The sequence below is a fragment of the Centruroides vittatus genome, unplaced genomic scaffold (assembly GCF_030686945.1).
Source record: "Centruroides vittatus isolate TY-2023 unplaced genomic scaffold, ASM3068694v2 contig_1450, whole genome shotgun sequence".
Lineage (NCBI taxonomy): Eukaryota > Metazoa > Arthropoda > Arachnida > Scorpiones > Buthidae > Centruroides > Centruroides vittatus.
The window spans coordinates 302,725-407,351 of record NW_027120902.1 but is presented as its reverse complement, the minus strand read 5'-3'; the positions used below and the strand labels follow the sequence as shown (position 1 = coordinate 407,351).

At 27.4% G+C, this 104,627-nt stretch overlaps 1 protein-coding gene across 3 annotated transcripts; it reads right to left on the bottom strand.

Moving 5' to 3' along the window:
• Positions 1 to 5,001: 5,001 nt before the first annotated feature.
• On the bottom strand, positions 5,002 to 86,931 carry ebi (transducin beta like ebi). Of its 3 annotated transcripts, none has more exons than XM_067262366.1 (15): positions 86,911 to 86,931; positions 56,063 to 56,151; positions 45,672 to 45,817; positions 42,973 to 43,129; positions 38,235 to 38,367; positions 37,914 to 38,052; positions 32,674 to 32,737; positions 31,677 to 31,774; positions 23,136 to 23,196; positions 22,927 to 23,048; positions 22,744 to 22,818; positions 15,973 to 16,100; positions 15,562 to 15,727; positions 6,252 to 6,353; positions 5,002 to 6,184 (listed from the first exon to the last, which is right to left on the bottom strand). In XM_067262366.1, the coding sequence occupies exons 2-15, from the start codon at positions 56,118 to 56,120 to the stop codon at positions 6,155 to 6,157; spliced, it is 1,479 nt and encodes a 492-aa protein (XP_067118467.1). In that variant the 5' UTR covers positions 56,121 to 56,151; positions 86,911 to 86,931; the 3' UTR covers positions 5,002 to 6,154. The 3 variants fall into 3 exon arrangements, with proteins under 3 accessions (XP_067118467.1, XP_067118466.1, XP_067118465.1); XM_067262365.1 differs by lacking the exon at positions 86,911 to 86,931 and adding an exon at positions 86,386 to 86,470; XM_067262364.1 differs by lacking the exon at positions 86,911 to 86,931 and adding an exon at positions 72,961 to 73,214.
• Between the last annotated feature and the right edge of the window lie 17,696 nt (positions 86,932 to 104,627).

Below are 104,627 nucleotides of genomic sequence, written 5' to 3'. Positions count from 1 at the left end.
TGTTGTTCGTATTTTCTTAAACCACAAATCATCACTTTATATGTCAATACTTTAAACAAGAAAAAAGGGAAAAAATCTCCAATATCGACTTTTATTTTTGGAAAATTTTATTTTCACTATTTTCCAAAAAGAAGAATATTCTCTCTGTTGGATGTAAACCTATTAAAATATAAAATATTTACGGAATCCTTTTTGAGTTTTACATAAACAACGGATAAAATGGAAAGAGCAGCGAGTGCCGAATGATTCCCAATTTGCAAATTGCTCTTTTACATCCCGTGCTAATGTAAACGGAGGCTATTTTTAAATATTTCATTACCGACATAATTCCAAAATATCATTCATTAGAGTACATTTGCAACGATGGAGACATCTCAACCCTATCAAAAGTCGAGGCCCTTTTTTTCCATTAACATGAATGTTGTGTCCATAGAAGCTATATAGAATTACAAATTTCTTCTTCCAGACAATTACTAGGACAGCTTTTCCGATGCTTCATCTGTCAGTGTCACGTGCCACACACGTGACAAGACTCCCAACTTTGTTTTTAGAGATCATAAAACTGTTCTACCTTTTGCAAAGAATCTTCTCCACCTATTAAACGCCCAAAGTAATATTCGTTCTTAATAGAGTTTATACTGGAAATTCTCCCGAGTTTATACTTTAAAGAAGAAAAAAGAAAGAAAAAACAAATTATCATTTTATAATACAGCGAGTTTAGATGATAATAGGACCTTTATTAGAATAAAAAGTACAAAATTTCTTATTCTTCAGCGTGTGTTTATGTTTATGGATAGGGAAAAGATTGCTCTTAACGTTGAAAGTTCGTTAAAAGAAATGTTGAAAAGTGACTCACGTGACCTTTGCCATAAATTGAACCTTAATAAAATAAACATGGCATGTCTGCTTTGCTTTTACTCCAAAACAATTATTAAACTCTGCCTACTGTTTGCTAATGTTCGCGTCGAACGTGTACAGTTTACGCGATGACTTCTGTACAACAATAAGTCATACAAGGCTGGTCACATATGAAAAGGAAGAGCCAGTCTAAAACTATTACGTCACAAAAAAAACTATACGTAATTTAACTACACTTTACGTTTTTAACATTAGGAAAAAATCGTAAGAGTACGAATGAATGAAAACACGTCATAATCGGAGCGCACGCCAGGGTAAAAATGTACAAAAATTGTCACGTGAAAAACTCGATTGAATGAAAACACATCGCACGAGTTTCGATGAGTACGAGATCGGAAAGGGGGGAGAAAATATAAAAGAAAAGAAAAAAATAAGGAGGCTTGTCACGTGGAACGATGGGCGCGCTCTTCAGGTGAATGAAAAAATTGTCACATGGGGAAAAGTGGATTGAATGAAAAGACGTGGCGGGGTTCGATGGGCGCGCTCCCAACGCGAAATGAAAAAGGCGATCACGTGACGGTGAAGAGTACTCCACCCACGGGAGAGGCAGGAGGAGGACAATTACCAGGATGTATCTTAACAATATTAGCGCTATCTTTGGGAGGAAGTCGGAATTGGAGGAATGGCCACCTGCCAGTTATGGAAATGAAGTTCGTTACGTTACGACAATCAGCTATTGATTGACGCCAATTCGTTCCGAGTTAATTAGCAGACAATTGGGGATTCTAATGTCTGCCTTATATGAACTATCCCTTCTTGTTTTATTTTAATTGCTTTAAGATACTTTTATAGATTAAATTACTTTTCCTTAATTACTTCTAATTTCCAAAGGCACAAATGTCATTTAAAACGTAACAAAATTCTCTTTTATCAATTTTTAAAACACCAAATCCTATTCCTTAACAATCCAAAAGTTCAATAATAATAATAATAAATTCGATTCGAAATTAATTTAGTTAATAAACTTGATAAAACGTTATTATTATTTTTTCTTTTGTTTTTTTTTAGAAAAAAGAAAGGAAATATTTCGAAATTCTTTTTAAAAATATTGATAAAAATTTCAACATACCATTAAGATTGAAGATAATTTGTTATATAAAAGAATGAACAGCATTAAATTCCCTTTCAGCATTTTTAAAATATTTTCTTATATGCCAACAAATATATCCCTTTGATGTATTTGCATAATGGATATAAACATTGTCTCTAAAAAAACATTCATAATATTCTCTAAATTAGCAATTTCTAAGAAGAAAAGAAGTTTAAAAAATGATAAGTATCATTCTCATCAATTATACAGAAAAGAAAAATTGTATATATATTAAGGGGGGAAAAAACATTTTAAGAATTTTTCTAAGTTTATTGCTTAAAGGAAGTATTAAAAAGGAAAAAAAATCGACTTTTTCTTCTTCTTAAGACGTCACAGATCACGTGTGGATGTCGTTCGGTGACGTAATATTCGTCATCTTCTGTTAGACAATGTACAGTAGAAAGGTCGGGATACATTGTTGTTTTTCTTAATATTACAAGATACTATGGCCATCTTTCATGCTGGCAATATATCATTTCCTCTGATGAATTGTCTGTCATGTCGAAGGGTGGCTTAGAAATGGGGAAAAGAAGAGAAAAAATGGCAATAAAGCCTCCTCCACTGGCTAAAAGTCACGACACAAATTAAACGAAAATAACTTTTTATCCGTGATGATATTCTCGTAAAAAAAAAGAGCAGCTTTTTGACATTCGCCAAGTCATTAATAATTATTTAGAGTTTATAAATTAATTTTATATATACATTTTTTTAAGTATGTGTTGCGGTTTTTATCGTCTTTTTATAGTCTTTGCTGTGTATTTTTTTCCCCACTTCTTAAATTTTGTGGCATAATTTGAAGTCGCAATTTATTTTATGCCTTTATCTGTTTAGTATTTTTTTTGTGCATTTTTTTTTAATTGTAAGAACTGCGTTTTATGGCGAGGGAAGGGTCACGTTAATGGGTTTCAATACGCTAGCGAGTTGTCGACTAAATTTTTTCCCCCCTTTGAACTGTAATTAGATGAAATTTATGCAAGAAAATTTGTTTGGTTGGTAGACTGCTTTAAAAGTGTTTAATGTGACGAACGTGATATTTTTGCAGTTTTTCTCGCTCTCCTTAATTCTTTTATTATTATTATTTTTTTTACCTTTTTTTGGGGAAATATTTCGTGAAAGAACGGCGTAAGAGATAGAAATTTTACGGTTTGAATGTAGTAATGGGCGGATTTTCGCAACGAGGGTTGGTGTCGCTATGCCGAATTTCACGCTCGAAACGTCACAATAGGGAGTTGTCGTTGGCTCTGACGTAATATGAAAATTTTGCGGAGATGGGTTTACGCGATATTCAATTTTGTAACGTGCATATCATCGGAAACTAATGTCGAATTTACGGATGAAATGCCATTGGAAGAAAAAAAACGCGAAAATAGAATTTTATACAACAAACAATTTAATAATAATAATAATAAATACGGGGGTGCCGGGCTACAATTTTTAATTTTAATTTAAAATATATGCTCTCCACCTCAAATTAATGACTTGCTCCTGTATATCATACTTTCCTGCTAGCAATGGAGTCGTGCTAGTTATTGACTCCTTTCAGGGAAAAAGTTTTGAATTAATATAACGTGACTTCAACGAAAGTTCGTATATAATTAATTGGGGCCTCCTGCCCCAAAGCTTTCATTTAACTCTGTTCTCGGACGGACGACAGTGGAAATTTACAGGTCTACAATTTTCTCAAATTGCAGCCCAATAAAGTACATAAACCCGTTAATGAATTTATAAAATAATTTAAAATTTGATCAAACAACAATCATTGCTGAAAACAAATATAAAATTTAGGTTCTGATCATCTTAAATTTCCTTTCCGGTAAAATAATAAAAGGAAGGGGGAAAAAACAATAAAAATCAATGTCTAAATTTAATTCCATCGATCGATTTTTCCACTTAACGAAGATGAAATTTTTTTCGTATCCTCCACATGATCATCTACTTACTGTTCAATGTCAATGTGGCGCCATATGACGACGTAAAATTAAACTACTGGAAAATGATCACAGCATTAAAATTTATCAATCAATTTTAAGATAAATTTACTGTGATGACACACAATAAAAAAATCTTATAAGTTTAATGCAAATAATTTTTTTTTCATAACTTAATTATTTCAAGATTTCTTATATTAGAAAAAAAACTGGATTTAATCTCTTCTTAAGACAAACAACTTTCTGAAGTGTGTATTTATTATTCAGTTTAACAGCTTTGTTAGGATAGCAGCATTTAATTTTTTGTTTAAAAATAGAAGGTTTAAAATGGCCTTTAACAGACTAATAAATCAGTATATGTGCGCCGTTCTTAATTAATATTCTAAAACTTTCTGATGCTATTCATTGTGGAAACTATTCACAAAACAAGAGATGTTTATGAATTTTTTGAAAACTTTAATTTGTTTTTAAAAGGTAGATCATTTTGTATAATAAACATCAGAATTTTGAAAATATTAGAATGAATTACAGAGCCTTAATGAATTAACATTCCTCATATGACAAAAGGTACATCTCGTGTTTACTCTGTAATACAACACTGTAGCCATTTCAATAGAATTTTATTAAATCTGAAGATTGAACATGTTCAAATCTATTATATGCTGATTAATGTCATTTGTTATAATTACTAATTATAATCCAAAGTTTGCTTTCAACTGCAAACTTAGTTTCCACATCAATTAATCCACTTTGTTATTGAAAATTTAATATAGGCTATCCTTAAGAATTTTATGCTTTTAATAACTTTGAGGTGAGAAAAAAATTTTTAAAAAATATATTCTATCTGACACTGATGGAAGTTTCATTTTATTAAGGGACAGAATTTTTTATGGTGTAAACATATTTACTGCATAAATTATAAAATAATTAAATTTAATGTGAATTTAATTTATTCCTAACGGCTTCATTTTTCCTGAAAAATGACTTACCACTTTATAGTGTGCGGCTCTACCTTACTCCTACTTTTTAGCGAATTTGATGTGTGACTATCAAATACTCGTAACAGACTGTGATGAGTTTTTTCTTTAATTCTTATAAAATCACAATGTACATAATAATCTATCCCCTTCACCATTTTGCACTTCTACTCAAAAATACACCTTTTAATGGCATCTTATTTGTGGGAGCAATTTGTTTCAAAACTTTTTTTTTTTTGCTGATGCCAATGCATTGTCATTCAATGAACCTTAATTAGATTAAGTTATTGATAAAACAATTTTTTGTTTGTTGGATAAAAAAAAATAATCTACAAAGACCCTCCATCGCTGTAGTAAACATGCACAGAATTGCATCAAATCAAAGAAATTGAAGAAGACAATCACATTGTACAAAATGTTAAAAATTATATAATGTATGTATGTCTCTAGGACTACAATGATGCGAAAAACTGTTACAGTACGGAGAATAAGTGGTACTTTCGCTTTTTCGTTCATAGCAACCGAATCCGTCGTGTGTCATCCTGCAAATAGTTCCTGCTGTTGACAGTTGAAGAGTAAATTGATGATGCAATCTCCTGCAACATTTCACGAAAAAAGTTTTTTCAAGCTTGCTAATTAATATTGAAGAAAATTTTAGAATTAATTTCATTTTTGAATTTAAAAGCAGGTATTTTTTAATTTAATCATTTTCCTGGCATAACTGTTACATTTTTCTTTTCTTCTTTTCAAATTTCACTCCAATTATTATTTGGAAGTAATAAAAAATATCACTAAATGGAAGATTTTGGTTGAATGCTTCAGTATTTTACAAAAGTTTCCACAAAAACATATGCAACATTACAAGGACAGAATATGTTTAGATAAAAAATGACAACTGTTCTTTTTTTGAAGTTCAATCTATAATACAAATGTTTAATGACAATAGCAATGGCATCTCTTCATCTTTGCTTTTTTACAAATTCTACATTTCTGTCCATTTTATTCATTAATTATGGCTAATAAGGCACTGTCCACTGTTACATAAAACAAACAACCACATTACATGCCGATGAAACACTTATGGGTCCGACTTCATCCTTTTTTTAATGAAATGATTGGCTGTTATCGATGCGAGGGATGAGATTTGGATGAGACCAATCTGATTACGACAGAAAAAACTACATTGTAGTATTCCATCTATGCAATCAGTGATGTTCAGTCTTTTTTTTTTTTAATCCTTGCTATAATTTACGTAAATCCAGAACAAACACCTGTAAAAATAATAAAGAGAATAAGAATATTGTCTGGAAAAAGTTTCATTGTAAATTCAACACTTACACTTCCATCTGATGCACTAGCTCCCACTTTATCACCTCTGGAGTTCCAACAAACTTCAAATATTCCACCTGTACCTTTGTAACTATGAATGAGGGCTCCATTCTGTAAAAGAAAAATCTTGAAATTTTTCAGGTAAAATTTTCATAAAATTTACTTATCTCATCTGATATAATAAAATTAAAAACATGAAGCAAAATCTAAAGATGCATTTATTAAGTTTAACAACATATATTATTAAGTATGAATAATTTAGATTTAGTTGATGGCTCATGTATTAATAAAATTTATAGCTATATTTCAAATTATTATTACTGTATTTACTCTGATATAAGACGAGGTTTTTATTCATTTATCACAGCTTCAAATTACTAGGTCGTCCTATACGTGCGAGCAAAAGATTCTGTGTTTTTTTGCAAATAATTTTTGTGAACCGTGTATTCGCATTTTTTACTGGATGCTTACCTTCTTGTATTTAAAAACATAAGTATTTTATCTGGGTCGTTTCAATCGTTCTTGTATATTGTCGGGAGTAAAGATGAATAGCAATAGGGAAAGCAAGCAAAGAATTTCAATCTGGAATTCAATTCCAGATTGAAATTCCAAAATCACACAGGAGCCCCATATAAGTTTTAATCCACATGAAAACAGATGATTATTCAGAAATCAGAATTCAGAGAAACTCATAAGTGTAATCAATGGAGAGTGGATTCGACTGTTTAAAAATTGGCGCAAAAAAAAAAAAAATAAGGTTCCCGATTGTCCAGCTTTACATTAACAAATTATGTTGTCAATTTTACAAAATTTTTCCTTAAAGTTTAAAATGCCAGTAATTTTTGCAGACAATGTGTCTGTCTGATATTTTACTTGTGATTAAATGAAATAAAATTAGAATTGTATTAATAAATCTAATTTTCTTTATTTTGATCTTTAAAGTCACACCTCGTCCTATATATGAGGTCATCTTATATGTGAGTAAATATGGTATTTGTAAATTTTATTTGCTTTTATAATAGTAAAAGAGAATTTATTTAAATTGTATATAGGCAATCATAGCTACAATAAATTGAAATGTTAGGAAATGTCAATTTAAAAGATACATTTATTTAATATTTTGTTTTCATAAATATTAGATTACTCTTGAAATATTTATGTCGTGCAATACCTAGGACAAGGATGGCAATTTTTTTCAGTCAACAGAATTATCTTTGAAATTATTTAGACTTTATTTGTTTCTTTAAAAGTAATTGTTTATACTTTAATTAAAATAAATTTTAAAAAGTGATTGAGAAAAGGTTAATGATATAATATGTTCAGTTTAGTATAATAATAATAATAATAATAAATCCACCAAAATTAAAACAACAGAATTTATAGCAAAAATAAATGAAAAAAGAAATTGTTTGGCATACATTGTATTATAATACAATGTATGCCAAACAATTTCTTTCAGAGTGCCACAAGTTTGTCATCCCTAACTAGTATACATAAGACAATATGGCAGACATTATAAATTGTCATAAATCAAAAGCATTTCTAATTACAAACTTTAATTTATTGTTTTTGAATAAATTATGTAAAGATATACGGTATAGGTAATAAATTGCAATGTTGTGAGATATCTTATCATTGTTCTATACGAACAATACTATACTTTGTTGTTCGAACAGTACAATAATAATAAATCCAATAAACTGGTAGCACTCATCATTAGCCTTATTACTGTTTTTTTCAAGTTTACTAAAATACTATATATTTGAGTGTCTGAAGGTGTTTTATATATTTTTTTATATACATAAAATAACAGAAAAGGAAAACTGAAAAGTTTTGAAAAGAAAAATAAACAAAGTCTTGCAGCTGTTCGTCTCCGTCAGCTTTCCGTCTTCACGAGTACCTTGTGGAGATTTAGTTCAGCATAATACATTTCACATAATTCATGATATAATACTAAACATTTTAATAAAACAATAAAAGAAAGACAAAGATAACAGATTGGAAACTAAAATTTATAATAACAAAATAACACAAGACCAGTAAATTAATGCTAATCATAACATATTGTAATTTGCTATTGGCAACATATTGTGTCCTATTTGATAATAACTACAACTTTAAAGGGCAAATCACTGAGCAGTAACTACTAATTATATAACATTGTGCTATGATGAATAGTAGTAGTGGACAATCAATATAATAGTATGAGGATAATTCTAACTTACATCTCTAAAGATGTTAAAAAGAAATGTCATAAACATAAAGAATAAAATATATTAAACATATCTTCCAAAAATTCAAAACCATTTGTTCATATAATGATCACTTTAATTTCTTTCTACACCTTAATTTTTCATATCTGTTTCACTCAATACCATTTCAGTCCTATATTTTCCAAAATCACCATCTTAAAATTGTTAATATATAATATATGTATTATCTTCAACTTAAATATAATGCTAATTCTTTAAGAATATATATAAATAAGTAGGTAGGTTTGGTCTTCAGTTTTACAAAATTCCTACAATACATGTGAAATTATTTTAAAACCTCTCTCTTGCTTCATCAATTATTATTATTGTAATAAACTATACATATTGTTGATGTTTAGTTTATTTAAAAGGACTAACATTGATGTCCAAAGAGAATTTTATTAATTGCAAAATGCAATATCCCAATAATTTTATCATGTAAAATTTATGTTCAATATTTGATTTGTATTACTCAAATTTTTCTATTATATAATGCAACTTGCAAAATATCATTTCATTAAAAATTTTAATGACGACAAAATATTAAAGCTGAAGTTTAAATATGAATGTAATAGTTTATATTGTCTAGGTCAGGGATGGTGAACCTATGGCATGAAAGACCAAAGTGGCATGTTGGGAGAAATTATCTGGCATGACATACAATTTTGTTTATTTTTTACTGTTAAATTCCAATTTATCTTAATTTCAGTCTTTTTATATCATAGTTTTATATTCAGTTTAGTATATTATCATCCTTTTCTCAATCAATTTCTTTATGTTTACTCTAATTAAAAGCATATTCATTTCATTTCTGTAAATATCATTATTCAAAGTCTAAAATTTGGTGCACAAACAGTTTAAAAGATAATTATGCTTGCTATATGGAACATGGACTCAAAACTGTTTGCCATCCCTGGTCTAGGATGTAGAAAAATTAGCTGTGCTTTTAATAACGCTAGTAAGTTTTGAAGAAACAACATAACAGACATTTTTTTAAATCAGGAAATGCAGAAAATCACATTTAGCTATTCATTACTACTACTACTATATAATTGGTAACAAACTTTATTCACTTTTAAATTAAAATGTTTTTATAAATATTGCTTAACTGAAAAAATTGGCATTTTCATTTTAGAAGCAACTGTAAATTAAATTATTAAAATGCGTACATGACTTACAATACAACAAAGCAAAGAAAAATAACTGAAGCATTAAATAAAATAATTTTTAACTACCAGAGTATAGAATACGCAAATATTTTGTATTAATTTATTATATTAACTGTTATAAATTGTTTATTTCACCAATAAATCTCTTACATAATTTACAAACCAATATTTTAAATGTTTTTGCTTTTAAAGTTTAGAGAAAATTATAGATTTCACAATAATCTAACTTATGCCCATTAATAACCTAAATTTTTTTATTTTTCTTTCAAGCAATATTAGACATGAATTTCGGTATTTAATGACTCGCAACTTTAGAAAAATACAATTTGATATTTTTCTTGTAACATTGTATTAAATTTCAGATTTTCTAACAAATTCAAATTGTTAGTAATAACAACAATACAAAAATAATTATTTTTTATTACAGAAGTATCACAAAAATGTCTTCTTAATCTAATGTCCTTAGTAATGTATTAATTTTTTAAAATTATTTTTCATGTTTGAATTATTATTATTAAACCTAAATTTTGCTATTAACAGATCAACCCTACAAATAAATTGCTTTAGATATGATTTTTTTCTATATTTTTTAAAATTTAAATATGTAAACAACAGAACTGTTACAATCAGACAAATGATTTATGATGGAATGTACAACTGATACTTCTCAAGTAGTTTGAGTATATCTGAATCAGATAGATAAAAACATAAACACACCAACACACCTTTTATCAAATGTTAATACTAAAACTTATAATACATTTAAAATTTATAAATTTCATCCAAAATAGTTACACTAATAAATTGGTAATTAAAAAAGGTCACACTCCATAATAATACAGCATGAAGTTTATCAGAATCAATGTTTTCAGTCTAATTTATACATCAGATCTGATCAAAACAGAAATTTCAACTCACTTTACACTGAATGCATTAGTTCTGATAAAAAAAAAAAAAAAAAAAAAAAGGCTGTGCTGGATTATTGGAAAGATATAGCTTTTTTTAATTATAGGTATTAAAATCCAGTAAAAGTAGAACATATTTCTTCATATTTTTAAATAATAAATTTTTTTAAATATTCATAATATTTTACATGTATTTAATACATAAAATAAATATTTTAAACCTATAAAGATATTTCTTTTAATATAGTATAATCTACTATTCTAATAAAGTTTTTGTGAACAAACTTTATAACTGAAATTTCAGTTCATTTTATTTTCATGATAATGAAATTGTTACAATTCAGGATAAAATAAAGAGAAATGAAGATTCATAGAATTAATTTCACTAGGTTATAAGGATACCATTATGCTAGACAATCACAATTAGTGATTGCCTTAATATATAAACACTGTAAAAATATCATTGTATTTATTAGACAAATTGCTGATAAAAGAACAAGAAAATCATATGTCTAACAAATATAATAAAATTTTCTTGTGATATTTATTACAAAAGTTTAAATCCAAACAAAATAAGCTTAAATAATAGCATATACTTTGAGATTTTAACAAAATAAATTCTTCTAATACTAAAATTTATTACAAAATTCTATATTATATACATATGGCCATTTATTAAGATGTTTATATTCTTTAAAAATTTATATCTAAAACTTTGATAAGAACAAAAGAAAAAACTTTAATTTTTATTATATTAATTATCAACCTTTACATGGTTGAACAATAAATAACAGTTTTCATTATAATAATACTAAATCTTAATAGATAAAACAGTGAACTTCTTACTCAAATATATTTTTGGAAAAACTTATTAACAAAATTAATATGTCCAACAATTTAACAAACATAAAATGTATCCGTTAAATAATTTTATTTGCATACTTCTATAACAGAACAATATATTAAACAAAACAAATTGTGGTTTCATTAAAGAGACATGAAATAACCCATTTTTTGTAATAGAATATACTTTTTCAAGTTAACTTATCATAATTAGTTTTTTGGTAAATTTCATTATTCAAACAATTATGAAATACGAGAAATTCAAAGTTTAAAGACATAGTGAAAACATATCTAACATTTAGCAAAAGAAAACATTGAACAACTAACTTAAACTTTAATTCATTTTTATTCATTTGATGTAAAGAATACTAATGTGTTTCTGTATCATTAAATACATTTTTTTATTCTAAATCTGATATTAATAAATGATCATAAAAAACTAAAAATTACTTAATATAAACCTAAACTAATCACCAAATAGAGTAAGTAAATGAAATTTACTTTGTACAGGAAAAAAACCAAAAGAATGTTTGTTGAATCATGATAAAAAAATTATTTAATATCACTTATACAATGTAAATGAATCTAACTTAACATATAGATAATTTTATTCCCAATATAATAATGTTAACAGATTTACAATCAAAGTCATATTGAAACAAAACAACATACAGATATTAAATGAAACATAAATTTATTTTAATTTTGAAAACATAAGTCATAATTAAAGCTGGGTGTAAAAATTAAAAATCAAAATAACATAATTTTTTTGCTTTTTAGCAAAGTTTGAAAAAAATAACAAAATGTTAATTACATATTGTCACAAGCTGTAATAAAATACATGACTAAGTAATAATTAAATAAAAAACTAGAACCATAAAAATTGCAAACAACTTATTTACAAATAAGGTCAAACTAATTTTGTATGTGCATTCTGACTCAATTGTAATAAGTCTGATTATAAAAAAGTTTACTTGTTGATAACCAATTGTAAGACAAGAAAATACACTAAGTATAATTGTTATGTACTGGTAATATTTTAATTTAGTTCTATGATTTTCATAAATTCTGATTTCCTTTCAAATGGAAATTTTTATGTAGTCTATGTAGTGTGTTGTAAATGCCACTACAATATCAGAAATGATCAGACTCCCAAAAACAATACATAAAAATAAAAATAGTAATGAAAGATAATAAATTAAAATATTAAAAAGTTTTTATATTGAAGATTATTCTATTTCAATCATGATGAATAAAATATTTTTTTTAACATTTTAATTAGTTATATTGTAGTTTGATATAATATATGCTAAGCACTTATAAGATTTTTTTGTTTTAAACAAAGTATGTTTCTAGAAGATATCTGTTAGGTGTGATTAGTTTAATCTCTACTTGCAAATATTCAATCTACAAAAATTCAATATAACAAGCTGTTTTTCTTTTAAATCTCTTTCTTTTATGAGATAAAATGTTCTACATACATTCTCTTTGTTTCATTTGTAGAATAAATGTCATAACTCATCTCTTATGAAGAAGTGTAAAAATTCACTTTTCTAAACAACTTTCTTTTTCCTATAGTTATTGTAATTTCATTAATTAAAAAACAATTTTATTCTACTCTGTTTTACTTGTTTTCTGTTTATTATCTAACTATTCTTTTCTTATCATTAAACAAAGAAATGTCTGAAAACTTACATATTTGCTTCTTTTTGTACTACTTCCTTATCTCATTTTTTATATATCCTCTTAATATTTTTTAAAATTAGTAAATAACTTTCAAATGTTTTCCAAATAAATACAAAATACATATTTATCTATCAACCAATGTTTATGAATGAAATAATCATGTATTTTGTATTTATTTGGAAAACAAATAGTAGGATTGGAGGCTAATGTAACCCTTGGTGCCAAGATGGTGGCTCGTCTCTGATTCCAGCAAGGAAACAGTAGGACACACGTTCTAACCTAACCTATTCTAATAAATTACCATAATTATTAGCAACCAAATTATTAGAATAGGTTAGAACGTGCGTCCCACTGTTTCCTTGCTGGAATCAAAGACAAGCCGCCATCTTGGCACCAAGGGTTACATTATCCGGATTGGATTATGCAAAATGAGTAAAATTTCAACTATAAAAAATAATGGAAATCCTATTTACAAAAAATTTTCAAGAATGAAGTATATTCATAAATTGGGGTCACACTGCATATGAAATGTCTATCTTTTAGTAATATGTTATTTACTGATTGTCATGTAATTTTTTAATGTAAACAAATTCAAAATCATATAATGATACAGAAAAATTTTGTAATTGATTTTGTTAATTTGATCACAAACTGATTACACTAAAATTACTAACCTTTTCATTTTTTTATTTCTGAAAAACAATTTACATAGTAATTTTTGTGGCTTTGTAAAATTTCATCAACATAAATCACAAACTGAATTTTTAAGACACAAAGAATTATAATTAAAAACTGAATCAGTGAATGCAAAGCATTTATTGATCATTTGCACAATGATACTAAACTTTAATTTGCAAAGTTTTTATCAAGTTGAAATTTTTCATAAAGTTTTAAATCAGAAACAATGATGATAATTTGTATAATTCTAAAAAACTGAAAATCCATTTTCTGTTTATGATCAAAATTTTGATAATTTATATTGTTTGATTATGTATTGAAATATATAGGATTAAATTTTCTTAGATCTTATATTACAGCTTTATATGTTATCATCATCATCATCAGAAACTGAGAATTTGTAATAGGTAAAATTTCAAAATCTGTACAACAAACTAACAACTTTGAATATAATAAGCTTATTAGTTGCCTTTACTTGGCATGGCAAGTGATTGCTTTGCTTGATATAACTTATGAGGTTTATATATTATTAATAAATTATATTAATTCAAAATAAAATTATACACTTTATTAGAACAAATATTTAATGTATTAAATTATAACAAATTTATTGCTTATATTAATTTTTATTGTAAATATCTTTTCATATGTATATTTTTCTGATAATGTCTATATGAAAAGACTAGATCTATGAAAAGTAAGATTGTAGTAGATAATGATAACAAAACAGACATAATTGAATTATTGCAACAAATATTAAATTAAGACAAATAAAATAACATGGTTGTTTAGACAGAACGTAAATAAATAATTATAATGGAAGTGAAAAAATATAGCAAATTATTAATAATAAATCTTCTCTTTTTATTCATACATTAATAATAAAAAGTTTTGATTATAATAACTAAATATAATAAATGTATAAGCTTTCATCAAAAAAAATTAATGCCTGGCAGAGCAGCTAAACAGCTGTTGCTATCAACAGGTAGAATTCATTGCTGGAAATTTCATCACTAGGGTATGTCCCCACTACTAGGAACACGCTTTCTTTGTTGGAATGCACAACTTCCATGATCATAAGCTTACAAATGCATCTCACATCATATGCTTTTCAATCTATTACTTCTATTCTTAATACTTGTGCATTCAAACTTGTAAATTTAGTTTTAAAATAAACTACTGATTTAACATCAAATAAGCTAATTGTACCTTTTATGATCATTTCTTATATTGTTTAGTAAAAGAAAAAAAAAGCCAAATTTTAATCAACTTCAAAATTTCTTTTTTGTTATCATGAAATGTAAGTAATTACTGATTTTTCAAAGTTCTCTACTGGTATGTATATCATAATTTTACATTTATTTCATTGCTCTAATAGTACTAAATCATTGTCACATCATTAATAGTATAAATAAATATATGACTCTAACTGAAAATAAAATGATTATTAAATTACATACCTTAAATAACTTAAAAACTAGTTTGTACAAATGAAGTCTAATTTAAAATTAAATATTATACTTTACATACATACATTCACAGGCTATATCTGAAAATATTATTTGACACACAATAAAGTATGATTATTTAAATTACAATACAGCACATTAAATTAAGCAAAATCTAAAATACTGTATTTAGTTTCTTTCGTTGATTTGTATGATTTAACTTTTTATAAATGTGAAATGTCAATAAAAATATTAGTTTTGAATTTAAATGTTTTATAATTAAAAAATTAATAAAAAACAGAAATTCCAATAAAAAGCAATCATTAAAAGTTACAAACCTGAGTTGACCAAATGTGAACACATTTGTCAAAAGACCCACTAGCTAAATACTTTCCATCTGGACTAAATGCTACACTATAAACAGGTTCTGTATGTTTCGTTAAAGTATAAAGACATGCTCCTCTTTCTACTTCCCAAAGACGAACAGTTGAATCAAATGAAGCACTAAAAATAAATTCAAAATTTAACTTTTCTTCTTTAATTTTAAAAGTATTCTGAAGATAATTTCATATTATTTAGAAAAATTCAAATTTAAAGATGTAATGTTCAAGTTAAATCTCAAAACAGAGAACTGAACAATTTATAAAATTAAAAGTAAATCAATTTATTTAAAGCAATATTTAAAATCTTTCAATTAATATACTTAATAATTTTTTTATTGTGGGTAAGTTAAAAGAGTAAATGTTTACCTCGCTAATATTAAATTCATATTTGGATTATTTGTTCCTGGACCTGTTGGACTCCATTTAATTGTATAAATTTCTTTACTATGAGCTTGTAAGTCATGTACACATGAATCCTGTTTCATACTCCAAATCTATATGTAAAAAAGATTTAAAAATGCATTTTTATCATCAAAATAAAATTATGATAAATTTACATAAATTTAGAACCTTAAGTTTCAATATAGAAATGAAAAGTTGAAATATTGAAATTCAATAAAACATTTACAAACCATTTAGCAAAATCATATACAATATATATATATATATATATACAGTCAAACCTGTTTTTATGCGGGGGATAGGGACCGCATTAAAAAAAACGCATAAAAAGAAATCGCACGAAACTTCACGAATGGCTGTAAAAAATAGTTTTCGCAACACAATTAAAAATATATTTTTTTTATGCGGTGAATAGGGAACGCATAAAAAAAGTCTCATGTAGAAAATAACTCAAAACCGTACGAAATAGAATTTATTGACAACAGATGTCAGCACTTGACTGCATCGTCTGGTCTATCGTCTGTTTTACATATTTTTGTCCAGGTGGTGTTTTGTTGACTTAAAAAGTAAATTATTTCATTTTTCGCATATTCATGCAATAATATTACTATAATAAGTGCATTTATGCTATAATAAGTTTATTTAGCTATAATAAGTCAACGTGAGACATGACGAATCGCACGAGACTAGTCGCCAACTATACCGCACAAATAAAAAATCGCACAAAAAAAACCGCATAAATTAAAAATTCGCATTAAAAAAATCGCACAAATAAAAATCGCACATAAAAAGAGCGCATAAAAACAGGTTTGACTGTATATATATCATATAAAATTATATATACTATGTTTTAATAAATAAATAAAGATTTTAGAATATTTTTAAAAAATGTAAAAATAAATAATACATTAAAAGTAATTTAACTGAAAATCTAATTAATATAAACATATTTACAATTCAATTAAATAAAAACAAAATTATAAATTTTTTTTCATTTTATACTAAAAAGTATTATTAACAACTGTTGAAAACATTGTTAATAATACTTTTTATATATGCTAAATGCATAAAATATAGTGAATATCAGAAGTAAGAATCCACACTTTATTTCTCTGTCTACCTGATACCAATATACCATGATTAATATCAATTAGTACCTTACCTATTCACTTGTTGCTTTCACAATATGAATGTTTGTCATCAAAAAATACTGTTGTCAAACAATGTGTGTGATCACACAATGCTTAAGACATTTTAAATTTCTGAAATAGTTGGCACTGGGAAACTTTTTCCCAACTTGCATTCTTGGTTTTGACAATCAGGATGCACTTGTTTGAGAAGTTGAAGACATCCAAGAAGAAGTTAAAAGTTACTATTTCTGCAAGATACATCTTTGTACAATGATGTGTAAGGAGTCAATTCCAACCTGTTCTATTTTGTTTGGGGATTATTTTTAGTTTGTTATTCTATTTATTTTGGGGCATTTTATTTCATTAAGAATAGACTACTACACCTCACACAGACAAAATTCTAAAAACTAAAACTCACTTTACTACAATGACTGCTAGCAGCGACCAATTATGTCATTGAACCCAGAAATGACACCTCGGGAAGGGAGATTTCCACCGGAAATTAAAAGAATGATCTTCCACCCCAAATTGTTACCAAAAGTTACAAAGAAATGAAAAAAAAAATTATTGTAAGGAAGATGACACAAAATAATAAAAAGATTACTAGAATTAAATGAATGTTAGCAACTTAAATATGTACATGGGGACAAGTGGGCATATTCATGTAACATCATCACTAACTGAACTATAAGGAGGTGGTGAAGCTAAGGATCGAATGAGGTTTAAGGAAAGGCTTTCAAGTTTCTGTGACAACATAGAAGTTAGAGTTAGATAACCTAATAAATAGGATTTAACAATTTGGAGGGCTTATCACACCAAGGCCGACAGAAATAAGGACCAGATCTTTTACAAAAAAGTTAGTCTTTAATAATCACATTTCAGATTTAGGTAAGAATGCATTTTGGGTACAAGGACCCCTCATCAGCTTACAAACACATGGCACCAACATAATAATTATAACACTTTCCTATTATAACACATTTCCTTTGTATTGGTAAACTATTAGTGTTATAATTATTATGTTGGTGCCATGTGTTTGTAAGCTGATGAGGGGTCCTTGTACCCAAAATGCATTCTTACCTAAATCTGAAATGTGATTATTAAAGACTAACTTTTTTGTAAAAGATCTGGTCCTTATTTCTGTCGACCTTGGTGTGATAAGCCCTCCAAATTGTTAAATCCTATTTATTAGGTTATCTAACTCTATCTAATTTATAGTCGTGGGCTAAAAGCGTTGTTTATTTTTATTTTTTTAACATAGAAGTTCTTGGTGATGGTTAGGTAAATTTAAGCTGTAAGAATTCTTTGTGAATTTCCTATATAGTTCAATTTCAAATTTTCTTGTTGGTTTTGTGGAGATAATTATAAGATAGTTATAAGTTAATAATTTTTAAGTACCCGAGTGTTGGAAAAGTTTAAATTTAATTTGTATACTAGTACTTTTTATATATTAACAGGACTTATTATACTGGAAAATATGGATGCAGATATTTAGTCTTACAGATCAAAAATAATGTTTTTTATTTAGTTACAGGTGAACTAAAAAAAAAACATTATTTTTGATCTGTAAGACTAAATATCTGCATCCATATTTTCCAGTATAATAAGTCCTGTTAATATGTAAAAAGTACTAGTATACAAATTAAATTTAAATTAAGATAGAAAGGACACAAAGGAGTAATAATTAAATTGTTGGGAAAGTTCTTTGTTTATATTTCTTTCTGATTAGATAAAATATCTTTTATTATATTTTTGAATTTTCTCTAACTTTATTTCATTATTGTACATATTCAGGCTTAGAATAATAAATAGATTTTTTTTCATTTGTACATATAGTACTTATTTTTCAGATTTTTTGATTCATTAACAATTTTTGTTATTTATTGCCTGCACAAAGTCCAGGCCTGGCACTAACTGAACCCTTGTTTATGTAATGACTGTTAGGAGATTTATCCAGGCTTTCAAAGGAGGAAAAAAATTAAAACATTACAAAAGTTCAGATTAATGATGTATCACCATTATAAGTGCTAAAAAGGATGAAACTGTTATAACACAAAAAATAAACTGAATCCATATTGTAACTTTAACATTCAAAATAAAATAAGGAATCTTAATTTCTAACTTTCCTATGTAATTTTAATAACAGAAAACATTTGAAAATCAATGTAAAAATGGAATAAAATTGTTCAAGGTTTAAAAGTATAACCTAAGCCTACTTTGGACTTTCAAAGATTATACTATTGATTAATTGTTTTCTCTACAAAAAAAAATCACTTTACACTAGTAGCATCTTGGAATCTTTTAAACAGCATAATTCTAACAGAAATGAATGAAAAAATGTAGAGTTGCCTAAATTCAATTGGATACTAATCTTGATGGATTTTTCTATAAATAAAATCGGCAGATTAGAATATTAAAAAGAGATAGCAAATAAGGAAGGTTCTCTGGAGATTAGCCAAATATTGGAAATGTCAAAGATTTGACTAGTGAGCCTGAAGAAAGCAATATATCTTCTTAAATCTTCTGTTTGTATTCTGACTGTTTACAATCTATAGAGTGCAAACAGTCAGAATACACTAAGAAAACAGATTATATAGAGGATATACAAACTTCAAACTCAACTGGCTATATTTAGTACAGTAAATACTTTATTTTATGAAGTATTTATACAAATAGCATTGTATGATACCTGAAGCCACAATAAACCTAGGTTTAAAGGCCATCAAGAGTTGGAAAAAACTATCATCATAGACTATATTTAAATAAATAAAAAAAAACAAAGTCAATTAAGTTAAATTATTTAAGTTGATTATTATTTAAATTACATATGTAAAATTATATTACTAGAATTTTCAGTTTTTATTGTACCGGAACCAGGGTTATTGATCCATTATTGACAAAATTTTGATGAAGATATCATACTGAAAATTTTGGATTTCAAACAAAGTAATTTTATTGTTTTAAACAGCTTTTGTTAGCATTTAGTCCAACAATCAAATTTATTGTAAATTCAATAAATAACTCAAATTGATATAAAATTATGAAATTTAAAAATCATCCAATCTACATAGTAAAAAATTTCTATTATTTTACAATGGAAAATAATTTAATTTGGCAGTTTTTTTACACAGGTTTATTTCAGAACAATTATACTTATTAAGAGAGAAATTTCTTAAATAAAAAGTAACATATGAAAATCAAAGAACTTCAGAAGTCTGCACTTTGCAAGAAATAAACCAATTCCTAATCTGTTTATAAGGGTTTATTTTTCAAGATAGATTATGAATTTTTTCTAAGTCAACATATGTACTATTTCCATCATTATAAAAAATTTAATGTGTTACAGAATTTTTTATGATGGCAGCTTGGTATTATATTTAATACATACAAGTAATGTATATGAAAAGAAAAACAGTATATTATATTATATTAAGCTGAAAACTATGCAACAATAACACTTCAACACAATCATTATCAAGTAGCTAAAATTACTTATCAAAAATGATTTCATTTTCAATTATTCATTATGAAATTAATATCAGAACTATTAATATTATGTAGTTCTATCATTAATATCAGCAACCTTTATTAAAACAAACAATACCAAACTTACTCATAAACACTTACATAACTATAAAATTCATCAGCTTCATATAATGCAACATAAAAATAGGCATTAAAGTCAAATGTCATGTAATTCACACATTAATAAAGAATTGTAAACAAACTTTAAATCTAATCTTATAAAAAACCTACTTGATATTTGTTCTGTATAATTCATTTTAATATTGTTAGTTAATTCTTTTTTTTATTTTAACACATGTATAAATTAAACATTAAAAAATCTTTAGTTAGTGCAACACACATAAAAAGCACTTACTCAGGAATATGCTAAACTAACAAACTTTCTTTCATTATTATTATTAGTTACTTATAAAGATAATAAAGTAGGCAGGAATGAATAATTGTGTATAAGAGAGAATTTGCATTTTTAACAGGGACTTAAAAATAGTTTAGTTTATAAATTTTTTTTATATAAGGGAGGGTGGAAATGCTTCATATTATATACAAGTGTAATTATTTTTAATACATACTTTTGTAATTAAATTAAACACCAAAACAGCAGATAAGCACCACAATAGAGAGTTTCAAATAATAATAGAAAAAAATGATAAATTTCCTTGTTTGTTTTAAGCACATAAATATTTTTAATAAAAACTTGTAATTTATTATTATTATTATTATTAAATATGTAGTTAATTAAAACCATATTTTGTTAAACCTAAATAACAACTAATAAAATATTACGTATTACCATACCAATTTACAGATAGTCACAAACTGTTTACCAACATAAAGACACCATAAAAGAAATTAACATATAACAAGAATGTATGACTCATTAACTAGATTGTGACAACCTACTCATGGATTGTAATTATCTAATATGAAGCGATAACAGTAAGAAATGTCGTCATATCTTCTGTAGCATTTTCACAAAGTTTCTCAGTCATCACTGTATGACAATGTTAAGATATTTTAATATTACCAATTTAAGAGAATGACAAAATGAAATAACAAGAGTTCCTAAGCAGCTATTTTCAAGTACATTATTTACATGATCTACATGATCATCAGAAAAAAAAAAAAAAAAAATTTCATAGTTTTGAATTCACATTTTCATGATGAAATAATTCACTAAAAATGTATTATTATTCCATTACAAAAATTATAATAAAATGTCTAATCATACTTTAAATGTAGAGTTCTTAAATAATAAATAATGCCTCCAAAAAGTTCATAACTTCAAAATTGTAAGAAAAAAACATCTGCATATTATTTTTCTAATATCAACTTAGTAAGATAGAAGATAAAAAGAAAACAATTTAAAAAAGTTTTTCTTTTCTTATTTAAAACAAAAGGGATGACATTAGAAAATTTATTTCACAATAAATCTTTTATTACATGACATGAAATTTTTAACTTTGAAGAAAATATGAGAGATCTAAAACATTTTATACCTGCCAATCTCTTTAACCTCTTTGTAAAGCATATTATATTCTACTACCCAAACTCAACATACAAATATATGCAAATAAAATTAAATAATTGTTACTTGTCTTTTAAATAAATAATTGAAATAATTTATTCAATGTTTAATATTCTGCACTTAGGTCAGAAATGTAAAAATCTGACTAATAATACAAATTAAATATTTTTAAATATAAAAGATGAATATCAAATACATTTTACAAAAAAAATATAAGATTTAAGATAAATCATTTATGAATTTGTTAAAAAAATTTTTTTTTAATTCTGAAAAAACTGAATTTAATTACATTATTTTCAAATAATTATTAAATAAAATATTTTATATATTCATTTGATAAAATAATGAATTGTGAATTAATTTACCAGTCTAACTAAAAAGCACGTTAAATAGAAAATATATTAGGTTTTCAATTTTTAATATAAAATTATATAAGTTCTAATGTCTACTAAGTAATAATGTTGTTATGATAAATAATAAAAATAAATTAAAAAGAATAAAAATTGTGTGTCTCTAAATTAATAAATGAAAAAAATAAACTATATTGAATCTTACCTTTAATGTCATGTCGTCCGAACATGAAGCAAGTAATGTACCTTGAGGATCCCATTTAATAGCATTTACTTCATTCTTAAAACATAAAGTAAAATTAAAGATAATTTATAATTGTAAACTATACTTTTTTAAATAAATGAATTTTAATGTTTTTCAATGAAGTAAGTATTAATTATTACTTACTGTGTGACCTGTAAATGTCTTCACTTGCTTATCTAACCCTAATTTACATACATGTATACATTGATCAGTAGAACAAGATGCAAAACTAGTATTTGATTGCCAGTCAACATCTAATGCAGGGGCTAATTAATAAAAATAAACAATTACATACAAAATATTTAATTATTCAAAATGTGATAGTGATAATTTGCTAAACAAATTTTACCTACCTGAATGAAAAGCAAATTGTTGTGTGCACTGTCCTGTACTAGCATCCCAAATAATAGTAGTCTGAAAAATATTTAAATTATTTACCATTTACTATATATATATATATCTAAACAAATTTAATATGCATGTTCAGCACACAATCATATACAATGTAACCTGTGTAAATCAGAATTGCACAATACCAAATATTTTTCTGGTTTGGCAGGTTTCTGTTTTGAACAGGGTTTTTTAACACAGAAAATGGCACCATTCCAAGAATTTTTTCATTTTAGGCAGAGTTTCTGTTTTGGACAGGTTTTACTGTGTATATTTTGACAAAAGACTTTTAAGGCTTTGCCAAAGTCTTGTCTTAAAAGTCCCACAGTCTTAAAAAAAAAACATGAACAACTGAAACTGAATAATAATAATTATTCTCATTCACAGCTCAGTTTCATATTCAGTTCTCTTCTTACATTTTGTTTCTTTAGTCAGAATAACTTACTAATGATAATGAAATGTAACTTTTTCTCAAAAAGCTTCATATCAAATGAGTCTTCTGTTAATAAAGGAATGATTTAATGAAATTTAATAATTCCAAAGCACTTTAAACACTTCTCCCCAAGCATTTACCTCCTTGCCGAAGTACAGGATGCGACCATAATACATAATATGTAATATACAATAAATAATTACGTAACAGACTGAAGAGGAGCAAAAGCCCAAAACGCCTCTCTGTAAAGATTATGGATTAAATAGATGAATTTGCCAAGTGTCTATGAATTCACCAAGTCGTGACACCAAACAAAACAAGAAAAAGAAAACACAGTTTCGACAAAACAAATAAGCAAATAAAAGTCTTTTTTTCTTTCAATAGGGATAAATAAATACTTTTTCCTCATCCATTTCATAAATAAAACTGTTTTATGTTAAGTCCAAACACACTAGCTAACATGTTCTATTCAACAAACTTGTGAATTCTCAATGAATAAACAATAGAACCCTGATTATCTGAGGTAAGCCTGTAAGTGAATATACTACATTTTTATATTGTAATTCATAAAAGAAAGTTTAAAATAATTATACATACAATAACATGATTTTCTTCTGTTATGTTGTTATTGTTATTATTAGCTTCAATGTGAAACAAACCATTTATAATAAAATGTAACTACAATAATACACATTTTTGTTCTTATTGTACATATTAACTGTATAATAAATGATATGAAAAAAATGTTCTTATATATAATGAGTAATTATTTATTGTGACATTGTCACAATGCTGGGCTGAAATTTTTACTCATATTCTTAATTTATTCAATTTAAGAAATATGTTCTCATCTCAAATTTGTAGTGTCTTGCCCCTGTATATCATACTTTTCCTGATAACAAGTGTCATGCTGGTCATTTATGTAACTCTATTAAGGGGAAAATTTTTTAATTGAATTCATGTGACTTCTAGTCTAGACCAGAGGTTCATATATAATTCATTGGGTCTCCTGCTCCTAAGCTTTCCATATCTGGTCTTGACTTTTATCTATCTAACATTGTTCTCACAAACACTGTTTGATGATTAAGGAAAGACAGACAACAGACAGTGGGAATTTATAGGTCTACAATTTTTTCAAATTGCAGCCCAATTAAATTCACTAAGGTATAAAAAGAAGCTTAGAAATGATATACTATATAATCTTTCATATTTGTAATTTTTAATACAAAATGGTTGTGGTCTTCCATTTTATCTGAGTTTTTGATTATCTGAGGTTTGGTCTGTTCACATTACTTGGATAATTGGGGTTTTACTGTATATATTAGAAAACTACATTATTTTAATTAAGAATAAAATTTTTAAGTATGTCTGCAGTTTTAAAAATTATTATTATTATTATTATTTATACATAGTAATTTATCAATACAGTAGAGAGTCGTTAATCCAAATCAATTGGGGACTGGGGTTGTTCGGATAACCGATTATGTACGAAAAAATATATTAACCTGTCCGATGTTCAAATTTTTCTCCGTTGTGTGTCGCTTCGTGTTGAATTTTTCTCTGTTGCGTGTCGCTTCGTGTTGAATTTTCGTCGATTTTAAGCCTAACGAAAATTTTTATAATAATAACCGAGGCTATTGTATCGTTAAAAATTATTTCTTTATTTTTTACAAACAAAATAAATATATTGAAGAATATAAAAACATGAAAATTATACTTTAAAAGTAAATCTAGTACCAAAAACGTTTGATTCAGCACGACACAGTCCGACTTAAAATCATTCGGATAACCGGCGATTCGGATTAACGACTCTCTACTGTATATAAAATGTTTTTAATATAAAAATTTAATTAAAACTAATTTTATATATATTATGTAAATTAAAATTCTTTTATCATATATTTATGTATTATATGTTATTGGCATATGATATATGCCAATAACATCAATAACAGAATATAATTGCATTTTTGATGCTGCAGATTATCCACTCTAACTGAAATGGAACCAAAAATATTACTTTTTATATATTCTAATAAACAACCAAATAAGATCCTGATTCTGGGATAATTTATGGATTCACTAATTTTCTTTACTGACTGTTTTCATTTTGTCTATCTACATCAAATACTGAATGTGTGTTTCCTGTTTTATATATTGTACTCATTACATGAATTTAAAAATTTGATGATCAAACTGAATATTCACAATTAGTAAGTCAATTTATAAACAAAAAACTATTATTATTCATTATTTTGTACAAAAAATGCTGCAATCTTTTAAAACTGGATGTAAATAAAATAAACAGTTTTAAAAAAACCCAGAAGATCCAGCAATCAATAAAACTTAAACTTAAATGTTTTTGACCATGTTCAATAGTCAACAGGTTAACATATTCAAAAATAGAATATAAATTAAAAATTATAAATTTTAAAACTGATGGAACACAATCTCATTGGCAGAGATTGCAAGCATCAAAAATCACTTAGCTGTACAGTAAAGATTTTTAGTGAATTTCAAAAATGGATTTTTGCATGTATGAGACAATTCAATTCAAAATTTATGACAATCATAGGTCATTGGACCCACCTTAAATATCTAGAGAGGCTAGAAATCTAACAAGAGGACAACTGCCATAAATTATAAGGACATTGAAATTATATCAAATGTGTAGAAGTTCATTTTTGAAATTTATTAAAAACCTTTACTGTATGGCTATGTCATTCTTGAACCATATGATCCCAGTCAATAAAATTATGTTCCATGTTTTAAATTTTGTACGTTCTAATTTATATTCTATTCTCAAATATGTTAACCTGATGATGACTGTTGAATATGGTTGAAAACATTTGTTAGTCATGAAAGTTTTCTTGTTTTCAGGATTTTTGGTTTTTTAAAAATGTTTATTTTATTATTTTGTATCAGATTTGTCATTAAAGGACACTATCATATGTCTATATAATTAATATTTCATACTTTTTTTTTATTATGAAAATTAACAATGACTATTGAATTATCAGAGTAATTTTCTATAAAATTATATAAATATAGACTGCAACATAATATGGTATAACTAGTCCATAATCATTCAATAAAATGAGAAAATATTTTCCAATTGCAAAATTATCTTCAATACTGTTCTTAGGAAAAAATTAAGTCAGTCATAAACATTTCTGTGAACATTATTACTACAAATATTGAATAGATTCTGGTTCCAAATCATACAGTAAAACACAATAATCCAGAGTTCTGCTAAATAACAGTATTACAAAATGGCTCTTTCAATCTATTGTTGTTTAAAAAATCTCCAAATATGGTTTTCCAATGTTGGTTATTGTAATATTTTTGTAATTTTCAAAATGATACTCTTGAAAAAGTTAGCGAAAGTTCTTATAGATCTAACAAACTCAGAATTATTTCTACAAATATGCATTTGTTTACTCTGATTATTGACAATGTTGTACTAAGAGCATCTCTAAACACAATTCATTTTCTTTCCTTTAGTGATTAAACTAGAAATTCTTGAACTAAATTTTTCAAAATGCCAATCATTGTTCTAGCTATTCATATCCTTTCTATTTATTGGATAAACTCGAAATCTAAAAGCAATATTCTTTATTAAATTATCTTTGTAGCTTTTAACAAAGAATATCTCAAATCAACTATTAAATTCATTCATATGTCAAAAAGTTATAATTATTTTCTGTCTATACATTTTTACCATTTCTGCAATTTTTGAATATAAAGATTTAGCTCAAAATTATTGAAAAGATAATTTCTTATCCTAATATAAACAATTTATTTCAAACTTAGTATACAGGGTGGACCAAAAAGAATATACGTATTTCAAACTGATATATTTAATAAACTGTAAGACATACAACTATGGAACTTGGGACACATATTTATGAAACTCTCTAGTTTAGATTACAGGTGTTCAATATGTCCTCCACCAGCGACACGAACAATATCACACCGATACTCAAATTCCTGCCATACTCGACTAAGCATGTCCGGTGTCACTGATGTAATGGCAGTACGGATCCGGTTCTTCAACTCATCGAGGTTCTGTGGTAGTGGAGGAACATAGACGGTGTCCTTGATGAAACCCCACAGGAAGAAATCACACGGCATCAAATCCGGTGACCGTGGAGGCCAGCTGAAAAGTGCTAAATCGTCAGCTCCTTGACGTCCAATCCAACGGTTCAGAAGAGTTTCATTCAGAAACTGATGAACTTGACGATTCCAGTGAGGGGGTGCCCCGTCTTGTTGAAAAATGAGGTTGTCCTTGTTCAGTCTCGGAAACAACCAGTTTTGCAACATATGAAGATACTGCGGACCGTTAACCGTGTTTCCATCAAAGAAAAAAGGGCCGTAAACAGATGAGCAGGATATAGCACAAAACACATTCACTTTAGGTGAATCTCGACAATGTTCGATTTGCGCATGTGGGTTCTGTAGGCCCCAAATTCTAACATTCTGTTTGTTCACCTTCCCACTAAGGTGAAAACATGCTTCATCACTGAACACGATCCGTTCTGAGAAATTGTTATCGTTGTCAATAACATCCTGAATCTGGCCAGTAAATTCCACACGTTTATGTTTGTCATCATTATTCAGAGCCTGTAACAGCTGTAACTTGTACAGCTTCATAACTAACCTGCGTCTCAAAACACGCCAAACTGTTGTTTTAGGCAGCTGCAATTCCCGACTGGCACGACGTGTTGATTTTGAAAGGCTACGTTGGTAAGCAGCTTGAATCCGTGCGACATTTTCTTCAGATACACGAGGGCGGCCAGGACTCTTTCCTTTACATACACAACCTGTGTCAACAAACTGACGGTACCATCTGCGAATGTTCCATCCATTCGGAAGATCAATTTGGTACCTCAACCGGAAACGTCTTCGCACTGTAATCACGGAATTACACTTCGCAAGCTCAAGAATACAAAAGCTTTTGTGCTGTGGCGTAGCCATTTTACAACAACTGTGAATACGTCATTGTAACCAAGCACAACTGACATCTGGTGGACATGGACACAAACTAGACAATGCACTCGTTCCTCCGATACCCGCAGCACACCGCTACTATCGATAGTTTACTAAATATATCAGTTTGAAATACATATATTCTTTTTGGTCCACCCTGTATTACAAAGTAGTGCACTTTTCAAAAATTTTAAACATTTGATACTATTCCTAATTTTGTTACTTTTATTTTTCAAACAGCTAATTTACACCTTCTAAATACTACAACTGATAATTTTTTCCATGATAAAATTGTACAAATGACAATGGTTACCCTATTAAAGATTTATGAATTCTAATTTTTAATTTTTTGAATTACATGAAAAATAAAGAACACTTTAGATAATTTTCAGGAATAAGTATATATATAAAACCAACATTATTATTTCAAATTCAAAAATCTTGCTCCTTCCCAAAAAAGGAAAAGAATCACTGACAATTTATGCAACAAATGAAAACTCCGATAAAATAAATATATGATAATGATTTTTCATGTAGATTTAGTTGAAGACAAATTATTAAAGTATAATGATAATTTTGATGTACAGTTCACCACTTTTTTGAGCCACAGAAAATCACTGGTTAATGAAACACAACACTGATTTTCTGGCATGCAGCCTTACCAAATTAGTGATTTTGTTGGACCAACCAAGATCACTTAACAGTACATTCTATACTTCATTCAGCAAAAAAGCTGCCTTATATGGTAAAAGCCTAATGGATGCTAGTGGCAGGGCAACCAATACAATGCTACAATTCTGTCATTCACCCCATAGCTACTCATAAAACATTACATGGAAATTTTAATTTCTTATTGTCTTCTAGCTTATTTAATAAGTTATTCTAAATAGAACATAATAACAACAATAAAATTTATCATAATTAATATGAAATTGATTTCAATTCATTAGAGATAAAACTAGAAGAGAGTAAATTAAAATGGTAATGATGTCATTTTCAATTTCAATGTTTTGTTTCTTGGGGAAAATGGAAGAAAGGAAAAGCTGTGTCTTTTAAAAAAAAGATGAAACATTGCAGACAAGCTAGAGCTATTGTTTTAAATGTCCATAATTACTTCAGCTTCAAAATACATCACCCATGATGTTATTAACAAATCATCAAAATGTGCTGGTGTATCTGTAGCGACAGTCAAAAGGATTATCACTGAAAGTATGAGCAGTATGACTGACAACATTGACAAACTAGTTTCATTGAAGAGACTTTCAACTCCTGGAAAGAAAAACCCATAAAAAGCTTCACTTACAGATTTGGATGATTTTGATTTGTTAGTTGTTCATTCAACTATTTCAGAAATTTTTAGAAAAGGTAATTATCCATTACTTTCTTATATTAAAAGAAAATTTAATAAAAAAGATTTCATTTACAAGTGGTAGGTCATTGCAAAATTATATTTTGACAAAAAAAAAAAAAAAAAAAAAGGTTCAATTAAAATTTGGAAAAATAGATCATAGAAAATTTTATATTGAGAAACAGGAGATTGTTGCACAGATGGTTATTTATGCCAAATAAGACAATATAGACAAGAATTACCAGATATCTCATTTATTTATTTAGATGAAACATGGATAAACAAACATCATGGTGAAACTAAACAGCGGAATAATGGCAGTTTTATTTGCAGTTGCCAAATTCCTACTGAGAAAGGTCACAATTTAATTTTGATCCATGCAGAAAGTGTAATGAGATTTGTATCAAATGCCCTACTTTTATTGTTGTCATTATACTTATCATTGTGATTTGAAACCTATAGAGTTAATATGGGTTCGAATAAAAGAATCAATTTGATCAAAAAATGTTTCATTTAAACTTCATGATGTGGAGAAATTGACGTCATCTGCCATCAAAACCATTGCAATTTGTAACTAGAAAAATGCAGTGAAACATATACTGAACATTGAACAGACATATGACCATTTAATAGAAGAGTGCATCGAACCATTAATTATTATTGTTTCTGAGTATGCAGAAATCAGTACTAGTGAAGATGAATTCTGAGTCCTTCAAATGTTCTAAGCTTAACTGTGCTTGCTTTAAAAATCTTTTTGATTAAGAATTATTTTAAAAGTCCTTTTCATAATTAAAATGTTTAAAAAAGAATAGCAGAATCAATAAAAGTGTTTTGAAAATAAAGTTTGAAATGTAAATCATAAAAAGATATTACAAAAACTACCACAAAAATAAAAATAATAAAATATTTAATATTAAATGTTTAGAGATTAGATTCATGATAAGCATTAATCAATTAGTCAAAATTATATATAATACTGTTAAAAAAAAATTTTTTTTTTGAAATAACAGCTGAAGACTGTTTATGATTCACTTTAGCTTGACAATTATTGCATCACATTATTTCAGTCTATAAGTACTATTCATCAAAAACAACCTTGAAAAGCTCATTGTTCATTGGACAGACTATAGATCATTAATTATAAGTCCCAATGTTTCTGAAGAACTATAGACTGATAAAATCTTAAATTAAGCATATATTAATTATGAATTTTTGGTGTTTACATCTGATACCAATGATAGCTGTGTCTTTTGAAAATGTTGTCTAAGATTAAATTAAGTAAAATAAAAATTGCACAAAGAAGTAGGATCACCACTGCAATATAGATAATCTAAGTAAACACACATTACACACAATGTGACCATTCAGTGAACAAGTCTGGTAGTCATGAAAATTTTAAGTACCCTATTAAACTTCCATCCAAATTAAAAAAATTACTCAACCATTAGGTGCTGGAAGATCAATGATAAGTCTGTAATTACTGTTATTTTTAAATTCAATTTTTTAATATAGGTATCAAAAACTATTTTTGTGATGACAATGTAGAATGATTTAAAGATAATTAATTTTTAATTTGTTATGATGTTTAAGTATCTCACTAAACTAATTATTTCAAGACTTCAAGATAAAATTCTATAAAATAATTCTACTTACTATTATGAAAATTGTATGTCTAATATAGTAATAAATATTAATGCACAATATAAACTAAAACAAATTTAACACTGAACTTACTTTATCGACACCAGCACTTAAGATATAATTTCCTTTCTTATTCCACTTCAAAGCAAATATAGGACCTTTATGTTGACCTAATGTGCTTGCTAATCGACCTAAAAATTTAATTTAAATATTGAAATTTCTATTTCAAATTAATTCTATTGACACACTTTAATTTATTATTATAATTTTAATTTGAACTTTTTGTTCATTTTACTTTTAAAATTACATTAAAAACAATGTTTTATTCTTATAAATTTACATTCCTTGTAAACATCATTAAAATAACAAAATACAATATATCTATCATACACAAAGAATTTTTAATATTGCAAAATGATAGTTAAAAATGATAATTTTTAATTTAGTTATACTTAATTTATACTTTATAGTTATACTTTAGTTTAATTTAGTTATATTTAGTTTACATAAAATATTTGAAAAATAATTGGCATTTTTAAATATCTATAGTTTTATCAATTACCATTCAATTTTTATCTTATTTCTTTCTATGCAAATAACTTTTATTATAACATTTGTTTGACCAGTTCGCATTTAACAAACTGTATAAATCTACCAATTAAATATGTAAGTAGTTCAAAAGGAATAGTTGTATGTTTTAATGTTTTGCTTATGGATTCTTCTAAATAACTGAAAGAGTGGTAATTAATTTTTCTTTACAATAACTAGTTAATGCTAAAGTCACAAACCCATAAAGTTAAAACACTATAATTTTATAGTCCAAATTATATTTATAATAATTACAAAAATGTTCAGCAACTTTAAATTTTTAACAAACAAGAGTATTTTAAAAACTGAAACAATGAAAACTTTTATAAATTTTAGTTAATATTTCAACTTTTATATTGCTATTTTTTATATTTTCAAATTGAATTCCTGATTATGATAAATGCTGGTTTTCTTCTTTTTTTTCCAAACCAGGACTTTATGATCATAATTTTTACTATTAGAAATTAGCATAAAATGTTTTAGCAGTAAATAATTTACTTACCATCAGTAGTCCATATCCGAGCATATCCATCGTAAGAGCCCGTAGCTAATAATGTACCATCACTCTGTCAAAATAAATAATACATTTTAAAAAATAATTTATAAAGCTATGAAAATTGTATATTATCTTACAAAAACTGTTTTATTTAGATAATTTATAAAGATAAATCAAATCAAGAATATCATTGCACATGCTGGATTTTCATTTAAGTATCTCACAAAATCAATGTTCATAATAGTCATCCAATTTTCAATACTAAAGAACTTCATGTGAAAATAAGACAGCCTAAATTTATTCATCAACTCATCCTATTACTATTATTATTATTATGTTGAGTTTAGTGAGTTATACTTGGTTGACACAAGTTGCTGTGTACTATGCTGGACCAGAGTCAAGGCATAGCAACCAAAACAAAACAAAAATTAAATAAGTGTATCAGTGTGTGTCTGTATTCAGGAATTTCCTAACAATATGACATGTATTCAATATACTGGCCTTCTGTAGGGTGATGTATGAGTTTCTATTCAACTGTAATGTTCCCAGGCTTTTGTGTGGTATGATACCTGTAGAAGAGAGGACAACAGGTACAATAAGAATCCTATTCATCCTCCATAGATGCCTTATTTCCTGGACAAGATCTGTGTACCTGCTGATTTTTTTTTTCTCAGAAAGCAATTGCTATAAATATTGCAAACTATCCAAATGTCATCTTTAAATAGCATTTAGTTTAACTGAAACAAGATAAACTAATAATAAAATGATTGTTTCATCTTATGTTATCAGTTTCTAAAGCCCAGGTCTAACATAAAAGTCTGGTTGATCTAGATATAAATTATGGTAAATGCCTAAAATTACAACTAACCTATATATTCATCCTTTCTGTCTATTTAAACAAATATAGTAATCCAATATTAACTGGGGTATAAGCATTGTAATTTCTTTAAGTAAAAAATTTGAAAAAGAAGCATCTTCATAAATGCTGCTGTAAGTAATACAAATAAAGGAATGTAGATAGTCTTTCAATGTTAAAAACAATTTAAAACTATGCAAGTACATTTGTCAGTCTTTTACATCTGTCATCTTCAGGCAATAACATTCAAAACTCAAATGGCACATCACAAATACAAATTGGTCGGAATGGCATACAATTCCAATTCTTAGATTCAAATATAAATTAATTACTAACAAAAAATAAATAAATATACATAGATAAAGACAGCAAAATTAACAAGTAAAGATAAGTTAATGCAACACACACAATAATAAATTGGGCAGAAATGACTTAAAAAAAATTAAAAGTGTTCAATTAAACTGCTAACAAGAATGTACTATTACTAGTAAAAAAAAAGGAGCTAGAATAGGTGCACACAACTACAGTATGCATCACCCACAACACCAAAAATAGAAAATGTATACCACAAGGAACCTACAAGAGCAATATCCAGTGCTCTGGAAAGTCCAAAGTTGGAAGATTGCAAGATTTTTTTTGTAGTAAACATGTAGAGCTCTCCTGGCTAGATTACTGATGGAAGAGCTGTCTCTCATTCCAAATCAATTCAAATAAAAAAGATAAAATCACTCTAGATAACTTGATAATGTGTTTGCCTCTGATGCTCTTTAATAGATGATAACATGTTTGATGTGACCCAGATATAATGTAGGTTAACATTTAATGTCCTGTCTTGACTGGAATCAAATAAATTCCTAATTTTTCCAGCAAACCATAAGGGTCCATTCACACACAACAGTGATGTGACAGTGCTGTCAGTGAGTAGTCATTGACTTTTCTGAGGATAAAATGGCTATGATAGCTATATGTTTCAATGAAGAAAAAAAAGAAATGCAATCAAGAAAGTGCTGCAATTGGGTACATCAAGCATAAACAAAGAAGATCAACAGAATGGGAGTTTCATACTCTACAAAAAATTAATAGATGACGAATCTATAATTTTTGAATATTTTCGAATGTCCCAACATGTATTTTATATTTTATTAAACAAAACAGTGAAATATTCATTTTGTACCCAATGTCCATGTATTTTGAATGAGATAAATGAAATAGAACAGGGTGTTGAGGCCTGATTTCGATTAATGTTCGTCATTCACGGGAAATAAAATTTACCATCAGTGAAAATATCATTTGGGTCAAATGTACTTTCATGGTATGGTCACGCCACTGCCACTGCATAGCACTGTGACGAACAAGTCTGGACAGAGTGGTTTAAAACTAGCTCAATGATTTCCCACCAGCAAAAAAATCACTGTACAGTCACGTCATTGTTGTGTGTAAATGGACCCTAAGGATTCCTGTCATAACACAGTAACCGATGCAAACTTGACTGAGGTCCAATAAGAACAGTGCAATCATATGATCTAAGCACACATGTTACAGACATGTGTGCTTAGTTCATATGATTGCACTGTCAGGAAACAAATCCCAAATAGAGAAGAATATAACTACCCAAAAAATTCTCTTTCCTTCTTAACAATCATGGAAATATGGTACAGTAAATATAGGACCCTATGTATGAGTTATCTAAACTTGGCGTAAGTTTAGCCAGTAACCGAGACTGCTGAGATATGTTACAATTCCATTTTCTGTTGTTGTAAGGAAGTGTAGAGAGGGGCTCTATAGATCAAAAAAGAAACTAGCTTTTTGAAAAAACTGTATTTTTGTATGCTCTGAATTGAAAGGAGAAAATAAAGATATGGTTGATGTTAAATTTGTGATACCTCTTAAAAGACAATTCTGGATCTATTCTATATATACCAAATCCAAAAAGGACATTATCTTCTCATCATCCTTGTGCTCTACAGAGTATTTGACAGACAGAAAATCTACAAAACATACTAACTCTTCATGTATACCATCCCAAACTAATAGCATGTCATCTACATACATTAGATATAGTAAGGAGTACTAGATAATTGCCAAAAATATCATATTTCTACCTTCTTTTTTTATCAACTGATAGGAAAAAACCCATATAAAAATCCTATCTTTGTTGGTAAAACTTATTATCAAAATGGAAATAGCTGTATCCAGTTGCTCCTGTACAATAGGAGTCTCTCCTAGACATATCACTTGCTGGGCATAAATCCTCATCAATAAGGAGAGCATTGGCTGACATAACTGCTTCAAAAAAAGCAATGATAAATATAAAATATGGGTATCATATCTATTTAGTTTAAGTAACACATATAACAATACTGAACTAATCAAAAGTTAAGGGACTAAGATCTTTTTCAGTTTTTTAAGTGTAGAAAACAAAATAATTAATATTAAAGAATAAAGTGCTTACAAATATTATTACATACAAAATTAAAATATCAATCTGTTCAAAATGCAAGTAAGAAAAAGAATATAAAATTGGATATGTCTCTGTAAAATACATTTTAAACATTTCTTTTTCATATTTGATTGTAAAAGTTTAAAAGTGTCTCTAATTATTTGTTCTTCAATGCAACAAAGAAAAATGTCAAGAATACTTCCATCAATGTCAATTTCAAATTGTAGGTATTTCAAGGATCAGATGTATCTTGTAGATCAGTTAAAAATAATTATTTTGTGTCTTAAAAATTTTCCTAAAGAAGGATTTTTTAAAATTGTATAAAATATTTTTTGGCATCCTTATACTTATTATTTAAGGAAATTAAACTCTAACAAAGCAGTTAATGTAAAATAAGTATATATATTTATTTTTAAATTCAATGTAGAATAACTTAATGTTACAGAGATGATGGCAACACTAACATTTTAATTCTAATATTTTATGATAGTTGATACTATTTTTATACAGAAACTTAAATACATCACATATTTTTTATATTAGATAAAATAAATAGAGAGAAATATTGTAGTGTGTTATAAAAAATTTAAACAATGGTTAACTAAAACATTCCATAATTTGATTATTATTTTGAACATTAACAGTTTATCTGCTACTATAGACTAGAATTTCACACACATTTAGATTTATAATACAGTGGGTGATCAGTTAACGAACATAATCCATTCCAAGACTTTGTTCGCTATACAAATTGTTCATTAACTGATTATCGATTTACCATAGGTTTTATGAGAATTTGATTAATTCATTCTGGAGACCTCAAGAAATCAAAAAATATATACTTTCTTACTATGTTTATTTATATGTAATATTTAAAAATACATATATACACAGTCTTGCATTTTTATTAATCATGTTTTTTCCATTTGTAGGGGTTAAAGAATCTGCTTTTCTTTCTTCTTCAGGATTTTTCAGAAATAATTAATAGCAATGTAATTGTAGAGATCCCTCAGCGTATTAATCTCAACCTAGTTTGGATGCCATTCTAAGACCATCATTCTGACATCCTCCCACTTTTTCAAAAGATGTTTAAAAGCAGATATCAGCATTAATCCTCTTTTTCAGAAGAAAACATATCTCACTGAGTTTTTTGGTGTTCTTCATTCAAGAGTTCTTGGCATTCTTCTGTCGTCAGATCTGTTTCAGGTCCATTATGAGCTCTTCAATGTTCTTTATTTCTTAGATGTGATTTTTGTTACTTGTTTAGCTGATTGAGTCGTCTTGATTATACTGTATCTTTCTTAAATAAGATTGAACTTCAGCCAACTGTAGACCTGTTCGAGCCATACTGCCCAGAACATCAAACATCTTCTGCCCACTCTCTACCTTTGCTATTATACTCTCACCTTTCAAAAATAAATACCGATGCAAAACTTAACGAGTGCCCATCCCATAGTCTCGTGAATACTATGAAAGAATTGTTTCTGTCAGAAAAATAAAAGGCTGGAATTACACGGGAGAGTTTCAAAGTTCAGAGGAATATTATCCGATCAGTATATACTGGGTTGAGCGACGATGTCGACATCTCCCACGCTCTGAAAAGTTTCAAATTTTTGCCCGAAGACGAGGGAAGATCAATCGGTATTCATTATTTTACGTCGCTTCTTCTTATGTTTGTTCTGTGAAGTGTTTGTTGTCCGATCATAAAAATCTTCCACGAAAGTGTTTGTTATCCGATTTGCTCATTAACCAATCACCCACTGTATATACATTCTGTTGGATTTTAATGATGATAAATAATTTTTTTTTAAATGAAAGTTTATAAAGAAAAAGATTGCTAAATTCAAACTCTTTACATTTTAATTATTATAAAAACAGTTACTAATAATTATATGGTTTTGAATAAAATTTTAATGAAACTTTCATTTATATATTTTATTTCATACTCACATTCCAATCTAAAGATGTAACATCTTTATTACTTGGTACTTCAGCACCACCTTTCTGAATACAATGCCTTAAAACAAGCTGATTTGCACTAGATGTATTGTCATTCATATTCCATATTCTTGCAGTGGAATCTCCAGAGCTAGTTAAATACATAATTGAAATATTATATTTCACAAGAAACATATGAAAAAAAAATATTTTTCTGAAATGTAGAATTTCATTTAAATGAAGAAGGATTCATTTAAGTTTTTCAACTGCATCAGTATGAAAATTTTAGATTTAAATAATCAAAAAGAGTAAACAAATAATATAAAAATTTACCCTGATGCTAAAAGATCTGATGTTGGATTCCAAGCACATATAAATACTTCAGATTCATGTCCTCTTAAAATTGTTGCTCTAGTACTTGGTATTTCAATACTTCCATCAACTTCCATATTATCTGTATGATTAGCTAATGAATAAATAAATATAAAATCAAATTTAATATAATTATTATGACATTCTTTATTATTAATTTTATATTAATAGCTATGTATCAAGCTATGTAAACCATTTACAAGGAAAAATTTACTCCAGAAATCTATCAAAAGTTTCTATGTTTATAACTTAAAATAATCATTATTTCAAGTCTATATCAGTTAAGTTCTATTAATTATATTACTTACAAAAGTATATTTGTACACAAACACCATTTTTTTGAAAGAAAACTAAATAATTGGAAATAAGACTTTTGAATTTAACCAATTAATTAATATTTGCAAATTTAAAACAATAAAATTTTAAACATTCAGAAAAATCAAAATGAATCCTAATGTAAACAACTGAATAGGCCTACTTATTTTCAATGATTATATCCTCTTATAAAATTTTTTATTATTATTAATAAATTAACCATAAATTCAAATAAAATTACTTATTTACTCAGTGATTCAGTAATTATAATTAATTAATACAGAATATAATTCATTAAGACTCATTAATTATAATTTTATACTTTCCATTTTTAAATATACAGAGCATTTTCTTAATTTAAAGAATAGTAAATGTGTTATTCAGTACATTCAAAAAACGTTATATATTAAAAACTTTATAGTTTTTAATATATAACGTTTTTTGAATGTACTGAATAACACATTTACTATTCTTTAAATTAAGAAAATGCTCTGTATATTTAAAAATGGAAAGTATAAAATTATAATTAATGAGTCTTAATGATTATACTGATAATTTGAAATTATAATGTTTCAAATGTACTTTTCTTTTTTTTCATTTCAACCTTTACATGTACTGAAATAAACTTCATATAAATATTTTATTTTAACACATATATAAAATTAAAATAAAAAAATAAGTATTTATCTCTTGTCAGTTTTATACTATTACTACCAAGACATCATTTATTTTCATTAATTTACTTTTTACTAATAAGTAAAATAAATTGAAACATCAACACTAAAAGCAACACGAAAATGCTATTATAGAACAAATTTTTCATCTATCTTGTGATTTTTAAATTTTAATCAAGAAAGGAGAATTTATATTCCACATTTTTTAAAATTTTCTCTATTTCAATACATTATCAAGTCATATAATGATAATCATCAATAACAGATTGAACAATAAAACAGTAAGAAATAATCAGAATTTTTAAAATTTCTGCAGTACAATTTTCTTTTATCATTTGATAATGTTTTCCAATGCTCTATTTCTCTAATATAATAAAATTATGAACAACAACAAAAATATTGGAAAATATTAAAAACTTTTGAATATCTAAGTTATAACTGAATATTAAGAATCTTGTAATATTTAGTTAATATATAATAAAAAATTTTGCAGAAAAATTTTATAAAAGTTATGAAGGTATTTTGTTACAGAATCTATGTTTAGTTAAGCATAAATTCATATTACTATTAATTATAAAGTGGTTTATTATTACAAGTCTTGTTTTAACAATCTGTTAAAACCACAGATCAAAAATAAGACCATTTATTTAATTATATATTGACATTCCATTAACCCATCATCATAAGGACTGTCATAATGCCAGGTTATCAAATATACCGCCTTATCAGATGGTGGAAGTTTTTCCGGTTTTTCTTTATCCGCTGGACACAATTTTACATACCTTTCAGTGTAAAACTGAACAAATTTGTCTTTTATAATTGTTTATCATGCCTTTTTAATTTTCCCAGGGTATTTCTACCCTTGGTTGGCTTGAAACAAGAACACACTACTCTTACTTTGTGCTTTGCACACTTTTTTGCATACAAATACAGATGTACTCTAATTATCAAAGTACAAACAGCAATGTACTGTAGCTGTTTCCATGATAATTACTGATTCCAAGTGCACTAAATATTTCTGCTTCTCATATCAAATCCATGCACTAATATCTTTAGAAAAGTCTTTAGAAAAACTGTGCATGAGCTAACTAATTTTACCTAGCACAGCATCATGTCTTGGAAGTTGTCATCTCTGAAAGGAAAACCCACACCCCTTTTCAACAACTGCATATTTTGTGTGCTTTTACAAGAAAATCTTAATCTCCTGACCTACCCAGCACACTGATAACTCCACCAACAAGGAACTCAACATACTAGCTTATTGAGTTTGCCACATACCAGATGCTAGGTTAACAGAATTTCACTGTACTGAAATTTCGTTATAACAGATAAAGAAAACAAATCATAAACACACTATTTAAAAATAGTCATAAAATGTTATTAATTGGTACAAAATTTTATTTTAATTTTATTAAGAAGCATATTATTTTTGATTATATCATAAATGTAAATTGAATCGAAATGTAATAAATGTAAATTTTAATGAAAATTGGCACAGTTTCCCATTTTTTATAGTAACAAACATAAAATGGTAAACTAAATTTGTAATAACTAATACATTGAAACAATGATATAATTATAAAACAAAAAAGTATATTCACAAAACACTATTTCTGTACTTGAAATTGTATTCACTGTGTGAGAATGTGTTGTTGAATGTAAAGTGAGTCAAATTTAGGTGGAAGTTACTTTGATAAAATTTGTTATACTAAATCACTGATTTTATTAAAGCAAAATTTGTTTTATAAAATTCAACACAAGAAAAGTTTAAAGATACATAAAACAAAGAAAAAATACAGACATATTCTACAGTTAAATTTAAAATTCTTATATAGTTTAAAAATTTACATAAAAAATAATAAATATTGAAAAGCAGTCTTTTGTAAGTAAAGATGCTGATGTGAAAGAAAAAATTTGAAGAACTATAAAACTTACTACAGAGCTTAGAGTTAAATGAGGAATATTGGAAAACTGATATAATAGAATTTGCATGTTGTACTAATTATTTTAAAGTAAAAAATTATTATTATATACAGACTGATGGTATTAATATGAGCACACTTATTGGCCTGAAACTGACTGAAATAGTAATAATAAATTTTGATAAATATGTTACTTATTTATTATGAAGAAATAATAAAATATTAACATAAGTAATTAAAAAAGCAAATGAATAAAATAAAAATATAAAATTTGAAAAATGGTAAAAAATAATAATTAAATTATTAATTAACTTAATAAATAAGAGAATAGAATTTCAAAAATATGAAAAAGTTTGTAATATATAAAAGACAATTAAGTTTTAATCTTATGTACCAAGTTACATAATGAGATGTGTATGTACTGTGAAGTATGTAAAGATTTTAAGTATAACAATAAAGGAAGATCAAAAACTGAAAGAATGAAAAAAAAAAAAAAAAAAATGTGTAAGAAAAGAAAAATAAAAAATAATGTCTATCCAAACACAGTTGTGAATAATTAGAAAGATATGGTTAAAAAATGGCATTAAAAATAAGAAAGTAAATGACAAATATTACAAATTTCCATGTGTATGAAAGATATATAAAGAGGTTAAGAAAATATTAAAGCAATACAATGTAAATGTAGTTCTATCAGGAATAAAGAAATATTTTTATGATGTATTTTATTTAATGAAAAAGATAAAGACAATGTGTAAGACAAAGATGAAACATTCAATTTCCTACACATGTAATCCAGAAAATTACACATAGGAGAACAGTGAGAGAAAACTAAATACCAAAATTAAAGAACATAATGCAGAACTTAAATATAAGTGACCCACAACAGTTTTTTTGGATCACTAATGAAAACATGTAATATAAATAAAGTGAAAACTAAAATAATAGAGTATGGAACAGATCCAAAAATTTTAAAGTTGAAAGAGAGAGCATGTTTATATTAAGAAAAAACTCTGATCAATATAAAAGTGTCAGTATAAAAACAATTTGGATGTGGGAAGTATTATTATCAGACATAATGTAGGCAATGACACATGTGAGCTTAATCATCACAATAGTGAAACAAATTATTAATAAAGTTATTCATTAAAAAAAAAAAAAATAGTGAACAAAGTGAATAAGAAATTGTCATCTAGAAAATTAATTGAATATATGAAGATAAAATATGAGAGCAAAGTCATATAAATCAAAAACTGTTTAAAGACTAAGTACAGTTCAAAACATACATGAAGAGTTTTTGTGAATGATAAAATATGGAATATTGTGCATGGTGATTTAAGAACTAAATGAAAAAAAAAGTTTGTAAACTATTTTCAATTTCATTACTATACATTTATCAGATTGTATTTTTATTAGAATGTAGTAACTGTAAAAAAAAAAACAACTAAAGCAAAGTATTAAACTTGAACTATATTCTGTAATATTTGATGATAGCTATTATAATATACTGTTACATTAATATAATATAATGAGTTCCTATTTTGAAAATTCATTTTTTTAAAAAATTTTTAGTAAAAATAATAAATGATTTGCAAGACATGATTGTTTTAATTCTATGAATTCATATTAATTAAACTAAATATATACTTTTATTCTGAAAATGAAAAGACTTTACCTCAAAAATACTTAATTACATAAAAATTGTGGATTTCTTGAGAATGCCCATTGTTTTAAGTTAAAAAAATTTCACTGAAGATTTTATAATAAATTGGATATCTGAAATAAACTTACAGTAATTTTGACTACCATCCTCCCCATTTGCATTATTTGCTTCTGTTCGAACAACAGGATTCTTAGCAGTATGAGCTTGTTGTTGCCGTGAAGCTACAACGTCTGGCATGACAGCATCAATAAGAGAAAGAGATTCAATCATTCTTTCAGAACCATCCTAAAAGAAAAATTTTATTTTAATAAATAACAACTAGTTATGTTACTTATACGTTAATAAAGTAATAAATACAAATTACATCATCATCAATTTCTGAAAAATCACAAATTACAACTTTAAATTTGGTTATTGTTATCATTATCCTCATGTAAGTAGGCAAGCGGCTGTCTTTTTTGTTATTTGTCTCTACATACAGAAAATAACAAATCGTTATCAGCTATTGCAATCAGTCTTAATCCAATGCTTCAATTATTAAACATTAATTATTGTAATTGTTATTGGGATGCAGTATAGTAGTTTAAGTTGCTGCATTACTTCAGTTATGTACTTGTTGTTAAAAGATAGTACTGCAAATGCAGCAGATGAACACTGGATGAATTACTGTTAATAATTTATTAATTATAATAATTATTATTTATTAAGTTACAGTTTTAGTTAGTACAGTACAGTTAAGTTACATGTTTTAGTTGGTTTAACATGTTTCTTTGATGTCAAAATCAATAAAACCATAATTTTGTTAACTAAACTGTTAACTAAATTTACCTTAATATTCAATAATATATTTTAAAAATTATTATATTCTCTAATTTCCAAAATAAATTTACATTCTGTTATTTCATAGTAAAATCTTTTATTTGTTTTTTTTCTTCATTGCTTCTTAAATTTGAATCTTAAAGTTACCCGAAAATCCAGAAAATCCAGACCATCCCAATCAGAAGGTAGTCCTTTACTGTTTAGCATATATTTGAATGTTTATAACTATAGTATCTGTATAATGTAATATAAATCCTGATAGTAGGAATAGGATTAGCATGTGTACTGACTCACTTCTTATCCCCCTTTTTATTAATTAGTTCTCAATTACTGTTATTAGATTCCAGTTATTTTAGAGAACTAAGAATTAACATATGCTAAATATATTCTTATAACATAGTAATTAATTTATAATTTAAAAATAAATTGATAATGTTTTTTTTTTTTTACATCACTGACATATAATATGATGTTTGAATTTTTCTGTAAACTGTGGATTCAAATAAAATAATTTGTAATTGTCTTATATGGCAACATCTATCAATTTTTATAGTTTTATAGTTTCATTGTATATATTCTTCCTGTTTAGACTTCTGTTCAGGAATAATATGTTTTCTGAGTATATCTTAAAATAAATAAATAAAAATAAAGAAATTAACTATTAAATTAGTCCCATTTGTTAAAACCCAATCTTAGAATTATTTTAGTCTTTTCAAGTTGAACTGAAGAGAAACTGAAGCAGGAGTTGTATGATATTGCAAAAATAAGCATGCCAACAGGTTTACAATGTCTTACTTGATATTATGGAATGCTTGCTTATAACTCTAATTTTAACAAATGATTACAGAAAAGGCTTCTTCCTATGAATCAAAATCCTTTAATGTTAAATATTTTTGGGGATCATTATCACATTAACAAATAGAAACATAAATCTGAAATCTATACATATGGCAAACAACAACTATATTTGCCATATGTATGGTCATCTGTAAAGGTTGGTTCATATAGTTTTATACAAATTCATGTCTAAAAAGAAGAATTTAAATTTGTTCTATTAATATTTTTTGATCAAATGCACTATGTTCTGTTAAAATATAAATTCTATTAAATTTTATTACTTATATTTATTAATATTCTAAATTTTAGAATAAAAATCCATCAAAATAAATAAAATTTATCAAGATATATTCTGCTATTATACAGTTATAGGTATTTTATATAAATAACTATAAAAATAAAATTTCTCTCTCTCTCTCTCTACTCTAAAGAGTATGATATTTTATTATTTAATAAATTAAATTTCTCAAGAAATCTTCAAAAATACCACTTAAAATCTCTTTTTGAAAGATGAAAAGTATTGGAAAAAAGAAGGGAGAAAAAAAACCACATACACACTAGTCTCAGTAATAATTAATATATTTTATGATAAATTTCAGATTAGTAATACTTTAAAATAATTATGGATTGTATTATTCATTTTTTTTAAATATAAAATTTGTTGTATATTTAGTACTATTTAAAGACATGAATAAATATCCTGTATGTAATGTTACATCACAGAAAATGACCAAGCACCAAGCTCATTTGCATTCTGCATTTATAAAACTTATCTATTGATTGAGATTAATGAAGTTTTATTCTATTTGTAAGAGTTGCTTATCATTTTTATTATGATAATCATGCTGTGGGCATAATATATAATTTAAGCTATCAAAGATATGTTTATATAATGATATACATGAAATTATTAAATGTAACATAATAATACAAAACAAAAAAATGTATTAAAATATATTATTAGTATTAGTGCAAATTTAAATGTCATTTTAGGGATATGAGATTTGAAAATTTATTAATATATTATAAATAGTAAAAAATCATTATTAGTCATTATTTTCATATACAAGTTACAATCCCCAAATATGATATTGACACACTGAAAGAGTTATGCTGTTGTCATTATCAAAATAGTCATGCATGTATTTAAAAATTTAAATTTCATACATACCTCTCCAATACTTATTTCAGCCTCTGTATACTGCAAACCTTTCTGTATAATTGATAAAAGAGCTGCTGGTGGAACTAAAGCACCATTAATATTTGACTGACTGATGTGGCTCTCTATACCAAATGTATACGCTGAATGTGAAAATCCTGTAAAAATTTTATTAAAAATAAGTTAATATTTACAGTTTTGAAGTACATATCTTATTTATGAATATTTTTAATTTTTTGTAAAGTAATTTACTTAATAAAAAAATAATTAATTTAATCACCAAAAAGTTTTTTAAATTTATATTTAAACTGCAGAAAAAGTTTGTCTGTACAATGGAAATGTATTTCATGACTAAATTTAAAATATAACTGTTCTCAATATTTGTCTGTAAAATGTCAAAATTTATAGATTATTAATATATTCCAAAGAAATATATAATATAATACAGCAAGTCCCCACTTAATATTGTCAATAGGTTCTTGGAAACTGACATTAAGCAAAACAAAATATAATGAAACCAATTCTACTGTAGATTGAATCATTTAAACAAGATGCAATTTAGTTATTATTCTAAAGCTCAACCAATTCCGAATTATCGGGCTAGCAAATGGCTATAATATTAAATTATTAATATTATTATAGCCATTTGCTAGCCCGATAATTCGGCATTGGTTGAGCTTTATCTATAACGGGTTAGTAGTTGTTTGTTTAGGTTATTATTCTAATTGGATTGTGTTTTTGATCTCGCATTTTTTTTCGTCTCATACGATCAATTTTTATGTTTATAAAGAAATTTCAACAACAATAATTGCTAACGATTATAGATGTACTTTTATCTTTATTCACAATTTATAACAAAAATGACATTCATTGAAGACTTGCTGTATTTTCTTTATCTTTATTTTATTTATCTTTTTAATAAATTATTCCATTATTAATCATCTCAGACAGATTTAAAGAAACTATAGAAATGAAAGTTTTTTCATATTCTATGATTTAGTTCTACAGTAGAGAGCCGATTATCCGAACGCTTTCCAGTCGGACTGTGTTGTGCTGAATCGAACTTTTTTGATACTAGATTTACTTCTAAAGTATAATTTTTATGTTTTTATATTTTTCAATATATTTATTTTGCTTGTACAAAATAAAGAAATAATTGTCAACGATACAATAGCCTCGATTATTATTATAAAAATTTTCGTTAGGCTTAAAATCAACGAAAATTCAACACGAAGCAACACGCAACGGAGAAAAATTTCAACATCTGACAGGTTAATATATTTTTTCGTATGTAATCGGTTATCCGAACAACCTCAGTCCCCAACTGATTCGGATAAACGACTCTCTACTGTATATCATTTAGGGCTATAAGTTGAGTGGGGAAGTTGCAGATAAATTGATAGGGTGACTGGTTTGAACAATTGGAGTCAATGCCAGTTTAACTAAACAATAACTTTAATAGGAAAATAAAACAATGTACAACAATAGCTATGATTACAACTATATGTATAGCATATAGCACATGCATCTCTACAATATGATATCTATGGGATATATACTGCCTCTAACTTAAGATCTAAGTCAACTGAGAGAGAGTGTTTACATAAATCGGTTAACTATCAGACCTCTTTACCATAATAGCCATTGTCTAGGTGGTAAATTATCTGTGGAGGACTGGGGAGACGTTTGGGAAGACACTTGCACAAATCACCAAAAATAAAGGTAATCCTTCGGGACTATGACTATGGCGAGACAACTCTGTGTTGTCATCTTCTGAGTATGTCTGCCCCAACGAATAGATGCCCGGCCGTTATATCCCTCTCTGGTGTGGGAATTTGGCCTTGTGACCTTATGTTTTGTAGTGATGACACCTTTAATGTGTCATCAACGGGCCAGCTAGGGCAATGGGAATCTGACTTGTTGACTGTCAGATTCACATTGTGAAATTGTTTAACTTTCAAAACTTTCTCAGACTGATGAGAGGGGGAAGGGACTTGTTGCATCACAACCCCCTTTTTAACATGAGTTTCTTAGCTGATTGTTTACTGTTAAACTAACACTTGCTCGTCTATTTTCTAATCCATGGGAAATGAATGGGAATAAAGTTTATAATAATGCAAATTTTTGTTAGAAATTACAGAAAAACAGCTCCCAGATTCTCACACAATCCAGAGCATGGGCTCAAATACTAATCCAGAACCAACTTTTCTTGAAGAATTTTTTTTGCATAACTTTTGTTAAAATAAATGCACATATTAAGAAATAAGATTTTAATTTAATTTGAGAAAAATAAAAACTTAAAAACAAGACAAGAATCCATATCTCTTCGCATTACTCAATACAAAAATTACTTTATTACTTTACCGTATATTTTATTATGATGCTTAATAATCAAAATAAAAGCAGTTTGTGTAGAAGTAAGATGGTTAGGCTTCATTGCTTGATAAATTTAATAATTAGAAATAAATTAATTTTTAAATTTAATTTAGCCTTTTACAGAAAAAAGAATTGGCCTCAAGCAGGACTCAAACCTACAACTCCTGCTTTCTATGCAGTTGCATTGCAAGTTACATAACTAGTATACTATATCTGAATAAATTAGTAATTCTGGGAGCAAAAATTGGATGAGAGTAGTGTAACTGGCAATGCAACTGCATGGTAAGCAAAAGTTTATAGGTTTGAATCCTGCTCCAGGCAAATTCTTCTCTTCTAGAATAGTCTAAATTAAATTTAAAAATTAATTTATTTCTAATTATTAAATTTGTAAGAGATGACCTAACTTTAGCCTACCACCTACCTTTAGCCAAACTGCTTTGATTCTGACTATTAAGTAGCCTTAACTCAGGCTGATAAAAACTGGCAGATTATTTGTTAATATTATTCAAAGTTTCAGCCAAATGCATTACCCAGGAATTGTGTAATTGAGCCAAAATATTCATCAATTATATTTAATTCACTATTTAATTAATTTAAACCTAATTCATTTCTAGACTTTAAATGCACAAAATATGGCACTGGCCAAAAAGTTTTTTTTTTAGACAAAAATAATTTCAAATTTTAAAAATAAAAAGGTAAGTTTATTAAACAAGCAATTATTTATTGTGACATTGTCACAATGCCGAGCTGCAAATTTTAATCATATTTTTAATTTAATTTAAAATATATGCTCTTTACCTCAAATTATTATACTGTAGTGTCTTGCTCCTGTACATCATACTTTTCCATTAGCAATGGAATCATGCTGGTCATCTATTTAACTCCTTTCAGGAGAAGTTTTTGAATTGAAACAACATAACTTCTGGTTTGCATTGAAAGTTTGTATATACTTAATCGGGGCCTCCAGCCCCTAAGGTATCTGTATCTGGTCTTGAATTTCATTTATCTAACACCGTTCTCGAGATTAAGGAAAGACAGACGGGCAGACAACAGTGGGAATTTATAGATCTATAGTTTTTCATATTGCAGCCCAATTAACTAAATCATATCTTAATTATGTTTTAATATAAAAACAATGCACTTATGAATGGTAATTTACATTAAAACAAATAAAAGTACATAATTGATAATGTACCTTTCTCCAGTAATATTTGACTTGCTATATTTAGAAACAGATAGTGAAATTACAATTGAATTTGTGATGTCACTTTTCAATAGTAGCTGAAATGAAGTGTATTTAACAGTATCAATGTTACAGTCATTAATCTTAATACTACTGAAATCTGTCCAGTTAATCATTGTCATTTTAAGGTACTTTAAATCAAATGAAATTCTAGATTGCAGGGAGGTCAACTGACTTATCACAATCTTTTTCCATCGCACATTAGCATAAAAAATTCATTAATTGTTGCTAATTACTGATTTTGTCACCAGTAATTAGCAATTTCAAAAAGGGATCCAATTATGTTTCAGCAACAAATCATTCTGTCTAACAGATTTCTCTTGCTTAATTGATCTGATATACAAATAACATAGCGTGATATGTATTTTAAGTTGTGTAAACAGCTGATAACTGATCACTGAGCAAAAGATAACACTTAAAATTTTCCTAATGGTTTATATGGGTTCTCTTGAATTAATGCAAAGATTGCATCATCAACAGCTGAGGGTGTTTAGATCACAATGCATCTAAAAAAAAATACCCAGCATAAAAAAAAACTATGAATCAGATAATAAATGTGCAAAGTGATGTTTGTGTGTGTGCTTTTTCTTTTTTCCTTATTTGATACATACATTGATAGCAGCTTTTTTCCATAAACAGCACTTATCTTTCCTTATGCAGTTGTAGCATTTTTCCTTTTATAGAAGTAGAAATGCTTAGTGACAAAAATGAAATTTAAGATCCACAATTTTCAACTACAAAAATATAAATGCAATGATGACAAAAATTAATAATTTATTTGTGATATATGTTACAAAATGTTATATTCAATAACAATTAAATATAAACTGCCATTAATTACCATTAATGAGACTAGTGACCATCTTATGCTGAAAAAAAATGAACAAACATTTTAATCAACCCAATAGAATTTTTCAAAAGAATATCAAAAATTAAACTAGACGTTTTTGAAGTTTAATAAATTCACTCAAAGCTAATTTCTGATGAAAGAAAAATCTGTGAGCAAACCAAAGCTCTACTTCCAGTAGAATATCAAATATAGTTTGTTGTATTTTTGCTTAATTTCTGTAAAAATAAATTGACTTGGTTATATTTATAATTTTTCTGAAGTGGATAGATCAATGGTAACCTATAGGAATAAGAATGATTCCTATATACATATATAAATAAGATAATTAATTTCATACTAATAATAAAGTTGGAAAAATTAAACAAAATTTTAACATTGATATTATCAATGTTAAAATTTTGGATTTGAGTGTTGAACACACATCTCTCATTTGCTATAGAACAATTTGTTCAACAAATAAAGAGCTTATATGGTAAAGACTTATGGATTGTAGTGATCAGGCCTTCAAACAGAATGATAAGATTGTTTTATTCATCCAAATTTGTTTAGAAAATGCCACATGAAGATTTACTTCACTATTATCTTCTAACTCGAAAGTTATTTTTAAGTTAGCTTTAATATTTTAAATTTTATAAAAATGTTATTTTAGTGAACATAAAATGGATAAAGTTATGGATGGATGGACACTATAAAGTTTAAAAAATAAGCAAATGAAGCAAAATGATAATGACAACACTTAGTTTCTATTTCTTTAGCAAAACAACAGGAAGTAATATTGTTCATAAAGAAGTTAAAACATTACAAATAAGCTAGGACTAATGGTTTAAATGCACTGTATATAATTATTTTAGTCATCAAAATTCACTTTACAGAAATGAAAAAAATCAATGAGTTAACATACAATATAATACAATAAACTCATCAGTCAGTTTCTAAACAGTTCTATATACAGTGACATTTGAGAGAAGGTAAAATTAGCAGAAATTTATTAGCTTTTACAAAATAAGTTTAAATAGATGTGTCTAATAATATCAATTAAAGGAAGGATTGATGCATAGAAAACACAGGAGAATACTAAAAGCATGTATATACATGTTTTTTTCTAGCAGTTTTGGGAAAAATTGCAATAGCAGATGAATATGTCTGTGGGTGCAAAAGATTTTCATGTTTTCTAAACAGTCTTGATGATTTTACATAAGGAATTAATTGATGAGTTCATAACTACAACTGAGCAGCAGATAAAAAAATCAGCAGATAAAAAAATCACACACACACACACAAACTTAAACTGATTTTAAACAACCCATGGACAATTCAAATGAAATTATACATATATATCTGTATATGTATCATAATTTCATGTACAGATACATATTTATAAATAATTTTTATTACAAACCAAAAGATTTATATTTCTATTTATATATTTATTTCTTATAAGAAATAACTTGAACTACTGATAACAATATCAATTAGTCAAATATAATTGATCAGCTTATTCAAGTCATAAAATAATTATCTGGAATTTCATTTGATTTAAATTACCTTAAAATGACAATGATTAAATGGACAGATTTCAGTAGCATTAAGATTAATGACTGTAACATTGATGCTTTAAATACTCTTCATTTCAGCACTATTGAAAAGTGACATATCACAAATTCAATTGTAATTTCACTATCTATTCCTAAATATATTAAGTCAAATATTAATGGAGAAAGGTACAGTATGAACTATATACTTTTATTTGTTTTAATGTAAATTACCATTCATAAGTGCATTGTTTTTATATTAAAACATAATTAAGATATGATTTAGTTAATTGGGCTGCAATATGAAAAACTATAGATCTATAAATTCACACTGTTTGCCCATCTGTCTTTCCTTAATCTCGAGAACGGTTTTAGATAAATGAAATTCAAGACCAGATATGGATATCTTAGGACAGGGTTGTCCAACCTTTTTTCCTAATGGGCCAAATTAGAAATTTAGGTATATTCAGTGGGCCACGAAGGTATTTTATATAAAGTACCTTTGTGGCCCAATTAAAAAGTTCAAAGTGTGAATATCAAATTTTAATAACAAATATAAAATTACAAAAGAATACTGTATTATTGACAGTAAAAAAAAGAAATTACATTCAAACAAAATAAAAACAAATTCAATTCAATTTTTTACATTGCCATTCTTTTATAATATTGTCAATATCTGCTTTTATGATACTAGTCTTAATTCTAAAAATGTTAGTTAAATTGGAATCACTCAACCTATTTCTTTCAGCAGTTTTGATGTTTTTAATGCATGAAATGCATGTTCACATCAGCATGCACTACCCAACATGCATAACAGTTCCCTAGATAAAACAGTTTCTAACACCAATTACATCATTATGACATCAAAGTGTATCCAGTGAAACGAGAATAAGTTTTACAGCATACTTTACCAAAATAAATGAAAATACAGTAAAACCTGTCTATGGCGACCACCCACAGTTCCTTCAAAAAGTGGTCTTTTAGACAGGTGGTTGTCCAATACAGGCGGTGCTGTAATACCATATTTCCATATGTATTTTGCGCACTTTTTAGCCATTTCTACTAAGCAAAACTTGAGGTGAGCAAAAATAAGCAAATTTTTTCAACAATAGAGTTATATTGGTATTGTATTTTATTCTTACCAGATAACTCGATTTACAGGAGTCGTCATGATTTTATAAGACAGATTTAATACCAATATTTTAAAGATTAATACAATACTCTCATTTTCTTGATTATAATGCACACATTCTTTTTTCTGATTTAATAAATTCAACTCTGTTCTTTCATTCGCTCCTCAGTTACGTGTATTACGTCATCGATATACAAGTGCATTGTATCTCTACATCACTTTGGTTGGATTTCATTAGTTTAGTCTTATTTTAACTTTAAAAATACTGTATTTTTTTAATATTTAATATTTTCTTAAGTACAATATGAAAAATTATTAATGAATAATAACACAATTTAATTTAAAATTTTTTTGTATACTAGTACTTTTTATATATTAACAGGACTTATTATACTGGAAAATATGGATGCAGATATTTAGTCTTACAGATCAAAAATAATGTTCTTTATTTAGTTCACCTGTTTAGTTCATCTTGTACGAACTCAGGTGAACTAAATAAAGAACATTATTTTTGATCTGTAAGACTAAATATCTGCATCCATATTTTCCAGTATAATAAGTCCTGTTAATATATAGAAAGTACTAGTATACAAAATAAATTTTAAATTAAGTTAAAAAAGGACACAAAGACATAATAATTAATAACACAATTTTATTATTTTTTCTCATAATATGATTTCATTACATTCCACAATTGTCCAATGACAATCGTGGAATCAAAAAAGGAAGGTTGACTGTAAAACTGATTTTCACATTAATGCATTTATTGTTTTTTGAATATTTTGCATGCAAAAATTACTTGGATATTATTTTTCTAAAAATATCGTGGAAATAAGGTAGGTTGATACAGAAACTATTTATCACACATGTACTGTATATGAGCTTAAAAAAATAAATAAAATAAATTTTATCAAACAATGAGATCAGCAGATTAATTGTACCATGTACAACATTTTATACCCTAAAGAAAATACTGTAGGTCTACTGTTAAATAAATTTCGCTTTCCCACAGTTAAACTTCCCTGCTAATTGCCATTATGATAAAAAAATTTTCACTTTCTCTGATAACTTTAACATGATCTTCTAATGACAGCACTTCACATTTCCTTTGTTTTTCAGACAATTTCAAACAATCTGAAATGAATTTCCTTTGTTGCTAGACTAATTCATTAACACCTGCACCTAATTTCAAGGGTTGGTGAAGCGCCCGAGGTGGGTTCGAACAAGAGTTTAGACTAATTCATTATATTAGGAGGGGGAACGTTGTTGAGATGGGTTCGAACAACAATTTAGACCGGATATATTCACGGAAGTGGTCACTTATTACAGTTGTTGTATGTTGTTTTGGACCAAACATCAATGCCCATGGTCACGCTACACAGGTGGTTGTTTAATACAGGTAACTTATACGAAGACTCTATGTATAAAGTATTCTGTGCCAGAAATTTTTGCCCATTTTGACAGGTACCCGTCAAATGCAGGTTGTTGCCTAAGCAGTTTTCACTGTATACCTAAAAAATTTAGGGTGCAGGGGACCACATAAAAATATTAAGTGAGTTGCAGTGTGGCCTGCGGTCTGGACATCCCTGCCTTAAGGGCTGGAGGCCCCAATTAACTATATACGAACTTCTGATGCAAACTGTAAGTCAGATAATTTCAATTCAAAACTTTTCCCATGAAAGTAGTTACTAGTAAACACAATACGAGCAATTATTTATTGTGACATCATCACAATGCTGGACAGCAATTTTTATTGGTATAATGACAAAGAATTATACATTTAAAAGCAGACACTAATGTTTATTTTTCAAATTTTTCTTAGTACTAATATTTTGATTTGTCATTTCATCTGATAATATCCATTAATTATCATAATTTCATCTTTGCCTTGGTCCATAACTTCATTTTATCCTATATTATGCATTTTCTTAACTTTATATGTAATACTTTTCTTGGCATTTTTCAGCTATACAGTCAAACCTGTTTTTATGCGCTCTTTTTATGTGCGATTTTTATTTGTGCGATTTGTTTAATGCGAATTTTTAATTTGTGCGGTTTTTTTTGTGCGATTTTTTATTTGTGCGGTATAGTTGGCGACTAGTCTCGTGCAATTCGTCATGTCTCACGTTGACTTATCATAGCTAAATAAACTTATTATAGCATAAATGCACTTATTATAGTAATATTATTGCATGAATATGCGAAAAATGAAATTATTTACTTTTTAAGTCAACAAAACACCACCTGGACAAAAATATGTAAAACAGACGATAGATCAGACGATGCAGTCAAGTGCTGACATCTGTTGTCAATAAATTCTATTTTGTACGGTTTCGAGTTATTTTCTACGTGAGACTTTTTTTATGCGGTCCCTATTCACCGCATAAAAAAATATTTTTTAAATTGTGTTGCGAAAACTATTTTTTATAGCCCCTCGTGAAGTTTCGTGCGATTTTTTTATGCGTTTTTTTAATGCGGTCCCTATCCCCCGCATAAAAACAGGTTTGACTGTATTTATAAGTTTTATTCTATAAATACCAATTTCATAGATTTTTAAAAAATCAAGAATATCAAAAATATAGATATTGTAAAGCACATCATTATTTTTTACTGAAACACTTCATTAATTTATTAGTATATATAATAAACATCTTAAAACCCAATGAGTATATAATGAAATAATCAACGATTGCCTGAAAGATCTGACTAGAATTTGGGTAATTAAATGAATAATATAAAGTAATTTGTCACTAGAAGGAGGCGTTAGGCACCATCTCTTAACTAAATTAATAATTATAATTTTAATAAATTATTAAATAATTTAGAACCTTCTGGAATAAAAACATATTTCCATATGAAAAAATTTTGTTCTGCCCTGGGTCAGTACTTTTATTCCAGAAGGTTCTAAATTATTTAATAATTTATTAAAAATATAATTATTTATTTAGTTAAGAGATGGTGCCTAACACCTCCTTCTAGTGACAAATTACTTTACATTAATCATTTAATTAGCCAAATTTAGCCCGATCTTTCAGGCAATCATTAGTTATTTCATTAATTTATTAGTATATATTCCATCTAAACCAATCTCAATTTTTATATTTAGTTCTATAAACTGAGTGTTTCTAGAGTTTTATAAAAAAAAATTAATAATAAACTATATAACTAATATAGAAGGACAATACTGAAGATGCTTAAGAAATAACAAAAATTTTTTAAGTTGATGTTTTAGTGTAATTATTTTAAAATGAAATAATAATAATCACTTACCAGATTCCTGTAAATATCTGTAGACAAGAAAATTAACTTCATCACTATTGAAGCTCATCTTGTTTCATCAAACCATGTAATTCATATAACTAAAAAATAATAGTAAAAAGTAAAATTTGGATTAATGCAAAAAATTTATTATAAACTTTATAGGAAATTCTAAGAAAAATAAGCATTTTGAATTCCCAACAACTAGATATTTAAGATATTTTTCTTAAAATTCACCGCTAACAAGCATTTAGTTCTAACTTTTCATATATAGCATAATTTTCATTTATTTATTTCATCTCAGTGTAATTTAAAATTCAAAACATCTGAAAAGCATAATCACATTTTTCAAATTTTGTTACAGCTATTATATTAAAAGGGTATTTTTGAAGTGAATGAATGAATCTTTAATTTAATTCCTTTATTCTTGAAAATTTTTTTAAGATACAAATTAGTTAATCTTGCCAGGCATCTCCTGCTTAAGTCTGTGATCTTTAAGCGTAAATATGCCTACTTTAAATATATATACAGGGTAGGCCAGCGAAAACGAAACGGCAGAGAGTTCGTGTTCGTCCATGCAAAGCGCTCGGACAGGTCGATTTTACTCTCGAGGGGGACTTCTGTTGCAATAAAATTTTTGCGATTCTGAATATTAACTAAACAAACATTTTTTTCGAAATAAATGCTTGTTTAGTTAATACAAAATAAATGAGTTTTTAAAATTTTTTGTTGTCTGTTTTATTCAAAATCGCAAAAACTTTATTGCAAAAGATGTCCCCTCGAAAGTAAAATCGACCTGTCCGAGCGCTTTGCTTGGACGAACACGAACACTCTGCCGTTTCGTTTTCGCTGGCCCACCCTGTATATATATATATATTGAATACATCTAAAAAAACAGAAACCTCATTTACTTTGTTACAAAAAATGTTCTTGCATCATTGATATACAGGGTGTCCCAAAAGTCTCCATACAGTGACACAAATCAAGCCCACCAGTGGCCGAATAAATAAAACCATTGAACATTGATATTTGGTCGTTAGTTCATGCCTGACCAATGAGTTGGCTACCATGCAGTTTTCTGGGTTTTCTGTGTGTCTAGCACCTAAACAGAATCCAGTTTCCACATAGGAAGTCCTGCTAGAAGTTACTCCACTGGCAGATCACCCATGCCTTACTCTGTCAATCCATTGACACAAATCTTAATGCTGACATTTTAACATTTTGTGAATAAAGTTACATTTCACTTTTGTATGTATTGAAACTTTTGGGACACCTTGTCTAATATAATAAAGTTATATCAGTCTCATTGACTGACTGACTGACTGGCTGGCTAGCTGATAATAAATGTTTAAGCAGAAAAACAAAACAGTATAGTTGAAAGACAACATTGAATATGTAACCTGAAAAATCAAAATTCTTACAAAGTCAAATATTTCAGACCCCATGAGATGTCAATGTCTGACTGTTGATGCTCATAGAACACAACATCCCGTCAATGTGGTCAATTGACTTAAGCATCATTTGACTATTTTTCTAGAATGTTTATAATTATTAATTTAAAACTTAAATTATATTTTTTGTCTTCCCATCAATTTTCTTTATTAAAATTTTTATTACTTACAATTATTGATTCATTGTATATAAAACAATATTGTTTATATAATGAATTACAACCATATCTCAGTATCTGGTAAACCCTATATCCAAATTCCCATTACAGTGAATGATTTTTAGTACCCATTATGAATTCAATCAAATAATTTTGATATTATGAATTTACCTAAATTGCATTCATAAAAAATTCAAGTTATGCTGGTAAAAGTGAAAATTATTCTGTTCACAATACCTGTTTTAACTTGTTTCAATGGCATTGTATCTGTATTCTGAAGATGTGCAGTTTAGTTCACAAAAATTCAGTATATTATGAGTTTATTTATAATGAGTTTAAAATTCGGTATTTGTATTTATTAATTTTAAACCTACTTATTAGTTTTTTTTAATTTTTGCTTGTTATGGCATGTCACAAATGGGCAATAATCAATACATAGCTTATTCGTGGCAAGACACTCAAAATTCTTTACTTGTCAGAACCTGTAATATCTGGAATAATTGCGCTTATGCTGTCTTCATTTTTAACCATGCCCAGTAGCTTCAATAACTGCGTAACACCAGGTTGTGCAAATTGGACAAGGATACAAACGAGTACAAAGTCTGCAAGTATGAAGTTTTTCTTCTGTCTTCTCTTAAATGCATTAAAGACAATTCCACTCACATCAATTGAATCAGAAAGGGCATTCTCTGTAGTGGGAATTTTCATTATTAAAATAAGAACTGGATTGAGTGATTGGAGTATTGACCATCTTTGCTTTTTTAAAGTCTTATAAAAATTTACAATAATAATTTGTATTATGTTTTATTTAAAAAATGAAAATTACCTTCTAAGTTAGAAGTTTGATCTAAGTTCATTTTTTTTTAAATTTTTAACTCAATTCAAAGCAATTTTTTTGTTGTTGTTGTTTTATGCAATTTCCAGCACACTTTAATAAATTTTTCCTATTTGTGAAAATTTCTACGTAATTCAAAGATCATTTTTAATAAATATCTTACACAGCATTATTAATATGATTCTGGAGGTTGCAAACATATTAAATTACTTTTAAAAAATGAAAAATAATTAATTCTATCCCGGGATCCCGGAAAATAGTTTACTTTTATCCCAGAATCCTGGGACAAGCAAAACGCCGGGAAATGAGAAACCATAATCTGTATAATCATTACTTCCTGTTTTAGCAAGTCATTTAAAAACTGTTTTGAATTCGAACTTGTTATATACTATCTATACCAGTGGTTCCCAACCTTTTCTAGGATGCGGAACACTTTTGTAAGCAATTTTCTTTAGCGGAACACTTACTTAAGTTAATATGAAATACATAAGCTTGTCATCAGTTATTTTATTAGAATTGAGCAGTTATAATTCAAAATCTCTACTCATATTATTAATGCCAATTCTAAAACAGGAAAAAATATACCTAAATAACTTTAATGGGAAACTTGTGCCTGATGTTTTTTACATATTTCATTCAGTTTTTATCATTGCCTTTATCTTATTCAAAACAGTAGTACACTCGATAAGTACGAGTCGTACATATATATTTAAGTCTATGAAAATTTTATGATTTTAATTTTTTAATATTCGGCGGCTCGAATACGATTGTACACTTTCCGATTTGCGACTAAATCTGCGAAACACTTGGGAGATGCTTACGGAACACCGGTTGGGAACCACTGATCTATACAAATGTTATTTCAAATCAAAATTAACATCTTACTTATGCATCATAAATTTTTTCATGTTTAATATTAATTTTATATTTCATGAATATACTACTTATGATATAAATTGCCAAAAAGAAAATAAGTGTTAGTGAACATTCTAAATAGACCTATCAATTTTATATTAATGTTTTATAAATATTTGGTAACAATTAATTGTTTTTATCATATTCAATTATAATTTGAGTAACTGAATGCATAAAAAACTTTTACAAAAAAGCATTTAAAATTTTAATTTAGTCTACAGATTACAGATTAAGAAACTTTAAGTTAGACTATATTACCAGTCTATAGATTCAATTAATTTTTAAATTACAGTTGAATTTCCACATTACAAAGTTCTATATGTCTATTTTACACTTAAAACCGTCACTGTTTAATGAGGTTTAATTTTTATGTAAGGAAATTTTGAAAGTTGGATAAAAAAAAAATTCTTACTTTTTGCATTGATAAATGTAAAAATTGCTTATGATAATAGTAGTAAAAATCTGTCAGCCTTTCCGTAACTCTTGCCAGGCAGGCAGCAATTATGTATGATACTTTCATTATCTCTAATCCTAAGACTGTCCTAAAAATACAGATTTTTTGACTGTTTCAAACAATAACTTTCTGATACGTTCAAATGCTGTAAGAAACTTTCCATCAATAAAAAAATATTCTGGGTAAACTTTTGATTATTTAAAGTTAGACAGTTTGTTGATAAATAATTTTTGGTAAAAAATAAATTTATTTTAAGAGGAAAATTTAATTTAGAGTTTAAATATGATTAAAATATTAAATATTTTACTATATTTTTGTAACCAGATATTAGAAAATACAGATAAAGAAACATTTTTTTATAAGAATTTTTCAATACGTAAATTAACACTGTATAAAAGATCTTTGTCAAACTGATACAGCAAGCTACATGGTCAAAGCCTCCATGTGAACAGATCAGAAAGATAGCAGCAAGATATAGCAAGCCTTCTGCATCTGTTGCATGGGTTACTTTTCTTAACCAGAGTCAGCAACGAACTTGGTCAAAAAGACCATATAGCCTAAATATCCATATGAACAAATGAGAGATACATAGCAAGCTAGTCTTCTGTTCATTTCTGTTGGTCTTTTCCCTAATCAGGTTAACTGTTTGAGATTATTAAATAATTATAATTCTGTAAATTGTACTAATAATCAACTTTATTGTTGTACATACTAAATTTGTAATATTTGAGGTATTTTTCATTCCACCTTATTGCTCTTAAAAATTATAATTGTTATTCTGTAGTAAAAGTCCAGTATTGGCATTTTATTGGGCTGCAATTTAAAAAAATTGTAGACCAATAAATTCCCACTGTTGTCATCTGTCCTTCCTTAACCTTGAGAACAGAGTTATATAGATAAAAGGGAGACAGGATGTTCAAAGATTATGGGCAAAAAGGTCCCAATTAACTATATATGAACTTGTGGTGCAAACCAGAGTCACATTATTTTTTAATTTAAAAATTTTTCCCTGAAAGGAGTTAGATAATAACAGGCATGACTCAGTTGCTAACAGGAAAAAAATGATGTACAGGGGCACAACACTACTAATTTGAGGTAGAGAACACATTTTAAATTTATTTAATTTAAAATATCATTGTCAAAGCCAGGCTGCAATTTTTAATGTCATGATAAATAACTGCTCTTAATGCTTTTTGATATTATATGAACTCTAGTACAAGGTTTTTGTTTTTTTTTTATATTTTGGACCTTGTATGACAGTTGTATAATAACTTCAAATATACTGGAGTCCAAAATTAGGTAACAAACACAAACTGATATCTGGAAACATACTTGGTGAAAGGATGAAATTTGGTACACAAATATCTCGTGCCATTACGGATCAATTAATTATATAAAATGAAAATAGAAAATTAATCTCCAGAGATGTGTACATTTCGCCAAGACTACTCAAAACATGAGGTAGCAATTTCCCAGAAAAAATCTAATAATAAGTATGACCCTTTACAACATCCATACAATACTCAGTGGGCTGTCATGCTGTTTTGAGTTCTGGAGAAGGCTTTGGGGCAACAAATTCCACTCCTTCACAAGAGTATATTTTAGCTTATGGGAAGGGTTGAGATGCTGCAATGGCTTCCAGAACACTCTAGACATGCTCAATCATATTTAGACCTATAGATCTAGCTGAGCACGCTATCCTGCAAATATCCTCCCCTTTGAAGAAATCTCTAATCAGCTGAGCTGTGGTCTAACATAGTCTATTAAAAAAATGAACAATGAACATGTTATCAATGCTCTCCACATTTCTCCAGATGTTAGTTTGCAAACAGATTTTTGATTCATCATCTCAATTTATTAGAGAACATAGACCTAGTGGATACTTGGTCATCCAGAAATTATGTTCATTGCACTAGGAAAAACAGAGAATGAACAAACAACTGGTCACATAACAGCCTCTTCTCTGCTAGCAATCTACATACAGTTTGACCTTAGGCTGCTCTTCTGGTAATGGTTTTTCTTGGAATTCTTTCTGTGGATGAAAAATCCACATGTTAAATTACTCCATTAATCTACATTTCATAAACCAAAAAAAAAAAAAAAAAAAAAAGTTGATAGGTCATCTGTTGTTGAATATGCAACCAATGAAGACCTACTAGATCAAAAAAATTTTTGTTTATTAAATATAAATAACTGGAGTAATTTAAGGTGTGAAATTTTTATCTAGAATTTCTTCCTTCAATTCTGCCTATAGCATGCACACCACTCTTCTGGACACCTGTAGCCAACTAGTCACTTCTGCTTGGTACTGGATTACCTCAGGTTTGCTGACTTTCCTCCATTCCAATGTGTCATCTAAATGTTTTTTGATCACTATTTGATCTGACCACAATTACTGTTTGAATCACAAACTCCCCCCTTTATCCTGTCCTCTGTAATGTGCACATTTCCTCTGTTTTTCATTTCCAAATGATTGTCATGCAAAATTGTATATATCATAAACTGAATTTATTATTATTATAATTTCAGAATTTCAACTACAGTAGAGCATCGATTATCCCACTCAATTGGGGACTGGGGTTGGTCGGATAACTGAAAAAACAGATAACTGAAAAGTATGAAAAAATACATTATTAGTATAGTGTATTAGTATATCACTATTAACCTACTTCGCATTGAATTTTCATCGATGTTAAGCCTAACAAATTTTTTTTTAAATAAAAATCATCGTTAAATTATTTCTTTATTTTGCACAAAATAAATACAGAAATAAATAAAAAATAGAAAATTAAGCCTGGTTTAAATACTGGCCTCCCTTTCATGGTCGAGTCAGTGTTTCCAGCTAAAACACGCAAAAATTTAACAAAAATAATATTAAAGTGGCTAAAACATAGCCAAATATTGTAGCGCCACATCACTAGCGGACATTTGAATTTGCCGACTAGAATGCGGTTGGTTAACCGATGTGATGGTTGATCGAGGGTCAGATAATCGATGCTCTACGGTAGTAGCTATTTCAATTTATTGTGCTGAATGTTTCTTTAATTTTGGACACAAGTGTAGTAACATGGTGTCCTAATGGAACAGGGATCATAAGTTATATCTATGTATATTTTTATATTGTGGTTTCCGAAAATCTGTTATATTGTGAACAACGGATTTCTCACACTCCCAGGAAAATATTTATCACGAAAGAATTTTAATTTTTTAAACCCCTACATAAAAAAATACCTGTACTTGAAATTATTCAGTCTATTGAGATTTCTATCCTTTATTTTATATAAACACATATATTACAAGATCATACATTATGCCATAAAGCTAACAAACTGTATACATTATAAGCCAAAAAGCAACAAAGTATAAATGATCATTAGCACTTCATGATATGCTAATTAAAAAACTTGTCCATCTTGGTTTGCCTTGCTGATGCTGTGATGGTATGATGTTTCTGGGCTTCTTTTGGTGGCATTGCCAGTACAAAATGTTACTGTTATGTGAGCACAATTTCAAGGTGCAATATTCCCGAACATCTATCTGCAACAAAGGTGTGGCACACCTTTCTTGCACACACATGCATGTATGGAAGTGTTAAGCCAGAAGTATTAATAGTTTCCCTCCACTAATCAAAGCACTACAGGAGGACACTAATCTGTGGCTACAACATTAGCAATGAGAACTTAAAGATTATGCACTTAGTTTACACAGCATGCAATGTATTTTTTGAATTCAGTATCCAATGTTGAAAAAAATACAATGTTTACTGAAGATGGAGCTAGAAATAAATCCATTATTACAAGTTACAGATCTGTTAAAAAGAGATAAATTTACATTGATTTGGCAGGACCTGGAGAAAAAAATCTGTTGCTCCACAATCCATTAAAATGAGATTCTACTGTATTTGTATTTGTACCATATCAATCCTTTGATAAACCTGAAAACCTTATATACTTGATATTACAGTAGAAGTTTGTAAATTCAGCAGCTGTGGAACTAGAGAAGTGCTGATTATTGAAAATGTGAGATTACCAAATGATTTTTGATTTTTGCAAACTTTAATATGTTATGTGATCTGGACATTGAAAATACAAACATTGCTTTATACTGTGTCACTGCACACTGCTGTAAGCTTACAATTTATGTATGCTTTTTAATCAGTTTTGCTGTTAGCACACAATGCATGACTGTTAAGACTGAAAAAGCTGAAAATATTACAAATACATTGCACAAAGTTAACATTTACCAGTATGTTGATTTGTGCACTTATACTACTTATTTTCCTGACATGTACTGCTTAAATATGTACAATTCACAAGCATTATTACTACTAATATTCCAAATTATTGAGTGCCAAATTAATGACATCAAAGGTACTAATATATTGATATGATTGTAAATACTTTGGAGCAATTGTATTAAAGTTGTTTTCCATTACACTGTTTTAAAGTCATACAAAAGAGTTATTCAAACTCTAGTGGACTGAGAAGGTGTCAATTTACTGAGAATGAAGTGTTTTATGGATAGCAACAATGCTAATGAAATGTTAGAAAAGATATTATATGTGCAAATATGTGTCACATGTACTAATTACATAAGATAGTGACTATTTCTATTTCTAGTTAAATTTTAATTTAAAAAAAAAAACTATTGACTATTCGGTGATTACTTTCAAGTTAGCGACATTAGTGTCATGGCATTTTGCAATGGCATCTTAGAAAAAGTTATATTCTCTGTTAACACGTGGAATTTATGCTATTAACAAGTGTTGCTAGTGAATAACAATAACTTATTTGATCCTAGTGTTATGTTAGAGATAAAAATTAGATTACATGTATTTCTTTGGATGACACAAAGTTTTGGAATGAGAAGTTATCAACAGTTGAGTTTCTGGGACTTGTGATTTAGATAATTAATTTTATATTTAATTAGTTTTGGTATTATTTAAGATTACTCATATTTTTATCATTTTAAAATTTAAATTTTCAAATAAATGCTTATTTAAAATAAAGTAAAATATAGTTTTTTTTTTCTGATTTTTATTTTATTTTTGACGTAAGTTTCCTTCATTAAAAAATTTTTATTTATAATTCCAATTTAAATTTATAAATTACACACAATAACTAAGAATAATATCTAAGAATATACTTTGATCTCCATAAGAGATCAGGATAATGCCTTGTAGAAATTAAAAGCTGATATTTATATGAGCAAAAAAAAAAAAAAAGGTCCAAGATCCACCTTTTGTGAAACATTCAATTCCAAAGTTATTTTGTTTCTGTTTAGTTATACCAGACACATCCAAAGAGATGCTAATACTTTTAAAGGTTTCTTTCAGTTACTCATCAAGAGAAATCTTTTAGCATTCACTGAACAGTATAACCTCTGAATAGCAGCCACCATCAGGACCAAGAAGTTTGTCTGTTATTTAGAGGTGACCACTATTCAGAGGTCAATGCCAATAGCCATATTGTATTTTAACCTAATCATTATAAAGTGAAGAATATGATGGATTAAGAACACATCAAATTTGCATTATAGATGTGAAAATACATAAAAGTATACATAGAATATATTATTAAAATGTATATACAGTATATTATTTATCTTTTCAGCTGTAAAAATAACATTTTAATTGAATTCTAAATAGCAAACAGATTTACCAGGATATTTTAATTAAATAGAACATAAAAATTATGACAAAATGTAAATATTGATTAATTATTAATTTATCAAAAATGGACTGAGCAGAAGTAATGAAAAAGAACAATGAAACTGTTGTTATGAACAGAACGGTTTAGACAACGAGTTTGAGTGTCAAGTTATGAAGCGATTTGCTAGCCACTTCAAGGGGTAAGAAATGTATTCTTGCATTTATAACATCATTTATGATCTAAGTGACTAATAAAATCAATGTAGTGCTTTATAGTTATTGAGTAGGTATAATTTTTCCAACTTTTGCTTTTTCAATAAATGAGTTATTAAAAAATTACTTTACCTACCAGAAAGCTGTTAAGATCATAAATTACGTCATAAATGCAAGAAAACCGAATATCTTCCTACACTTTAAACTGGTTGGCAAAATGCCTTCATAACAATCTTTAAACTTTCACCAAATAAGTGTTGTCGTCTTAACCTTAGAACCATTTTTTTTCTTTACTGCTGTGCTATGGTTCTTGTCAAATAAATGAATAACTTTGGAAAAGTTTATGGTTTTTTGGTACCGTATGCTTAATAAGACAAAAGTTTAACAACATTAATATGTATGATAATAAATGGTGATTAACAACTTAACCAGATTAAACTTCTCTAACAGATAAAGAATATTGTTTGGCTTTTTACAGCCTGCCCTCCTTCTCTATTCCTATTTTAAGCCGGTCTTTATTCAACACCTATGGACAAAATTTGTCCTCTGAAAGAGTATTTGAATCAATTCTTTTAGTTTTAAAACATTTCATATGTAATTAATTATTTTAGAATATTAAAGGTGTGTTTTTGTAAGGTAGGTTATGGACAATGGCATCCGTTATTTAGAGGTGAATATAATAGATGTCCTATTTGAAGTCTGGAGAATGTAAAAATGTCTGTTAAGTAGAAGTGTCCACTTTTCGGGAGTGTCTGTTAATGGAGGTTTCACTGTATATAGATTATCCTGCATGGCAATGTGTCCTAAGCATACATCAGTAAATATAATAAAACCTATCATAATGAGTCTTCTAGGAATCAATTAAGCTAGTAGTCTTGTTTTTCAATTTATAACAATGAACATCTTTTATAAATTAAAATTATTCTTGGAAATGCAGTTTTAACTATAAAAAAACTACAGATTGCCAACAAAAATGATATTTTATATACTTATAACAGAAAATTTATATCAGCCATAAAAGTGAAGAGCTGTAAAGCAAACAGCTATAAAATTGAAGTCCATTGTAATCTTGTATCAGTAATACAGTTCACATTATATAAACAATTTTTTATCTCTTCTATAGAGGAGAAAAAAATTAATTTTTAAAATTTTGCTAATTTTTTCCCATCTTTAAATTCCTATTAAGTATTGCGAGTTGCCCCCTAAAATACTGAACAAGTTAAGAAACCAAATCTTGCAAAGATTTCTGTTGAATCCATGGTCAATCTTATCTGGATTGGCCTATAATCCTCAGAGAATGCCAATGGGCTCTGGCAAGAATAAACTCTATCTAAAAAACATTTACACTAAGTATTTTTATTCTTTGTAATTTTTTTAAAATTATTAATTTGATGTTATAAATCAAATTATGGCAAAACTTAAATCAGTATAAAATTAATCTCTATACAGAAGTAAAAATAAAATCAAGGTGTGAAATTTCATTTGTTTAACACCATAGTCTAACAAAATTTCCAACATTAAATAAATCATTCAAAAGATAAATTTTTGTCATTATATTGATTTGATGTCTGCAATTTTTTCTTAAGGTATAAAAATTTCTTTAACTTGTATTAACATTTAACAAACTGATATAATCATGTCAGTAGCAAAAGATTTAAGAATTATTCCTTGTCTGCTGGTTTCATTATTTGAATGCTAGTATTGGATCTTTATTCAAACTTTTAAAAAATTTATTGTTGTTTTGTATTCCACCAATCATAAACACATGCAAGCTCGTCATGATTGGAAAATAGGAAACATAGTTGTAGTCCTCAAAAGTTTATTTAAAGTATTACAAGCTACTATTATCCATACTGAATGATAACCTAATATATCCGATAAATAACAACCTTTTTCTACGTTCCAGAAATATTCTATTTCGTAAAAACGTTTTCGACTGCCTTAAGCAGCCATCTTCAGTTAACCAATACAAAAGAACATAGAATTATAAAAATAAGCACGTGGAGCATCTTTCCTGGATAACCTAAAGTAACTAGCATTGTGTTAAAGAGACGGAACATCATAAAAAAACGTCGTTTTTAGCGTGTAAGCGCGTTACCGACGATGTGCGTGAGCGCCTTCGAATTTCATTTAATTTTCGTACGTTTAGAACTCCACGTGCTTATTTTTATAATTCTATGTTCTTTTGTATTGGTTAACTGAAGATGGCTGCTTAAGGCAGTTGAAAACGTTTTTACGAAATAGAATATTGCTGGAACGTAGAAAAAGGTTGTTATTTATCGGATAAATAATTCCAGTAAGCTTTGTTTATTTATTTTAACCTAATATATAGAAATATTTATGACTATCCAATGTTTTAATTACTTACTGAAAACATTACAAATTTGTAGCTTATTATCATGACTTTTCTTAAACAATTACTCTTGAATTTTTATTCCTTTTGAGGTCTTAACTGAACAATTTATTAAGCACTTTTGTAGAGTATTCTCCTCATATTGTTTGAACATTAATTCGAATTTACTTGTAATGTAAGTCTTGTTTTAGTTTCTTTGACTATTTTTTATAGATTTTAATAAGAGAATGTTCCTTAAAAATACTTAACTTTCTTTTATGCTTTTAAATTCAACAAATTATTGTTTTTTTGGAGGGGTAAACTTTTCAGGTGTAAAATTGAAAATTATAAAACAATAACTTCTTGATCGAAAAATTCTTATAGTTGAATTTAAAATCAATAGAACATTGATATTCTCATTGACTAATTGAAGAATTTTCTGTGTAATGATCCTGTTTGTTTAACCAGTAAAGCACCACAAGTTCTATTCCAGATCAATCTTTTCTTACAAAATTTTCTAAGATTGATTAATTGAATAATTCAAATTTTTCTAAATTTAATTAAAAAACAGACAACCTAAGCAGGTACCTTCAAGCCAAGTTTTGTTGTTTAATCATTTACTAATTAACATTACAAGGAGAGGATCAGACATTCAGGTCTCCAATTTGAATGAAACTTGGTGAGCACTAAGTCCTGAACACAAATAACTTTTTGTCTAAATAATAGGACCCACTTCTCAAATGTTTCTAAAAAATGGGCTTCTGAAAATTGAGTTTTAGTTCGTCTTTGAAAGTTTCACATCTCCTCAGAATGGCAATAGTAAAGTGAATAAGACACTAGGCACTGGAGCTACACAATATAGGTTCAAACTTTTGCAATTTTAGGTTTTTTTTACTGTGTAACAAAATTATTTTATTATTTTACTGTACCATTAGTATTACCATTATTATTCCTCAAGTTTAAAGATTATAAAACAAGAAATTAAAAAATTGTGATGTCATTTCTTGTTTAGCAAAATAGAAGTCTCTGTAGATTTGACACTTTTATATCATTAAATAAAATTTTTATTTCTTCATATTTATTTTCAGATACAGTTGTATTTTATATTTGAAGTGTAACAAATGTGAGTGTATGAGAAAATTGTCCATAACTTTAACAATTAAAAAAAAAACAGCTGTAACTCTTCTACCCTATTTTCATATCAGAACTGTCTTTTTTGTCTACATGCAGTAATGTCTGAAGCATATTTGTTTGTGGTAACTTAGTATGTAACCACAAGCAAAACTATATGAAAATAAACATAAAGAATTAAAAATTTTATTTAACAACATAAGAGTTAAATCTACAGAGACTTCTTTTTTGCTAAAGAGGAAATGATGTCACAATTTTTTAATCTCTTGTTTTATAAGCTTTAAACATGAAGAATAATAATGCTAATGATACAGTAAAATAATAATTTTGTTACACATTTAAAAAAACCTAAAATTGCAAAGGTTTGAACCTATCTCGTGTAGCTCCAGTGCCTAGCGTCTTATTCACTTTGCTGTTGCCATTCTGAGGAGATGTGAAACTTTCAAAGACAAGCTAAAACTCAATTTTCAAAAGCCCATTTTTCGGAAACACTTTAACTGGGTCTATTATTTGGCCAAGGAGCTGTTTGCATTTAGGGCTACATGCTCAAATTTCATTCAAATTGGAGACATGAACGTCTGACTCCTTGTTAGTATAACTAAATGTAATAGGGCATAAAATTAATCATGCTTTACTATTTAATGTAATTATACATGCTGGTTGTAGTTGATTGAGAAATTGTATAGAATGGTAATTACTGCTAGAAAAACACTTTATTAAATAGTGTGAAACTGTCAAAAAAAAGTCATTTGAAATCAAAATGTTGCTAAGTTTAATTTAGAACACCAAGGATGTGTGTCCAGTAAAAATGCAATATTAGATATTATTTTTCTGTGATAAATAAATAAAAAATACGCATTAATTTTTACCTATAAATACATTTTTTCATTAATTCATTTTGTTTGATTTGTTTAAAGTATCATAATCATATTACATTCATATTTAACTACAGTTAAATTGCTTGAGAATATACACCAAAATCCAGCAAATAAATGATACTTTAATGATGAAACAAACAGTTGATTGGAGCACATTGTTCATATGATGGCAGTGGGTGACATGGGTGAACAAATTAAAAGTATTCACATGGTGATGGAAAGCAGTTTGTCTCCTTAAAGCTGATGGCAGAGGCCTTTTTAGCAGCTTTAAAAATGATGATAACCTAAACAGGGGCCATACTGTGGTCACTTATCTCTCATCTTTTCTTTCATAGACAAATGACATCATGCACTTGCTAACTGTCAGTTTATGACATCCACATTTCATGCAATTTAGCAATAGAACATCCTTTATTATGCAGAGCAATATTCTTAGCACGTGTAAGCACTTTGTTTTCAGGTAACATACTTTAAAGTAACAAACACTTCAAAAATGTAACATAAGACTCTAAACTTTGAAATGACATCATATGTGACAGACATCCAAAAGAGGTGTGCTGGAAAGACTCCTCAAAAGCTCAAAATTTCTTATAACTAATACCTTCCTTACTTATTCCAGCAAACAGTGTTATAATAAACATTTTCTGTCTCATTTAGGGGCCTGCTTCAGATTTTGAAGAGTTGGTTGAACAATAAACCAAATGTTCCAAACTGCAATGTTATATCATTTAGAATGAATATTTTATTCTAAATGATAGAATTTTGTAGTTTGGAACTCTTGGTTTATTGCTTGGAAACTGGAAGCAGACCCCTAAATGGCATTGAAAATGTTTGTGTTTAATAAAATTGTTTGTTTGCTGGAAAAGGTAAGGAAAGTGTCTCTTGTTGGGTTTTTTTTAATATTTTTTTAACAACTCTTTCCGCTCTGTGGGCACTAAGAGGGCCTCTTTTTAGCAATTCCTTATGGGTTCAGCCAGGCCCACAATGAGGTGGCCGGATAGTGAGGGACAAGGTCTGACATATCCGGACGGACCATTCCCGAAAAATTCCTGGGGATTTTTCGACTCATCAAGATTCAATGCCTGCATGCATATATTCTATTATGTCCACTAATGCTGAAAGTACATTATTACAGACATGCCTAACTTTAAGGTACCTGGCTTTAGAAAACTCTTCAATTATATTCATGTTAATACCTTTGGCACTTGCCTTAAGATTAAGTGGGTGTTTGGAGATTTTCTATTTATTATTTTTACATTTTTTACACCTACTGCTATTATGCACCAAATAAATGATAGTGTATGTATATTTTTAGACTTTTATAATAAGTGGGAAAAAAGCTGCAATTTGCTTTATGGCAGTGGTCCAGAATATAATCTCTCATATTAAATTAGTAAAGTATGCCTGTATTTGTTAATTTTTAACAAGCAAATCACAACTTATACCATAATACGCTAGCTTCATATTACAAAATAGCTTTCATGTATAAAATGCTATAAGCACATGAAACCAACTATTAGTGAATTTTTGCAAGATATATTAACAAACAATATTTACTACTTTTCAATTAATGTAATTAATCTCTAGTTTTTATATTCATTGTATTTAAATATTGTTATAATTTTAACTTCAAACTTTTCCCCCTTTTAATTTAAATAAACAAATTATTCAATTGACATATAAAAGGTACAAAGCTGATGTCTGTACTATAGATTACTCCCTATGGAATTTTGCGACTGAGTATATATTTGAACTCAGAGGACTGAGACGAGTTCAACGATACCCTACTTTTGGACTGGAGACCAAAAATAAGAATGTTATCATATTAAAGATTTCTTGCCTTTCACATTGCATTCTATGCCATTTTAGAGTTTTCCGCTAGGTGGCGCTGCTTGTAGTTTCAGTATATGTTTCCTTTTTTTCTCTTTTGTTCAAGAACTACCGTGAATCAATAACTAGTGATGTTAAACACTGGGCGGCCTGTCGACGGCTCCCATCCAGGAGGAGTCTGTCGGAAGCACAAACAGTCAAATGCCATCTAGTGGAAAACTCTAAAATGGCATAGAATGCATTGTGAAAGACAAGAAATCATTAATACGATAACTTTCTTATTTTTGGTCTCCGGTCTAAAAGTAGGGTATCGTTGAACTCGTCTCTGTCCCGAGTTCAAATATATACTCAAAGTCCCAAAATTCCATAGGGAGTAATCTATATAATCCCCAAATAGGTCATTTAAATGTCTTTATAAAATCTTTAATGATATATAAATTGTCTTGACATGATTATATAATGTATAACTATAGAATACCTTTAAAAAGGTAATAATTAAATTAAACTTGTTTGTTTGTATCATTATTACCTCATTATTAAGTTATGGCAATGCAATACTCAGGCGATCTGCCTAGAGAGAGTGCCTTCCGAGAGGTCTTTTTTAAGGGTAACTGGTCCCTATTTAGGCATTACGAACATGAAGAAAACCCAGAAAACTCCACCCGGCCAGGCGCAAACCCACGACTGAACTCCTAGTGTTCAGGGAACAGAACCGATCGGCCACCGGTGGGCCTTTTAAACTTGTTATAAATCTCTAACTAATTATGATAGTTAACATAATGTTTATATGGGCTTACTGTGTTTTGTATTACTTATTTTTTTTAATATAATTCAGGGTTGAAAATTTTTGAAGTTTTACTCAAATGTTTCTCAATTTATAACTCTGCATGCAATTATTGCTATTTAATTGCATTTATTCTTGCACTGATTTTAACTTAGCACTCAGATAAGATTTAGGCGTTGATGTATCTATTTAATTCTATATAATAATAATATTTATGCAAAGAAGTATGTAATATGCGTTATGATCATCATAAAATCATAATAAAAATTCATATCTTACCAAAATCTAACTTTAGGCTTAATAGAATCACTATTTTAAGTAAATATGGAAAGCTGGATGCAGTTACTTCAGGTTGCAATTAGCGTTATAAAACATTTTATAACTTACTTTAATTATAATTATAATGTGATCGTGATAAATATATTAATAATTAAATTACGACTGCTCCGATAAAAAAACCAAATGACAAACACTTCAAATTTGCGACCTCCATTGCATTTCTGCTCTAGTCACGTCGCGGTTGTCTGTATCATTCCGCATTAAAAAAGAAAATTATATAAAAGACGATTAAACTTGTAAAAGTTTAAAAATATTAGTTAAGTTTTAATTTTTTGTTCATTTTTGTAATATTAAACTTTAAAAATATTCATAAGTAAGTACGAAATTAAAATATGTTTAAAAAATTATCACATGGAATATATCAATGCGCGACTTGTTATATTTAAAAAATAATTTAATTTAAAATTTAAAAATTGTAATGTTATTTATAAACTTTTATTTCGTTTTATTTAAAAATAAATAATAATTTAATTAGTTAGTGATTTGAGTTATATTTATATTTCATTATTTTACCAAAAACAATGTTTTTTTCTCTGAAAGTGGAATGTTGATAAAGATAAATATTGATTACGTTGTATCATACTATAATTTCTCGTTCTAGATAATAATATAAAAATCATAATGCAATTTAAGATATTAAAAATTAACTAATAGAAACAAATACACGGCTGAATGGCCGAAGCGGCTGTTCCAATGTTCAGGAGTAGGTAGGCCTGGCCCAACCAATGATGGGCTTACATAAAGGTTCGTAAAGAGCTCGATCGGTTCTATATAATAGACCAGCTGATTGCGAAAGCCCAATATATCCGGATCCATAAAAATTTCTATCTTTTGATAATTTCTGAGTCCACTTCATGGAGACACTAGAATAACGCTCTTTGACGGCAGGATGGCCAAGCAGTCAAGGTGGCAGCCTACCGCTCTGGGGACCTGGGATCGATCCGAACGTGACGAAAAACCCCAGAAATTTTTCGGGGGCGGTTTGTCCGGATATGTCAGGTAACGTCCCTCACTACTCGGCCGTCCCATTGTGGGTCTGGCCGAATTCATAATGGGCTCGCTAAAAAAGGCCCTCTGGTTAAAGTTTACCTAGGGAACCCCAATGGCCGCGCTTCCGGTAATCTCGACGGCAGGTGATGTTAGAAATTCGGTGTAGGTGGCGCAATTTTTAAATAACGTTATCGTATGCAAATTTTTTGTTTTTCGTGACGGCTCGACTGCTGCGAGTGGTTTTTTTTTCACCAGTTAAACAATTTTGAAGAGAAAATGCTACTTTCTGCTATTTTTAATAGTAAATAGGTAAGTTTTTATTCCGTCTACTTTTCGTGATGCAACGTGCAGCAAATTTAATAATTCTATCGTATTCGTAATTGTTGTAAGAAGTTTTTTTTTTTTTTTTTGGTGACAAAATGGAAACTGCATACATTAATTCTGAAAATTTTTGGATTAATTGCTCCTCCGGTCGTTTCTTTAGATTAATGTACTCTGGTTTCGATGATTTGGCAATAGATAAGAAAATACCTAGTGTTGTGAAATTTGCAATATTCTCGAATTTGCAACATGTAGAAGAGGTATGCGACAAATGTGGGAAACGTCGTAAATTAATGTATAGAGCAGATAAAAACTCTGTATCGATGCGATGTAATGTTTGCAAGACGAATTATTCAGCTTTCCAAGGAACCTTTAAAGGGAAATGTGGTCGTTTGTCGTGGGAGAGTATTTTGTCATTTATCTGGCACCTACTGTGTTTAGAGTGTTCGCTAACTGTTGCTGCTGGAGCTTCGGGAATCTCCAAAAAAACACCAGTCGACTGGGCAAACTTTTTACGTTTTGTTATGATGGTTTCCATTAATAACCTATGTACTTTTAAGATTGGCGGGATAAATGAAGTTGTGGAAATAGACGAAACAGCAATTGCAAAGAGAAAATACGAGAAAGGTAGAAAATTGAAGGGGACGAGGTGGGTTGTAGGAGGTGTGTGCAGAGAAGGGTCCGGAATCGAGCCGAAATGAAAAGAACCGGAGTCCGTTCCAGCTGCTACACAAAGCGACGAGTGTAAGAAGGGGAAAAAAAGTAAGGCACATTCGTGTGGTAAAACTAAAAAACGTGTAAAAATATCAAGTAAAAAGAGAAACATCAGCGATAGGGATCGCAAATCAAGGAAAAGCGAGAAGAAACGGAAAGGAAATGTATGACAGAGCGTCAAACACGTGAGTAACAGTTTGTTTTATATTTCATAGCTAGCTGAACTTGCAAAATAATCTTAAAACATTTATTTTTTACTAATGTAATTATTATTTTTTCAAAAAATTATACATACTAACTAATTTGCATAATTTTTTGAACGTAGTACGCGTGCGTAGTACAGCAAACAAAACGGCGACCGGAAGCGCAGCCATTGGGGTTCCCTAGGTAAACTTTAACCGGCCCTCTTAGTGCCCATAGGGCGAAAAGAGTTAAAAAAAAAAAAAAAAAAAAAAAAAAGCCTAGCGCTCTTTTGAAGACTGGATGGACGGGACAAGTTAAGGTGTCTGCCTACCGTTCTAAGAACTTAGGATCGAATTCGGGCGATCAACCCAGGAATTTTTCATGAAAGATCTGTCCCAGATATGTTGTCATTTGCGCACTCGGCCGCTCCCATTGTGGGCTTGCTAAACCCACAATGAGAATTAAAAAGGTCTCTTAGTGCCCATAGGGCAGAAAGACTCCAAAATAAAAAATCTAACGCTCCAAATATCCAGCCAAACAAGTATTATATTGCTAGCAAGAAACATTATTTTATATTAAGATGGAAATAATGAAAATATTTTCGAAACATTTCTATAGCGTAAATCTTTTATTTAAAAACTGTGCCAAACAATAATGACGTAATTACATGTAGACAATAAATATGTTATTAAAAAAAGTAATAATATCTTTCGTTAATGCCTTAATAATCTTAATTTAATGATTACAAAAGTAGCTTGTTCAGCCATTTTTTATATCGCTCGATGATAGAAATGACTAATGGCACTTTTTATAATGTTTAAATATTTTCTATGTAAGAATATAGATGCAATTTACTACGAGAAATAAGTGAATATGACAATGTTTTTCAGAGAGCGCCGAAGTTTCGTAACGATAAATGCAAATACGCCTAAATGAGTTTCGTTGTTGAATTTTGAAACAAATTTGATTTCAATAAATTATACGTTTTTTATAACTAGAACATAGTGTGACTTTTTCGTATCGCGATAGAATTGAAGCGGAGCCGAAAGGAAAGAAGCGATCCCTGTACCTGTTAGGCATAGAAGAGACGACTCTTACACAGTACCTGACGGACGCGGACAGATGAACTTTGCACTTGCCGCCACAAAAGAAGTTATCCTCGTACCTGCAAGCCACGGGTAACACGACCCTTGCACTAGCCGAATACGGAGAGACGATTCAAGAACAAAGCAATCGATGGCAATTGCTTTGTTCTTGTGTTTTTTCGTTTTCGCTCCTATTTTCCGTTAGGCGCACATAATACTGTTTTTTTTTTTTTTTTTACTTCTAGGCCTAAATTCCGTTAGGTGCGTTTGTCGCATCAGAGAGCATGAACATTGTCACTGTAATACCTATGTATATAATAATGTATTATTGAATAAATATATATATTTTTACTCTTTCCTTCTTGTGGCACTAAAAGGGCCTTCTAATCAAGCCCCTCGTGGGTTTGGCCAGGCCCACAATGGATAGGTCATGTGATAAGGAACTGAGCCCGACATACTCGGGACGGTTCACCCCCGAAAAGTTCCTGGGATTTTTCGACACGTCAGGATTTGTTTCCGGGTTTCCCAGAGCAGTAGGCCAGCGCCTTAACCGCTTCAAGAAACACGTAAGAGAAATAAGTCAGAGGCAAATGTTTTGTCTATTACAACAAATTGGAAGTTTAAAACTTATCAACTATTTGGTTGTATGAAACACTCCAAGAAAACAAAAATAAGCAAGACTTTTCAAGAGATTTAAAAATTAATTTGAATATGTCGCTGTTTGTTTCTGGATTTCAAAATCGATCGAATAAGCTTACTATAAAAATTAAATGTAATAGACATATTCTACGGCAATCTTATGCAACTTCAATGAGTGTAAAAAGAATTTTTTTTTATACAGTAGTAAGTGAAGAATTACTAAAATTTACAGACTTTTATCATGTAACTTTTATCCTTTTTACACTTACAAGTGGATTCTCGATCTTTTAATGGGACTTGGGGAAAAAAATATTGACACGAGAAATTTTTGACGTCGATGTTTTTATTAGCGAGGTTGAAGCCGAAGTTTTAAACGCGAAAACGTGTACGTCGGACGTTCAGCGTCGCTTTCCTGTAAGTCTAGAAGTTTGACAATGGTGTTTGGAAAGTCAGTGGAATCATGCTCGATATTCCAAACGCCATTGCCAAACTTCTAGGCTTGCAGGAAAGCGGCGCTGAACGCCGACGTACACGTTTTCGCGTTTAAAACTTCGGCCTCAACCTCGCTATTATCTCGTATGAAACGTATATTTTCCAGTGATGGTTTTCTGCAATACTAAACGATATGGAGCATGTGCACGGACGTTCGTTTATTCTACATTTTAAAAACTTGTTAAGAATACTAAAATTTGTTCTATTTTCTTTTTTGGTAAGAATACTTAATGTATTGACTCTTTTCTTGCACTTGAAGATGATACCGTAGAATTGTCGAAAATGTTACAAATATAAATTTTTGTCACTTACGATGTGTTGATTCTCTTACGGAAAAAGGTTGTGACTTTTCTCACTTTTCCAGACACGATTTTCCCCACCTCAAGACAACGCAGGTTGCCAACCTTACCGGACAAAATCATCGATCCGCCCCTTGAAATTACCCTATTTCACTTAAAATTATCGTAAATCCATCTCGATCCTTTATACTTACGTCCTTTATCCGTAGAAATATTAACAAGGTTCGCTCTGTCAGAATTTCAAACTTTTTATCTGCGATCCCTTCTTACAACAACAAAAAAATTTTAAACCCTATTTAACAATAAAGTTTTCACGACTCTCCCTTAAAATATATGATGCAAAACAAACCTCTGAATGGGCATAAATTAAAATTTACGTTTTTTCATACAATTTCAACATATCAAACATTAGCAAATTATTATTAACAAATATGTAATACATTCTTTTATATACCGTACATAATTCATATGTATAAGTTTTTCCAAAGTTTTATCTTAGTTTTTCCACATTTTTGTGACAGTCTAAAATTTTTAGTCCACTCCTCGAGTAGTCGCAACTCCCTATGCCAAAAAGTTTCAGTTCTAGACAGTTGACTAGATGAAAAAACCTCTACAACTCTATCGGTACTACATTAACCATACATTTTATTACATTTTGTACAGGTAGAAGGATGGTTGCATTTCAACAGAACATTTATTTGCACAAATTTTCTTTTCGCACTAATTTGAGCATTTTTCAGTAGGTCTAAAAGCAGTTGGCGGTCTCGAAAAGTATGACAAAAGTTCGCCTTTTAATCGAGAATATAAGGCAGTAGCAAATCTAAAAACTTCCAAAAATTTAGCAGCTCTCTGGCGGCGATAAGTATAAAAATAATGACTGCGAATTGGTTTTCTTTTCAATAATTAACGGTTGTTTTCGGAGTAAGGCAAATTTATGAAATTATCGTACAAATATTATTGTACAACGTACGGCACCCGAAATAACCGTACAAATACGATAATTATCGTACAGGTGGCAACTCTGAGCAAACCTGCTAATTTTTATATGTTGACAGGCTTTAAGAGAAAATGTATTCAATAAATTACAGTATTTTGTCAAAAATTACAGTCAAAAATTTAGCTTTGATTAAAATTAATGTTAACTCTATTTGAAAATAAATTCACTTTCAGAAAAAGTAAATTTATCTTTTCTGAAAATTACTTTACCTTTTCTACAATAGAATTTACTTTTTCTAAATTTGAAATGAAAAAAAAAAACAAATGTAAATTTAGCAAAAATATGCATTTTGCATCAGCTGTAAACAAAAGGTAGCCAAAAATCGCAATAAAAACTGGTTAGTTGTAGTCAAAGGTTTTAACTGTTAAATTTGACGTGCTTTTATTTTTAGTACACGAAAATCAGTGTTTCAATTTAACGCCCTGTATTGTGAGTAAAACGATTGACACGGGATAACATTTTGCTTTTATTTAAAATACAGAACGAACATTGCGGGAAAACGAATGATGCGGGAATGAAGAATACATATATAATGTTAATTTTTTCCCGTATTCTTCATTCTCGCATCATTCCCAGTCTTAAATAAGGACTCACATATATATATATATATATATATATATATAATATATATATGAGTCTTTATTTGGGACTGGAGAAAACAACCGATAGATGCAGAAACGATAGATCGAGATTCCACTGTATTTTGTTAGTTTTTATAAGAGGAGTAACTTAATGGTTTGTTACTAATAATATATCTTATCGAACATTTTGATGCATTGATTGTGTTTCTCAAATTTGACAAGTTACATTCATTCACATTATATGACATGAAACTATAACAACAACATAAAATAATAAGAACAATACGTGGATAGTCACGAAAATTGAAAATTTATTACAAATATTTATAATATAATACTTTTCTATTAAATGAAGAAAAAACTATTTGTCTAATTTCTAATCTTTACGCATTTGAAGACAGTACGAGTAATTGCAACCATATTTGAAATGAACGCAATCAAACTCATATATGTTTGCATTCATTTAATCGTGTACAAAGACATTTTCCTGCAACTGTGAAAATGGATGATGTTATTCCTCGGAATTAAGTTTCGTTGTAATTAAATATAGTAAAATTTTGTGCAACGTTAATTTGTTTCTCTACTTTCGGTATGTCACAGTACTGTACACGTACAGTACAGCACATAGCCACTACATACTACAGTTAATTTTTATCTGATAATTGCAGATTTATTCACAACAATTTAATATAGCATTAATTCAATTGCAAGCCTAACCAGACGTTAACTAATTATCGTTCAAAAATTTAGCTTTGATTAAAATTAATGTTAACTCTATTTGAAAATAAATTCACTTTCAGAAAAAGTAAATTTATCTTTTCTGAAAATCATTTTACCTTTTCTAGAATAGAATTTACTTTTTCTAAATTTGAAATGAAAAAAAAAACAACAAAAACAAATGTAAATTTAGCAAAAAAAAAAAAAATATGCATTTTGCATCAGGCGTGCAATACTTTAGAACACTGGCGTATATTTTATTTTATAATTTGAATTTGAATTAATTTTTAAATTTTAATAGTTTATTTTTTCGTCACGATCTCATTTCATTTTGAATAGCAAACAAAAATTAATAAAGTATAAAGAATAGTAATACATTAAAAATTTATCTTAAAATCGTTTACTTTTATCTTGGATCAAAAAATCTTTACAGAAAATTATAATAGAATAGATAATAAAGCTTTTTGTTACTGTATTTAATCCTGGCAAGAACAAACTTTACGAAAAACTGCAGAAATTCATATGTGAAGTAATAAAATATTTATGTTAATAGATCTCACATTATTGAATTTAATGTTGTTTCCTCTCTTTGTTTCCTCACCGATAATGATGATATATTATACTCTGACCTTGATTATCTTAGTGCGTATTCTTTTTTCTTATACTTGATTTGAAATTCAAACTTAAAACTTTTTTATTATTATTCTAATTTTATGGAAGCCCTATTATATTTACGAATATCTGCCAATGTGCTGTATTGTACATCATTAAATTTAAGTAGATGTCAATATGCTTGATTTACAGTTTATTATATAATTTATCTTACTTTCTCACGAACATCCTATCAAAAAATCTATTTAGTAATCTTCAATTGATCTGCTCAGTAAGCTGAGATTACCAGCAGATTAAATAAAAAAGAAAAACTCGATTCTGTTTAGAAATCGAACCTGGATCCTCTTAGTGAAAGAATTCTGTTATATCGTCATCATGGGCATCCACGGAGAATTTTCCATGAGGGCAAAGCTTGGAGACTTAATTACATCAATAATAAAATAATTCTTTTGGGGATTATTCACAAGTAGATTATAAAATACATTATTGCATCAATACAAAAAAGACAGACAAAGTGTCCCATGGTCGAGGGTGTAAGGTTACATTTCTCAATCAGTTTTAGTCTTTTACTATTATAAGCTATAAAGTTTTTTTATTCGATCATAGGGGAAGGCACGAGCCTCGTTTGTCCCCCTCTACGAACCCCCATATTCACTCATATTAATAGCCTATATATGAAATTTTGACGTATATTAATGTTCACCTCTTTTTATCAGTAATTTTAGTCAATTATTGAAGTTTAAATATACTGAATTTTATTGAATAAAATAAATTCTAAAGTCATATCTGCTATTAAAAATTAAAATAATAGCGATATTTTATAAATTTAATTCTAATGAATATTTTATAATAGAATAATGAGAAAATTATATATATATATATATATATATAAAATTATATATATATATATATATATATATATATATAATAATATATAAAAATTAAATATATATATATTTAATTTTTAATGTGATCATTTACTAAAAGATCATAAAGGAAAAAATTGTTTTAGTATTTTTTTTCTTCTTATGAGATAAGGAGGTAAATAAATAATCACAAATGTTGGATTATTAAATTAATAATGAACGAAGGCAATTTAAAATGAAAATATAATTTTTAAATCTTAATTTACGTTTACTTTTCAAAACAATTAAGCATTAAAAAAAACCCGATAATCTAACGTTTCAGAATTTCAAATTTTAGATCAAGTTTCTAAGAAACCTTCAAAATATAATTATACCTTTTCTTGAAATATAATTAACTTTAATAATTATTCATTAAAATTTTAATTAACTCATACAATGTAATTTTTATTAGAAGTTAATTTTATTAGTTGTTTTAGCTTTTATCCATTATTCTCAATTGTTATATATAAGTCGACTATAACGTAACAAAAAAATGTTTTAGAAATATAAAATTTTGAAAGTTGTAGAACTTTTTATTATTAAAATTTTAAATTTAATTTTAAAATTATTATTTAAATAATTAATAAACAAAAAAAAGGTTTAAATTATATTTTTATTTTTAAAAATTAAACAATTTTTATTAATTATTTTACAACGAAGTATAGAATAATTAAAGTACTAGAATTTGTTTATTTATTGGAGTATAATTTGGTCTAGTTTTGAAATATTACAAAAATAATAGCGAAGTTGAAACCGAAGTTTTAAACGCGAAAACGTGTACGTCGGACGTTCAGCGCCGCTTTCCTGTAAGCCTAGAAGTTTGACAATGGTGTTTGGAAAGTCAGTGGAATCATACTCGACGTTCCAAACGCCATTGTCAAACTTCCAGGCTTACAGGAAAGCGGCGCTGAACGTCCGACGTACACGTTTTCGCGTTTAAATCTTCGGCCTCAACCTCGCTAATCACAAACGTTCAGAAATTCAAAGAATGAGGAGGTGACTAACTTAAGATTTAAAAGCATCGAATCTTTTTAATATCTAAAATAGAAACATACGTGGGGACATTGCAGTGTTTTCTAATATATTACGAGTACAATAGCCTCGACTAGTCAGGCTGGAGCTGTCTTATTTTTTTTAGGAAGTTATTTTTATCTTACAGTGATGTAAGGGATAGTTACAGCGAATGGAGCTTTTTTAAAAATATTTTTATCGTATTGCAAACGGGCACTGCTGAATAACAGTGCCCACTTGCAATAGGATAAAAAGAATTAGACGCACAATAAAAATATTAAGACTTAAACACGACACAGAGTAAACAAGATTGTGATGAATGACTGGTGTATTTCTTTTCTAGCCAGCACTATTAGCACATTAAGTCTACGTGTAAAAAAAGTAATAGTTGTAATGGAGCCTAAGTTTACGAAATCAAAAGTATGACTACAGTGTCCATTTGCAGTAGGATATGAAACTATATTTTTGTTTTCGTAAACTAAAGCTAGTGTTACTTTTTTTTACACGTGGACTTACGCTAATAGTGCTGGTTGGAAAAGAAATATACCAGTCATTCGTCACAATCTTGTTTTCTCTGTGTCATGTTTACGTCGTAATATTTCTATTGTGCGTCTAATCCGCGTCCTTCATTATCAGATAACGTAATTCTATTTAAAAAAATTAAATTAATAATCTGTAAAATAATTAATTATTTTACGGATTATTAATTTAATCTTTTAAAAATAGAATTATTTCGAAACGAGAAAATTATTAATTTCACTGCTCTTAAAAACTAAAAAAATTCTTAGAAATTAAAGAAAAATTCTCTGTAAACTTATCGAAGAAGTTTAAAATAAGTACAGAATAATTAATTATTAATAATAATGCCATATTTTCTTATATTATTATTACTTTTGGAGAATTAATAGCTTAAAATAGAATTAAATGAACGAATATTCGTTGGAAGTTAATCATATTTATAAAAACTTTTCTATCGCTTTTATTTATACTTAATTTTAATATTTAAACTTATGAATAAATGTCTGCATAATTCTGTTATTCAAGTCAGTTAGTCCATAAATGGAAGCTAAAAATAACACGTCTTTCCTTTCTGTCATAAAATATTTAATAGGTTTAAATTATTAAATTTGAATATATTTTAATCGAATTTTCTTTGATGTTATTGCTGCTTCCAATTTTCAGCAAAATTGAATTTGCATCATTTTTATAAATGGTAAAAACATGCATTAAATACGGTATATTCTGATTATATATACAAATAATAATAAATAGACGTAAATAATTTCTTATTTCTTATTTTGTTTATATTAAAATAAACAACAATTAATTATTTTAAAAGTAAGAATTTAATTATTAAATTAAATTTAATGTATTAATAGAGATTTTAATGTATTTTTAATCCATTTTTATAAAAAAAATAGCAAACAAAACTGTACATCGAATAATAAACTTTTATTTTTTCAGTTTTCTTATATAAAATTTAAAAAATAATTATTATTTATGATAGATTAAAGAATAATAAAATTTAAAATTAAATTTAAAAAAGGAGTTTAATATATTTAAAAATGTTATTATTTGTTTATAACGTGAATCTTAGCTACAGTACAAGACTTATTAAATAAATATGTTTAAAATGTTTTAAAATAAATGGCAATTTAATATTTTAACTCGAATAAATTCAAGTATCTTCATTATTCAAAGTTATTTACCTTCATTTCATTTTATACAACATAAAATATTTCTTAGTTGTTTCTTTTTAATGTTTATAAGGTTTCTTAACTTTTAAAAACAAGTTATTGCTTATTAATACAGTAAAACCTGTCTATGGCGACCACCCACGATTCTTTCAAACAGTGGTCTTTTAGATAGGTGGTCGTCCAATACAGGTGTTGCTGTAATACCGCATTTCCGTACGTATTTTGCGCACTTTTTAGCCATTTCCACTAAGCAAAACTCGAAGTAAGCAAAATTAAGCGAATTTTTTCAACCATAGAGCTATATTGGTATTGTATTTTATTCTTATCGGATAACTCGATTTACAGGAGTCTTCGTGATTTTATAAAACAGATTTAATACTAATATTTTAAAGATACTCTCATTTTCTCGATTATAATGCACACTTTATTTTTTCCGATTTAATAAATTCAACTCGGTTCTTTTCGTTCGCTCCTCAGTTACGTGTATTACGTCATCGATATACAAGTGCATTGTATCTCTCCATCACTTTGGTTGGTTTTCGTTTCTTTAATCTTATTTTAACTTTAAAAATACCGTATGTTTTTAATATTTAATATTTTCTTAAGTACAATATGAAAAATTATTAATGAATAATAAAACGATTTTATTTTTTCTCATAATACGATTTCATTACATTCCGCGATTGTCATTGGACAATCGTGGAATCAAAAAAGGAAGGCTGCCTGTAAAACTGATTTTAGCATTAATGCATTGGTTAATGTTACCTATGGTTTCAAAATGGCGGCTCGTCTCTGATTCTAGCAAATAGACGAAAGGAAACAATGGGGACGCACGTTCTAACCTAACCCAACCTAGAATATTCTAATAAATTACCATAATTATTACCAACAAAATTATTAGAATAGGTTAGGTTAGGTTAGAACCTACATCACTGTTTCCTTTCTTCTATTTGCTGGAATCAGAGACGAGCCGCCATTTTGGGACCATAGGTAACATTAACCAATGCATTTATTGTTTTTTTGAATATTTTGCGTGCAAAGATTAGACTAATTCATTATATTAGGAGGGGGAAACGTTGTTCAGATGGATTCGAACAATAGTTTAGACCGGATATATTCGCGAAAGTGGTCGCTTATTACAGTTGTTGTATGTTGTTTCGGACCAAAAATCGATGCTCGCGGTCGCGTTACACAGGTGGTCGTTTAATACAGGTAACCTATATAAAGACTCTACGTATAAACTATTCCGTGCCAGAAATTTTTGCCCATTTTGACAGGTGCCCGTCGAATGCAGGTGGTCGCCTAAGCAGTTTTCACTGTATACAAAATTTAATAATAATAAAGAAACACAAATTATAATTAAATAATTTAAAATAAATAATATTTATTGACTATTGAATTAAAATAATATAAAAGCAGTAGTTATAAGTAACAAATAATTATAGGAGTTTTTAATTATATCTATCGAAAGTTTGGACAGATCCCACAACGGGGATGACCCAACGTATTCGAGGTAGACTGCCCTTGAAAATACTTTCCAGGATTCGATCTCGGATTCCCTACAGCAGAAGATTGAGGCCTTAACCGCCTCCGTCTGTATTACATTTATTAATCATACTTGAATAATATATTTTTAGAAAATTAAATTAAATGTCTGTGATTCTTTAATGTTTTTAAAATTTAATATAACGATACGGAAAAAATAATAATTGTTATTGTTAAAGTTGTTTGGCAGATAAACAGTGTGCAGACAAGAATAAGTTAACTATAATTATCCAAAAAAATCAATTTCTTTGTCCTTACGGTCGAAAATTTTTTATTAAATTATATTGTGATATATCAATACATAAATAATATCTAAATATGATGCAGATTAAAATTTATTGTGTAATAAATCATTTTTTTAAGTAAAACAAAATCATTTATTACAGAATTTTATATGATAAAAACCTAATTTATTTATATATTTACCTTTATTAATAATTTACAGTTTGATTTCCTTTTAAACCCAGTACTTACTATGATTTACAGTACAAGTTATATAAAATAGATGCATTAAATTAACAGTTTATATTTATTCTAGTTTTATAAATTTTATATAGATTTAAAGTATTTTATATACCTACATTGGCCGACTTGAAGCACTTCGAGAGTCACACTAATAGAGTCTACTTGATAAAGGCGAGAAATAATAATAGAATTATATGTATTTATATTAAAGCATAAATACAAATGGATGATGTAGCGTACAATGTAACGTTATGACGCCAATTAATTTAGACTTATTTACTGTGTGGACGTTGATATGGCGTGATTAGCCATTTTTAAAATAATAATTTTTTTTTTTATAATTTTCGTAAAAGTATTGTGATATTATTTGCACCTTTTACTTAAATCTTTGGACATTATGCGACAGTTGCATCATTGAGAGCTACAGACAGCTCTCAAGTTGTACTTTGTCCATTGTTGATATACAATTAGTTATGTTTATTAATACAAAAAAATGTAACTAAATTAACAATAAAATACTAAATATGTATTTCTTTTAAATTATTTTTGTTATAAACTACTACTTTACTGTTATATGATATTAAAACTACTAAAAACATTACATTAAAATTAAAGTCTAATAATTTCTAAATGTTACCTTTAAACCTTTAAGTCCACATCAGAATACAACTGGATCTATAGACTTGTATTTCAAAATTGCTCTTTCACAATACAGTAAATATAATTTTATTACCTAATTGTATATTATTACAATGAGTCAATTTATAAACAAATTTTAGTATGAAGTTATTTATTAGATCAGGAAGAAATATCGGTTTTATTCGCATTTCTTTCTACAGTTTAATGGTACAGTATTTTGTTTCCAATAATTTGTCGATAATATAGTTTAAAAATTTCTGAAATTCAGTTTTTTTTTGTTTGTTTTGTTTCTAACTGTTATATTCAATGTTAATTTTATATTACTTAACACGACTTTGAGTAAATTTGTATGATATTGGCCATTTTTTAAGTTATTATTTAGGAAAAATACCTAGATTCTTCAGAATAAAATTTTAAAAATTCATTTTAATTTCCTTAATTCTAAGTTATTAAATATTATTTCTCTACGTATTGTTATTATATACCTACATGATGACTACTTTCTGTTCTAGATAATATCAGCTTGTGATTAGTGACATTAATTAACTTATAATTGTTATTTTTATAGCTTTTAATTGGGTCTTTTCTCGTTTTTAATGTAGGAAGTGGCTTATTTTGACCATTGAACATCGCCATGTATCTTTTGCATAAAGAATAAAGAATTATAAATACATCGCGGTCTGATCAATTTTATATTTTATTTATAAAATCTTGTGCTGCTGATATAGATCTTTACGACTGATTAAAAATTAGGATAAAAATCTACAAATATATAAATTTTAAAACTAATTAAAATATTTAATATTAATCTACATCTTAACGTGATTTTAAACAATTTGAAAGACTGTTCATCTGACAGTATATGTATGATCTTAGGAGTGTTTTTTGAATAATTATACATAACTATTGTAAAAAGATATTTACAAAGTTTAAAATAGGATGCAATTTTTAGTGTTATATTAAATAAATTAATTTATCAAAATAAGTGGCGGCGGATCAATATATATATTTTTTCTATCCATCCATTTTCTCAATTTTCGTTCATTTTTATTTATTTATTTTTCATTTCATAATAAAATATGTAAGGATGGCCGGCTGGTCAAGGCAGTTAAGGCATTAGCTTACTGCTTTGGAGGATCCAGAATGGAATCTAAGCGAGCAACTCCCCAGGAATTTTTCATGGACGATCTGCCCCAGATTTGTCCCTCACCATTCGGTTTTCCCTTTTGTGAGCCTGGACGAAGTATGAGGAAAAAAAGATTATAGGAAAGACCAAAATTTAAAAAAATAATAATAATTAATACGTAGGTTACATAAATTATAAATTTTGACTGCTTTAAGAAGGAAAATCACAAAACTTGGTTTATGATCATTTTTAAAATATTTTTTTAATATTCGTAATTATTAATAAAAGCACCCGGGTTACTTAAATTCGAATTTAATATATAAATTTATTTTAAACCATAGACATTACCTTAAATTTTATTTAGTTATACGTTATCATCTGTATTTAATTTATATTATAATTCAAGTATAAAAATTTAAGCACTGTTTCATTTTGCAAAATTTTAAATGTCAAATTTATCAATGAATTCGGAGATTTATTAAAATTACATATTCCAAGCTTTTATTCGTATAGATTCAAGTAATGTCTCGAATAATTATTATGTATTGTGAACCAACTGAATTGACCCACTTGTCATTTCTTTTGAAAAAATGGTAAATGATTGATCTTAAATTACGTGAACTGTAGATCATCACGTGGTTTAAAATTTTAATATTTATCGGATCAATTTCGAAGATAAATTTTACGTCGCCCCTTACCGATTGAACAAACATATGGTTGAAAAACAAACGACAAAGTTCAAAGTAATTACGTTATAAATCTGGTATGAGTTCTCCGAATTCATTGCACTGTACATTTAGTAAATAGCATACTGTAATATATCAAGCCAAAGATTATACTAAAATGGTGCAGTATTTTTCTGACTTAAAGCGAATTGTGAGGAATTGGTCATCATTCTGCCCTGGCGCGCAATCATTAACATATTAAGGCAATAAAAAATGTAAATAAGAGCAACTACGTGAATACTTTGTAAATTTCGACTACTTCGGATTTTATATAAGATAAACCAGGGTTAGATGGCGAAAAAGTACTGGAAGCTGCGGTAATGGTATAGGTAGGTAATGTTAGGTAAGTTCTTCACAAAATACAGTAAGATTTTTTGATTTTGTATAAAAACTAGGAAATTTTACCCACTTTTTCAAAAATTTCATGACATTTCATCAATTTCTGGTGCCGCCATTTCTATTTTTTCCGTGATAAATATTTTCTACAGAATCCAAAATTTCTAATTGTTGTAGATGAAGAGGGATAGAGCATATGAAACACTAAGTTCGAAAAACATACGTAAGAATAACAAAGTTATTGGGTTCTTTGGGGCTCCAAGAAGGCCATGCGTAGTTGAAATTAATGGAAATTAGTATGTAGTTGTGAACATTTATATAAAAATTTTCCGTAAAATGTTTTAAAATGTTTCAGTAATCTAAGAAGAAAAATAGATGGTCGGATAACTGAGATAGTATGGAGACCCAAGACGATAAAGGCATAGACTGAAGATTGGTGACAGTTACTTTACATAAAATTTACTTTGATGGCGAAAAATTACATAAATAATCTGTTAGCCAATCATTGTAGATTGGTTCCTAGCATAAATTATGATAAAATAGAGAAATATCCACTTTCGAAAACTGACTAAAGTTATAAGAGTAGTTATTGGGGATAAGAATGAATAAGATCATAAAGATAAACAGAAGAAAAAAGAACTAAGTAGATTGTTAAAGAATGAAACACGCTGCTATGACAAGGCATTTTTGCAGATAATCTGATGATCCATTTTGTTTGTTTACATTAGTTAGTTCGTGATTCCAACATTGCTGTATCAAACAAACTTAATGATCTCATGTCTCTGTGTAAAACTGCTTGTGCACAAAGATGTTCTTAATCCACTTGCCATTAGAAAAGAAAAAACTATTTGTGAAAATTAATTCCAAATAAACGACTTTTAAAGGATTTAGAAATACAGTAAATGAATAACTGATAGAGGCTATCTGTAGTCTTAGCGTTTATATAAAATTAAATGGCAATAAAACGGATTTAAACTAAATTTATTTTAATTTATTTTAGGATTGTTTAACAATTATGAATTACCTCGAATACTCTCTGTATGAAATAGTAAAAAAAGAAAAAAGAAATCGAGCATAAAATAAGTAATACTTACATAATGGCCGAATTAGATTGAATATGAAAAAGCTAAATATTTTCGACTGCCTAAATTGAGCTTTATATAAATATAAACCACGAATTGCTGCGGCTATAAAAAAAGACGATAAGACTTCCAAATTTTGTTATGACACATAACAGCTGTCATGTTTAAATATTTTGAATTAACGTCTGTAGTGCAATGAAAAATCTTAGAAAATGGTTTGTCATTTTGAATATGATTTGAATTGAATTGAAGAAAGTAGTAAATTTATGAAGTTATTTTTCAATAAAATGAAAATTTTATCCTCAAAATTGTTTGACTTCGCGTAATAAAATATATATATATGCCTATATATACAAAAGTCTAAACAGTTTCTATAAATTTTAGTAAGACTTGTGTATATATATACATTTTTATGTAGCTATAATAACTGACGTATTTGACTTTAATTATATAATTATATTATATATAAAGATTTATTATGATTCGCTTCATTTCAATTATTAGAAAATTAAATATAAAGTTTTCATTCAAGTCTTTTGATAATGCTTTTTCAGATAGATGACAAAATAAAGCAATTCGGACTTTAAATGCAGCTTGAACGGAAGATAAATAATATTTTCTACAAAACTGACAAAGATTTTCGATCAATAACTTTATTGTTAGTTTTATATCGATTGATATTTTGTATAGGTTTAAGTGTTCTATTTTTCCACAGAAATTGTCACCTGTATTTATAGAGATTTTTATGAGCTATTTGATGATAGATAACAATTTTTTCTGCTGTTTTACAAATGTTGGTTCCATATATTTGCGATGTTTAATGCAAAAATTTCCCACTCTTTGTCACTACAACGTTATAACCCAGCATTAGATGTAATGACGCTTATTAATAGCTGAATTTGTATGAGTGAACAATACTTTTATATGGATTCACTCATTGCTTATCTTTAAGTAATTTCATTGCACATCTGTTTTAGAAACAAAATATAATTATTTAATTCATTTTTTATATAAATTCGCCAGAAATATAACAGATACTTCGATTATTCGCCAAAAAAACTGCTATTTACCAAACGTCATATATATGCAATTTTTCAATTGTCGTTGCTATTTAAATAATCTAATTACACTTTAAAATTAAGCCTTTTCTAGAGCTACACTCGTTAAATTTATTTATCATTTGTATACAAATGTAATAAAGTAAGATTGCTTGTTAGATGTCAGCTCTTGGCAAGAAAGTAATAATTTGTGTAATTTTTCCCTTAGGTATTTCTTTGTATAAGTCTCCATGGTTACTTTGATATGAATAAATTGTTCTAGAATCAATTAGTATTAATTAAATAGCATAAATGAAATTTATGGGAAAAACAAGACTCATTTTATTCAATTTATCTTGTTACGGTTTACCTGGTTACACGGAAAAATTTAATTTGCACTCTATAATAAAATGTGCAATCGAATAAATTTCATAAATAACATCAAATAGGAAATGAAATTTCAGTAATTTGACGGAAAAGATTCGATAAATTGCCAATGTAAAATGAAAATAATCACTTCATTTTGCCAATTTATAAATTCTAAAATATAATAAATATTTTTAATTCAATAATAAAAACTGTTATTTGTTTTAATTTAATTAAATTCGTAATGTTTTTAAATATATAAAGTATTTTTATTTATTTATTTATTTAATTGAATGAACGTTAATAATAATATCAACACCTAGTAAATCCAAAACCAACAATGGCCAATCAGAAACAAGGATTAAAATGTCGTCATCTCCAGTACGTTCTAAACATATGTCTTACGTCAGTAAATCTAAAATCAGCAATGACCAATCAGAAGCGAGCATTTAAATAAACTGTTCAAATACTCGCTTCTGATTGGTCATTCTGGTTTAGGATGTCCTAAGACATGTTTGATTTGGATGTTTGTGTGTTAGATATGACGTCATTCAAATCTTTGTTTTTCATTGGCCATTGCGGTTTGAAATAGGCTAGATATTTCTACTAACATTTCTTTTGTTGTTGTTTTTTGTTTTAATAAATATGAAAAAATCGAAAAGAATTTCAAATGCAGAAAATTCTTAAAAGTGACTTATGTAATAGAAAAACAAAATAAAAAAAAATAAAAGATAAATTTGAATGTATGAAAAACGATAAGAATAGATTATATTCACTTCAATATTCTAATTTTTAAGACTTTTGTATACAAATTTAATATTTTTTCTGTTGATTCTTCGTTTAATTTTTCTTCTCACAACCGTTTCATATCCGAATTATTACTATTTTAAATTACTTTTAACATAAATCTATACAGAAATTAACATAATATTTATTCAAAAATGCAATTAACGCAAACAAATATAAGATTTTCATGTCATTAGATGCATTATTAATATGCCATTGAATTTACTATATAATTACTTTTAAAGTCACATGTGCTTAAAATTTAGCTTAAATCACTTTTTCTAGAATTTAGGATATTATAATTTTTAATTTATACTATGAAAAATTAAAAAATCATCCTAAGAAAGAATGAATAATATAAATTAAGCATTCATTTTATATAAACAAATAAATAAAAACATTTCCATTTATAGCTAAGTTAATCTAATTTTAATTTATATCTTTTAAACATTTTTTTTTGCTTTATTAAAATATTTTAATTGAAAGTTTAAAATTTTACTTTTTTTTATGTATTTAAAATAGTTATATTTTATGTTAGCAGATGGCAGCACATACACTTTTTAGTGTGTCACGTGTTTAAAATAGACATTTTTTTTTTTAATTTATTCATTTATTATTATAAAATTAAATTTATCAATGGCAAACGTTCACTAATTGAATAAATAAAGCACAGAAATAATTTTAATTTCTATTATTTTTTGGCTTCAAATCGTCCATACTTTAAAATCACAATTGTTAATTTCCCCAATAGATGATTAATAGTAATAAGGAAACAAAGTAATAAATTTAAAATGTAGTTTAAAAAGAAGTTCTTTATATTAATGTTTTCAGGTGATACATCTCAGCTGTAACGATTTTATTTTCTGAAAGAACAGAAAAAAAAAGTTTCTTATCAATTCAAAAGGAAAGGTTTGATCAAGTGAATTCCCTCTGAATTTGAAAGTTTTATAAGTAAAATACTTTATATTTTAACTCTAACTTGTTATATTTATTACCATATTTTAAACTCTAAGAGTAAAAAAAAAAAAAACATAGAAAGTAAGAAATTTTCAGTTTTTTGAAATGTGAAAATGCGAAAATAATCTTGTAAACGGAGTAAAGAATATAAGTTTATATAAATGCGATCTACTATAATTTATTGTGTAAACTTAAAAGTATAGTACAAAGTGTTACAGTAAAGAGAGAATTTTCAAATGGATTTCCATAAATGTAGAAAAAAGATTTTAAGGTAAATTATATGCAAATACAGTTGTATTTTCCTACTTGATTTAAATGATCAAAGACAAAATTCTGATAAGATTTTTACGCTATAAACAGAATTATTCTATGGAATTTTCAGTAGTTTTTTTATTTTTTATTTTTGGAAGGGGAAAAGTGCTTATGTTTTCGGTTAGTCACATTTATTCATGCATTTTTAACGATTAGAATGACAAAGTTCACAGAATGTAAGAGATAAGAAAGTACAAAAGTTAATATTCTTTGATAAGTAACAGAAAGGAGTAGGAATTTCTTAGCCACTCTCAAAAGGTAATTGTTGTTAGTAGACAATGGAATTTTCAGTACAGAATAAATTATAATTAATTCTAAGAATACGTTTTAATAAAAAATATATATTTAAATATATAAAATTTAATTTATAATATCCACAAATCAATGTGTAACATATTTAAAACTGTATATAATATATTGAACACAATTGGCAATAGAATAATTGAGTTATTCTCTTATCCTATTTATCAAAATCTTAATTATGATTAAGAATAAGAATAAATTTTATGATGTTAATAATAAATGAAAACTAAATAAATAATAACAATTATTTATATCAAAATATTATGAAATATAATTTTAAGGGATGAAATTAATTATACCGTATCATAAGTAGAATCATTATTGATTCGAATAGTTTTAAATTATGAAAAATGTTTGTAAAATGTTTTTATATTTATAAAATTATTATTATTATTTTGTATTTTTAAAACTTAATTTTTATTTTTATATTAATTAAATGGGAAAATACAAACTGATGAGGACTATTCTTATTACAGTTTGTTCTTTTCTTTACTCTGTTATCTGTTGTACATCGGAAGGGAATGATGATTATAATGACGAGGATGAGGATGAGGTTGAAGAGGAAAATTAGAAGGATGAGGATATGACAATGATCAGGATGATGATGATATTCTAACACAAATTTGTTTACTTATTTATTAAAATGAAACAACAAAATATTTAAATAAAAACTTATTTTATGTTATTTTTTTTTCTAAACAATACAAACAAAATTATTTATAAATTATTATTTTTTTCATTTACTTTTATAATGTCATTCAATAAATTTTTTATGCATTACAAATCAGTGAAGCATCGAACAGGATATAGAAAAATTGAATCTTTAATTTCAATTTAAGAGAAAAAGAAAAGTAATTTATATTGGTAAAGTACGGTTAATCCCTAGAGATTTGGACACGTGTGACTAAATTCAAGACAACATCAAATAGTTTTGAAAAGCCTGAACAATCCAACATTGTTTACGAAATTCTATTACATATTGGAAAAACTCGATATTATTTTTTTTAAATATTGTAAATCAAAACAATTGGAACATTCCAAATCTAATTTTTTCACAGAAGTTTTTGGAAATACAATAATAATAACATTTTTATTTACTTATTTTTTTCTTATTCTAACTCATATTCTATTAATAAAATATTAAATATTTAATTAGTATTTGGTAATTAAATTAATAAATTAATTTCTTAAATTAGTTTTAGAAATTTTATTAATATAAACGGTTCTATAATATATTACTGATTATATAATCCTGCATACTTCAAAGGAATTATTATTGAATTTAGATAATTTAATATAGTTTAGCTTACTTTTAGCTTAATATATTTATTTAAAAGTTTTAATTTTATTATCTTATAATATTTTAGTTTAATTTAATAATGTGTTATTCGTACATCGACCCGAGCAGAGTTGCGACGTCGCGATGTTCGCGTCGTCGCTACTCTTAATCGCGTCGCATCGCCTACGCGTCATATACTCCACAATATACTGATAATTTAAGTGATTTTTGGCTTCGTTTAAAACAAATGGCTAATTTAGAAATTTTTTTAAAAATAAAAATGAAAGAAAGATCATTAAACTTGCGTGGTACGTAAGTAAAGTGGGTGCAACAGGACGCGATGACGTGTTAATCGCGATGGTTTGACGCTGAAAACATAGGTGTAATTTAATGAAGCTGGTTATTCGATATTGAAAAATTATTATAATATTAAACCTAATGCTAATTGGGGTTTATCTTCAATACTTTAAAAAAGAATTACTGTATTGTAAACTCGAACTATCCATTAGTGAAAAGGTGTTAAATTTAATAATCCCAGCACCATTTTTAAGAAATTCTTAACAAGAAAACCTTCCTACAATGTTAAATATATATAAAACGGGAGGAAATGAAATTTAAATCGATAAATTTAACATTATTAACGAAATTCGTTATAGTTTAATGGTTACTTTCCACCAGTTATTTTCCTGTTGAGATTTTTTCAATATCTCGAATTATTCATGAATGTTATGTAAAATATACGAAAGATTAGGCATAAAAATATCCAGTATTGTTTTATTCAAAGAAAATTCTTATCTTATTGCATCAACTTTTACGCTATAAAACACATTTTGTTGATGATATCCAACCTAAAAATATATAAAATTTTAATATTTAAGAAGAAAATTTGAGACCGTAAAAGATTTTCGCTACATTTGAGAATATAATAAAAGAGAACAATTTGGAAAATATTGCAGGGGAAAGAAAGCGTTAAAATACAATTTTTCAAAGCTTCCATAAGGTATATTTACTACTTTAATAGAAATGAAAACAATTTTTTTTCCTTTAATGCTACTATCCTATAAGCGCGTAAACTTGCATCTAACACATTTATAACACTTTTAACTTAATAAAAACAGTGTTAAATTCTATGAAATCTTCATATTTAGTCGCCAAAATTCGTGAAATAGTTATGTTACTATATCACAGATGGCTGCACCGTACAATGAAATGTAACGGAGCGTGTAACACAAAAAACGAAGCTTATGTAACTTTTCCATTGCCGAATTTCATAAGGTAAATGACTGGAAAAAAATAAAAGAAAAATAGAATATTAACAGATGTAAGTTATCATTTCTTGGACCGAGTACGTCAATTTAAAATTTAAATAATTATTTTCGATTATAAATATTCGCGTAACGCATTAAAAGTAGTAATATAGAAAGCTGAAAGATGTGACAACGTGTCGCTATACTATCGCACGTTTCATTGTTCTTGTGTCAACTTTTGATATTATTAACAGGGAAAAACTAATTCCACAATAATAGATGTTTGCAAAACTGTCAAGAGTAGCAGATATTGTAATAAATTTCGTGACTTTATCATAAAGAATCTTTTTCCACTTATAAACTTCGAAAAGTAATTAAATTTTAGATAGATGTAATGCTAAGTGATGGTATTTTTATGTTTATTGCGTGCGAAATTAATATAAAATTTTGGGAAATTTAATAAAAATTTTGTTTTTAATGAGCTATAAAAATTTTGTAAATCTAATTCTGTCATCGATAATATATGATATAGCTCTAATTTTTTGATAAATTTATAAGGAATAAGTCTGATTATAGGCTCTAGATAAGTCAGGTTGATGCTTCTTCCTTATGAAACCAGACTCTTATAAATATTTCCATTTTTGTTATCACGGAGAAGTAAATTTGCTTATTTTTTAAGGATAAAATCGTTTAAAAATTAGATTTACTTTGGGAGAATAATTTGAATGAAACAATAAGACAATAACCTAATTTAGCTCATTAAATACAAAGAAAAAAAAAATCCGAAGTAAATCGTAGTTAAAATTAAAATAAGTTTAAGGATTATAAAGGCAATTTTAAGGAACATTTAGTTTTTCCTTTCTTACACAAATCTAATTTGATTTTGTAACTGATAAAGAGCGATACAAATCTAATTTTCTGATGAATCATCTGATATGACAAAGAAATGTAGGAACTGTGCAAATGCTTCATTTCTCTCTCGGAAAAAAGGAATATTAGGGATAATAAACTACTTTAAATTGACCATTAAGTAAAAATAATTGCTTTAAAATCTGGTTCGAAGCCAATTTAATTCAAAATAAAAAGAAGAAAAATTAAAATTAATATTCAAAAGTGAGTTGATGTAAAATGAATTTATTGTGACAAGCGAGAAAGTCGAAATTGGTAATAACAAATATCAGCAGCGTGTCTGGTCCTATCGAACTATTCGCAAAAGTGGAAAAACCATTGGAGCAAATATTAATCAATATTGTGTACTTGTAGGTGAGTACATCTATGCTGATGGCCCGAGTAATTTTGTTATGTATATTCAGCAATTTGTTAATTATTCCGCATCAATTTTCTCATTTAATGCATTTAAACAGCAAAAATTCCGAATAATCTACATAATATAACAGATAATACCGAATTATCATGAAGTTTCGTAACAGAAATTTATCGCGTAACGAGGTATGAGATCATTTTTAAACTGAATTAAATCGTAACGTAAACAAAGAGAAATCAGTTTTAGATGTTTGTAGAAAAAAGTTTAGCAATTAAATATAAGAATGAAATGTTTTAAACTCGATACGATTTTTGATAAAAACTAAATACGATACAAGAAGTGATTTACAACTAGATGTAAAGTAGCACATGCTTGCTTAGAGAAGGAAAAGAAAGAGTCTCAACTGTGCCCCATTCATTCTAATAAAGCAGTGAAATCCCATCACAAACATTCTATAAAATGTCAAGAGTAAAAATATTTTCGAGAAATGTTAGACAATAAAAAACGAAAATTGAAGGCTATGCATCAACTTTCCCATTTTTATACATCACTCGTCAGTATAACTATTTATTATTTATTAAATATAATAATAATAACCATAACATTCTCTCTCTCTTTATATATATATATATATAATATATATATATATATATAAATGCTGTTTTCTCTACGTACGAGTGAAAATATTACATAATTTCGTTAAACAAGAAGGGGAGAAATATGTGTGTCACTCATAACAATTGACAAATGTCGTATTTTGTCACTCACACTTCTTAAAATAAAATAATAAAAAATGGAGTGAAATTTCTATATTTTTTATATATTTTATAATAATTTATACCAACTTTTACAGTAAATCACATTTTTTATAAAAAAAATCAAAATATTAAAGCCTAATTTATCATTTTTCATCACTTAAACGTGGATAACTTAATTATTTAAATGTACTGTACATGTACGTAACTAATTTAATTGAACTTAGATTACGATAAATTTATCCATGTTCAATTGAATTAGTACATAGACGTAAGCATACATGTAACGGTTTATATTGATATTCTAGAATTAATTAAGTTCTTCTGGAGATTAATTAAGGAAGAAAAAACTTTTTAATATTAAAAATTGGCCGATTTAATTTTGAAAATGTTAGAAAATTTGTTAAAGAGAATTTTTTAACCTTTTTTTTCGTTTAAACTGAAGATATATAAAGTTTCGCGAATTAATTTCATAAATGGATAACCATTAAAAATACTTTATTGCTTTAAAACTTTCGAATTAATTTTTACTTTTTTTAATATTATATATTTTTTTACGAAATGAAAAATCAATAATTGTAATTTTGTATAGAAAAATTAGTTTTAATTGGTGTAAAAATGAATTATGATCTGTTAAAGCTTATAACTTATGCATACGATTAATCATTAAACACGTTGAAAATTTGGCTAGAAAGTTTACAAACTAAGCATATTTATTTACAAATTATTTATTAATAAATTGTAAATTTATCTTCTAGAATGTGTTAAACAATTAATTACGAAAAAATTACTTAAATAAATAACTCTTCACTTAAATGTAATTGCTTAAATCTCTCGAATCTACTAATTGGCTTTTCAATGGTGTGTTTGGATGCTTCATTCACGATACTCTAATTAATCTAGTGTAACTGATCCTATAATCACATAATTTGTCATTTGTCTTACAGAATATAACTTGGTTATTGAAATCCATTAAAGATGATCGCTGTTACCGGATCGTCTTTTATTTATTCTGTTACATAACCTGATGATCTTCATGGTAATCCCTTTACTAACACAGTAAGGTCAGGTATAGTTGTGTATAGTTGTGCTCTAGACATCATCTAATTGTAGTGAGTGGGCAATTCTTGGCATACAATATAACACCATAGCCTATGTAAACGTAATAGATAACATGTGTTTGTTCCTTGTGTAACAATACACGGTCACGTACGGTTAATTTACAATATGTTTCACTATAATGAACTATATCAAACCGATATTGATCAGTTTATTGTAATTAACATTCGGCGATTACGTTAAACATTTTGCTACTGTCCATTTGTAATTTGATTTCTTTGTTTAACGAAATTCTGCAAATTTAATTGAGCTTTTTTTTGCTGTTTATCTGCTAAAAAATTTTATAAATTTGATCCACTTTACAGAGTTATGGACAGACAACCGAATCAACCCTATACTGTACGATAAAACAATTTTAATTGTGTTCGTTATGTTCATTAAAACTGTAGTAATAGCCTTTAAATAATTATCTAAATAATTAAATTTAATCACATTTATTAGTATATTTAAACTGAATTTTATTGTGTTCGATCCTTTAACCGATCGACAGGTTTTCTTCCAATCGATTTGATGTATCGATTTACAGAAATTGGATGATTAATATGGCAGATACTTTATATAAATATCCGCTAACTGATTATAATCATTATACAATCGACACAAGTTAAACTTGGAGAGAGACATTTGTATCTAAAATTAACATCAAACGTTCTATCGATCGATTCAAATCGTTAAGCTCTAGCACTAATTAAATGCAGATAAATTGAATTTCATCAGTTGAAATTTAAAGAAAAAAATCTTTTGGATCCATTATTTTCAGTTTATTATTTATATAACTGCATCTGCCGTTATTAGAAGTAAATTAATTCCGATCGTCGTCCTTAGAATATTGCATTTACTAAGACTTAAACACGTTATTTTTTCCCATTGTCTGTAGAAAAAATTATTTATTTTAATGATAAGAATTGTTAATTGATAGCTTTAAAACAATATTTAAATAATAAATTACGGAAAAATTAGCCTAAGAAACAAATTATAATTTTAAAAAAACTGTAAAAATTAGTCGGAGGAGATGAAATTAAGCGTAACTCCTAAATGATGTTAACACCATTGTATAGTGTTTAGTGGTATGTAAATTATTGGGTTTACAACTGCGAATCCTTCGAACATAAAATTCAAAAATGGAGTGGATGAGATAGTCAAACAATTTTAATTGATGTTCTCTATTGTAGATTTGGATCGAATCCTTCTAAACTCAGTGAATCGGAATGGGATCGTTGATTTTATTAAAGATCTATGATCCTTATAAATCTGTGTTATATGAATTAGGTGACAATTTCTGTTTTGATTTATCTTATCTGTTTGATCTTCGATAAATGTGCAGGCATTTGTAACTTCTTATCAAAAGATTGATAGCATTGCTGATCTATGTTCAGATATAAAGGGTACTTTGATTTTTGTCTAAAAGTTTGTCGATTATTTTGAAATTTGAGCAATTTTTTTTCCCTCCATTTTCTGCAGTTAAATTACTTATATTCAATCGTGTTACGTGTATCGAAGCGTTTATACGTCTTTCTACATTATTATTTAATTTCGGAATGCGGTCTTTTTATATTAATTTACGGATTTATATAGCGATTTCATAAAGAATTCTTTAAGATTTTTTTAAAAATTATTTATTCTCTTAATGTGATATAATGTAAGGAGTGCTGCATTTTTTAACTTTATCATCTAAGTTTTCAATTCATTAACTTCTAATTCAGCTTAAATCACGACATTTTTCTAAAATGTCAAGAAATTGCAATTATTTATGTACTTTTGTTTTTAAGGATTTAAGTAAATTATCAAGAATTCAACCAGACTATTAAGGAAAAGATCAAGATTTATTTCTGAAAATCTTTTTAATAATTCCAAATCTAAAAATCAAGTAACTATTTTCAACGCTTTTCTACAGATTTAACTGTACAAAAATAGGTTTTAAAGAGAGTTAAAGATAGGTGAAGATTAACAAAAATAACTCCCATAAAATTCATATTTTAGTCGTTTTAATGATTTATAAATCTATTCTTTCGGTAATTTAATAATAAAACTAAGCTATTAAGCAGTAAGAAAATTTGATTTTGTATAGATTGAGACTAATCTTAATACATTTCTCTAGTACTGATTGTTATTATAATTCTTATAAATGTGTAGTAATAAAAAAAAAATGAATCATTCGTTAACATCTTATAAAGTCAATTCGCTCGGTTTAATATCTATAATTAGGATTTTGAAATGTTATTTTCCAGATATTTTGTATATTAAAATAAAGAGACATTTCTAGACTTTACTTCTCTAATTTCCAGATTTTATTGAAAGAATAATAATAATTTTATATTTATAATCTTGAATTTTAATAAAGATATTTCTGGTAATGAACCAAAAACAATTGTTTGATGTTCATGTTTGTAGAAAAATAACAATTTATATTTTCTTTTCTGAATTTAAAACATTTTGTTAAATTAAATCTTCCTTCCATTTCAATAATACTTTTTTTTTTCTTCTTCTTTCTTTTGATGGCAGCTCAATATCTAAAAGCATCGATTTTTTTTATTTCTCCAATAATATCAAGTGTTTTCTAAAGATTTCTTAGTTTTAAATTGATAAATGTGTCATGTGACAAGAAAATGGATCAATTTAGCAAAAAGTTTGTTACAAACACGTCAAGTCATTATCATTTATTGATTAGAAATTTCTTTTTTCTTCGTAAGAAGAATGATTGATTCGTTATATTGTGGGCATACTGCACTTCGTCTCAATTATAAAAATGGTTTATTAATAGTTTAATAATCATAAAAGTGCACTAACAGATCAAATATAGTTGTATGAGAGTCAGATAATATGTATTACATAATATATAAAGTCTAAATGCCAAAATGTACATGTCTAATGGTAATATGATTGATGTTATGTTATATTTTAATATTGTATATGGTTATATCTGATGATAATTATGAAATTTTTTATAATTTTATCGATATATATAAATTTCTTTATATTTTAACTAAAAATTCACTCTACACACTTCATAATTTAAAAATTTGGCACTTTTAAGCGCTCTAATAACTTAATATTACTAGGGCATATCTCACGTTTGTTGTTTACATAAGAATATTTCAAACATTTAAATTATTTCTATCCTCTTAAAAATTATTATTATTAATTTTAAAAAAAATTTTTATTAAGGAGTAAAGATTGAAAATGTACTTTACAAATGATAGTGAGTCGAGAAAGATATTGGAGTTTAGTTAAATGACTTTGCATACCAACGACTAATGACTCATTTCTAGAATGCCTCCAATTAAATACAATTAATTAAAATATTTTGGAACAGAAACGTGCTTTTAAATAATGCTAGTAGATTCGCATACAAAGTCGCTATAAAAAGAAAGAAAACTAGAGTTTAGGTATTCAAGACCAGGTTGCAGTTATGCTATCAAGGAGAAGCGAAATTGCACCATTTGTCACATCACATTTTCTTCGCATGGTGTAACCGTTCATTGATCTAAATAAAAACTCGTCGCCTTGTACCAATTTACTGGTACAAAAGCCGTCCAAAACACGAGGTTTGGACAAATTGTCGAGCATTAAGGACAAAAGAATGATACGAGTGGAATGCTAAACGTTCATAGAGTTGTGTTTTTTACATTGATGACGTTTGATGAGTCCACTACTTTAAATATCTCAAGTACATTTACAACTTTTCTCATAAAAAAAATACCCTTTTCTATAATCTTCTGTTGAAGCCCATAATTATGATTTTAAACAATGTTTAGAGGAGTTATGAAGCATAACCTCTTAAGAACGGGGCATTAAAGACCGCTATAATGTTTCAATTTTATCTCCGTTCCTTCTAATTAAATATGATAATTTTATGAAAATATCGTAAATAATTGCTATTTTTTTAAATTTTAAACACTGCTTTCACTAAAATAGAAGCGGATAACAACATTAAAACTGTAATCATTAAAGTAATTTTTACTTGATAAATATTTAAGAGCAAACAGAAAATAAAATAATCGCTAGAAATTTCCTACTTAAAATTTACTAAAAATGCAATTAAATATTATTATAAGGTATATTAGAAATTATAATTTTGTATATTATTCAAATAGCCACTTTAGAGAGAGTAAAAATGGGAGGGGGGAGGAGGAGAAAAAAAAATTGCAAGCTATTAAAAAAAATTAAAGCAAAACACCATTAACGATCGTCAATTCTTCATAAAATGCAATAGTTACTTGAACTTCTGATCGATTGAGATCCTTTATCTCTTAATTACTTTTGGAACAATATCGGTTCGTGCCCGAAGCAAAAAGAGAAAAGAGGAAGAAGAAAAAACAGAAGAATGAATGGAAGGTTACAACACTCTTTAAATGCAAGAAAAGCAATTAAAAAGTCAGTCAACATCAGCATTGATCATATTAATTTATAATTATTATAATTAAAAATTTCTCTTCGATTAAATAGTTATAAAATTCTCATATACACACACATATATATATATATTTTTTTCTTAATTTTAACTCGAGATTTTAAAATTATTTTCTGGTTACAGGCATTATTTATGGCTATCGTTCGAGCGTAACCAAGGACAGAGTAGACAATATAAAAGAAATATAAAAAAATACAAACAAAAACAATTAGTTTAAAAACTTTTAAAATCAGAAAATAGCATTTTGTAGGGAAGAAATGACTGCTCTTAATTGATTTTTCTTAAATGCATAAAACACATGTTGTACCATTACCACATTCTCATGTATTAAAATTTTATAATTATGCTAATAGTTTTTTGTAATTTTGATAATTTTTGATTTTAATAAAATTTATTTATTTATTTTTCCCCCTGTAAGACTAGTGAAAAATTTCTGTCTTTCTTTCCAGAACAATTTTCTATTCCTTTGCTCTTTTGCTTTCCTTCAGTCATTGTCACGTGTTCCAAATTCCATACACGTTATTGATCAATAAAAAAAAGAGTACATCTCCATTTTTAAAAATTCCTTACAGTTTTAATACTAAAAGAAGCGTTAATATTGAGAATTTTT

Coding starts and splice junctions, on each gene's coding strand:
- ebi (XM_067262366.1), bottom strand. CDS start 56,120: ATGAGCTTCAATAGTGATGAAGTTAATTTTCTTGTCTACAGATATTTA. Junction 23,049..23,135: donor ACAATTTGCTTTTCATTCAG/GTAGGTAAAATT, acceptor TTTATTAATTAG/CCCCTGCATTAGATGTTGAC. Junction 6,185..6,251: donor CTAGTGCATCAGATGGAAGT/GTAAGTGTTGAA, acceptor TTATTTTTACAG/GTGTTTGTTCTGGATTTACG.